Raw genomic sequence first — 144,179 nt, 5'->3', positions numbered from 1 at the left:
AAAAAACCTGAAACAGCTGTATGAAGTTTGAAACAAATGAATATAAAAAATTTACTTGTGAGCTAATAAGGTGTATAATAAACGGCTTCTATCAATAAGATTGCAGGCTATCTTGCTCACCCTCATAAATGTGAGTTATCAGTGCATATAAATGAAGAAAATATAGACGCCGCGCTCTATCAATACCTATTACCTGTATATAGTATAATAACTGTATTTGCATTAAATCTCTAATAGCAGCATGATCTCTTATGTGTAACCATACATGATTGTAATGCCAATCAATACCCAAACATGTGTTGATAATAATGAATTAGAAAAATATATATCAAAATTGGTGATATAAAAAAAAAAGTAAAATAAATAAATAATAAAAGTCTGTGCAAAATTATTGGGTCACATAAGGTCACAAATTTGAATAATTTTGCACAGACTTTTATTATTTATTTATTTTTTTGAATTTTTAAATTTTTTTTTTTTCTTTTATATCACCAATTTTGATATATATTTTCCTAATTCATTTATTCACTATTAACACATGTTTGGGTATTGATTGGCATTACAATCATGTATGGTTACACATAAGAGATCATGCAGCTATTAGAGATTTAATGCAAATACAGTTTTTATACTATATACAGGTAATCGGTCTTGATAGAGCACGGCATCTATATTTTCTTCATTTGTAAGTTTGAAACAAATGACTCTATAACAGGAGTCTCCAAACTTTCTAAACAAAGGGCCAGGTTATTGCCCTTCAGACTTTAGGGGGGCTGGACTGTGGCCAGCAGGAGTGGACATTTTCCTGGCATCAGTGAGACTAAACATCGCCAGGTTTGTAATTCGGGGGAGGAATATTGCCCCATTGTTTGTGCCAGTGGGAGGAATGGTTTCCCATTGTTGATGTCCTTAGGCAGAATAGTGTCTCAGAGGGAGGAACAATGCTCTAAGGGCCGGATAAAAGAAAGCAAATGGCTGCAATTTGTAAATCACTGCTCTATAATATTGGGCTGTGTCAGTACAATACACCAGGGGTTTAGATGTACAGGTGGCCGGTGGGGCAAATAAAGATTTGTGTGGCCCCATCCACTGTCCAGAAGTAAGGGATACTCCCCTAACTTATTTTTATTTTTCGTATATGTGATGGAATAGGACATGATTACCTTCTGTTATAAGAAGGCTCTACCATGCTATGCGTTGGGTCTGTGGAGGGCATTTTGGTTCACTCCTTCCATTTTTACCATAACCTTTTGGGTCACCCTTTCTATATTTCTCTATAATATTAGAATTTTAAGTAGATTCTCCTCTTGTTGCATTCTGTATAATATAAAATAACTTGGAACCCTAAAAGGCAGCGTGTTATTTCCTTATAATGGCTGGCCCCATCCAGCTATGGACACTCAGGTGCACAGATCTCACCACTGAAGTCACCAAGAGATATAAGAAACCATTTGGTGATCTAGCTCTTAAACATCTAAAAACTGAAATATCTTTTTTAGGCAGACTTGATCCAACCAGAGTTTTGCACATCAGAATTCTTCTTTTATGGAGAGATTTGTCTTTTGTTGTACTGCTACATTTTTTTTTGATTGAATAAAACCTACTATGGCAGAATTTAATAGAATGACTAACGAATAACTGTATGTGGCTGTCGTTTCTGATTTGCTTATTAAATGTGGACCCAGTAAACCACTTCAGCCACAGTTATGGTAGTGATACGTGATGTCCTCAAATTTTGTAGAAATGCAATAATCATGCAATGAAATGGGTCTTCATTTGTTGCTCATGTTCACGGGGTACTATATATCCAGGGCTGGCTTTAACATTAGGCAGGGTAGGTTTATGTCTATGGCACTACTCCAACAGGGGCTCATGAATTTACATTTTGATAGTAGGGTACTAGTCAGAGTATACAAGTCTCCTATTAGGGCTCATGTACACTGCAGCTGATAAACTCACGTTTAGGAGCTGTTCAGTGTTTTTTTTCAGCAGCCCCTGAACTCACCCTAATGTTTTCCTATGTGTCCATGTACACATCTTCATTTACAGGCAGTTGAGTTTACAGTCATTCTTTTGAACACAACAAACTTGCGTTCAGAGGTCGATTTTATCAGCGTTTCAAACGCAAAACGCTTGTAAATGCGGCAAATCGCGTTTATAAGTGGTTTAAATCTTTTTTTAACTCTTTCAGTTCCCGATGCTATCCAGAACCTTTTTTCATCATGAAAAATGCATGCAATTCATTTTCAAGGTGCTCAGATGGACAAAACACTGAACACAGGATGTTCCTACCAAGCTTGTCACACATTGTAATGACCAATTCACACCTCAGACCTCTCCCACCCTTGGAAACAAAAGATATGTTAATGACCATTCACACCTCAAATTCCTCATGAAGACCCCTGCCAGGTAGCCTTAATGACTCACTCCACCAGACACCTTTCCCACCCTTGGAAACAAAGAAATGTCAATGAGCAACTCACACCTAAGCTAATGTCAACACGTACTGCTGTCTCTGCTTCTACTCTCTGTATTTGTCTGAAATAGTTAATAATTTATCATTTTTCAGTGCATTCTGGGCATTTGGGAGGTTCTCCTGTGCTTATGCAAACGAGGCTAAACAGACGTTTTTTTTGCCTACGTTTTCCAGAAGTCAGTTTCCATCGTTCAGAAGTATCCCATGTACATGGGGCCTTACGTGTGCAGCAGGTAGACAGTTGTCACAGAGATTATTGGACAAGTTGGATCTGTTCACAGTGTTGAGGGGAAGAGACTAACTCGGTTCTGGATTGCTTGCTGCAGGACAAGAAGCTTTGCAGCGACTGGCACTACTCAGTAAGTGTAGCTTGAGGCTCCATGCACACTAGCGTTTTTAAACCTCCTAGAAGCTTATTAGTATTAGCATTTTTTTTCTGCTCCAAGGAGCTAAATAGTGTTTTCCTATGTGTTCATGCACACTACTTTAGGCCATTAGCATTGTTTGAGCTTCAGCATCTAAGAGCAGAAAAATTGTGTTTTTTTTTCCAGCATTTTTTTAGCTTAAAAAACAACACCAAAAAAACCACTAGTGTGCATGGAGCTTTAAAGTGCTGATCAGCCCCCCAGTCACATCTTGCCTGCTGCCCGTCTAAGCTCCTGTCACTTCCTGCATGTCATCATGTTCCACCAACACATCCTCCCATCGGTCCGTCCTATCACCAAGCTCTTCCTTTCCCCTCAACTTTTGAAGTTGTATAACTCCTCCACACTTATCGCTCTACACCCCCCACCTTCTCATCTTCTTGCCTCTGTCACCCTATCACCAATCCTCCCATCGTATTACCTACCCCCCACTCTAAACTAAACCATTACTGGCTGTGAAAACCACCACACTCACTGATTGTACTGATGAGCCTCCTTCTCAGTTGGTAACCTGCTGTTCTCTCTGTTTTCTCACCATCACCCCCCCCCCCCCCCTCCTCCACACTCCTGACCTTCCCCTGTACCCTTCTCCTGCCTTCTCTCACCCTGCTCCCTCTTCATCTCCGCCTAACCCCCTCACCACAAGACTACAATAAAACCTTAATGACCCCACACTGCATTATTGGTGTTCCTTTTGGGCTGGTGAGGTACCATTCTCTCTGGATGCAGGTGCTTTCTTCTTATGCTGTGCCTGGCACATTGCAGTCACACATAAATTGGCATGTCCATGGGCTCCCTCAGCAAAGTCTGGGGAGTTTCAGTTGCTGGAGTTGACTTGATTGGCTGCAGGGATCTACTGAGGGAACATGTGTGGGTGAAGGGTTAGTTAGATGCTTCCAAAGCATCAGAGGGATCTTAATGATAAAAGGTATCAGTTAGGAGAAGGGTACAAAAGAATTTCCAAGGCCATAGATATACCATGGAACACAGTGAAGACAGTCATCAAGTGGAGAAAATATGGTGCAACAGTGACATTACCAAGAACTGGATGTCCCTCCAAACATTGCTGAAAAGATGAGAAGAAAACTGGTCTGGGAGGCTGCCAAGAGACCTACAGCAACATTTAAAGGAGCTGCAGGAATATCTGGCAAGTACTGGCTGTGTGGTACATGTGACAACAATCTCCCGTATTCTTCATATGTCTGGGCTATGGGGTAGAGTGGCAAGATGGAAGCCTTTTCTTACAAAGGAAAACATCCAAGCCTGGCAAAATTTTCCAAAAACACATCTGAAGTCTCCCAAAAGCATGTAGGAAAATGTGTTATGGTCTGATGAAACCAAAGTTGAACTTTTTGGCAATAATTTCAGAAGATATGTTTGGTGCAGAAACAACACTGCACATCACCGGAAGAACACCATACCCACAGTGAAGCATGGTGGTGGCAGCATCATGCTTTGGGGCTGTTTTTCTTCAGTTGGAACTGGGGCCTTAGTCAAGGTAGAGGGAATTATGAACAGTTCCAAATACCAGCCTATATTGGTATATATTGGAACAAAACCTTCAGGCTTCTGCTACAAAGCTGAACATGAAGAGGAACTTCATCTTTCAGCATGACAACGACCCAAAGCATACATCCAAATCAACAAAAGGAATGGCTTCACCAGAAGAAGATGAAAGTTTTGGAATGGCCCAGCCAGAGCCCAGACCTGAATCTGATCAAAAATCTGTGAGGTGACATGAAGAGGGCTGTGCACAGGAGATGCCCTCGCAATCTGACAGATTTGGAGTGTTTTCGCAAGGAAGAGTGGGCAAATATTGCCAAGTCAAGATGTGCCATGCTGATAGACTCATACCCAAAAAGACTGAGTGCTGGAATAAAATCAAAAGGTGCTTCAACAAAGTATTAGTTTAAGGGTGTGCACACTTATGCAACCACATTATTTTAGTTTTTTATTTTTACTTCCCTCCACCTAAAAGATTTCAGTTTGTTGTTCAACTGAATTGTACAGTTTATAGGTCACATTACAGGTGGAAAAAGTTCTGAAATAATTTTTTACATCACAGAAACCTGACATTTTAACAGGGGTGTGTAGACTTTTTATATCCACTGTATATAGCTAAGAGGGTGTAGCCCCTTTTACGTTATAGTGGACTTGAACTCGACTTGCAGGCTTAACAAATTGTTTGCAGTTTGATCAGGAAACTAAGGTGGAAATTTGGATTTAAAAGTGGTGTTGCAGTACTTACTGAAAACTGTAAACTCTTCAGTCCTGTGTTTATCCAGTGAGCAGAAAGTGGTGGATTGCATAGCAATGTTGTGTTCTAATTATATTTACCTTTTGGCCCCAATTTCTCTGATCTACCAGTTGAATGTCTTTTTCTAAGGTCTTGTGTTTTCTGTGCATGGGGAAAATTTTGTGATCGATAACTCTAGCCAAAGATGGTAGACTAGGGTTGTCAAACTCCATTTAATTGCTGGCCACATCAGCATTATGGGGTTGCCCAGTGGTATCTGTAAGACTAGATGTCCGGAGCACCCCCCCCCCCCTTACATCAGATACATCAGTACAGGGTCTGGAGGAGGCCCAGAGGAGGGCTGGAGTCTGCTGAATGCTGAGACCAGCGGAGGTGGAGACAAGGGATTGCTGTGGTTGCATAGAGGGGCACAGGATGGGTAGGAGGAGTTCTGTAATCCTCTCTGTTGCCGACTGCTGAGACAGGCGAGGGCAGAGATGATGGGGGTGCAGCAGCTGCAAGAAAGGTGTGAGGGTCACATAAAAGGGCTTGGCAGGCTGGATTTGGACCTCGAAACTTGTGTTTTGACACGTGTGGTAGATGTTTGCCAGATTTTGGTCTCAAGATCTCTAATGCATACAAGGTTTTGCATTAATATGTACAATCTTTTTGCTGAAAAATGATTTCTCTTTTACTCTAAATGCAGTTCTAGATAATACTGAAATTTTGAAAGGGACGGTAAATGAGGACATTTATAGTTTATGTAGTAGCACTGACAACTTACGCAGCACTTTACCTGCAAGTAAATTTGTATCAGTCCCTACCATCAAGTAGTTTACAATCTAGGATTTCTATCTGGCATATATACACATACTAGGGCCAATTTGCCTACCAGTATGTCTTTGGAGTGTGGGAGGAAATGCATGCAAGCCCAGTGAGAACATGTAAACTTTATACAGATTGTGACCTGACTGGGAATGGAACCTTGGACCCCAGTGCTGCATGGCAGAACTGTTATCCACTAAGCCATTGTACGGTGTATGATGGTCACTGTAGCTTAAAGCAGTAGTAAGCTCTACCAACTATTTTTATTTGAATGGGTCCTCTGCTGTGTTCTGATATAATGTACTAAGGTGCACCACATACTAGCACATTATGAGAGACTTACCTTTCAAGCAGAGCCCTCCAGCACTGAGCTCTCACAGCTCCCGGCACTTCTATCTTTGCCTGGTTTTCCTTCTGGGATGGCATTCCCTGGCCATGGGAAAGGCTGGCCTACGATGACATCACGTGCACGGGAGTGTCTCTCGTGGTTCGGCGCTCTCTGCATTCAGAGTAGGTTGTGTACTGACCAGTATTCAAACGGGGACCCCAGTGCTAACCAGTAATTCACTATACTGCTGTCTATGCTTACAGGTTTTACTAAAAATGTCAAATAAGAACCCTTAGACACTACTTCAATGTGGCCCAAATGGTAATCCCCTTTCACTGATGATCACAGAAGGCACCAACCCTGCTGGAAAGGGCCACTGAACTAGACCATATCCTACACATAGAACTGCTCTTGACTCAGGAAGTACAATGGCTAAATGGTTAGCACTTCCACCTGGCAGTACTAGGGTCATTGGTTCGCATCCCAGCCACGGCAGCACCTGCCTGGAGTTTGCATGTTCTCCCTTTGCCTGCGTGGGTTTCCTCCGGGTACTCCGGTTTCCTCCTACACTCCAAAGACATGCTGGTAGGTGAATTGGATTCTGTATAAATTGGCCCTAGTATGTGTATGTATGAATGTGAGTTGGGGACCTTAGATTGTACACCCCTTGAGGGTTAGGGACAGATGTGAATGTACAATATATATGTGTAAAGCGCTGTGTAAATTGACAGTGCTATATAAGTACCTGTAATAAATAAATAATAAGTACACACAGGAAACCTATATCCAAACTGTGGCCATCTGGTCTGTATTCTGAGAATTCCATAACTCTCTCCAGAATTAGGAGGCCTTAACAGTCAGGATCCACATTCATTGATATTGGAATGGATGCTACCCAGTACCTCCCAAACCTTCCATCTACTATGTCCTGCCCACCGTCCATCTCCCTCACCTCCCTCTCCCTTCTGTCTTCCAGTTTATCCTTATGTCCACAAGATACTGCTGATGATCATAATACATTATATCCTATGCACATCTAGTGGCCATAATGCAGCATTTTCCTGATTCATTATTCATTCCTTTAATAATGAATAACATTCACCTTGGAGAAAAAACAGCCTAATAACATTTGATTTTACTCTGAACATGCATTTTCACAAGATTTGTAAATACACACTCATGTATTCAGACTTGTACATATCATGTGGTGTTTATGTATTAAAAAGAGGAGCATTCCTTTACCATGCTGTGGCCCCTGTGGTGTAAAGCAATGCACACTGAACATACAATTAATTGGTATGAACTTACCATAAAGCACTCTATAAACTGACACTTGGCTCTATTTTTTATGGAATTACTGAACAGTTTTTAATATATATTTCTTTTATTTTTAATTTCTTGAAATATTTGTTGATTGAGTTATTCATTTCTCATGAATCTATAAACGAACATTCAGGTTTGCTGATTTTTTTTTTTTTTCCTGTATTTTAATCTTAGATTTTGGATACCAAGGACCTCGCCATAAAGAAAGTTTCGGTAAATGGACAAGAGGCCAAATTTTCCCTTGGGACAAGTCACAGTTTTAAAGGCACTCCTCTTGAGATCGGTCTTCCCTCTCCACTGACAAGGTAAAACTTTCTACAAGCTTCTGGAGACCAGAAGGAACTTTTTCTTGTACAGTATACAGAGGATCATTGATTAGTAAGGTTTTACAGTACAAATTAAGAGATAGGACTTTGGATTTCAACATAATTAACAGGCATTTTCTGACTAAGTAAGAACCCTTTGGTGTATACCATTTCTGATAATCTCTTGTGGCAATGATACAAAGTATTTATCTAGGTGTATTCTGATTTTTCTATTCTTTGTACTTTAGTTTTCTTTGAATTTTATGATTAGGTTTTGCAGTACTATGCATTGCAGTGACATGACCCATTTTATTGCATGCATTTACTACCTTCATATCATTGTCTTCAGCACATTCCTAATCACTTTGATCCAAGTACAAAGTATGTGTCTTTGACAGTTCCACAACCTGCTTATTCAGTAGTTTTTTTTCCTCTTCAGTCTATACAAACCTTATGTCTGTTATTGTTTTTCCAGGTCTGTTCAATCTAGAACCTGAATTTGTTTTAAAAAGAATAATAGGATAACCATAGATAGTTTAGATTTAATATTATTAGATGTGTCTATCAATGCCAAACAAGTATGGTTGTAGGGATTGGCACCTCCAACTTCTATATTCAGGCAGCCTCTGCACCAATGGCTGTCTGAATACCTGATCAGTGGCTGCTTCTGATGGGTCCTATTCACAAGGGCTTCATCTTCTATAAAAGCGGTGTGAACAGCAAGCTTTTACAAAACATTTTCATAGCTATCAACAAGCTTTGCTAAAGCTTTTAAACAGTGGTGCACCAAAATGAAAATTCTAGTACCGAAATCAAAACCAAAAATTCAAGATGAACTTGGCCGAAAACCGAAAGCAAAATGGACAGTTTTTAAAAATTAATATATTTTTCAAACACAATTTTTTTTTTTTTTTTGGGAAAAAAATCCATTTTAATGATTAAAAATAAATCCACAGTATACACACCCCAATTTTTTTGAAAAATATGAAAGATGATGTTATGCCGAGTAAATAGATACCCAACATGTCATGCTTTAAAATTGTGCATGCTTGTGGAATGGCGTCAAACTATAGTACTTAAAAATCTTCATGGGGGATGATTTAAAAATGTATACAGGTTACCAGTGTAAAGTTACAGGAGGTCTAGTGCGAGAATTATTGCTCTTGCTCTGACGTACGTGGCGATACCTCACATGTGTGGTTTGAACACCGTTTACATATGTGGGCATGGCCTACAAATGCATTTACCACTACGTGCGAGGACGGGGGCACTTTAAACATTTTTTTTTTTCAAAAAGGGACAGTTAAAAAAAATACAAAATGTAATCATTTTTATTCCTATCACAAGAAATGCATGCATCCCTTGTGTTAGAAATAAGCAGTGACAGGTCCTCTTTATGGAGAGATATGGGGTCAATAAGACCCCACATCTTTCCTCTATGATGTAAAGCATTAGATCACAAAAAGCATTGAGCTAGTGTTTTAAGAAAAAAAAAAGGCCTTGTTTACAAGGCGGAAGTGACATCGTTCCGGTCCTCCAAGGGCATAGAGATGAGTGGAGGCCATCTTTCCTTCACTAAATCTCTATGCTCACTGCTGAGATCTTTCGGTGGTTTGTCAGGTAAGCCTGAGAACCACCGAGTCACGGCGGTTGATGGTTGCGGCGGGCGGGCAGCGGGGTTATTTTCAGCACCTGTATCGGTGCTTATTTTCATGTCGGCCAGCAGCCGATAGGGGTGTTTTTGGTCGAAACGTTTCAGCCTCCAAAATTTTGCTGCATCCCTATAGCATCATTCAGCTCTAGTTTGTAAACATTGAACACAGATCCTAATGTGAGTGCCAATTGGCCTCTTACACAAGCTACTTGCAGGTTTACGTACTACTTAAGGCTTAGTCAAAGCATGCTAAACCCGGCTAGTTTTAACGTGACAATCAGCACTCCCATTAAGATCTGTGTATAACATTTCCAAACAGGAGCTGAAGGAGCGCTTTAAAGACTTAGAGAAAGTTGCTTGCAGTTTGCCAAATTCTTTGCAAAAGCTTGCTGAAAGCTTCATAAAAGCTCACTGTTCACACTGTTATACAAGCTGAAGCCCATGTGAAACAGGCTATAGAATGCAGCCACTGTTCTCTTGATAATTTTCCACCTGGTGGAGTCCATTTTTTTAAATATATTTTTGGTTAAGCCAGATGGTACTGACAGGGCCACCACGGCTTGAATTTAACCTATTCAGCAGGCATCAGATTTCCTGAGTAATCTGTTGGGAACAGGTTCCTGACAGCTGGCCATACATTGAAACAAAAATGTGATCGGCAACTCCAACATCCGTATAAACTGGCAGCACAGTGGCTAAATGGTTAGCACTTCCGCCTGGCAGTACTAGGGTCATTGGTTCGAATCCCAGCCAGGGCACCACCTGCCTGGAGTTTGCATGTTCTCCCTGTGCCTGTGTGGGTTTCCTCCGGGTACTCCAGCTTCCTCCCACACTCCAAAGACATGCTGGTAGGTTAATTGGATCCTGTCTAAATTGGCCCTAGTATGTGTATGTATGAATGTGAGTTAGGGACCTTAGATTGTACATCCCTTGAGGGATAGGGACTGATGTGTGTGTGTGTGTGTGTGTGTGCGTGCGTGTGCGTGCGTGCGCGCACACCTGAAAAAAATAAATATTGTTGGCACAGGACTAAGTAAAATGCTAACATACTTTAGCAAAAAGCCATGTTCATGCTGTGAACAAGGCTTTTTTTCTGAAACATGTTAGCATTTTACCTACTCATGTGCCAACAATAAAGAAATTTTATAGGGATGTTGGAGTTGCCGATCACAATTTTTTGTTTCGTTGGATTTCGGTGGATCAGAGAGACGTGGTAAGGCAGAGCACCCATCTTTTGGATTCCTTGTCTGATTAATGAATCTGTTACCTGTAGTGAGTGCTGCACCTGTTCTCATTTCTACTAAGCTGGCCATACAGCTTTGTTATGCAATCTTCAAGAATTAATTGACTGAATAGATTTTTCAGGTTGGTCTTTGCATTGGATAGTTAAATCCAGAGGAAATTCTACAAATGAAATTGTAGTGTGCATACTCTTCTTTGAAAGAGGTTTAGGCGATGTGCATGTATTGCCACCCTGTAATGAGTAAGACTGCAAATTAAAATTTGGAATAGTACTCAAGCTGATCTTCGAAAAAGTGAGGTAAATGGAAAAAAACAACAAAAAAGACATAAACTAGCAGAGGTGTTAATGTGTGGATGAGAAAGATAACTCAGAAAGTTATCAACGTAAAAAAAAAAAAATAGATTTTACTGACTAGCAAATATGTTGTGTTTTGTGGCTAGCTGCCACTCCCGCAGACGTGGTGCCATACAGGCTTGTGCGGGCTGACTTGCAGAGTACACAGCAGCAAGACTGAATGCTGAACACTGAGCTCTCTGCAGGTCAACCCACCACGTCTGAGGAAGTGGCAGCTTGCCACAAAACCAAATTTTCAAATTTTTTTTCAAATCCGTTTTTTCAGTGAAGCTGATGATCTTGTGAGTTATCTTTTTCACCCACACCTTGATGCCTCTGCTACTTGATATGGTGTGTTTTTTGTTTTTTTTTTCTCCTAGGATTTACATAACACTACAGTTTGCCACTACAAATTCTGCACAGCTCAAATAGATGTGGTAAGCTCTAGAGCAGGGTGACCAACCTTTTGGCTTTCCTGAGCCACATTGGAAGAAGAGGAATTGTCTTGAACCAAACCTAAAATACACTAACAATAAGGATAGCTGATGAGCAGAAAAAGTTGTGCAGATCACATGTTGGCAATCACTGATATAGATATTATACTTATCTGAGTAATAAAACTGTGTTTTTTTCCGTAATATCTTTTATTCTAAAGGTAAAAGGATAAAATAAAACTAGTGCGATATTTGACACTGTTTTTGCTTAACTAACACATCAATATCTGGTACCCATGGGTATTGGTACAGTCATCTGTGGTGGGGAAGGGACACTGGCAGCTGGGGTGTATTCCCCCTAGGATACCTTTTGGTATCAAATGTCCTTACTGCTAATGTAAGACTTTCTGGGGTGAAACATGTCAAGTTTAAGTAAGCAACCTACTATGTCTAATAGAAAGTGAGAAGAAGGGAGCACGGCTGGGATGGGTGTCATCAGGTCTAGAGGGCACTGGAAGGAGTCCCACTGATTCAGTTTCCCATAAGGAGTCAGGTATGGTGGGTTGTTCAGAGCCCCTCTGTTTGTCTGGTCTGGTGGCTACTGAAAGGACATATGTGATTAAGGAGAACTTGGCATCCATGTTAGCAGGTTTAGAGAATACACTTGCGGGAATGTTTACCTCCTTTGTGCAGGGAGGTAGAAAACGCACACACCCCCCTTCTTCTAACTGCCCTCTGGTGTTGGTGCTGGAATGGGTGGACATTGAGGAAGATGTAGCAGAAATAGAACCCAAAGAGGGTCAGTTGGTGGGCTTCGGAGGATTTGGTGCCTGTGGAAAGTCAGTCAGAGTGTCTCGTAAGCCTAGAGGACCCTTTTGAGTTTTTTATCAGAGATTGTTCGACTTGATTTAGAATTTGTAGCTCCAAAGTATCCGCTGCTGGGTTTCTGGCAGCTGCTTCAAGGGGATTAAATGTTTCCGCTATGCCCCTATTTAGAGGAGATAGTTTCTGCAGAATGGGCCCATCCAGGGTGTTTGTTCCTCCTAAAGATTTGAGTAACTCACTGATGGCTCACTGTACGAGGATTGTAGGGGCCTCTTGGACTATTTGTCATCAGGCTTCAGTGGAACAGGTATGCAAGGCTGCTACCTGGTCTTCATTTCACACCTTTACGAGTTTTTATAAGGAGGATGTAACTTCCGCCAACAATGCTATGTTTGTTCGCAGTGTCTTGAGGGCTGTTATGTAGCTTGGGGCCTGATGGTGTTGGCTGTGTCTTCCTCCCCTTGTGAGGAGTACTTTGGGACATCTCAGGTGGTCATGTTTATTAAGCCTGCTCTGTGTCTCATGATGCACGAAAAAGAAAACTACATTTTTGTACTTACCTGTAATTTCTTGGAGTACATCTTTGGATACAGAGGTCCCTCCTCTCTCTATTGGGGGTATTGATTGCTACAAAACTGATGCTCTTCTTTGGAGGCGGGGTTATATGGGGGAAGCGATTCCTATCTTTGTTTCCGAGTGTCCATTCACCTGTAGGTGGTGCATAACCCAGGTAGTCATGTTTATTAAGCCTGCTCTGTGTCCCATGATGTACGAAAAAGAAAACTAGATATTTGTACTTACCTGTAATATCTGTTTCTTAGAGTACATCTTTGGGTACAGAGGTCCCTCCCCTGTCTATTGGGGGTATTGATTGCTACAAAACTGATGCTCTTCTTTGGAGGCGGGGTTATATGGGGGAGGGATTCCTGTCTTTGTTTCTGAGTGTCCATTCACCTGTAGGTGGTGCATAACCCAGGTAGTAATGTTTATTCAGCCTGCTCTGTGTCCCATGATGTACTGCAAGAAACGGATTTTACAGGTAAATACAAAAATCCATTTTTTATATTTTGGTGTTCTTCACCTGCAATTCTGTTGTATGTATTTTCATTGCACTTCACTTGTAACATGTCCATACTGATTTACAGAGGGCAGGAAGCCATAGTGGAAATCAGCTCTGAAACCTCTCCCAAATCCTCAGCTCTTCAATGGCTCAACCCCGAGCAGACCGCAGGGAAGACTCATCCCTATCTTTTCAGCCAGTGCCAGGTAACAACCCTCTTCTGTCTCCTGCTAAAATAATGTCACATTTACAGTGGAGAAAATAATTATTTGATCCACTGCAGATCTTTTAAGTTTGCCCACTTACAAAGAAATGAAGGGTCTATAACTTTTTTTATCATAGGTGTACATTTTTAAGTTTAGATGTGTTTTTACCCTCCCCCCCCCCCCAAACCACTGGTGAAGTATTAGGGGTCACAATGGCAGCCCTGCCCAATGCTCCGGGGGGGGGGGGTGGGCGTGCATCCTCCCTCTCATGTTATGTTTTACACTTGGACAGGAAAGGCAGCAGGGGAGGCATATACAGGAACAACAGCTGAAAGCTTGCTTCTCCTCTTCTCCCTCCCACTGGCATTCAGAGACTGCAGGGGAAAATGTTCATTATGCTATTCAAAATAAAAAAATGTTTAATTCTGAACCATTTCACTTCTTTGTGGTCCATGACCAGTTACCAAATCACTTAAGTGGTCCTCGCTCTTCAAAGGGTTAAGAACCCCTGTTTTAGAGGGTCTGTCATTGTTTAACTATATAGTCATTTCAGAGATATACCGTATCTTTCTGTAGAAACAGTTGGATTCACTGTTTTAGACACTCCTTTGAAGTGTCTTTTGATTTGATATAGTCCTGGACCTTTGTATTGAATTGAAATTGTATTTTGTAAGGAAAGAAACATGGGGCCTACCATTGCTGGCTTGCTTTTGATGAGGCTTTGGAAGCATCCTTTATTTACTACTTTGGAAGTCACTAACCTGGAACAGCCACATGCAGTCAAGTGTTAGAACACATGCTTGTATTTAGGTCAATGACTGAGTAGTGAAACAGGGAAAAACAGGATAGCCTTGGTGCTTGCAGCTAGTAAAACATGTTGGTAATGGCAGTTGACAGTTTTTTGTCATAACAAGGTACCTTAATTGAATGGTGACCAGCACTCTCCTTTGCCAGTGGTCCATGGTTTCTTTTGCCTGTACTGCTGGATCTATAAACATGTCCAGAAAATCTATGTCCAAGACCAAGTTAGCTGTAGTAAAAAAATATTCAGGCATCCGTTTTGACTCCTCAACCCCCCCCCCCTTTTTTACTTACTTGAGCCCTCATTTGATCCAGTGATGTGAACATCTGCAGCTTTCTTTCCCCTCGCTTCTGTGTCACACTAGGTTTGCTGGGGCACTTGATGCCGTTGGCTCCTGCTGCTGCTGTCAATCAAAGCCAGTGATGAGAGAGTTGGGTGGTGGGGCCAAGTCCAGCTGTCTGTGTCAGTGGATGCAGCAGCAGGGCTCGAGAGCAAGCACGCACAAAGGCCTGGTTCCTTATCTTTGTCCAGTGCCCCCATGGGAAGCTGCTTCCCATGGGGGCACTGGACAAAGATAAGGAGCCAGGAGTATTAGCGGGGGACCCAAGAAGAGTAGGTTCAGGGCTACTCTGTGGAATTCCTTTGCACAGAGCAGGTAAGTATAAAGATTTTTATTTAAAAAAACGTTTGCAATCATTTTAAGTTCACCTATGTGTAGTCAGGTGACTGTTTTAAAAGTACATGTGTATATGGAATGTCAAAATTCTGTTGAGTCAGTATTGTGGCATACCTTACTGTATACCCTGATGACAAAGGATGGAATTTTGAAGGCAGCTGAGTCACAGTCCCCATGCATTTTGGCAGAGCTTGATCAGTTTCACAAGTAGAAATAGGAGCATTGCAGTGTTCAGATATGCAAAGCTCATACAGACCTATCCACACATGGTGCAGACTTTAAATGGTGCCAAGCACTTAACATAAATCCATCTTAAAAGTGATTTAGGGCCTATTTACATTTTGTACGGTGCATTAACACACGTTGTTACATTGACATCAATAGGCTACCAATGCACCAAAAATTGGATGTGCCACAAAATTTTTGACGCAGCACATGTGCATTGGGATTCCATTCTAAATAAATGCCACAGCAATGCAATGCAACTCATTTTTCACCAATAAAACTTGAACTGTTAAGTACTTTTTATATAGGATGTATGTGTTATCTTATGTCTAGTTTGAATGTGGTATTTCATCCCCTGATATTATCTGCAAAGTTTGTGCAAGGTTTGCTTCTGCTTTGTGGTGCCTGATTATCTAGTTTCGATCATTCTTGTTTCCTCTCCCCATGATTGATAGAGATACAGTATATATACTCTCACCTCCAGTATTTGACCCAAAGTAATTTTAGTTCAAAATGGCTTTTCCCTTTAAACCAGGTAGGTATAGTCACAGATATTCCTCCACATTCAAATCTCCCAGGTATTCAATCCATCTCCATCTACCTTCATAATGCCATATGAGGTATTATATTCTAGGGCATATGTGGGAACTCATACAGTGCTAGCTGCAGTCTAAACACATTTAATTCTATTAGTAGGTTAGCACATAATTACACTAAAGTCCATAGACTTAAATAGTTATTTTTTAAAGTAGTTTGATGCTTGAATTAGGAAAATAAAGTAAATTAAACTTCTTATTTGTGTCCATTCAGGTCACCTGCTTTATTTTTTTCCCCTAACCTGTATCCAGCACAAAAATCACAAGTGGATTGAGTCTTTTTTTTTTTTATTTTTTTTTTGTATAGACTGGAGATGGATTAGAACACCTGTTAAGTGGTTTTTTTGGGTTTTTTTGCTGCTTTTTTACCCTCTGTATTTGTCCTGTTTACCGTTATCATCAAAAGTGAAAGTAAAAGAAACCCCAAATTATGGGTTGTCCCCACAAAAGTAGCAGAGGGGAATTTTTCCAATGGTGACACCAGGTGTAGTCACCTGGGGATCCCCAAGGGATTCCCTCAATTTACAGAGATTTTCTCCCTTCCTGTTTTGGCTATGGGACAGAAAGTGATAAAGTGATAGTAAACCATCCCAATAGGACGCAGATGGCAAAAAATAAACCGACAGGGGTTATAAGCTTCTCTTCCTCTATCCAAAATTAAAAAAAAAAAAGGTTTTGCCTATAATTTTACTTTGACAGTACAGACAACACCACCTTTTTAGTGCTTTTTATTGCTGTTGGACTAGAATATGGGTAGGCAAGCTTAAAGAGGTGGAGATCTACCTGAACAACATGGGAGAGGTCAAAGGTCACTGGGCAGAATGTCGCCTCCTTACATTTGATTTAAAGGATAAGTTCACCTTTTGGACAGAATTAATAAATGCACAATTTTTTGCAGGTTAAAAAAATGTGCATTTATTATTTTTGTCCAAAGGAGCCTGTAAAGCATTGCACCAGTGATCAGTAGATCACTGATTCCATGCAGGTTTCCTGCAGACCTGTCAGAATTTCTGCTTGCCGTATGGGATGTACAAGCAGATATTCTGGCAGGAAGCGTCGGTGAACTTCAATGGTGCTCCACAGCACAGTGGTAGTTCATTGTAAACTACAAGCCTACAACCGCTAATACTGTCGGGACTCACAGTTCATTCATTCACGGAAGTCTGTGACTGAATGACATGGCCATGTGGGCGGAGCTCCACTGTTTTAAAATTTGACAGTATGGGGAAACTGCTCCCCGTATTATCTGTCTGAGAAAAGGGGGCGGCGGGCATGGCTGCAGCTATGGGAACATGTTACATGTTCCAGCCTAAAAACAGGTGGAACATGTATCAGGTTCTCAAAAGGTGAATGTGTCCTGTAAACCTTTAATTGCCATACTACTGTGTCACAATTGAATGCAGTGCACGGCAATCATGGGTTAAAATCAGGTGGTGAGGAGGCCATATATAACCTTCTCACCACCTGTCAAACAAACTGATTGCTTTTCAGACTAGCAGCAGCGCCTGCTGCACTTGTGAATGAGCCCTTAGTTGCACCCTCAGGGCTTGCTCACACAAAGTTAGGGGGGGGTTAAACACTGTGGTTGAGTTGCAATTTTGCCGCCCTCAATCCCTACCCCTTTAGCAACTGAAGCAGCAGCCAAAGGTGTAAACATTCCGCAGCAGGAATGAAACCCCTTGGTATTTTTCGTGGGTGCTACAGCCTTCCAGTCAGGACCCATTCAAGTAAATGGGGCCAATCTGCAAGCTTCCCGCACTGCTTGCTTCTGTGGGGTCCAAGAGGTTAATGCAGGAGGTGAGAAAGCAGCACAAAGTTGCCTGCTTTAACACCTTGTTTACAAGGTTGCAGGGCACTTGCAGAGGGGCCTCATTCACTTGAATGGGTCATGCTTAGCAGGTGCTACACACACCAACCATCACAGAAAGTTTAACTCCTGATGTGGCTGCAACATGTGTACACCCCTGGCTGCTGCAGCTAAAGGGGGTGCGGTTGGGTGGCAGTTGTAAAAACACGTCTTTACTGTGGGGTTTTACTACCCCCAAAATGTAAACAAACCCTTACTGTTCTGAGCCCCCTATAAGGCTGCTATCACACTGATGGGCTGCAGCTTCACACTGACTTGAAGATGTCGTCCCACCTGCTGCTGGCACCACTCTGGAGACCGCTAGCCAGGATGTGGCGTGCAGTTGGTATCACTCCACATTGGACAGGAGCCAGCACTACAGAGGAGGCATCAGCTTATGTGGCTCCTGCCCCCTACTACAGCTCCAATTCTGCATGTAGTCCCTGTGCATTGCACTTTGTTTGATGCTCTGGGATGGCGGGTCAGCAAGCCCTGGCCATGATCTACTAGTAGATCACAATCTACTGGCGCCCTCTGCAGGAGAAGAAGTAAAGTCAAGCATAAAGCAAAACTACAAGAATTGTGCCAGAAGAAATCAATAAAAACTATTGTAACCAACTATGTGTAAGAGGGGAAAAATTATGTTGCATTATTGTTCATAACTTCTGTGGAAGTTTTCATTTATGGAGCACCCGTCAACAAGGAAAAAGGCAGTGATTGGCTTTTTTTTTTAAATGAAAAAGTCCAGCATATGCTTAAAACTGTCATGAAAGAATCATGTATTAAAGTATTTTGTAAAGTAATATAAAAGATCATTTTATCAATCTATAAAAATCCATATATAATCAACAAAGGAGAAATATAATTATTGGGTCCCCCGCCGGCACTCCTGGCCCCTCCATACTGTCGGGTACCCCGACAGCAAGCAGCTTGTTATGGGGGCACCTGAGCAGGCGTGCTCCTGAGCCTCAGCTCTGTGTGCCCATTCACCCACAACTGTGATTCTGCCCTACCCCTCCCTCCTGATTGGCTCCTTGGCAGTGATTGACAGTAGCAGGAGCACATGGCTCCTGCTGCTGCCTCAGATAATAAGGAGTGAGTCTCTGGAGAACAGAGGACATCGCTGGATCAGGATAGGGCTCAGGTAAGTATTAGGGGGACTGGCAGGACAACTACACACAGAAGGTTGTTTTTTTTTACCTTCATGCATAGAATGCATGAAGGTAAAAAACCTTGTGCCTGTAGAACCCCTTTAAGTTGGAGTAGCTTGTTCATACCTCAATTTTAAATTATTTTTTTTTTTAAGGATAAATAAACCCAAAATGCAATATATTGCGGGTTACAGACCTCAGATGTGATGGTTGCATTATTTTTCTTTTTTTTTCTAAGCCAAGAACATTTTTAGCAAACACAGAAAATACCCTCTAATCTGGCCAGAAATGCTGTGTCTAAACTACAAACTGCTCTGCCTCCATGTAATGGAGATAGAGATAGAGACATGCTTGTAATCCATATCAGGAGCACAGCTTAGGTTGATCCCTCCATAGATACAGTAGAGGAGCGATGTAGCCACCCAAGGACATGAAATCTGTTATTTGCAGGATTACTAGGATAAAATAAAGCAAAAGTAGCTTGGGGAGAAACAAAAATCAAATTAAGCCCCCACATCTAAGGACTAGTAAGCAGCAATATATTAACCTTTTTGGATATGCTTTAAGGTAATACTCCCATATATAAATTAAAGTCTCAATATTGTATGCAGATATCAAACTTGACTGCTGCCTTGATAACAAGGGCAGAAGGAATATATCAAAATAATGCTTTGCTTCATTATCAAATGAACTTATACAGTTATGTCAAACATGCCTGCAGTCCATTCATTCCCAGTGCTAGATGTGATTTTCACACATGTACCTGTGTGTACAAGCCCTTTAGCTGGCCACACACGTTATAGCTTGATTGTGTAGTCTTCTTTCAGATTTATCAAAAGCTAAGAGGCTCTGCTATCCAGTTTTTATAACTACTGTTTCATACATTGCTAAGCAGAATGTCTGGTTTGGGTGCTATGCACAGAAACTGGACCTCTTTCATGTCACCATACCCCCTCAGCTCCAAAACCTGCTCTGCTCTGGAGCACAAATAGTTTGTGAATGAAGCCTGCAAACACTGTTTTTGTCTTCACTTTTTAGAACTGATTTCATTCATTTTGAAATTTTAACTAGACTGACATGTTTTGTTTAGTTCATTATTTTTACATTGAACATTTTAAACACTTGTGAAAAATGTTTGTGATCACAGTTAAATGCCAGTGCTCATCTTACTCAGCTGCTTTAGTCACAGTTCCCTCATGTTTGTATTTTCCAGGCTACACATTGCAGAACAATCATTCCTTGTCAAGATACTCCAGGTGTGAAATTCACCTACTACAGTCAGGTTTGTTACCAAATACGAATGTAACTTTGAGTATGTTATTGGCTCATAAATCCCAAAATGTGTTACAATGTACCTTTTTTAAAGTATTGCAGCAAAATATTTTAATTTTTTCCATCAGGTTTCCATTCCTAAAGAACTAGTGGCGCTGATGAGTGCTCTTAATGATGGGGATTTCCTTGATCCAAATGACAGCAAGAGGAAGATCTATCGCTTCAAGCAAAATGTAGATTTTCCCTTCCATTGCTTCCATTACAAATAATGTTTTAAATCTAAATTAATTTTTATTTACAGTAAACTTTTTGTTTTTTTTATTTGTTTTTGTTGTATCTAAAAATTTGTCTTGTATTTCAAAACCTCAAGCCTTGTTTGTGTATAGTGTGTATAGGAAACCTGAAAGTGTAAATTTGGTTAAATGTCTTGTTGTTTACCTGTCTCCCCTAGTTGCCAAGACCACAGTTTGTAGCGGATAGTTTAATACAAAGGGACATATTTATAAACTGCTTAAATTTGCCTTACAAATGAAAAATCATTATAAACGTCCCCAAGGTCAGGAAGAGGGAATAAATAGCAGTAAATGAGGATTGAAAGGGTGTCAAACATATTCATTTTAATGCATGGCAAAGTGAGTCATCATAACTAGGTCCTATTTGAGAAAAAAATGGCAAATCGCTCATTAATATAAGACATCAAAACAGTGCAAATATATAAATAAATATATACTCCAGTGAAAAATATAAATAAATAATAATTAATAAAAATTATAAAAAATTAATTATAAAAAATTAAATAAGTCCCACTCCGAATCAATAAAGTGAAAAATAAAAAAAAATTCATAAAAGTCCTTTTTCCCCAAAAAACGTTTGACCCATGTTTCCAACGAAATAGTGCTCAAATACTACACCGCACTCACCAGATGCACTATTTGAGCAATGTTTTTGTTTTTTATTTATTATTTTTTTTTTATTTTTTTTTTTCAATTTATTGATTTGGAGTGGGATATAAAAAAATATTTAAAAAAATAGATTTTTTATTAGTATTTATTTTTTTCACTGGAGCATATATTTATTTATATATTTGCGCTGTTTTGATGTCTTTATATCATTTTTTGGTGTTTACACTAATGAGCAGCAGCATTTATTTAGTATATAATTTCACGGTTTTGGCGCTGGTGATTTTGTATATATATAAATCGCTCATTAAGGCCTGGTTCACACTGATGAGATTACAGGTCACACTGAATTGCATGATAATGGAAGTAACAGTACTTTGGGTGCATTGGTACTTTGGGTCGCCCTGAATCGCATGACAATAGAAATAACATTGCCTCCATGGAGCTTGTTCACATCAATGCAGCACAGCCTTTGAGGAAGGGTCCTGTGCTACTTTGGTGTGGTTTTGTGGTCCATAGACTTCAATAGAAACGCTGCAGAATCACATATGCATGTGTTTTTGTTTTTTTTTTGTTTTTTTGTCTGTGATTCGTGCTGGTTGTTAGGAGCTGACACCCAGCGGCTGCCTAACATCCAGTGACTCACCCCTGCTGTCAGCAAGCAAAAAAAAAATAAACAGCATGGGGGTCCCCCTCCAATCCACACCATGCCCTTTATGTATGATATGGATTTTAAGGTCAAAAAAAAAAATGCATGGGGTCCACTCCATAAGCATTACCAAACCCTTATCTGAGCATGCATCCCAGCAGACTGGAGGGGAAGGGGGGACCATGTTAACGAGGACAAGTGGCTCTTTCCCACAACCCTGGACTGGTGGAGTGTAGGGGATAGCCAGTAGCTGAAACACACATTAGAAAAAGTATTGAAAACACAATAAGTTGCACTGCAGCTGCACTACAAAATCGCATTGAAAATCGGATCAAAATCGAACTGCACTAGTGTGAACCTAGCCTAAAGGATAACTAAAAGGATAAGAACAAAAATGCAATATATTGCAACTTAGTCTTGGCTGTGGTGGCCGCATTTGTTTTCTTTTTTGTCAAGCTGAGAACCTCTTCAGCAAATACAGAAAAGACCTATTAATCTTGCCAAAAATGCAGTGTCCATGTTACGTCCTGTGAGCTGCACCATAGAATATCTACCTTCCTAGCTATCTACAGTAGCTAATGCTACCTACTGCCCTACCTTCCATGTAATGGAAATTAAGAGGTATGGATGTTTTCGGAGTCTACCAGGAGAGCAGGCTAGGCTGACAACCATGGCTTCCTCTATAGATACAGTGGAGGAGTGATGTAGCCACACAGGGACAGGAAGTGTGTTATTTGCAAGACTGCAAAGTAAAAATAAAGCAAAAGAAGCTTGAAAAAAGAAAACCAGTACAGCCACTACATCACTAATAATCTGCAATATATTACATTCTTGGGTTACATACACATAAATCGATAATTCAACCTTTGCCGTCTACAAATGTACCAAACTGGTGGCTTGTTACATACCGTAATTATGGCAAATGTTACTGAGACAGGGATTTGCTGTTGAGGAAAATGAAAGCCAAATGTGTTATGAATGAGACTGTTGGTGCACAGGTGGCTATTAAATGGTCTGACTGCTTTAGAAAGCTAATGATTGTGGAATTTGTCATTTGGCACTTAATATTTGACTTAGATTAGCCAGCGTAGTAAATTCACCTGTTCATGTAACAATCTATTTTGTTTATATTAGGTGCCAATACCAAGCTACCTAATTGCCCTGGTTGTTGGAGCTTTAGAAGGAAGGTAACCTAACTGCAGAAATGTGTTTCATCTTCAGCTTTTTTTTAATCACTTTCCTTTCACACCTGTACATCACCTATGGACTAGAGCAATTTTTACACTTATGCTATGAACTTAATCAATTACTTTGTAATATCTTAAGACAGCAAAGTAATACATACAGTATATTGTTTTTAAGGACTTAAGGGCTCATTTACACCTGAAGGGCAGAAGGATTGGACATGCTACACACAATTTGTGTATTTTGATGAGTTTTTTTCAACATATGTAGCACATTTTATTTTTCTCAGCCAGTTAAATATAAAAGACAAAACCTCTGACCTCCAGGTTGTATGGCATGTCTGAACACGTTTTTGTCTTTGATTTTTGTGTAAATGTGTCCTTGTGAAATCTAATTATACAAGCAAAAGAGTGTCCATTTGCTAATTTTTCACAGTATATAACAGGGGTGGGCAAACTTTTTGACTTGAGGGCCGCAATGGGTTCATATATTGGACCCGGGGGCCGTACCAAGAGTAGATGAATGATGTGTATGTGTCATCCATAGTAAGTATAGTAATATTCCCCCATAGTAAGCATAGTAATTAATCCCCCATATAGTAATTAATCCCCCATATAGTAATTCATCCCCCACAGTAATTCATCCTCCACAGTAATTCATCCCCCATATAGTAATCCATCCCTTATATAGTAATCCATCCCCCATATAGTAATCCATCCCCCATATAGTAATCCATCCCCCATATAGTAATTCATCCCCCATAGTAATTCATCCCCCACATAGTAATTCATCCCCCCTATAGTAATTCATCCCCCACATAGTAATTCATCCCCCACATAGTAATTCATTCCCCATATTAATTCATCCCCCATATTAAGTCCCCAAGTCCCCCCTGTGTCAATTCACTTACCTTTGCTCCGCGCGTTCCTCTCGCCGTATTCCCGCGCCGTTCCGGTGTAGCATGAAAATCTGTCTCCTATGAGGATCTGTCCCCCTCGACGTATCTGCGCATGTGCCAGTTTCAGGCATTAGCAGCCGATCGGCAATCTCCGGCACATGCGCAGATACGTCGAGGGGGACAGATCCTCATAGGAGACAGACTTTCATGCTACACCGGTCTTCAGGGCAGACTGTGAGAGGAGCCTAGCGGGAGCCTAGCTCCGCGGGCCGGATTAAAAGGTCCGCCGGGCCGGATTAAAAGGTCCGCCGGGCCGTATACGGCCCGCGGGCCGTAGTTTGCCCATTGCTGGTATATAACATGCAGCACAGCTTACAGAATAGAATAGTCCAAGGTATAGATTTGTACATCACAGTACACAGGGTGGGGATGATCTGGAGTATGTAACATATAACACAAGATAAGAATTGAAAATAACACTGGTATGGAATGTTCTCTAAAACAGTGTGGCAGTTTAGAGCGACATACAGCACACCATACGTAGCAGTCCAGAGTATGTAATGTACAGTACAGTGTGCGCAGTGGAGCAACCTGGGGTATAGAATCCACTGCATAGTATACAGAGTGGGAGAACGTTTTGGGTTATGTAACCTACAACAATGTATACAGTGTCAAGAGTTCTAGAAGGGGGTTATATGTTTTTGGACTGATGACCATTTTCAAATGTAGCTTGTTGAACTGTCAGGCTGTGATCCTTTGTAATACTTGGAGTCATTACCTGGGACAGGTATGCAGATAAGGGGTTCAGCCTTTATTCTTACTTATATAATCCACTTACTTGTCTCAGGACAGTGACTTGTAAAGCCAGTGGATCGGCATATTAGTTGAACAGCTAGCAATTTTTGAAGGAGGCAATCAATGGCCACCCTCATATTTTCCACAAGAATGAATGTTTTTTTTTTTGTTTTTTTTGTTTGTTTTTTTTTACTTGCAAAAATGCATAAAATATGTCTAGCATTTTTAGAACTTTTAGTATGCGTACAGTTCTGCAGCCTTGATGAGAAACATTTTTTCGTGGCTTACTTTAATACTACATAAGGGCTCTAAAATGTGTCTCAATGTTATTATCTTCACAGGAAGATTGGCCCCAGAACAACAGTATGGACTGAGAAGGAGCTGCTAGAGGCTTCTGCCTATGAGTTTGCAGAGGTTGGTTGTACATGCTTAAATTTACATGCAGTGATGTAACCTTATAAAAATGTGCCAAAGATCTACCTATGTATAAAATGATCTTGCTGAGATATATGTATATGTGTGTGTATATATCTATGTGTGTGTGTGTGTGTGTGTGTGTGTGTGTGTGTGTGTGTGTGTGTATATGTGTGTGTATGTATGTATGTATGTATATGTGTATATATATGTGCGTGTATGTATGTGTGTATGTATATGTGTGTGTATATATATATATATATATATATATATATATATATATATATATATATATATATATGTATGTGTGTATATATAATATTCGGGTAAAATAAGTATTGAACATGTCACAATTTTTCTCATTAAACTTTTTGAAAATTTCATGTCAATGGCACCTTTAGAAATATATTTACTAAGGAAAAATGGTGATGTGTTTACTACTTATTTTACCTGATTTGTGTGTGTGTGTATGTGTGTGTATATGTGTGTGTGTGTAAATATATATATATATATATATATATATATATATATATATATATATATATATATGAAAATGCGCCTTTTGGAGTGGCCCAGTAATAGCACAGACCCTAACCTCATAGAGTTGCTATAGAATGACCTCAAGTGAGCCATTCACACTAGACCTCCTACAAATGCGTCTGAGCTGACACAGTTTGTAAAGCGGAATGCTCATTCCTCCTGAATGTTGCACAGGTCTGATCCAGAGCTACTGAAAGTGCTTGCTTGAAGTCATTGCTGCCAAAGGAGGTTAGATCAGCTATTAATGCCAAGGGTTCACTTATTTTTTCCACTAGCATTGTGAATGTTTAATGGGTGTGTTCAGTAAAGACACAATAAATTAGAATTGTTTGTGTGTTATCAGCTTAAGCACATTGACACATGTTTATGCACCGTACTGCAGAAAACCAGTTAAAGCGGAGTTCCAGTCTCCTAGCCAACATTGCATTAATAGCATTGCAGGGATCATTGTTATTCCTCATAAGCAGAATGGATAGTGTTGCCCATGTACACATTGTAACTACTTATGGACTGCTTATTTTTCTTTTGTCCCCCTCAAGTCTGGCTGCGGCCATGCAGGATTTGGGCAGCTGAAGCCGGCCTGGCTTAATTTCCTGGATTTCATGCAGCTGGCTATCCAGCATTCACCCCGGGATCTCGCACATGAGCAGTAATGTCAGTGCGAGGCATGCTTTGTGTACCCGCATTAAATGCACAAAGACTCCTGGGATCGATGATGTAGATATCCCAGGATTCAACGAGCAAGGCTGATGATGCAATCGCCTTGGCGGCCCCAACCGGAAGTCACAGGGAACATTACTAAATAAGGAACTTTTCTGTGGGAAATTTCTACATTTCAGTATCTATATCTTGATTCACTAGCGGTGTACATTACAATGTGGGTAATTCCTAAAAATGACTGGAACTCCGCTTTAATTCCAAGGTGTTCACATACTTTTGATCTCACTGCTGTATGTTGCTATGGACAAAGACATTCTCCAGTTTTCTTTCAAGGTTTTATGAACTAGCCTGCAGCGGGGTGAGGTCATTTGTTCATGTAAAGAGAAACTGCCTCCCTGACCATTAATCTTGGCTGTTCCCCTGCTGTAGAGCTCAGCGGATCACACCGTTTCCTTTTTTTTTTTTTTTTGTTATGAACTTTGAGATGTCACAAAGACATTTGATTGCTGTCCACACGTTGCAAGGCAGTGGATTGCCTCTCACCGCGCTGCGCTGATAAAATGTACTACATGCAGTACTTTTCTCAGCGTACTGTGCCCACACACCACACCAAAGTGAACCAGGCACATAGGAGACCAGGTTTTTTGCCTTGTCCATGTGGTTGGACTGTGATGAAACAGCCACCCAGTTCTGGTGTGAATATACCCTTAATGATATCCTGACTGTCCATGTGCAGTAAAAAGTATCCCTTTTGTGGCTTTGTGAACATTTTTTCGCTTGGTTCACTTTATCTTGTTAGTCTTTGGAGTTGAGCTTGTTAAGAGTATACCCCCTTGGGCCAGTGTAAGAGAAGCTCAGTACATGTTGAAACTAGAAGGCCGGCACATGCTCATAATTCTGAGTAAAAGCTCAATTTAAAACAGACATGACACCCATGCAAATGTATCAGCGTGTGCAGAAATCCTATGTGCATGTGCACACATACGGGCACTGGCACCAAACCGCCTATTTAAGGTGCACTCTGCCATCGATGGATTGCTGAGTGATCTTCCACTAGTTCCTGCTTTACCTGAGACTTGACCTGCTATACCTGCTTACCTGTGAATAACTGTTTGCCCCTGACCTGTCCTTGGATTTCTGCATACCTGCTGTGACCTCAGCTTGTATTCTGACTCTGCTCCTGTCATGTGCTCCTGTAACTCGCTGACCAGCTGTGTATTGATCCTGGCTTGTGTCCTGACTTGGTCTCTGCCTGATGTTGCTGTACCTCACTGCCTGGCTATTAATGGCCTTTTGGCTTGCATCCTGGCTACTCTCCTGTCTGCCAATCAAGTGTCACAGTGATCCAGTTCCTGCCTGGTGATCTATGGTCATCTGCTTCCTCCAAACCCCAGCTGGTGCTACCTGCTACATCGGCCTTCATGCCACTGTGTCCTCACACTTTCTGTCATCACTACCAGGAGTGTTGGACAACATGTTTTCAAATACGTATGATGCTTGTTACTGCAGCTACCAAATGACTTGTTTAACTGCTGCAACATGTTTTGACACTGGAATGTCCAGAGTTTACCAGCTAAGTGCAATCCCTGCACATATGATGCCCCACTGATTTTCATGAATAAGTAGTAAAGTCTTGAATCTCAGGGAAGGTATGCCTAAAAAGAGACAATAACTAAAAAGGGACCAGCAGTGAGGGGGCAGAGTCACAGTTTGACTTGTTCACTAATGTGTGCAAATGTCAGCTTTGACTATAGAGCTCTGTGAACAAAGGAAAATATAGAAAGAATCCTAAAGCTCCACTTGCTGGCTGGATGTAAGAATACAAAATATCAATATTAAAGAATACAGAATTGCCTAACCAAAAATTATAGTGTGTGTGTGTGTGTGTGTGTGTGTGTGTGTGTGTGTGTGTGTGTGTGTGTGTGTGTGTGTGTGTGTGTGTGTGTGTGTGTGTGTGTGTGTGTGTGTGTGTGTGTGTGTGTGTGTGTGTGTGTGTGTGTGTGTGTGTGTGTGTGTGTGTGTGTGTGTTTTAGTCCCTCTTTAGAGAAAATCTATCCTAGTCATTAAAAATAGATTTTATATTGTAATATTTGTTTTATGTTCTTAAATAGCTTCAAATATACTGTAGGTATTAAGTATTGCTTCTTATTCCACCTTTTTATACGTTTTTGTCCTTTTTTTTTTTTTAAACTTCAGACAGAGAAAATGCTGAAATATGCTGAAAATCTGGTTGGACCTTATGTTTGGGAGAAATATGATCTACTTATTTTACCACCATCATTTCCTTATGGTGGCATGGAAAATCCCTGTCTTACTTTTGTAACACCAACTGTTTTGGTAAGCCTTCTGCACACATCACTTCACACATTACTGCTCTTGTGCTTTATCATCTACCCATTAATGTGGAGCACTAAAAAAATTAAAGGAGATAGAATAACAGCATACATCAGATTTCTAAAATACTTCTAGGTATGTAGGTATGGAGGAGTATGCAACTTCCTCTTCTGTGGCAGCATTGTTCCTTGGTGATCTGTCCAGTTACATGGGAGCAGAGAGAGTCCTCAGCCTTTTATATGCTCTGAATAGAGACCCTGATCTTATATATAAATTCTTCCCTCACTCCTGGTGGCTGAACATTTTAAAGAAAGGGGTGAAGGAAAGGATGGAGTGTGCTTGTGGGAAGGGATTGTTAAAGTGAACTATGGCTTTGTTTTAATTAGACAAACCCTGATTTAAATGGAGCAGACCATAAAACGGTGAAACCATTAATCAAAAGCTGTATCCCTTTTTGCAACTTCTATTCTGTGGCTTAATTAAAAATGGCAACACCTCTAAAATTCTGGGTTTGAAGATCCCATAGTAAGTTCTTCCAGTCCATAATGCCATAAAAACTATCTCTGCTGTATACTGGTCACTTTTTTACTGGTGTAACTTAAGTCTAAAATATTATGTATACACTATATTGCCCAAAGTATTGGGACGCTTGCCTTTACATGCAAATGAACTTTAATGGCATCCCAGTCTTAGTCCATAGGGTTCAATATTAAGTTGGCATGCCCTTTGCACCTATAACAGCTTCAACTCTTCTGGGAAGGCTGTCCACGAGGTTTAGGAGGGTGTCTATGGGAATGTTTGACCATTCTTCCAGAAGTGCATTTGTGAGGTCAGGCACTGATGTCGGATGAGAAGGCCTGGCTCGCTTGCAGTCTCTGCTCTAATTCATCCCAAAGGTGTTCTACCGAGTTGAGGTCAGTTAAGTTCCTGCACCCCAATCTCGCTCATGCATGTCTTAATGGACCTTGCTTTGTGCACTGTTGTGCAGTCATGTTGGAACCGGAAGGGGCCATACCTAAACGTTTCCTACAGATTTGGGAGCATGAAATTGTCCAAAATAGTTTGGTATGCTGATGCCTTAAGAGTTCCTTTCACTGGAACTAAGGGGCCAAGCCCACCCCTGAAAAACAACCCACACCATAATCCCCCCCTCCACCTAACTTTACACTTGGCACAATGCAGTTATGCAAGTACCGTTCTCCTGGCAACCATCAACGCAGACATGTCCATCAGATTGCCAGACAGAGAAGCATGATTGTCACACCAGAGAACACGTCTTCACTGCTCTAGAGTCCTGCGATGGCATGCTTTACACCACTGCATCTGATGCTTATTGCACAAGTGGCAACCTATCACGGTACCACGCATGAATTCACTGAGCTCCTGAGAGCGACCCATTTTTCACAAATGTTTGTAGAAGCAGTCTTCATGCCTAGGTGCTTGAATTTATATACCTGTGATGACGGAGGTGATTGGAACACCTGAATCCAATGATTTGGAGGGGTATCCTTGCTACAATGTAAAGTAGTGAGTGTACAGCTTGTATAACAGTGTAAATTTGCTGTCCCCTCAAAATACCTCAACACAGAGCCATTAATGTCTAAACCACTGGCAACAAAAGTGAGTACACTCCTAAGTGAAAATGTCCAAATTGGGCCCAAAGTGTCAATATTTTGTGTGGCCACCATTATTTTCCAGCACTGCCTTAACCCTCTTGGGCATGGAGTTCACCAGAGCTTCACAGGTTGCCAATGGAGTCCTCTTCCACTCCTCCATGACGACTTCAAGGAGCTGGTGGATGTTAGAGACCTTGCACTCCTCCACCTTCCATTTGAGGATGCCCCACAGATGTTCAATAGGGTTTAGGTCTGGAGACATGCTTGGCCAGTCCATCACCTTTACCCTCAGCTTCTTTAACAAAGCAGTGGTTCTCTTGGAGATGTGTTTGGGGTAGTTATCATGTTGGATTACTGCCCTGCGGCCCAGTCTCTGAAGGTAGGGGATCATGCTCTACTTCACTATGTTTGACAGTACATGTCAGCATTCATGGTTCCCTCTATGAACTGTAGCTACCCAGTGTTGGCAGCACTCATGCAGCCCCAGATCATGACACTCCCACCACCATGCTTGACTGTAGGTAAGACACACTTGTCTTTGTACTCCTCACCTGGTTGCCGCCACACACGCTTGACACCATCTGAACCAAATCAGTTTATCTTGGTCTCATCAGACCACAGGACATGGTTCCAGTAATCCATATCCTTAGTCTGCTTGTCTTCATCAAACTGTTTGCGGGCTTCCTTGTGCATCATCTTTTAGAAGAGGCTTCCTTCTGGGACAACAGCCATTCAGACCAATTTGATGCAGTGTATGGCATATGGCCTGAGCACTGATAGGCTGACCCCTCACCCCTTCAACCTCTGCAGCAATGCTGGCAGCACTCATACGTCTATTTCCCAAAGACAACCTCTGGATATGAAGCTGAACTTGTATACTCAACTTCTTTGGTTGACCATGGCGAGGCCTGTTCTGAGTAGAACCTGTCCTGTTAAACCGCTGTATGGTCTTGGCCACCTTGCTGCAGCTCAGTTTCAGGGTCTTGGCAATCTTCTTATAGCCTAGGCCATCTTTATGTAGAGCAACAATTCTTTTTTTCAGATCCTCAGAGAGTTCTTTGCCATGAGGTGCCATGTTGAACTTCCAGTGACCAGTATGAGAGAGTGAGAGCGATAACACCAAATTTAACAAACCTGCTCCTCATTCACACCTGAGACCTTGTAACACTAACAAGTCACATGACACCAGGGAGGGAAAATGGCTAATTGGGCCCAATTTGGACATTCACTTAGGGATGTACTCACTTTTGTTGTCAGCGGTTTAGATATTAATGGCTGTGTGTTATTTTGAGGGGACAGCAAATTTACACTGTTATACAAGCTGTACGCTCACTACTTTACATTGTAGCAAAGTGTCATTTCTTCAGTGTTGTCACATGAAAAGATAGAATCAAATATTTACAAAAATATGAGGGGTGTGTGTGTGTGTGTATGTATATATGTGTGTATGTATATATGTGTGTGTGTGTGTGTGTGTATGTATGTATATATGTGTGTGTGTGTGTGTGTGTGTGTGTATGTATGTATATATGTGTGTGTGTGTGTGTGTGTGTATGTGTGTGTGTGTGTGTATGTATATATATATATATATATATATATATATATATATATATATATATATATATATATATTATTATTATTATTTTTTTTTAATAAAAAGTTTTATCCTTGGTGCTCTTGCTGTTTTGGATAAATAATTGAGGTCCTTCAAAGAAAAGTTGTTCTAGCGGGATTCAAAGAATGCGTTCCACTCCTGATTCTGAATAAAGTTTAAAAAATGTATTTAAAAAAAACTGTTAACCGAATCAGCCTTTTAGAAAATACTGCTGGCTCCAGAGAACAACTTGGATTCTCAGCCCTCTTAAAGTGGTTCTAAAGCCCAAACATTTTTTTTTGTACCGTAATGCATTCCTTGCTTTAGGTAAAAAATGATTGGATTGTAATACTGCCCCTCAGCAACCCCCCCAAAACTTACTCAATCCTCACTCAATACAGCGCTGTGCCCATTTGTAGCCACTCTCCTCGGCTTTTGCTGTCCGCAATTTTTGTGAGGGCCTAGCTGTGCTGTCCTGAGTCTATGGATGTAGGCAGCCCGGCTTGGGATTGAGCCCACAGGTGTGCCACAATTAATTAGTGTCTTACCATGGTGGCACAACAAGAAGAAGAGAAACCAAGAGCATCAGTGGGAAACCTGAGCAGAGAAGGATTGGGGCTATTTTGTGCAGTGAATGGTATGTATACCATATATGTTATTTAAAAAAAAATCACTTATTTATTATTAAAAAAATTTTTTTTTTTTTGCAGCATGCAATAACAAAATTGTGTTCTGTTGAAATTGTAACATGTACACAAATTATTTTTTTTTTTAAAACATCACAAAAGCAAGGAATAAAACGCAGAGCTTTTGTCACTTCTCATTCTGATTGATTCAGGCCTGATGAATGGACAGTGGTATAACTTGATTCTTTTCTCATGAGACAAATCTACTTGGGATGATTCTACCTTGGGGAAATAAATAATGGAGACAGATGATAAAATTATGGTCACTAGCTGTCCACAGTGCAGCATGGTAATTTGTTTAATTAAAACCAAATGACCATTTCTGATTTCCCAAGTACCTCGGTGGTGAGATCTTTGTTGTTTATGGGACTTTCTAATGGATTTTTAATTTAATTTATACAATGGAGGAGGTAATATAAGGACTGGGAAAACACCTTCTTTGTCAGGAGTGATTCTCCAAGGTGGGCATGAACCAAAGATGGTAGGAGATCACACCACTTATTGCCTGTAATGTAATCAATAAACCAGAGGGTGACTTAACGCATCAGGCTCCAAATTAAAAAAGAAAAAAAAAAGAAGACTTGACCTTATAGGCTGTTTTCATATGACCTACAAGCTGGTTTTCTGTGTAGCAGTTCTAGTTGGTATTCATGAACATTTTGTTTTTATTTTAGGCTGGTGACCGGTCTCTTGCAAGTGTAAGTATTTAATATTTCCTAAATTTTTATATTTGGTAAAAAAAAATTGTGTGTAAACTAGAATCTAAACTTACCTTACCCAAGATAATTGTACATTCTCTTGTAGCACGGTTTGGAGTAGTATACTTTGCTTCAAATATAAAATGAGATTTATGCAGTATTTATATTATGTACAAACAGACAAAGTTATATTAATTGTCAACACTAATTCTGTAGCAGTAAGATCTTGTTAAAGTATATCTTAAAATGTACCTGTCACATGAATTAAAGGACAAACTATAATAAATGCTGGACTGTTGAATGGCTTGGGCTTGGTCTTTGTGCCAATCCAGAGCAGTCATGGCCAGCTCCCCTTTGGATTGAGGGGCTCTATGTGCACAAGAAAATGTTTAGGATTCAAAAGGTACTTGCAGGCATCCTTTGGTGCTTGCTGTTCAGTAGTATTGACAGAATGTATACATTACTAAGCATTTAGCCAATGAAGTCTGAAAAGTTAGTCTTGCATTTCTGTTTCAGATATATGAATACCAAAGTGGTAAAGCTAGGTTTAGAATAACCAGCCTAGTGTCTGCACTTTTTCATTTTTCTTTGTATGTTTACTCACTTATTTATACACATCAATGTATATGACAATGTATATGACAGGTTCATTTTAAAGTAGATCTTTAGTCAGAAAATTAAAAATAAGTGTCTATACTGTTTAAAATTCAGTAACACGCTGTCTCACTCTGCACATGCTCAGTTGCTCTCCATTTCTAGGCACTGCTGAATCTGTAGAGGATGATCTGCTGACAGCCTTAAAGCAGAAATAAACCCTCCTATCCTTTACAGCCAAGGAAGTGCTTCTGTTTGATCACTAACTGCCAAACCAGCCATTTGATGATTTGACAGCTTGAGGACACAAGCAAATATGACAGTTTGCAATCTTGGCATTCCAGGAATGTAACTGTTTTTTGAAACAAATCGATGAGTTTAGTTCCACCTATGATTTACTGTTGTTTCGGGCTTCAGCAAAATGGCAGCCTCTAGCTAGAAGAAACAGGAGCAATGCTGGAGGCAATTTAAAGCACACACACTAAATTTTGATAGCATAATTATTAATGTGGAATGTATGTTCCTTGCTAAAGAACATTACTTTTTATCAAGTTGTTATGGGTAAAGTTCCACATTAATAAACGTTAAAAACTAACACACTTAGAGCTGAACTCCTGGCAGATACTGTATACAAGGCAAAAAATAATTCAGCTCTGCAATCATTAATACATAATTATTGTGGTGTGTGTGTGTGTGTGTGTGTGTGTTTTTGCAAGGTTGCAATACCTCAATTTCAGTCTGTACAGCAGATCCCATAGAGTCTTGATGCTCAACTTGTGGCCCTTTGGTATATGATCTTTGGCCCTTGGACCTCAGCAGTCTGCATTGGGAACAATGATTAGGGTAATAGGATTGATCTCTATTAGCCTTATGTAGCATGTTCCTAGTTTCTGATTGTCTTCTGCAGCATATCCCCAGCCAATAATATAGCATGTCCACAGTCTCTGACCCTCATTTCCTCTATTAGGCCTGCAGTTTCTGACAGTCTTCTCAAGCGTTAAATATATCGAACATTATGTACAGCCCTTTGTGATGTCAGGAACCAGGCTCCCTTTAGCTCATAAGTTGACAACCACTATCTTAGAGCATGAGGAAAAATTAGCACAAGGAACCAGTCGGATGTGCTGCAATGGAAGGAGCACGCTGTCTGTGGGAAAAAAAGAAGTAGCACCGTGATGAGCATCTCTATCACTCTGCTGTGTCCACTGTCAGGTCACAGGATGGTGGAAGCAGAGAAGAATCAGGTTCTATTCTCAGCTAGACAGAGTTTTGTTGTGGGGCAGAGCTAACCTCAGGACTGAATGGTAGATAATACAAATCCTTTTGCAGTTAAAGCAGCTGTCTATATTGTTTTTATTCAGTAGGTTGCCAGGAATTTAGCTTTAAAGTGTTTTACAAAAGTGGTGATGATACATTTAATCATTTGAGAGAAGTAAAAATAGGCTATAGACATTTGCTACATTGGACAACATTCATTTGGTAATAAGTTGGCAAATACATTAGGTGGTATTATTAGGTGGATATCATACTAGAGCAGTGGTCTCAAAACTGCGGGCCTTTGCTTGCCTCTATCCAGCGCTCGGAGTGCATTTCCTCCCCTTGACACCAACAAGGAGGCACCATTTCTTACACTGGCACCAACAGTGGGGAACCATTCCTCTCACTGACACCAACAGTGGGGCATTTTTCCATCCACTGACAACAATGATGGGGCACAATTCCTCCCACTGATATAAACAATTAGGCACTATTCCTACAATTAATACCAATGATGGGGCACTATTCCTCCCTCAGATACCAATGATGGGGCACTATTCATCCCACTGTCGCCAATGATGGGGTACTATTTTCCAACCAATACCAATGATGGGGCACTAATCTTCCAACCAATACCAATGATGGGGCACTATTCCTTCAACCAATACTGATTAAGGGGCACTATTCCTCCCACTGATACCAATAATGGGGCAATATTCCTCCCACTGACACCAATGATGGGGCACTATTCCTCCCACTGATACCAATAATGGGGCACTATTCCTCCCACTGACACCAATGATGGGGCACTATTCCTCCCACTGACACCAATGATGGGGCACTATTCCTCCCACTGACACCAATGATGGGGCACTATTCCTCCCACTGACACCAATGATGGGGTACTATTCCTCCCACTGACACCAATGATGGGGCACTATTCTTCCCACTGACACCAATGATGGGGCATTATTCATCCCACTAATACCAGTGATGAGGCACTATTCCTCCAACTAATACCAATGATGGGACACTATTCCTCCTTCCACTGACTACAAGCACAATGTCATTTTTTTACTCCCACTTTCACAGGGACATTTTCTACTCTTACTAGCCACTCTGGCCTACCTAACGTCTGAAGGACAGTAAGCTGGCCATTTGTTTAGAAAGTTTGGAGACCCCTGTACTAGAGTATCATACAGCAGACATTGAGTCACCAAGTTAATGAGGCAGCCGCAAGCAACATGCCAGAGACCTGTGAGTCTAATGTGTGTTCACAAGGCACTGATTTGGGGACCACTGCTGTACAGGCTGGGTTGGTATAGAATCGGTTCTAAATACATTTCCTGTTTGAAATCTGAATGTGCTGAGAAATGTTCCTACATCAATTGTTAAAGCAGTGTCCAGTATATGTCTGTTCCAGCGTATATTATTAGATCACCTTTTTCTAATTTTGTAGGTCATAGCACATGAAGTTTCACACAGCTGGACAGGAAACTTGGTTACAAACAAAACTTGGGAAAACTTCTGGTATGTACAAAACTTTTATTCATGTATCTGTTTTAAAAGGCTGTCTTATGTACAGAGAAAGAGCTTTCAGATAGGAAAGAAGGCTGTGCAAATGTTCTTTTTAACACTGTAGGTCCCATAGATCCTCAGGTTGGCATTATTGAAGAACAGGTACCTGGGTGATTATACAAAAGAGCACTCTCGCCACCCAGATTCAGTGCGTTTGGGATCAGTGAAGACCATTATTTTGTGGAACATTTCTCATAAATATCTTCCTGATTTTTTTCATTAGCTTTCGGGTTGAGAGATTTTATTGAGATGATAATCTGCACACTTTTAGTGCCAGGTTTATTTTATTTTTAGAAAGCTAGAACTTGCACTAAAATTTATATTCAACTAGTGTTGGCAGTTCTGTTTAAACATACCCACAAGTGATGGGGAGAGGGTGGGTCAGGTGTGTGAGGCTGGTCACAGATAAGTTGCTTCTGCCTCTGCTGTGAGCAGGAAGGATTTGTGCATTAGTATCTGGGGATGGGGGGTTTGTGAGTATTACTGGTATAGTAATACTAGTATTAATTTCAGTTGGAGAGCAGTAAGGAGGCCAATAACTAATGTTACATCTATGGTCTGGCTGTGTCTTAGCTCAGCCGTAGTCTTTTCAAACAGCCAGTTATGATCAGTTTTGGTCAGCTTTTGCTGGTTCAGGAATGTGTCTAAATCGCACATGTTCACGCATCTGCAGCCAAAACACGCTGTTCTTTAGCAGACGCAGATGTCGTTAATTATTAATGGTGCTTAATCAGAAAACGCAGCGGGTATTTAGGTGCAGGAAATCGGTTCTGTGCGACTTCCTTGCAGATATGTTTTTGTAATGGGGTCAGGGTCTTTTTCCCCACAGGTAAAGCAAATGAATGGGCTGCTGGGACTGTGCAAATGCTCCTGCACAAAACATGGAGACGTGAACCTAGACTAAATGGGCATCTCTTTCATATCCTCAGATGAAGACTGTATTTCTAATTCTTATTATCTAGTTTGTTTGTTTTTTCTTGATGAGTGTTCATTTGGTCACAGGTTTTTACTGCTTATTTGTATTGCCTTATGAAAGGTATTTGCTTTATTTCCAGGTTAAATGAGGGCCACACTGTCTATCTAGAGCGGAGGATTGATGGACTCCTCTATGGGGAACAGTTTCGGCAGTTTAAAGCCTTGGGCGGTTGGAAAGAACTTCAAAATTCGGTACAGTAGAACACATTTTACATGTAGTACAAATGGTAGTCACCTGAACAGAACCCTTTCCTCAGATCTGCCATTAGTACACTGAAATCTACTTGTGACTATGGGTTAGTACACTTTGCATGGCTTTATTAATGGGACAACATGTATTTTTGTTTATGAGCTCATAACATATTATAAGCAACTTTTTAAATGATTTCCCTAAAGAAACTAACTTTCTAATTAATACATGTTTACTGTAAACATGTTAATAGACCTGCCTACATTTGTAGGTTCTGTCTTGTGAATATTGATTTCACTACAAGTGATCAGCCTTCTTGTTAAATATCTGCTGTGATAAAATCCCAGCCACATAAAAACGTCATTGAGCTCAGTCAGGCCTGACCTGTTTGGGTTGATTAAAGTATAGACTGTCCAGTTTGTGAAGTCCGTAAAGCGGTGTGTACTTCAATCATCCAGTCATTAGAGTCACCCTGTTTTTTTTTCATGTAACTGGACATTCAGATTGCAGTTTAAAAAATTGTTTTTTTTAGTAAGCGAAGAGAACATTCATATTAAAATGTGAACATGCTTTACGCCTTAGATCAGAACGCCAGAAACTGGCAGTGCACTATAAACCCACTAATATGACTGCAAGTATATACAGTATTAGTATACAGTAAATACATTCAAACCAAACACTAACATAAGATTTGTAAAACATTAACAGTTATACTTTCATTAGACTGAATACTTTCACATAAGTATCAACCATAAAAAGACTGTTTGAGCCTCGTGGTTTTTACAATATGCCGAGCTGCCTGAAGTAGATGTAAGCTTTTATTGTGATTTTTTTTTTTTCTCTTTTGCATCATCTTCTGGTATTAAAACAACAGCAATTATAGTCAACAAATCTTGTTTTCAACATCACGTGTAATGCCATCTTGTTTTTCTTCTTAAAATCACAATTGTTTCAATAATAGTTTCATGCTATCTTTATTTATTTTTTTTTTTATAATAGATTAACACCTTCGGGGCTACCAATCCTCTTACAAATCTTGTCCCTAATCTGCATGAGGTGGATGTGGATGCAGCATTTTCTTCTGTCCCTTATGAAAAAGGGTTTGCTTTCCTATTCTATCTAGAACAGCTTCTGGGAGGACCAGGTTTGTACCTTCCTTTGCTTTCTATGGTATGAATTCTGCTGGGCTCCTGTATGATTCTGTCTTCTGTTGTATGATTCGTGGGACAACAGAGTTATCCTTTGTTAGAGGCAACTGGCACCGGGGGTCAATAAGGGGTTTATTTATTAAAGCTGGAGAGTGCAAAATCAGGTGCACTTCTGCATAGAAACCAATCAGTTTCCAGGTTTTATTGCTAAAGCTTAATTGAACAAGCTGAGGTTAGAAGCTGATTGGGTACCATGAACAGGTGCATCAGATTTTGAGTGTTCCAGTTTTAGTAAATATCCCCCTTAAGTGTGAAAAGCTCCTTTTTTGACAAGTCCGGATTTGTATGCTGCAAGTGGAGGGGTTCCCCTTGTCACAAATCATTATCAGTTTCACATCTTAAAACGTAGACATTAGATACCTACTTGTGCTTAAATTGGAACTTTAGTGAGAAAATTAAGTCCTGCTAGATCACTTCAGGCTGGCCCCTTTTGCAGGTATAGCTATGTAAAACATTAAAAATAAGTGACTGTACTGTTTAAAATTCAGTAACACACTGTCTCACTCTGAACATGCTCAGTTGCTTTCCATTTTCTAGGCACTGGTGAATCTGTAGAGGCCGATCTGCTGACCGCCTTAAAGCAGAATTAAACTCTTCTATTCTTTACAGCCAAAGAAGCTGCTTCTGATTGATCTCCAACTGCCAAACCAGCCATTTGATGGTTTGACAGTTTAAGGACCAAAGCAAATGTGACATTTAGCAATCCAGGCATTCCAGGAATGTAGCTGGTTTTTTTAAACCGTTAAATTGATGGGTTTAATTCCACTTTATGATTTACTGTTGTTCAGGGGCTGTGGGCTTCAGCGAAATGGCAGCCTCCTGCAAGAAGAAACCGGAACAATGCTGGAGGCAATTTGCAGCAACACACTAATTTTGGTAGCATAATCATTAATGTGGATTGTATGTTCCTTGCTAAGGAACATTATTTTTTATCTAGTTAGTGTGCGTAAAGTTCCACTTTAATAAAGTTTATTCAGATTTTTTTAAAGTGACTGTTTTTTTATTGGCAATACTGAAGGGCACTATTTCAAAGACAAAACACACCTTAGAAAAAGATGATCTACCCATTTTAGATACATTTTTTCAGATGTTCTCGCTAAATCACAGGGTTGGTTGGCAGCATACCTTCTAATACATTTGTCATGGAAAGGAGTGGATCCTGGGTACCACTGAGGTGAAACAACTGACTAAACAGGCAGACACAAAAGCAGCACATAATCATACCCAAGAGTGGTTCCTGATCATATGTCTGCTCTGACATAATGGGTTCCATGCAGAATTGAGGCTAGAGAAAAATGAAAGCTTTAATAAAGTGCTGATCTGTCTCAGTGCAGCCTCTTAGAAGCAGTGAGGTGGCACAGTGGAGAATGATTGATTGAAAACTTCAGCCATGTCTGGAGGTGAAGTGTTTTTAAAATGTTGTATTTTTTCACCCTTTACTGCTGGTGTTGTTGGGTAATATCCCTATACAGTATATTATTATTATACAGTATTTATAAAGCGCCAATGGTTTGCTCAGCACTGTACATTACAAAGGGGGACAGAACATGTGACAGAACAATACCAATACAATGCAAAACATGAGGGGATCGAGGGCCCTGCTCTTTCGAGCTTACAATCTATATACTATAGCTAGCACAGCATGAACAATTACTGTTTGTTTTCCAGATGTATTCCTTGGTTTTCTAAAAACATACATACAGGTGTATGCTTACAAGAGTGTAACTACAGATGAATGGAAGAAATTCTTGTATTCATATTTCAAAGACAAGGTGACACATTTGTTTCTTTCAGTTCCAGTGTCATAGACTCTTTAAGTAGTGTTTTATGTTTTTGTGCTGTATATTTGTGTGTTTTTTAATATCTTTAACTTTTTGTTATTCATACTCTGTGTAGGTGGACCTTCTTGACAAAGTTGATTGGAATGGATGGATGCATACACCAGGTTTACCACCTGTGCAGCCAACGTAAGATTCTCAACAAAACCTAATAAATGTAAATTTAACACACACAAAAGAAAAAAATCACTAAACCGCACGTGTGTTGTCATATGGCTTCCTATCTATCCCACTCCCAGTTACACAATCTACTTTAGTTGTATACTTGAGACTTCAGTGGGTCACACATGGCATCGGCAGACTATTTAAAAAGAACCTTTGACAAAATACGAATACCATTATAAATGAGATGTATAACCAGCAAGCGGCCTTTGTTCCTAGATTAAGTCGCTTTGCGGTATCTGATTAAAAATGTAGCCTTTAATATGAGGACCTACCTAAACTATCCATTCAGTTTGTAATCAATGCATTACATAGTAGATCTAATGGAGATTGTAACATGGATGGTGAACCTTACAGTAGCACTGAAAGCCTACTTGTCACAGATAAAGATTGATTTACTAAAGGCTTTAATTTTGAAAAAGTTAAAACAAACCAAAAAAAAAACTGTGGTTACCGTGACTACCCAATCATGTGAGAGGGGAAATCAGAAAATAGTTTTAAGCTTTTAAAACTAAAAGATTGCAGGGAAAAGAGCATGCAGGGTAAACACCGCTCAAGGCTGAGATCCCATGCTGCTGGATGTGTCTGTATGCCTGCTCGGTCCGCAACCGCAGTCAGTGAACATGCAGAAAGGAAGTAGCAGCACGCCAATGTACAAACAGCAGACATCTTTATTATTCAGTTCATGAAGATAAAAATACAGCAATACACAGCTCTGGGAACATCAGTAAACGTGTTTTAACATGTCTTCCAGTGCTTATTTATCACTGAATGAGCACTGAAGGAGTGTGAAACACGTTTACTGATGTTCCCAGAGCTGTGTATTGCTGTATTTTTATCTTCATGAACTGAATAATAAAGATGTCTGCTGTTTGTACATTGGGGTGCTGCTACTTCCTTTCTTGATGTTAGCAGATTGCAGACATTAAGGTAAGTGGAAGATGGATAGAGAGAGAAAGATGTATGCTGCATTTTGTCAACCAGTGGAAAGTGTACCCTTAGGGGAGTTCTATGAGACACTTGCTCAATGGTGTATTTAAGTTTTGTGCTGCCCTAGGCAACACAAACATCGTCTGCCCCCACGGACACTGACCAACACAACCCCCCCTTCCCCCTCCCGTGGAGAGAGCCTGACATTGACCCACAGCACTCCTGCCCCACATCCCTGGGAACAAAAGTCAGGCTCTACACACACCATAAAGCAGTCTCTCTCGGATCCCACTTGGTTCCTAAAGTGCACGTGTCCGTCCCTTCTTTCATCCCTTCTTCTGGAGGGAGGTGCTGCCCCCTTGAAAAATGCCACCCTAGACAAGTGCCTTGTTTGCCTTGTGGTAAATACACCCCTGCACCTGCTACTCAGAGTAAGCTGGCCAACACATACAGGATTTCCACCTATTCCTTCTGAAATTCCATCCGTGGGATGGCCCTGTTGGCACCACCTTACTCAACAAACACAGATTTTTCAGTAGGCTTTTGTCGAAGGAGCCAAGCAGGAACATTTTAGGCCAGATCTGTCCATCCATACTGTTTAGTGAGGATCCAGTCCTGTGGGGATGAGTGAGAGAAATCTAAAACTTGTATGGCCAGCTTAACAGTTGAGGTCTCATACACACTGGCAGTAAAATCAGGAGGTTGAGTCATGTTTTACCACCCACCTGGAAGATGGCCACTCATGGTACCCATGCCTTGCAACGATTATACCCCAATTTTTGTCTGGCAGTACTGCCACTAAACACAAACCATTCAAGTGAATGAGACCATGTTGCAACCACAAGCCAAATTGCATGTAAATACTGCTGCTATAAGTCAAACAAACTTACCACTCAGTTGTTAGAAAAACACCCTCTGAAAAGCGATCCACCATGATTCACCTTTTAGAGGGTGGCAAGGGCTGACGCCCATGTAAACAAGCCCTGAGGAGTAAATAGTCCTCTTTTGCAAACCATACTCTTTTATAAATAAATTACCATGGACCACAGGCCACTAGGCAAACCTCTAGTATGATGAAGGAATATATGATAAAGCTGGCAAAACACTACTGTGAGCCATATCCTGGACTTCTGCAATATGAATCAGTAATTTTTACATAGAAGCAATGTTCTCTGTGACTTTTCAGGCTTACATTGTTCAATCACACTTAGAATTATTCAGTGTAGAAACATGGCTGTCCTTACTAACAACTTTTTATAGGTTCTTTTAACCGCCTCCCACCCGCAATATAGTCCAATGACGGACGCAAGGCAGTTCTCTCGTTCTGGGAGGACGTCATATGACGTCCTCCCATTCTCACTACGCATGCGTGGCTCCGGGAGCGCACAGCGTGGCGATGGGCGGTGTGCTGTGTCCCTCGGACACAGCAGATCACCGATCCATGGAAAGAGCCGAAGATGACGGCTCGGTCATGTGATCAGCTGTGTCCAATCACAGCTGATCGCATGTAAACAGGAAAATGCCGGTTATCGGCATTTCTCTCCTCACAAGCTGTCATGCCGATAGCTCGAGAGGAGAGGAGAGCCGGTAATCGGCATTCCTCGGAGGGGACATGTGCGCTGCTCATCAGGGCACTGATGATCAGTGTGCCCTGATGATCAGTGTAGCCCCAGCAGCGCCACATGTCAGTGTCCATCAGTGCCAGCTGTCAGTGCTCATCCATGCCACCTGCCAGTGCCACATAACAGTGCCCTTCTGAGCTGACTTTCAGTGTCACCCATCAGTGCCACCTATCAGTGCCATATCAGTGCTGCCTTTCAGTGCCCATCAGTGACGCCTGTCAATGCCCATCAGTGCCACCTACCAGTGCCTCCTCATCAGTGCCACCTATCAGTGTCCATCAGGGCACTTATACCCCCTTCCTGCCCATCAGTGCAACCTCATTAGCGCACATCAGTGAAGGAGAAAAATCACTTATTTACAAAATTTTATAACAAAAACTAAGAAAAAACTTTTTTTTTTTTAAATTTTCAGTGGTTTTTGGTTTGTTTACGAAAAAATAAAAATCCCAGAGGTGATTAAATACCACCAAAATAAAGCTGTCACAAAAAAATGATAAAAATTTCATATGGGTACAGTGTTGCATGACTGCGCAATTGTCATTCAAAGTGTGACAGCACTGAAAGCTGGAAATTGGCCTGGGCAGGAAGGGGGTATAAGTGCCCTGTAGGCTAGTGGTTAATGAAGACACTATGGGGGATATTTACTAAAACTGCAGCACGCAAAATCTGGTGCAGCTTCTGCATAGAAACAAATCCGTTTTTCAGGTTTCATTGTCAAAGCTTAAAGGATAAGTTCACCTTTGTGAACTTGTGACCTGTTCCACCCATTTTTAGGGTGGAACATGCAACATGTTCCCAATGCAGCAGCTGTTGCCCATTGCCCCCACTCCCTGTGACAGAAGTATGGGGAGATGTTCCCAGTACTAGCTGTCACTTTTTAAAAACGGCACAGCCATACGGGGCTCTACCCTCATGGCCACGTCATTCATTCACAGGGTTCTGTGAATGAATGAACTACAGGTCCCGACGGCCTAAGCAGCTGTCGGCTTGTTCAGTGCCTTCAAAAAGTATTCATACCCCTTGACATTTTCCACATTTTGTCATGTTACAACCAAAAATGTAAATGTATTTTATTGGGATTTTATGTGATAGACCAACACAAAGTGGCACATAATTGTGAAGTGGAAGGAAAATGATAAATGGTTTTCAATATTTTTTACAAATAAATATCTGAAATGTGTGGCATGCATTTGTATTCAGCCCCCCTGAGTCAATAATTTGTAGAATCCCCTTTCACTGCAATTACAGCTGCAAGTCTTTTGGGGATGTCTCTACCAGCTTTGTACATCTAGAAATGTTTGCCCATTCTTCTTTACAGAATAGCTCAGGCTCTGTCAGATTGGATGGAGAGTGTCTAAACAGCAATTTTCCAGTCTTGCCAAGAGACCTGCAGGGCACCAGCAATCTACTGATCTTTGGTGTAATGCTTTACAGGCTCCTGCAATCAAAAATAATAAATGCACATTTTGTTACCTGCAAAAAGTGCATTTATTACTTTGTTCAAATGATGAACTTATCGTTTAATTGAACAAGCTGAAGTTAGAATCTGGTGCATGGTAGCCAGTCAACTTCTGAGTGCTCCAGGTTTAGTAAATCAACCCCTGTGTATCTCACAATCTGCTTTCTCATCAGGGTATCTAAGCCCATGAACAAAAATGTAATGTATTGCAGCTTACCAGTCCTTAGATGTGGTGACTGCATTTGTTATTTTTCTCTGGCCCTTTTCTTTTTTTTTTTTAATCTGGTGATCGTGCACAGTAACACATCCTGTGCTAGAGTAATTACGCTCACTAGTCACAGAGAAGCAGTGCCCCCTAGGACAGGAAGTGTGTAGGGACACCTCCCCTTCCCCCTCTCATATTCCCAAATACAAAGGGGGTGTTCTGTAGTGTACAAAGAACAGGATGTTATCAGGTCACAAGATTTTCTTGAACTTTGCAAACTGATAAAAAAAAAAAGTTTCAGTGGTATATTTATTAACTGTAGTTGAGTAAATAAAGGTTTATTTGCAAACACTGACTTCACTGGCTACATGCTTGTTCAAGGTCAGTGACTCACTCGGTAGTAGATCAGGGAAGAGGTCGACATCCTCCAGACACGCATCTTTAAAAGAAATAGCAATGGCTTTAATTTCTCTCATCTCTGACTCCGCTTTAACAAGGTTGTATTATGGCATTTAGGTGAGTGCCCGTTCACATATATGCGGATTGTATGCCGTTTGAACCGCATCCAATCCGCATGACATGTCAAAAAACATTGTTTCCTTTAGTACCCTTTCATATATGTCCAGTGCGCTAGTGGTGCAGATTCAGTGCAGTTTTAAAAAGACTCCTGTCCAATTTCTGAGCAGTGTGGTTAGGTTCAAGTGTGGATGACAGGCTATTGATTTCTACAGGAACCATTTCTAAACAGCATATGCGTGAACAAGAGAAGATCCTGAGCTAATCCTGTCCTGAACCTGACATAAACTACTGTATCAATTAGCTGTGAAACCTGAGCTTCAATCTGCACTACACATGTGTGAATCGGCTCTTAGCGAATGTTGTTCAAAAGTCCATCGGATTAGGACAGGCCGGAAGATTTTTATTGCAGCTGTTGTTTAGGTATTCTTTCAGCCTCTGCTAACAGCTGTCAGACTACAACAGTCCAACAGGGGATCCACCCATCCACCCCGTGTAGTATGGATGACGTAATCTGTTGAATTTCCTTCATTCCACCCCCATGCTGAACAAAAGGAATTGTATGGCCAGTTTAAGATTGGCAAATATCTGTCCATCCACAGTCACACAGTAATTTCTTATTATTCTGCAACTGGCCCCACAGCAAACAGGCAATCGTTCCATCCTTTAGATTTAGGATCAACTAGGGTGGATTTACACTTTTCATGCACATGCCTAGGTGTCATTGGGCTCATATAGTTTCCATTTTCCTTTCACTCTGAACTGCAGCACATACAGTAAATATTAACCAGACCCATAGGATAGAATGGGATTTCTAATTGTCTGTTTTTTGCTGCATGACATGTGCGAGTCATAGTTATTGCAAGGTGGAAACTGATGGTGGATACATTTTTGAATTCAGCTGGATCCTGGGATGACATGTGCTTAAAACAGCGTTTATTTTCACCATTTATTACTTTTATATTCGCCTTACCTACTGTAAGAGCAATAGCATGGCAGCAGACTACTAGAAGTGTGTGTTTTTTTTTGTTACCTAGGTATGATATGACCCTGGCTAATGCTTGCATTGCACTCAGCAACAGATGGGTTGAGGTAAGTGATATTCACTTAGCATATTTGTCTTGTTGCTACAATACCATTTCATACATAACATGCAATTTGATGTGTCTCTAGGCCAAGGAAAGTGATCTGAACTCATTCACAGCAGCAGATGTGAAAGAATTATCATCCCATCAGCAAATTGAGCTCCTGACTCTCTTGCTTCTTAAGGTAATTGCTGCTGGTTTGTTGCATTCTAGGATTACCAGTTACAACTGTCATGGTTTATTATGCAAAATGAACTGTATGCTTCCTATTCTCAATGAATGTGTCCCTTGCTAGAAACAATGAGCCCCTGGTTTTATTGTAAGAGGATAGGTAAGAGTTAGATACACAAATGCACAGAACAGATATCTAGTTACTCTTGTTCTAGCAATATTATTGTACCAATGTTTCTTGCTGCATTGGCCATTCAAAGGGCCATATCACTCCAGCAACCTTTAATCGGCTACATAGGTTTGTTTGATTTGTAGCTAGCTATAATACTTGTCTATATAGATACTAATTACTGGTGTGCCATAATCAATAGCTGCTGCAGTGGATAATATGATTAGCTATTGCAGTTAGCAATTTGTAGCTAGCTGCAAGGATTGCAAAAAAGTCAATCACTAAGTGACAGAGCTACAACTCTATGTGACGTTATCCAGCATCAACAATAATGGAAGCAATGCTGGAGACACTATGAAGTCCTTCTTGTGACACAGCCTTGAAAATCAGGCCATGCAGAAAATAGTTAATGAAATGCGTTTGATGACTGGAAGTGATAACATAAAACATACAGCCTTAGTATGCAAAGCACAGAGTGCTGTTATCCATAGCAATCAGGATTTGCTGGGATAGACCAGTAAAAAAGCATCTCTGACTGGCTGAATGCTGAATGATTCTGATCATATTCCGGAAATGTCATTTCAAAGACCAAACACAAAAGTGGTTGGAAAATAACGTGGATCTAAAACCTCCACTGAAGGTGAGAAGACAAAGAGCAGAATATACTAGAAACTCAAACATACGCCTCTAAAAAAAAAATGATTGATTGTATTGAAGGCACATTTTCTAAACCAAGGTCAAATTACTAGGATTTAGCAGTTAATCTGAGATAATGTGGTTCCCAATAATGTTCTACGTTCAGTTTACAAGCCTAAACATTGCATAGGTTGTACCCATATAGTACTAGAATTTGCTCCAATCTCCTGACCAGAAAATAATAATGCAATATTTTGCATAAGAAAAGAAATCAAAATCGGAGGTGCAGTGTTCCATCTTAGTTTTGTTTTTCTGTTTAGGATCCCTTGCCGGTTTCCCATGTGAAGCGCATGCAGGAGGTGTACAACTTCAATGCTGTAAAGAACTCCGAAATTCTCTTTAGGTAAGACATGGGCTGATAACATGACAGGTGAGAATGATGCAGAAATGCAAGCTCTGTGTGCTGGTGTAACTGCTGTACTAATTCCTGAGACTGCAATTGGTGCGAATGAAAATAAGAAATATTTCAGGACTAAATTTCATTAGTTACACATTAGTTTGATTGAGCCCCAGTTCACACTGGTGTGACTTGACAAATCAAAGTCACATGACCAGTTGCACCCTATGCTGGCTTTGGAACGGTTCAAATCTATGCAACTCTGATTTGCACAGACTTTGAAAAAAGTTCCTGCACTATTTTTTTGCGATTTCATGCACAACTTGCATTGATACCTGTGCATAAAGTCACAGAGATGTCATCAAGCCGCACATGAAGTCGCACTGATAAGCGACTTTGAAGTAGAGCAGTTTCAAAGCGGCATTCAATCTGAACCAGGGCTTAATCATTACAAAACAGTATTTTGTATGTGCAGATTTGAGGTATTACACAGGGGTGGTCTATTTTGTCACAAATATTTGTCTAGGCTGCAAGAATTTTCCACATATATTTGATACTATGACTTCCAATGGTCATCCACTCCATCTAGTGGCCAAAATGCAGTATATTTTTCTGAGATGGGATATTTCATAATCTGCTATGTAACATCTTTCTCTGTATGTCAGGCTATGCAAGTAGCATCCTTGCTGAGTGACTGCTGAGATAATAGGATAAGCCACCTATAAGAGTATAGTGTGTTTAGTCAGGCTGAGGTGACCCATAGAGAAAAGGAATACAACTAAGGGAATACAGAATGTACATATATTTCTAAAAACTATAAAAACATACCCATTTTGTTACCATTAAAGAGTGATGAGATATGTAGACATATTTTGAATTTATATCATCAAGTTGAAACTGGTCAAAATGGCTTTCCAACTGGTTAGAAATAGTCATTCTGCAGTTGATTGCAGTTATCAGTTAGAAACATAACGATTAAGGTGTCAGCTGCTCTTCCAAATGTTAATGTACAATCAACTACTGATCATCCTAAAATCAAAGCTGCATAAAACACGAGTGTGGACCCTACCCGTCAGGTGCTGGCTGTGGCCAGGATAGAGGAGGGAGTGATATGGAGGTTCAGGCACCAGCTGTAGGTAGCTGAGTTACAGTTAAGACTAGCCTCTCTAACACTTTTCTTTCTACCCCGTCTTCTGAGTTGCCATATCCCAACAAATATACCAAGTTGTACGATATTGGTAATAGCCGCTCAGGAGTGACATTGTTGGAGCAGACTACTTCCCTTAACTTCCAGGGGAATGACTACTCCAGTAAGGGTGGTGGCAAGGTTACAGGTAAGGATAGACAGATAGTGGTGGTATGAAAGTCATTAGCTAGACTGGGGGTCAGCAACCAGTAGATCATGGCCAGGTGACTGGTAGATCTCGGTCAGGGCTTGCTGACGTGCCTTTCTAGAGCATCAAACAGTGCAATGCAGAGCAACTACTTGTAAAGTTGGATCTGTAGTAGCGAGCAAGAGCCACTTAAGTTGATGTCTCTTCTGTAGTGCTTCTCCTATGCCCTGGCATGGTTGGTGGGTGTAGTACCAGCCAAGCATAACCCATTCAGGTGAATGAGGCTGTTCTACAATTGCCCTGCAACCTTGTGCAGTACAGCAAGCAAGGATTAAACATGCAGCATTGTGCTGCTTTCTCACCACCTGCTTTAAGCCCTTGGATCCCGCAGAAGCATGAAGTTGCAGGGCACTTGCAGAGTGGCCCATTTACTTGAACGGGTCTCAGTTGACAGGCAGTAGCACCCACCAAAAGCAACAGGGGGTGTAATTCCTGCTGTGTCATGTGTACACCATTGGTTGTTGCCTCAGCAGCTAAAGGGGGTAGGGATTGGGGGTGCTAAAACCGTGAATCAACCGCAGGGTTTTACCACCTACAACTTTACATTAGTACAGTAGTATCCGACACAGATTTATGAAATACAGTTCTTTCCAGACTAGACTTTTAACATTCTGTGATGAGGTGAGCTGTAATTTGGATAGAGGAAGATATGTGGACGAAGTGTATCTAGATTTTGCTAAGGCATTTGATACCCCCCAAACAACTTATATACAAATTAAGGTATTTTGGCATTGATGATATGGTATGGATAGAAAACTGGTTGCAGGAACGTGTCCAGAGGGTGGTGACTAATGGCATATTTTATGAATTGTCTGGAGTTGTGAGCAAGGGGCCCCAGGGCTCTGTCCTATGACCTATGTTGTTTAACTTGTTCAGAATTATATAGGCGGTTAGAATAAATAGTTCACTCTCAGCGTTTGTGGATGATAAAAAACTAAGCAGGCCAATAACTGCCCAACAGGATATCGAAACTTTACAAGACTTAGCTAAAATAGTGAGGTGGGCAGCTATATGGCAGATGAGGAAAATGTAAATTAACCGCTTGCCAATCACCCCATAGCAGTTGTACTGCTACAGGGTGGCCGCTCTGTGCAGAATCACGTAAACATACAGGATTCTGCATTTCTGGGTAGGGGGCGCACGTGCCCGCCTACCCGGGCTGTCAGTGGCTCCTGTAGGTGTCATTCACTGGGTCCCAGTCAGTGATTCATGGCTGGGACTCGGCCATCAGCAGAAAAACTGACAGGAGAGAGTTCTGTGAATGTAAACAACACAAATCTCTTGCCTGTCAGCCAGTGATGTGCTGGTTTTTATCTCCCTGCAAAGCAGGGAAATAAAAGCCCAGCAAATCCCCTAGTAAAACACCACACAGTGACAGCACTCCCTAACCGTTAACCCCTTCCTGCCCAGGGTCATTAGTACATTAAATGAGCTTGTCATTAGCATTGATCACTGCATTAGTGTCAGTTCCCACCCAGTATCAGTTAGGGTCAGAATACCTGCTGGACTATCACAGTCCTGCTGTAGGTCTTTGATCACCACCACTATTAGTAAAATAAATAAATAAAAATTCCAGTATATATACCATTGTTTGCAGATGCTATAATTTTCACACAAACCAATTAATTAAAAATTATTGGGATTTTTTTTTAATTGGATATGTTTTATAGCAAAAAGTAAAAAAAAAAATATTTTTAAATTCAGTAATTTTTCATTTATAGCACAAAAAATAAAAACCTAGTGGTGATCAAATATCACCAAACAAAAGTTCTATTTGCGTAAATAAAATTATATAAATTTCATTTGTGTGCAGTGTTGCACACAATTGTCAGTTAAAGTAGTGCAGTGCCGTATAGTAAAAAAGAAAAAAGTGGCCTAGTACTGAAGGGGGGGGGGGGTAAATCATCCAGAGGGCAAGTGGGTAATGCACTTGGGAGCTAAAAATATGCATTCAAGTTACACACTAGGGGGAGAACCTCTGGGACCATTGAGGATGGAAAAGGGTCTTGAGGCTCCTGGGGGATTACAGACTCCGCAATGCCAGGTTGCAGCATGCATTAAAAAGTGAATTTACCACTTTATAAAACTCAGATTCAGCTGCATCATGAGTATTCCATCTAGTTCTGGTCTCCTGTCCTCAGGAAGGATCTGTTTTCACTGAAGAGAGTCCAGAGAAGGGCACCAAAACTAATAAGGGTGCTGGAGGACCTCAATTAGAGGAACGACTTAAAACATTAAACTTATTCTCCCTGGAGAAACAACCCTTAAGAGGGAATATGATGGTGATATACAAATCCTTGAATGGTGACTCTAGCATTGGAAGGAAACTTTCATCTTGGATCTCTAAAGAAGACATGCAGCCACACAATGAAGTTAGACGAGAAACAGTTCAGTCATGAACTGCATAAGGGGTTTGTTAGAGCGGTAAGGATGTGGAGCTCCCTTCCACAGTTTGTGTTAGCGGAGAGTGCAAATATGTTTAAAAAAAACAACAAACACACCTTTTCTAAAATATTAATTACTTAAATTTTCCAAAACGTAAAACAACAAAAAAAATCCAGCTATAGCCAACAGAAGTCCAGCAGTGCTTCATCCATCATTTTCCTGGATGACATTATCAACTAGATAGCAGTCTTTTTTTCTTTTCACATAGGTGGCTGCGTCTCTGCATCCGTGCTCAGTGGGAAGATGTCATACCACTGGCACTGAAAATGGCAACAGAGCAGGGACGGATGAAGTTCACTCGGCCTTTATATCGGTAAGAGATGGGTATACATTAAGTAGTTCATTGATTAACTGTATTTATGTAACACAACGTTCGCTGCCTGAAAGGAAGCAGACTTATGCAATTAGTGATTTTCTAGCAATGGTAATTTACCACTAATACATAAGGGACAGGGTTAGGTTGCAATGATCTTTTTGCAAGTTTCTAGAATTATACTATAAAGAAGCAATGTGCACATCCAGAATTAGGCTCCATTCACACAGGGGATTGGCCATAATGTGAATGGCAATGGCAAGAATCAAAGTGCATCCAGCAGCAATCACTGCAGTTATAGGAGAAGTACAGTCAAAGCTTTTTTGACTGTATGTTGCCTGTGGACAGTCCTGTGACCGGTTTTCAGCGATTGATTGACCTCACTCAGCCGATCCAGGCTGGGGAAAGATCCTGACTTCAAAGTCTGGAGCGACACCTGGCTAAGCCTCTCAGCAATGTGCTGAGAGCCTGAACCGGCCCTCCCTCCACAGCCCAGTGCTTCAGGGAGCGGACCAACACTGCATCCACCTAGGTAAGTACAAATAAGGGAAAGGGGACAAAAAAATAAATAAATAAAAAGGCCTACTTCTCTTTTAATCCCTGGCTTTGCGAACAGCCACAGATTGGTAGATTCCTGCCACTGCCATTTGCATTGTGGCTATTGACCGGTGTGACTATAGCCTTAGCGTGGCCATAGTTTTGTTAGGCCAGGAGGATTGTGCACACATTCTGACTCCGTCTCTCCAGTTTTGAGTTTCTAAAAAACACAGAAAAAAGGACAGTAACCATAGTATCAAGTCCTCTAACCTGTGAAACTGAATAAACACCCCATGCGCTGCCAAAGTAAATAAATATTTTCTGTAGTCTCTTTATGAGCTGCCTGTGTTCACAAATGTGTTTCCAGGCTCAAGATAGTAATATAACAAAGTGATGCACTGCTCAATATTTATGTAAGCTGTGACTTCCCCAAAGAAATAAACATTATATATGTTTTTATAAACACAAAAACTCAATTTCAGCTTGTCAATATGTTGCAAATTCCAATATAAATAAATCAACCCTGGGCAGGCCATTTGCACATAATTTTCATGAAGGGTTGATTGTGTTTATTGGAATTTGCATATTTTCCTTATTTGGAGATGCCACAGCTTGTATAAATAGAGAGCAGTGCGTCACACCTTCATGTTATATTAAAAAGTCTTCTAACCTGTTGAAAGTATCACTCCTTCGGAGAGTCCTGCTCCATTCAATCCACACAAAAAAACGGCCAGACTAGGTGCCTATCCTCAGGAGCTGCATTTAAGTGATGGTGCTGATCAGTCAAAAGCCGTCTAGCCTGTACTGTCGTCCCTGCACGGAGAGGAGAAAAAGGTGTGGGGATGTCCAATCCCCAGCTTTTCCTTCTGTGACAGCATGGAAGCTGTGCAGGTAGGTTTTCTGCACTGCTCCTGTGTGAACTCAGGCTATGATAAGCCTGGGTTCACACAGGAGCAGTGGGGAAACCTCATGCAATTTGGAAAGGAAGCACACCACATTCTTGTTCAAATGGCATGCATATTCCTTGCAATGCAATTTGCGTCCAAACATTTGCAAATCACAGTGCAAAATATCAGTGAGTACTTTACCGAAAGTATCACCAATCATAAAAGGGTATCAGTGCATCCCTTAACTGTATGTAGCCTCCGCTGCCTAAAGCGCGGTGTTCCAGCAGTATGATAGGTACGTCTGTCCCACTCCCTTATCAAGTCAAGCTTCCTCCAACTGGATGAGGTGGACAGGCTGGCATTATTCAGTCTCGTAAGCTAGGGCACACAGGTGCCAAAAAACATAACTTTTCTACCCTTTGTGTTTTAACAGAACTGAATGCAGCTGTATACTTTATGGACCAACACACAGCTGTGTAAAGATATGTAAACCTGTGATGCGTTTTAAAAATCTACTTCTGCACACATTAGTAATAACATTTACATGTGTACAGTGCAACTGCACTCTATCAGTGTCAATTGAAAAAGTATGCTAGGCAACTGAAGCCATCCATGTCCTAGCAACAAAAAGGTCATTAGGCCGTACGTATGTAAACGTTGCACAAACATTGCATGCGTACAGAGCCTTTTTAGGATCTTGCTGGCAGCAAGATCTTGTGTACAAGTTGCTGTATTTTCACACAACAGTGTACATGTAGCCTTAGGCTGAGCCTAATTTGCTTTGAACTAGAATTGTGCTCTTGTCACATAAAATCAATTTTATTTTGTATGGCTAGAGGAGAAAAAAAAAAAAGGATAATTTGTCCCTAGAATGTAGGAGTGATTTAAAACTTTGGCACAAAAGACTAAATCGAGGGGGAGAGAAACTAACTTCAGCACAGACTGAAGAAAAATCTAATGTAAAAGCTATAGTACCTAGCCATTGCCTGTTGTGTATCCTTTTTGTGGCCAGAGGTCATTGATTATTAGTTATTGTCAAGTTAACTGGTGCTAATTTTGGTTTGGGCATCTAAGGCAAATTTGCATACCCACATGTTTTTTTTAATGTACAAAACAAGTCCTTCCATAAAAAAAAAATCACTCTGCTTTGTTTTTATGTCGGGCTCTAATTTTCATTAGTTACAGCAAATGTTTATTTTTTAATCGTATTAAATATTGCCAAATTTGAGCTGCAGTGGCAGCTGAAGGTGTATATTAATCCTACAACCTACATGTGCTAACTGCCATGATGAGAGAGAGAGATTAGTTATCATATTCCCAGTATAGGGTATTGTTCTAGGCAATATTGATATAAAGACTGTGGGTGGGAACAGGGTTGGATCTAGCCCGTCTGATCTGGGGGTGCAGACATTTATTTTATCCTTGTGGCTCTGTGCATTGTGGTTGGGCTGGTCTTCAGTGCTTTATTATAGGGTCCACCCTACTGTTGCCACTGGTCCTGGGAGGCCAGAAAAAAAATCCGGTGGGCACAGCAACCCCCAGATCCAGCCCTAGGTGGGAAGTAGTTAAATAACACCTTCATCTAAAATAATAATCTTTAGTATACATGCTAACTTTGTAGCCACAATGAGACTACTCTAAAGAATTGTAAATTTTGTTTTTGTAGGGACCTATACAACTTTGATAAGGCACGGGATCAAGCTGTGAGCACTTTCCTGAAGAATCGATCATTTATGCATCCAGTTACTGAAATGCTGGTAGCAAAGGATCTTCATGTTGAGGGCTGAGAATCAAGTACTATGGTTTAAACATTTCTATGAATTTCTGCCTTAAGCTTTATTCTTTTAAAGCACTGAGTATAAAAAAATTTTGTAAGAACATAAGGCTACAGAACACTGCAATAAAACATAACACAGTTTAAGACTATAAAGTTCGGTTTTTTTTTTGTTTATCAGCGAAAGGGACATTATTTCCAAGAAAATGATATGGTAAAAGGGTCTGTTTAATTTCCTAAAATTACAGAATTGTCACCGATTAATTCCTACTTAGGTAGTATGCTTATATTGATATGAAGCTAGGTCAGCAATTGTTCTAAATTTGTTGTAAACCTAGTGCTCCTGGCCCCTCCATAGTAAGCTGCTTAGTATGTGGACAATCATGTGGGCTCGCTCCCAAGTTGGCTCTGTGGCTTGGCTATGCTCACCCCTCCACTGGCTGTGATTAACAGCAGTGGGAGCCAATGGTCCTGCTGCTCTCTCTGCACCTATAAAAGGAGGGAGAGAGCCACTGTTCTCATGCACAACGCTGATTGAGATCAGGCAAGTATGGGGAAGGGGGGAGAGAGATCCCCACCCAATTTCCCACTGAGGGGGATTGGAGGAACTGGCTGCCATATAGGGTGGAGCATGTAATATATCCCAGAAGGTGAACTTAGCCTTCAAAACTATTAGAGATATGCCAATATCAAATTAAATTCACAGTCAGGCTTACGGCTTCACAGGGTAACTGTGGTTCTAGGAATCTTTCAGAACAGCTGCCTAAGAGATGATTCTACAGTAAAGACAATACAGACAATTAAAAATCCCTGCCATCCCCCTTTCCCTTGGTTGAGGGAATAAAGGCTACCTCTACACAAGGGAAACATTCATATCCAAAATTAAACAACATAACCAAGCAAAGGGTTGGAAGTGGGCTTTCTGTCCTACAAACACTGTTACTGGTAAGTCCAACTGGGAATGTCCCCAATCGTTTTTCAGGAGAGCAACCCAAGAGGAAAACCAGCAGAAAATGTATTCAGGGTGTTGTACCTCCTAAAGGTAGGCTGGTTTATTGCTTGAACACAAGGTGTTGCTGAGAAAGTACCTCCACTCTGGTCTCCCATGAAGATATCACGGATTAGACTAGGTAGCTGCCTTGCAGCTTTACTAAAGCTCCAGCCCTTTTTGCTGAAGCCTTGGCCAAGCACCTGGTGGAACATGCCTTTTACAGGAGCCAGAATCTGTTATTTTTTGTCTTATCCATCTAGCAATGGTGAATTGTTAGATGGACAAATTATTTTTTTTTTTTTTTACAAAGATTTTCTGAATAACCCAGTGATCTCCAAATTAATCTCAACAGACATTGTCTTGTATCCAGAGAATAAAACTGCAAAAAGAGGGTAAAATTTATCTCCCATGTTCTGTGAAATGAACAATGATCAAAATAATGAGAAAGATTGTGTAGCCACTTTAGGTAGATAGGTGGGATCTGCTCTTAGGATCTCTGTCTGGAAGAATTACATAGTAGGTATCCTTAAAAAGGTTACTAAACCCACAACAGTAAAATCAGTCTATATATGCAGTAAAGCATGCTTGTTATACTATTGGGAAGAGGATAATATCTATGCTATGGAATGGCCAGAATTAACCTTTTATAAACGGTACATAGATGATGTCCTATTTTGGAACGGTACCAAACAGTCTCTTTTAAACTTCTTCACTACTCTTAACAATACGGTTAATATTAAGTTATCTTTTAAATATAGTACTATTGACATTGATTTTTTTTAGATCTCACCTTATCGAATTTGAATGGGCATATAGTTACCAAATCCTTTTTTAAAACCACTGCCCGTAACAGTTTTATCCCTCTAGAGAGTTGCCATCACCCAAGCTGGCTTTCAGGTATCCCTAAGGGACAATTTCTCAGACTAAGAAGGAATTGTACGGAAATTGAAACCTACCATACACAGGCAAATACCCTTAAAGAGAGATTTGTTGAAAAGGGATACAACACAGAAACTTTAACCACCATTGTTGACTCGGCAGCAAATATGAACAGGGACGAACTGCTGGGCGCACAAACCAGACCTCCCAAGGATTTAATCTGCCCATTCATTACGACTTTTTCAGTCCAACATAGATCCATTAAACATATAATAAATAAGAATTGGGGGATCTTAAAAGCAGATTCTACTTTGGCGAGAATACTCCCTGATAAACCAGAGGTCATCTTCCGAAGGTCCGCCACCTTAAGGGATAAAATAGCTCCCAATGTCGTCACATTACCAGCACTACCCACAACTTTGTTTAATTACACAGGTTTTTACCCTTGCAACAAGTGTATTGCTTGCAGATGTAATGGTAGACGAAAAAGGAAGATCAACTCTTTTGTCTCTAACCAAACCAATAAATCATATCGATAAATTCATCTGCTGCAACAGTAGATATGTGGTTTATTTATTGGAATTCCCCTGCTTAAAACAATATGTGGGGAGAACGACCAGGAGACTTAGGGACCGTCTCCGTGAGCACATCAGCAACATTAGGAAGGGATATAAAGAGCACTCCCTGTCCCTCCACGATAGGAGATGCCACAATAGAGACCCTACTAGTTTGACGTTTGTGGGTATAGATACCGTCACCGCACATTGGAGAGGAACTTTTAAAACTAGAGCTGTCTCACAACTGGAGACAAAATATATTTATGAATTGTACACTTCACACCCCACAGGACTCAATGTGGAACAAGATGTCAACTGTTTCATTGATAACAGTTGAATATTTTCTCTACATTCAGTTGAGTTCTTAACGCTTTACCTTATCCTGAGTTGCATTAGGAGGTTATATACAGCTATTTGAAGAGGTTTTTTTTTTTTTTACATTTTTTGCATTTTATATACACTTTATATATGAATTCTTATGATTTTAATACTTATGAAGTGCATTTATTACATGTATATTCTCCTCTTGATTATTTAACCATGCAGAATTATACATATGTTTATGGTTTTTTAAAAATGCATGTGTATTTATTTATTTTACATGCATTTGTTTATAAAAAAAAGTCTTATTGTTTAATTATACTAGGGGAAATTATGCAGGACAATTATTCATTATATATATCTAGGGCTTTTGATTAAAATCGCATGTATATTTATCCCACATGCATTTATTTCACATACGTTTAGGTTTTAAAAAATTTCTTATAATTTTTATTTTCTCCTGATTATTATATCATGTAGGATATGTAAATATGCGTGAGAAAGTTATGTTTTTATGCCTTTTTACCATGAGGGTTAATTACACAAATGCAGAGTTTTTTTTACACATTAATACATTTTTCATATAATATTTTTTATTAAATCATTTCCAATTTTAATCCTTATATGTATGTTAGTTGCCATAGACAGAATAACCGTTGACATTTTATACATGCAATTTATTTCTGTATATATTGGTCTACACACACTACTTACTGTGCATTCTCTTTATTCCCCTCTCTTTCTGCACAGTAGTAAGAGGATATACACCCTTGCTGAGGTATTATCTCCTGTTTATTATGCTAATGTAACGGTTTTGGCACCTTGTGTATCCCATTTGTCACCTACATACAAGGTCAGGGAGCTGTCACCTCCCCTGACATTCTTTGTCTGATTGTAGGGAAAAAAAAAAACCCATGGTAAAAATGGCACCACACATGTGCAGTAGGTTTTTGCAGACATTCCGGCAAGATGGCGCCGCACTAATGTGCATATGCCAGTCACACACTATATATATATATATATATATATATATATATATATATAGTGATCTGGTCATGGTGATCCTCAGCTCTACCTCTGAAGACGCGTCAGGTGGAGCCTAGGACGCCATTGACACTATGCCATCTTTAATCTTAAAGGGTCAGTCATCTGATTAAATCTGGCACCATTGTGAGTTTTTTCTGAACACTCCTGGTTTTCTTGAATAAAATCATTTATCAACCTACTACACTATGGGTTCTTTCCTGTCTTCTGTGATGAGCCTTTTCAGCTTCTGCAGACCCAGATTGATCCCTGCACCAGCCTTTGAGAGGAGGAATTTTCCACTTCACACACTTCTGTAAGGATTTCTGTGACCTGCTGGACCTCCATTTCGCCACACGAGGGCGCTTCATCTCTACTATCTTCAGCTCCTGCCCATTTCCAGACCAGAAAAGAGAGGGGAATCTCCATGATATCATATACACATGTGTATTATTAATACGTTTCTGGTTAGTGTGCATTTCTAACTTTTGCACTGGGAATCAGCGAGCACCATTACTGGACTGTGATTGATTTATTCATTTGGTTTGTTTTCATTTATATCTGCCTGCAATATAGTAACATCACACAGCGCTGCATTTTCTTTATATATATTTTTGGGATTTGTGTTTTCCTTGAATGTTCAGCTGCTGACCATTGGAGCGCTCACTGTATTTTTTATACTCATGTAATAATTTCTGCTATTCATATGAGTTTAAGCAGCAGCTGACATATGGAGGTCATGCATACATGCAGTACATACATAAAATAAGAGAAATTCATCCCATAGCTTTTTTTCCTGATACTAACTGCTAATATATCAACATAAGAAGCACTGAATGCAATACACAGCAAGAGTAGCATGTTCATGACTGGGTAATATTTACAGATTCAGATTTGGGCGGACACTAGTCATCTGAATTACAACATGGCTTCTTATAGCTCTCATACTGTTAGGAATGGACTGGCCAGCAATGGTGGGACTCACCTGCCTTTTGATCTGCAGTACCAGGGCTGGCCAGCGGGTGCTCCCAGCAATCAGAGACTCAACCTTTCAGCCAGCTAACACCTGGAACTGATGATACTGGGGTATTTAAGGGATGGCCAGACTTGCAGACTCTGCCTTGGTGTTGTGTTTGTCCTGGGCCCTGTATCTGTCCTGCATCCTGTTTCTGTTAATTCGCTGACCCTGATCTGAACTGCTGCTGACTTCTCCTGCTCTGATCCTGGCTTGTGACCCTGACCACCCCTCTGTCTGACCCTCTGTACCTCGCTGCTTGCTACCTGCTGAACCTGGCCTGTGACCCCGACCATTCTCTGCTTGCTCCCCCCGTACCTGCCCAATTGATATTGACCCGGCCTGCCTGACGACGCTTGCTTGTATGTACTGTTATCTGTGGGTGGTTGGTTTGGTTTGTTTGCACTGTAGTATGTTTAGTATTGCCCTGCGTTTATGTTTGTATGGTTAGTGTTAATAAATTATATTGTTTATCACATTTCTGAAGTCTGCGTTTCCCTGCTTCAGTCACACACCTCTGGTCATACCTGGGAGCCCTGACATTACACCAAGGCCAATCCTGACCAGAAGTGGCTGCACAGGGAAGCCATCTTGGCTTGTTGATGGGAAGGATGGATCTTGATGAGGTTGAGTATTTATATCTGCTAGTGTTTGATGACAGGGAGTATGCTTATCAAACTCTGAAGGAGTATACCCGGGATGAACTGCTAGAATGTATACGGCTCGCTCATGTTCTAGTAGATCAGGGCACAGTGTTCTCTGAGGTGCAGCCATTGATTGAGGTTTGTGCAGAGTTGGTTTCATCTGGTTCCCCCGAATGCAGGGATGAATTTTTGCCACCATTTAGTGCAGACCAGGTAGAGTCCCTGGTGTGGTTATTAGAGGATGATGTGGGTTACCTTTTGGAGCGTTACTCCACATGTTCACCACAGACACTAAGAGATTGTATCAACGCAGTGCAGTCATTGACCAGACAGGCTTTGTGTAAGCTCAGCTTTGTTCAACCCCTACTGCAGACATGGACAGACTTGTTGCACCCAGCCTCAGTCAGCTTACAAAGACCCAGTCCTGCTTCTAACTCTACTCCTGTATTCCCACCAGCTCCTCCTGCCCTGCTATCTACCGCATGTCAGTCCCCTGTTCCCACTCGCTGCACCTATCCTGCCTTTAACCCTGTAAAAGAGCCCTCTGTAGCAACTGCTCCCTCTCCTGTTCCATCCTCCAGTTTTTCTCTGTCTCCAGGTGCTCCATTCGTTTGCAGACCTGCGTTTACTTGCAGTGCTCCAGTAGTTAAAACCAGAAAAAAGCGAAAATTCTTTCCAACCAATACCATCCTGCCAGTATCCAAACCGGTGAGCCTGCCTTCCGTGACTCGGCCTGAAGCCTCTCCTCGGCCTGAAGCCTCTCCTCGGCCTGAAGCCTCTCCTCGGCCTGAAGCCTCTCCTCGGCCTGAAGCCTCTCCTCGGCCTGAAGCCTCTCCTCGGCCTGAAGCCTCTCCTCGGCCTGAAGCCTCTCCTCGGCCTGAAGCCTCTCCTCGGCCTGAAGCCTCTCCTCGGCCTGAAGCCTCTCCTCGGCCGGATGCCTCTCTTCGGCCTGATGCCTGCATTCGGCCTGATGCCTGCATTCGGCCTGATGCCTGCATTCGGCCTGATGCCTGCATTCGGCCTGATGCCTGCATTCGGCCTGATGCCTGCATTCGGCCTGATGCCGCTACTCAGCATGATGAACTGATCCAGCCCGACGATCCTATTAGGCCAGTTGACTCGATGCCCGCTGTTGATCCAGATGATCCGGTACCTGATCCAGTGCCCGCTGTCGTGCCAATTGACTCAGAGCCCGCTGTCATACCTGGTGACCCGGTGCCCACTGCCTTGCCAGATGACGCGGTGCCCGCTGGCAAGCCAAATGACCTCATACCTGGTGACCCGATGCCCGCTGTCGAGCCAGACGATCCAATGCCTGGTGACCCGGTGCCCACTGCCTTGCCAGAAGACGCGGTGCCCGCTGTCGAGCCAAATGACCTGATGCCTGGTGACCCAGTGCCCGCTGTCCAGTCAGACGATCCAATGTCTGACCCAGTGCCCGCGGTCATACCAGTTGACTTGGAGCCCACTGCCTTGCCAGATGACGCGGTGCCCGCTGTCGAGCCAAATGACCTGATGCCTGGTGACCCAGTGCCCGCTGTCCAGTCAGACGATCCAATGTCTGACCCAGTGCCCGCGGTCATACCAGTTGACTCTGAGCCCACTGCCTTGCCGGATGACGCGGTGCCCGCTGTCGAGCCAAATGACCTGATGCCTGGTGACCCAGTGCCCGCTGTCCAGTCAGACGATCCAATGTCTGACCCAGTGCCTGCGGTCATACCAGTTGACTCGGAGCCCACTGTCGTGCCTGGTGACTCGGTGCCCGCCGCTCCGCCTGGGGGCCCGAGACCTGTTGCTCCGCTTGGGGGTCCAGCGCCCGCCGCTCCGCCTGGGGATCCGGCGCCCGCCGCCCCGCCTGAGACCTGTCGCTCCGCCTGAGGGTCCGAGACCTGTCGCTCCATCTGGGGGTCCGGCGCCCGCCGCTCCGCCTGAGGGCCCGAGACCTGTCGCTCCGCCTGGGGGTCCGGCGCCCGCCGCTCCGCCTGAGGGCCCGAGACCTGTCGCTCCGCCTGGGGGTCCGGCGCCCGCCGCTCCGCCTGAGGGCCCGAGACCTGTCGCTCCGCCTGGGGGTCCGGCGCCCGCCGCTCCGCCTGAGGGCCCGAGACCTGTCGCTCCGCCTGGGGGTCCGGCGCCCGCCGCTCCGCCTGAGGGCCCGAGACCTGTCGCTCCGCCTGGGGGTCCGGCGCCCGCCGCTCCGCCTGAGGGCCCGAGACCTGTCGCTCCGCCTGGGGGTCCGGCGCCCGCCGCTCCGCCTGAGGGCCCGAGACCTGTCGCTCCGCCTGGGGGTCCGGCGCCCGCCGCTCCGCCTGAGGGCCCGAGACCTGTCGCTCCGCCTGGGGGTCCGGCGCCCGCCGCTCCGCCTGAGGGCCCGAGACCTGTCGCTCCGCCTGGGGGTCCGGCGCCCGCCGCTCCGCCTGAGGGCCCGAGACCTGTCGCTCCGCCTGGGGGTCCGGCGCCCGCCGCTCCGCCTGAGGGCCCGAGACCTGTCGCTCCTCCTGGGGGTCCGGCGCCCGCCGCTCCGCCTGAGAGCCCGAGACCTGTCGCTCCATCTGGGGGTCCGGCGCCCGCCGCTCCGCCTGAGGGCCCGAGACCTGTCGCTCCGCCTGGGGGTCCGGCGCCCGCCGCTCCGCCTGAGGGCCCGAGACCTGTCGCTCCGCCTGGGGGTCCGGCGCCCGCCGCTCCGCCTGAGGGCCCGAGACCTGTCGCTCCGCCTGGGGGTCCGGCGCCCGCCGCTCCGCCTGAGGGCCCGAGACCTGTCGCTCCGCCTGGGGGTTCGGCGCCCGCCGCTCCGCCTGGGGGCACGATGCCTGTCGCCCCGCCCGGGGGCCCGGTGCCCGCCGCCCCGCCCGGGGGCCCGGTGCCCGCCGCCCCGCCCGGGGGCCCGGTGCCCGCCGCTCCGCCCGGGGGCCCGGTGCCCGCCGCTCCGCCCGGGGGCCCGGTGCCCGTCGCCCCGCCCGGGGGCCCGGTGCCCGTCGCCCCGCCCGGGGGCCCGGTGCCCGTCGCTTCGCCTGGTAATCCGATGTGCCTCTGCCCGGAGTCCTGCCCGATGTGCCTCTGCCCGGAATCCTGCCCGATGTGCCTCTGCCCGGAGTCCTGCCCGATGTGCCTCTGCCCGGAGTCCTGCCCGATGTGCCTCTGCCCGGAGTCCTGCCCGATGTGCCTCTGCCCGATGTGCCTCTGCCCGGAGTCCTGCCCGATGTGCCTCTGCCCGGTGTGCCGCTGCCCGGAGTGCCGCTGCCCGGAGTCCAGCCCGGTGTGCCAGTCTTTGCTATCCCGCCAGTTGCCAGACCCGGGCGGTGGAACATTTTGCCCAGCTAGGACTGTTTGGAGCGTCCTGAGGCCGCTCCTTGAGGGGGGGGTACTGTTAGGAATGGACTGGCCAGCAATGGTGGGACTCACCTGCCTTTTGATCTGCAGTACCAGGGCTGGCCAGCGGGTGCTCCCAGCAATCAGAGACTCAACCTTTCAGCCAGCTAACACCTGGAACTGATGATACTGGGGTATTTAAGGGATGGCCAGACTTGCAGACTCTGCCTTGGTGTTGTGTTTGTCCTGGGCCCTGTATCTGTCCTGCATCCTGTTTCTGTTCCTTCGCTGACCCTGATCTGAACTGCTGCTGACTTCTCCTGCTCTGATCCTGGCTTGTGACCCTGACCACCCCTCTGTCTGACCCTCTGTACCTCGCTGCTTGCTACCTGCTGAACCTGGCCTGTGACCCCAACCATTCTCTGCTTGCTCCCCCCGTACCTACCTGCCCAATTGATATTGACCCGGCCTGCCTGACGACGCTTGCTTGTATGTACTGTTATCTGTGGGTGGTTGGTTTGGTTTGTTTGCACTGTAGTATGTTTAGTATTGCCCTGCGTTTATGTTTGTATGGTTAGTGTTAATAAATTATATTGTTTATCACATTTCTGAAGTCTGCGTTTCCCTGCTTCAGTCACACACCTCTGGTCATACCTGGGAGCCCTGACACATACACTGCAGCAGAAAAAAAAAAAACTTGCATCTCTCAACCAATATGTGGAGTCACTGCAGCTGCTAATCTTTCCCTAGTTCACACTGTTGGAGGTTGATAAATATCCAATATAGTGCAATTGTTATGGGTGGTGTCCTGCCAGCACTAGGCAAAGACAGACCTATAAATGGCCATGTTTGGAACAATCTAGCATTTGGACCTACCCATCTACCAGCCAGTACACACATTTACAAGGCCCCTAACTGCCCAAAAACTGCAGTGAAAGATCACAGCATAAATAAGATATTGCAACAGGAGGAGGAAGACTGTTGCTTTGTTTCACATTCTTGCTGGTGGAATAATTTAAGCTATATAGGAAGCTGGTGTCAAATTGAACTTGATATCAAATCATGAGTGGACTTGTTTAGTTTAGAAATTAAAGAAAAAAAAAAAAGCAGACATCAGAAACACACATTACAGGAGTAAATACATTTTATTAACAGTTGCAAATGTAAAAAAAGTGAATTTTAAGTGTATAATATAAAACTCTAAAACTGAGATTTCACAGAATAAAAAGGTATGTGCTTCTATATGGGCCAATTAGTTACATTAAGCAAGCCTTTAAGTAACGTATTATATTGTATAATGAAACCCATTTCACTTGATCCCCATTAAGGCCTGTCTTTCCAAGTCAACAAAAGTCTAGTAGCAAAGATAACCTGCAGTTTATTATTGCAAGCAGAAATACCACATACTGAAAGGTGTGATTGTTGGTTGCAATTCTGCTCATCACTGCAGCTTCCAAATTGCCCCCTAGTTTCCAGGGTAGGAAAAGGCTGCTCAGTCCCTGAATATTTCATAATGCAACTGCAGTCGCTACTAATTTTCATGGCCCCAATCTAAGGAGGAAAAGTTATTACATTAAAAACTGTCACAAGGAGTAGTTTAAAAAGGTAGTGGTAGACAGTTTGGCATCAAACACAGACCTGTTACTTGGTTGTCATAGGCTCAAGTAAAGCACAGGGGTAGCAGCGTTGAGATGTGAACCATCTAATGTCCTCTGCAAACAGTATATCCAGGAGACAGTCGTGGACTCACGTTTACCCGTAAAAGCGAACATTTGAAAGTTTTCAAAGCTCCACTGTGCTAGCAGATGTTCTCTGGTAGAGGAGAGCCAGGCTTTGTGTTCTGTGCATAGGATTGGCTGGGGGCTGAAACTATTTAAAGAGTCTCATTAGATATAAAAAACAGACAAACAGTTCACAATCATTCAGCCCTGCAGGGACTTCTGGTTATAATACTCTATACATATTAAAAAAAAAAGGGGAAAAAAAAAAGTACAGAACAAGCATTAATTGGGTAGACTATACAATCGCAATGAAATAAAAATTAGGGTGTGGGTTTTAACACAGTCTATCAATTTTTTGTATGGAAACAAAGTGCTGAGGACATAAAACAAAAACTACACAGCTAAGACTTCAACCATACCATATACAGCATGTGCCTTGCCAAGGCAAGCATGCGCTGGGGTGCCATTCAGAATGATCTGGAAGTAAAATGCTTTTTCTTACTGTAACACATGTAAATGGTCCCTTACAGTTAAAAACAAAAAACTTGTCAGGAAAAAAAAAAAAAAAAAAAATATATAGTTGATATGGGATCGCCAGCAGCTTTGGAATGGTCATCCTGATATTGGATTTACCATTTTAGTTCACTGATGCAGAAAAAAAAGTATGTGCTGGTATTCTGACGTTGCTAATTTGAGATCAGTGGTTTACCAAGTAAAGCAAGGAGGAGGGTAGAATCCCTAAAGCTTGCAAGTGTCATGTTCATGCATGTGTAATCTGGAGCACTGGTATTTACAAGAGCTTACGTTTTTGTAATACAGTAATATGGACAGAGATATGCCCCACAGTATGACCATACACCTGTATCTATACCCATGTGCATGTACCTCAATGCCTGCTAGAAAGGCAACAGCTGCAGTAGAGTACAGTGCTTAGGGCAATAAAAATAACACTTGTCCTGTTTCCACTTCCTAACATTTTAACAAAGAAATCTGCCATTAAATTCTGTCTAAAACCACGTTTTTCGTTTTGGATAAAGTATGGAATAATAAAAAAGAAAAAAAAAAAAAACCAAACAGTCTGCCCTAAACATATGTAAACCCAAAAATGTAATGTATACCACCTTTCCAGTCCTTAGATGTAATGGCTCTATTAGTTTATTTTTGCAGGCTTTTTCCCCCCTTTAGTATTCACCTCATGATTTTGCCAGTAACGCAATTCTGTCATATTAGAATACTAAAGCAACATACTGCATAGGGACAACAACAGGACTTCTGGGAACTCCCCATCTTGTACATAAAAATGAGTGGGGTACTGTAGTCCGCAAGACAATAAAACTGAACCCAATGCAGCACAGGCCGTTTCAGTTCACAAGATTTCTGGCAAAAGGGGTTTTCTTTTTTTTTATCCATGGAGGAACACCAGATTCACCTATCATGGTTTACTGCTGCCTACAAGAGAATTGGATACTGGCAAGAAATAAGCAGCACAGGATCACCCCATCCTCAACCATCATGTCTTTTTCCATTGTACTCAGAGCTGAAGATGTATCCACTCTCCCATTTTCCTTTTCTTGAATCTCCCAGCAGCTACTGATTGTAGAAAAATCTTCCAGATATGTTAACATGGCCCTAAAGGCTTTTTTTTTTAAATTAAAATAAGAGGTTATACTTGCCTGCTCTGTGTAATAAGACTGCACAGAGTGGTCCCAAACCTCTTTAGCTGTCCTCTGCCAGCACGCTTTCCCTTGTCTTTCTCCCTGCAAGTGCCCCCATAGCAAGTTGGCTGCTATGGGGGTCACATGTGCAGGTGCACACTCAAGCTGGACTGTGTGCCTTGATAGACATCCATACACCCCATTCCTTAAAGAAAAAAAAAAAAGAAAAAAACAATAACCCCATGACTTTAAATTCTGGAAGTCCCTCCAGTTAGCCATCAGGCACTGATCAATTCAGGCTGAATATGTTAAATCCTAGAAATCTCTCCAGTCAGCCACTGATGGCATGTTTTTCTCAATTTATATTGTTCTCTCTGACATCCCTGAACTTTTTGAAGTTCCTCCAGTCATCTACAGCTACACAATTTGGGTGTAGTTAAGGTGATTCCTGGATTTGAACAACCTAAGATGTTCAGGAGCTGTATGCAGGTAGGGAATGCCAGCTATGGACCTTCTGGCCTGCAGGTTCAACAACAAACTGATCTGAAGCAGTGGATACTTTGGTGGCTACATTGGATTAGTATAATCTCATGTATGCCTTTCCTCTCATGAAACATCTTCCTCATCTGCTTCAAGAAATATTGAGGGCAATCCGTCCATGATCCTTATTTCTAAGTACAAGCTCTGGGGGATGTGATATGTACACCCGGTAAGACTCCTGGCAGACCCTCAGTGAGCTCTGTCAGATTATCAGGGTCTTGTGTCCCAGCAGGGCTGTTTTGCCCTCCTACTTCAGCATGGCTGTTGAAGCCCAGGTTTGTTTTTTTTTTTTCTTTTTGGTAGAAGCATCTCTGAATCTATTTCCTACAATGCAACCAGCTAGGAAAGCATAATTCACTTGGTGTGAGCTGGGGCTTCCATCCTAGGAATTTCAGTGGAATGAATGTTTTCCATCCTGCAGCTGGGAGAGGACTCCTGGTACTTTCAAGGACCAAGTTTCTACCTGGTCCATCTTGTTTCAGTGACTGTTCTTGCAGTCCTTAAAATTATACCTGTGTAGAGGGAGTCTCCCATGAAACTTGTCCATTTTGTTCCTCTGTGGGATCTGAACATGGTATCTCAATCACGGTGTGAACTCATGCTGAGCCATGAACCACAAACTGGAGTTTCTTGTAGCCTTTGCGCTGAGGCGAGTGTCTAAACTGGTAGCTTTATCCTGCCAGACAGCCCTTTTGAATTTGCATAGAGACAAAGTGGGGCCCGAGGCCAAGGATTTAAGGTAGTTCTGTCTTTCACCTCAACCGGGAGACTGATTCTCTGGTCCCTCTATCTGCCTCCAGTTCTCAAAAATGAAAATTCCCTCATTCCAGATGGACCATGGTAGGGCACTCTGACCAAGGCACCCAGAGATGATGAAACTAGAAGTAAGACAGCATTCAAACCTATGTCTTAAGGATCGGGCACCACCAATTCCAGTTCAGATGCACTGTGCCTGGTCTGTGAATGTGTCAAAAAAAAAAAAAAAGAAAAATATCTTTTCAGTTTTCAAAGTTTTTACAACGTGGATTTTCAGGCCTCATCCGATTCCAGCTTTGGGCACTGGATCCTTCAGGTGGCTGTTTGAGCTGCAGGCCATCTCCAGTTTTGTCCGATTTTGCTTGGGTTTGTTTGCCGTTGATGTCCAAAAGCAGTTGAACTGAGGAGTGGGCAATCTGACAGTCCGTAGAATTCCTGTGTCCCAACAAAAAGGATTTTTGTACTCACCATAAAATTACTTTCTTGGAGCCCATCCCCATGAATTTTCATGTTCTTGGTACTACTTGCTACAAAACAAGGGACTGTTTTGGGTGGGGGTTAGCCTGTGCTGGCTAGCCATTTTTCTGTTCCTAGTGTCCATTTCTCCTTTTTTGCACTTCACCAACAAAACACTTTCAAGGGTATAGTCAACAGACCAGAGAAATAAATACATTGTTAGGATTTACACAAACTTTAAATGACAGATTCCTTTTAGGCAGGCCTTACACTTATTTGTTGCATCAATGTGTGACAAATATCTATAAAATACAGGGCATAAAACAAAGTGAGAAATAAAATACAGAAAATACTCGTAAGATACCTTGTTCTCCTTTCGGACCGCTATACATTGATGTATCTGTTGGTATACCTACATATACACCTCCATAATTCCTTAAAAAAAAAAAAAAAAAAAGGTTTATGGGCCTTAAAGTCATGAACATAAGTACAATGTATGAATATCCTAAAATCAATCAAGGAATTGGAAACTCAAACAACCAATTAAGCATATACACAAACTGCCACACATTACCGCTGTATTCAGAGCAGGAAAAAAAAAAAAATAATTATAGGACTCGGCCCACTAAACATATTTCACCTAGTAATAGATTCTTACAAATCGAACAGTCTGGTGACGAGATCCCTGCACTTGACATCTCCACACCAGCCAAGTAGGGCCTTACTATTCTTGTGGATGCGATTTATATTATGGAAAATGAAAAGGAAACATGGAACAACTCAATAGTGGATGTGAGCACCAAGACCCCCAAAGAAGCAAAAACAGCCAAGAACAATTATAGGGACATCATGCTACCACGGTCTTCAGAACATATAAGACGCTAGAGAAAACTCACTGAACCAACATCCAGTTTGAAAAACAGAACTAGAACATTTTTTGTGAACTTGCCAGTTAAAAAGGCATATTAACCTGAGTTGTTACCTGTGTTTGTCATCTTGAGAAGAAGTATCATCTGTCCTGTAACACAAAATTTAGAACATTCTGGGTTTAAACCATGATTACAAAAGAAACATTCTCACTATATTCTAAATGTTTAAATAAACTGTCCCTAATATTTATCCTTTTAATGTTTGCCATAAACAGCAGTCTGAGCAGATGTGGCTGACAAATCTCTAGAAACTGTTCTGCTTTCCAGTCAGCAAGGCCCAAAAACCCTGAGGAATGTTTTCACTGCAAGAGGTCCTACCCTGTGCATGTCCCTAAGAAAGTGGCCCCAGAGAATATATAACTATACAGATGCTTATTGATATTTTGTGTAAAAATTAAAAATCTGCAGATATTCGTATTCTGTTACCTTGGATCAGTTAATTTTAAAATTTCTTGCATGGTTCTGTCCTTCACTGAGCAAATCATATGTTGTATAATCAGCTTTAGCAAAATGGACGTAATGATCTTTAGCAAAATGGATGTAAATCTTTATAAAATTTTGGTGTACTAAATCTTTATTTCAGCTTATGTTGGATGCAATCAAATTACACCCCTTAATGGTTCTGTATACTGTATGTCTCAAAAGGCACTCCCAGGTGTAACATATCTGAACTTTAGTTCAAAGGTCTAGGCACCTCTTACTATCACCATTACAAAGTTTCTCTTTTGGAATACTGTATTTTAAAGAAAATGCAAAAGAAACAAACATCAAGGTCTGCAGGAACAGAGCCAACATATAAGAGGGAGATTTTTCCACTGACATACAGTGGATCCAGAAAGTATTCACAGCGCTTAACTTTTGCCACATTTTGTTATGTTACAGCCTTATTCCAAAATGGATTACATTAATTTTTTCCCCTCACCATTCTACAAACAAAACCCCATAATGACAAGGCAAAAATTCATTTTGAAATCTTTGTTTGCAATTTCTTAAAAATAAAAACAAAAACAAAAAAAAACTAACAAAACCACATGTACATAAGCATTCTCATCCTTTGCCATGACACTCAAAATTGAGTTCTGGTGCATCCTGTTCCCACTGATAATCCTTGAGATGTTTCCACAACTTGATTGGAGTCCACCTGTGGAAAATTCAGTTGGACATGATTAGGAAAGGCATAAAACCTGTCTATATAAAGGTCCCACAGTTAACCATGCATGTGAGAGCACAAACCGAGCCATGAAGTCCAAGGAATTGTCTGTAGACCTCCGAGACAGGATTGTATCAAGGCACAGATCTGGGGAAGGGTACAGAAAAATTTCTGCAGCATTGAAGATCCTCAGTGAGCATAGTGGCCTCCATCCGTAAATGGAAGTTTGGAACCACCAGGAATCTTCCTAGAGCAGGGTGCCCGGCCAAAATGAATTGAGAAGGGCCTTAGCCAGGGAGGTAACCAAGCACCCGAGGGTCACTCTGAAAGAGCTCCAGCATTTCTCTGGAGAGAGGAGAACCTTCCAGAAGAACCACCATGTCTGAAGCACTCCACCAATCAGGCCTGTATGGTAGATTGACTAAACGGAAGCCACTCCTCAGTAAAAGGCAAATGGCAGCCTGCCTGAAGTTGAATGACCCTAAGCACACAGCCCACTTAAGGAGTGGCTACGGGCCAACTCTGAATGTCCTGGAGTGGCCCAGACCCGACTGAACATCTCTGGAGAGATCTGAAAATGGATGTACCGGCACTCCCCATCCAACCTGATGGAGCTTGAGAGGTACCGCAAAAAAGAATGGGAGAAATTGCCCAAAAATAGGTGTGCCAAGCTTGGAGCATCATACTCAAAATTACTTGAGGCTGTAATTGGTGCTAAATGTGCTTCAACGTTTTGAGCAAAGGCTGTGAATACTTTATACATGTGTTTTTTTTTTTGTATTTTATTTTTAATAAAAATTGCAAAGATTTCAAAAATGAACATCTTTCGTGTTATTATGGGGTATTGTTTGCAGGATGTTGAGGAAAAAATTGAATTTAATCCATTTTGGAATAAGGCTGTAACATAACAAAATGTGGCAAAAGTTAAGCGCTGTGAATACTTTCTGGATGCACTGTACCCCAGAAGATATGGAAAAAAAAAAACCCACAGTCCAAGATTTCCAGTTTACAAAATGGAAGTCTGTTGCTCCCCCACTAGCTGAAACTCTGCAGAATCTTGATCGCAAGTGAGGGAATAGCAATGCAATGGCATGCCACTGGTTCACCCAGCAAGACGACAAGTCTTGATTCACACATGTGCACTGCAGATCGAAGAAGCTCAGGTTTCACAGCTAATTGATACAGTAGCTGTTCAGCAGTTCATGACAGTTGTACATCAGGTTCAGGACCGTATTAGTTCAGGATCTTATCCTGTTCACATATATGTGGTTTAAAAATTGTTCCCATAGAAGTCAGTCAATAGCCTGTAAGCTGCACCTGAACCTGAAGGCACTGCTTAGAAGTCAGATATGGACTCTTTTTCAAACTGCACCGCCATCGCACCAGACATATGAAAAACACTGCTTCCTAGGGTGCCTGTTCACATATGTCATGCGAATTGGATGCGGTTCAAATCACATTCTATCCGCATATATGTGAACTGGCACTTCGTGATTAAGTCACTGGCAAGTTGCTACAAGCATCATAAATCACTAGTGTAACAAGGGCCTAAGGCTCTTTTCAGATGGCACAGGGTCTGCTGAACTGAAGCCTAGTGGGACAGATGTACATTTTTTTCACATCTGTGCCTGTTCAGTTTGTGCCTGGCAGACGCATGCTATATCTATGGGCAGCTGGATGTAAATGAACTTAAACATTTTGGATCAGACGTAGCCTGATGTAAACAAATGGCAAAGTCCAGAAAACGACATGGATGAACTCGGAGGTAGATGGGTGTACACTGACACAAGTCTATTTACATCCACCTGTCCATAGAGCTGCATGGAGCTTCTGATCAGGTAACCCTGAAAAAACTGTCAGGTAGACCTGATCAGAATGTCCATGTGAAAAGTTATAGTGAGGATAAAACAAACAAAACAAAAAAAGATTTAGGCGTGAGTCCATTGCTTTGGGCTGTGTTTGGTAGCCTTGTTGAGCGCAGTCCCAGGGCAAAGACAAAGCAATCTGCCTTGTTTGCTATGAAGCCAGTTTACATCACTGTATTGTGGTGGCATTACATGCAGTAGTTCAGAACTGGTGCATCAGGACACTCCTTCCCAGGCACACTGGGTTTAGTGCTGCTGATGGGAACAAGCAAAGTTAAAGTTTAGGCCAAGGTTAAGCATAGGAATCAAGGGTAAGTGAAGGAAAATATATCATTAAGTTTTTTCGCTGGCAAGCAATAGTTTAGGCACCAAAGTAAATCCTTTAAAAAGTGTACATTTTTCACACCCTGACTTACAAAAAAAAAAAAAAAAAAAAAGTACAAAAGCTGAACTTACAATTTGGCTTTGAAAAATGTAGCCAGTAAAAAGAAGCAGGGAGATTAGGATTCTGAAGTCTGCTAGAACAAGCCCAATGTTACAGTCAGCTCTAGAAAATCATTGACAGCTGCAAACGTAGCAACATACTGTATATTGCAACCATTCAATAGCAACTATTTATACTATTTCAGTTATTAATAGCTTGCTCGCTGCCGTAAAGTACAAGTACTGCTACAGGGCAGAGCAAAATTACGTATATAGATGCGCGCACACGCACACTGTTTGAATTTCCGGGGAGGGAGAGCGGGCCGCCCTATCCGTGCCGCCAATGGCGGCTAGGGATGTCAAATAGGTCTCAGCCAGAGATTCCCCACCGGCAATAGTCGGGGAAAGCTGACAGGGGTGACACCTGTGTGTAAACAGGTCTCTCTCCTGCCAGTAAAGACATGCTGCATTGTATTTCTCTGCACAGCAGAGAAACACAAAGCAGCAAGTCTCCCTAGTAAAACACACACGCATATACTGTAAAATAGCAGTGTGTCATTAGTACAGTGTCAGTGCTTTTTATTAGCAGTGATCACTATATTAGTGTCAATGGGATGTCAGTCAGTTCCCACCCAGTGTCAGAATGCCCGCCGCCATTACTAGTATAAAATCTCTCCCCCCCTCGCTCTCCATTTTGACCTAAATTTATGAAGAAATTTGATTTCTTTTTTTATTGGATATATTTTATAGCAAAAATAAAAATATATTGTTTTTTCCCCAAAATAGAAGGAGGAAGAGGGAGGAAGGAAGAGGAAGGAAGGAGGAAGAGGAAGGAGGAAGGAGGAAGGAGGAAGGAGGAAGAGGAAGGAGGAAGAGGAAGGAGGAAGAGGAAGGAGGAAGAGGAAGAGGAAGGAGGAAGGAGGAAGGAGGAAGGAGGAAGGAGGAAGAGGAAGAGGAAGAGGAAGAGGAAGAGGAAGAGGAGGAGGAAGGAGGAAGGGGAAGAGGAAGAGGAAGAGGAAGAGGAAGAGGAAGGAGGAAGGGGAAGAAGAGGGAGGAAGAAGGAGGAAGAGGAAGGAGGAAGGAGGAAGAAGAAGGAGGAAGAAGAGGGAGGAAGAAGAAGGAGGAAGAAGAAGGAGGAAGGGGAAGAAGAGGGAGGAAGAAGAAGGAAGAAGAGGGAGGAAGAAGAAGAGGGAGGAAGAAGAAGAGGGAGGAAGAAGAAGAGGGAGGAAGAAGAAGAGGGAGGAAGAAGGAGGAAGAAGAAGGAGGAAGAAGAGGAAGAAGGAAGAAGAAGGAGGAAGAAGAAGGAGGAAGAAGAAGGAAGAAGAAGAAGGAAGAAGAGGAAGAAGGAAGAAGAGGAAGAAGGAAGAAGAGGAAGAAGGAAGAAGGAAGAAGAGGAAGAATTAGAAGAGGAAGAATTAGAAGAGGAAGAATTAGAAGAGGAAGAATTAGAAGAGGAAGAATTAGAAGAGGAAGAATTAGAAGAGGAAGAAGAAGAGGAGGAAGAAGAAGAAGAAGAGGAAGAAGAAGAACAGGTGATCAAATACCACCGAAAGAAAAGCTCTATTTGTGGGAGAAAAAAAAAATGACAAATTTAATTTACGTACAGCGTTGCATGACCACTCAGTAACGCAGCGCAAAAAATGGCCTGGTCGGGGGGGGGGGGAAATCCTTTGGAGGGAAAGTGGTTAAGAAACCCAGAGCTACAATTCAAACATTTTAGATACAGATTATGTGGGAAAATGCTCCAATTATGCTGAATTTACTCACGTGTCTTTGGAAGGTCCCCTGCAACCTAAAGGATAAAAAAGAGAAAAAAAAAAAATTTGATTGATTTAGTGCTTAGAATGAAATTTGCTTGCATAATAAAATATAAATAAATAATATACACGGCTCCAAAAAATTTAAAGGAACACTTTTTAATCAGAGTAAAGCATCAAGTCAATTAAACTCCTGGGATATTGATCTGGTCAGTTCAGTAACAGAGGGTGTTGTTAACCAGTTTCAGTTTCTTTGCTGTAAATGAAATGAACAGGTGCACTAGATGGTCAACAATGAGACAACCCCCAAAACAGGAATGGTTTTACAGGTGGAGGCCACTGACAATTTTTTCCCTAGTCATCTTTTCTTACGGTTTTTCAATAGTTGTGCATTTGGCTAGGGTCAGTGTCACTACTGGTAGCATGAGGCGATACCTGGACCCTACAGAGGTTGCACAGGCAGTCCAACTCCTCCAGGATGGCACATCAATACGTGCCATTGCCAGAAGGTTTGCTGTGTCTCCCAGCACAGTCAGAGCATGGAGCAGATTCCAAGAGACAGGCAGTTATTCTAGGAGAGCTGGACAGGACACTAGAAGGTCTTTAACCCATCAGCAGGACCGGTATCTGCTCATTTGGCAGTACTCGTCCTGTTCCTCCTTGCGCAGAGCCCTACAAAATGACCTCCAGCAGGTCACTGGTGTGAAGGTCTCTGACCAAACAATCAGAAACAGACGTCATGAGGGTGGCCTGAGGGCCCGACGTCCTCTAGTGGGCCCTGTGCTCACTGCCCAGCACCATACAGCTTAATTGGCATTTGCCATTAAAACACCAGAATTGGCAGGTCTGGCACTGACGGTGCCCTGAGCTTTTCACAGATGAGAACAGCTTCACCATGACAGACGTGAAAGGGTCTGGAGAAGCCGTGGAGAACGTTATGCTGCTTGCAATATTCAGCATGACTGTTTTGTTGGCGAGTCAGCGATTGTCTGTGGAGGCATATCCATAGAGGGACACACAGACCTACAGGCTAGACAATGGCACCCTGACTGTCATTAGTTATCGGGATGAAATCATTAGACCCATTGTCAGACCCTACACTGGTGCAGTGGGTCCTGGGCTCCTCCTGGTGCACTATAATGCTCAGCCTTAAGTCATGAGAGTATACAGGCAGTTCCTGGAGGATGAAGGAATTGATACCATTGAATGGCCCCCACGCTCACCTGACCTAAATCCAATAGAACTCTTCTGGGATATCATGTTTTGGTCCATCTGACGCTGCCAGGTTGCACCTCAGTAATGCCCTGGTCCAGATCTGGGAGAAAATACCCCAGGACACCATCCATTGTCTCATTAGGAACATGCCCCAATGTTGTCGTCAGGCACGCATACAAGCACGTGGGGGCCATACAAAACTACTGAGTACCATTTTGAGTTGCTGCAATGAAATTTCAGCAAAATAGACTAGCCTGCTGCATAAATTTCACTTTTATTTTCATTACCCTGTCTATATCAGTATAGATATCCAGCATGATATTTTTCCCCATTGAGGTCTGATGTGTTTTCAAAGTACGTACACACACTTTGTTGAACATTCAATCAGAATATAAAAAAGTGAAGGTTCATACACTGCAAAAAAGTATAACCATATATAAAACAGTCATTAGAACCCCCAAAACAGTTATGAAGACCTTTGAAATCTTGCTAAAACCTACATCCCCCTGAAATAAATGAAGGGCCCCTTTCCCTCCTCAATCTCACTATGGTTACACAGAGTACAGGATAGTAGACGAATGGAAGATCTCATCCTCTCCTCCCAAAACAAAAAACACAATGCATACTGAAAATGGTTCTATTGGAATGATTTTACATTAATTTGGAAGGAAAGGCTCTCAAATATGGCAACTCCTAATCCAAAAGCTAAAAAACAAACACCATATGGACCACCTGAGGGGCGCCCTGCAGCTCCTGCCTTTCCTTGTTTCCGCCCTGCGCCCCCCCCCCCATAACCCTTGCCCAAACATCCCTACCCCCTTCTTGAAACCTTCCACCCTTCTTGATCTGTTCCCTCCTCTGTTCAATTTTCCTTTTCATTTCCTACTGTGGGATGTATACAGCTACTGTATCCAATGCACTCTTTTCTTATACCTTAATACTGATACAAAATTGTTTATTCTATAGAATGCCTTAGCATTCTCCATACTATGGTTTATACCCATTATAAAATAAAACAAATTACCAAAAACACTTCTGATGTAATAACTGAGCTCTTCCATGTGGAGGTACAACTGATTTGCTATATACGCCTTTACATTTAATGAGAAAATGGATTAAATCTGCTTACATGGTCATAAAGAGTATGGCCAGTTTACAGCAGTAAGTCAATGTGCTTTGTTTACTGTGTCTCTGTAGCCCAGTCATTGCCACATCAGCAACTGAAGCTGCAAGTCATCGGTAATTTTAGATTACTATAGGCACATCAGTAATTCACACTGCCTGGTAATTACACCCTGTTCCAAATTAAGAAAATTCTATTTAAGTGTCACAAAGATGAAATATTTTGTTTTTCAGTTTAACTCATGGATGGCATTGTGCGTCAGGGCTCTTTTGATCACTGAAAACAATCTCGGACACCTGTGATAATTAGATTGGCCGGTGAGCCGAATTTATGGAAAAACTACTAGGAGGGCGTTCCACATTATTAAGCAGAACACCATTTTCAAGCAATATGGGGAAGAAAAAGGATCTCTCTGCTGCCGAAAAGGGTGAAATAGTTCAATGCCTTGGACGAGGTATGAAAACATTAGATATTTCACGAAAACGTAAGCGTGATCATCGCACTATTAAGAGATTTGTGGCTGATTCAGAGCACAGACGGGTTCGTGCAGATAAAGGCACATTGAGGAAGATTTCTGCCAGATCCATGCATCGGATCAAGAGAGCAGCTGCTAAAATACCATTACATAGCAGCAAACAGATATTTGAAGCTGCTGGTGCCTCTGGAGTCCCACGGATATCAAGGTGTAGAGTCCTCCAGAGTCTTGCAACTGTGCATAAACCTTCTATTCGGCCACCACCAACCAATGCTCACAAGCAGAAACGGCTGCATTGGGCAGAAAAATACATGACTAATTTTTAAACAGTCCTGTTCACTGATGAGTGTCGTGCAACCCTGGATGGTTCAGATGGATAGAGTAGTGGATGGTTGGTGGACAGCCACCCTGTTCCAACAAGGCTGCGACATCATCAAGGCGGTGGTGGAGTCATGTTTTGGGCCGAAATCATGGGAACAGAGCTGGTTGGCCCCTTTAGGGTCCCCAAAGGTGTAAAGATGACCTCTGCAAAGTATGTGGAGTTTATGACTGACCACTTTCTTCCCTGGTACAGAAGGAAGAATTATGCTTTCCGTAATAAAATCATCTTCATGCATGACAATGCACCATCTCATGCTGCAAAGAATACCTCTGCATCAATGGCTGTTATGGGGATAAAAAGGAGAGAAGGTCATGGTGTGGACTCCATCCTCCCCTGACCTCAATCCTATTGAGAACCTTTGGAGCATCCTCAAGCAAAAGATCTATGAGGGTGGGAGGCAGTTTACATCCAAACAGCAGCTCTGGGAGGCTATTCTGACATCTTGCAAACAAATTCAAGCAGAAAATGTAAAAAAACTCAACAAGTTCAATGGATGCAAGACTTGTGAAGCTGCTATCAAATAAGGGGTCCTATGTTACAATGTAACGTGACCTGTTAAAATGTTTAAAAAGTTAAAATGTTGTTAAAAGTTTGATTGAAATAGCTTTTGATTTCAGTAAATATGCTGCAAACACAACAAATGACAATTTTCAGTTCTTTACAACCTATAAAGCAGGGGTCTTCAAACTTTTTAAACAGGGGGCCAGTTCACTGTCCCTCAGACCGTTGGAGGGCCGGACCATAGTTAAAAAAAAAAAAAAAACAACACTATGAACAAATGCGGACACAGTACAGGAGATGACCAGAGACTGTGGACATACAATGGCGGCGGGAGTACTGTGCCGGCCGCTCAATAAGACGCACGGACATCTCCCCCAAAGTGTGTCTTATGGAGCGAAATCGTGCCCCATCATTGGTGTCAGTGGGGGGGGAGGAATAGTGCCCCATCATTGGTGTCAGTGGAGGGGAGGAATAGTGCCCCATCATTGGTGTCAGTTGGGGGGGGGGGGGAGAATAGTGCCCCATCATTGGTGTCAGGGGGGGGGGGGGGGGGGGGAGAATAGTGCCCCATCATTGGTGTCAGTGGGGGGGGGGGGGGGGAGGAATAGTGCCCCATCATTGGTGTCAGTGGGGGGGGAGGAATAGTGCCCCATCATTGGTGTCAGTGGGGGGGGGGGGGGGGGGGGGGGAGGAATAGTGCCCGATCATTGGTGTCAGTTGGGGGTGGAATAGTGCCCCATCGTTGGTGTCAGTGGAGGAATAGTGCCCCATCATTGGTGTCAGTGGGAGGAATAATGCCCCATCATTAGTATCAGTGACACCAACGATGGGGCACTATTCCTCCCACGGACACCAATGACACGTAACTTGCTGACCCCTGCTCCAGCCTAGGTGCTACTGCAGCCAGCATACCTGGTTGCAGCAGCACCATCAGCTTGGCACACTTGCCTGTCAGCTGTCCTTCACTCGGGCCTCTCTCTCACTTGATGTTTGCGGGGCTGCTCGGCTCCGCCTCCTTGCAGGTGATTGGCCGCCTGTGTGCCTTTCCTGAGCTACAGTTCTGGCGCCCAATCACCAGCGAGGAGGCGGAGCAGGAGTGAGGGAGCGGATCGTCGTGGGACTGGGACCGGAGCCAGGTAAGGTACAGCAGCCCCCTGCTCGCCCCTGTACTTAGTGTCCCTTCCTGTCCTGCCCCTGCCGGTGGGCCGGATAAATGGCTTCGGCGGGCCGCATGTGGCCCGTGGGCCGTAGCTTGAGGACCCCTGCTATAAAGTGTTTTGAAACTTACTGTGCTTAATAATTTGGAACAGTGCATTGTAAGTTTTTTAGGTTTAAAAAAATTAGTGTTATCATTAGGAGGTTTGTTCAATAAAATGTGAATTGTACTCTTAATAGTTGATGACATGAGAATTATGCTGACTGTTATTTACATCAATTTAGGCAAATGAGAAAAATATCATTTGTATAATAATTTGGAACAGGGTATACTTATACATAGTTATGACTGTGGCCGCATTCTTTAGAGCAATGGAATGTGGTATTCCTTATTCTACTCAAAATAAAATTAGAATATACCAAACATTCCAAATCTGAGGTTTTTCAACCCAGGAATCTTACACTGTATATTGCTTAACTGCTTCCCATGCACCCTATAGCAGTAATACTGCTACAGGGCAGCACAAAATCCTGTGTATGTATACACACATACATACATACACATATACACACATACATACACACGTGTATGTATATATATATATATATATATATATATATATATATATATATATATATATATATATATATATATATATATATATATATATATATATATATATATATATATATATATATATATATATATATATACACACACATACACACACACATACACACACACACACACACATACACACACACATATACACACACATACACATATACACACACATACACATACACATATACACACACACACACACACACACACACACACACACGATTCACATTCCCAATGTGATCACGGGCCAGAGGGGCATGTGCCCCAGCCGACCCGCGGGTGCCATGATTTGGTCCCCAAGGGATCAATCTGATTTAGGCCAGTGAAGTTCGGTCTAAATCGGATGATCGATCCCTGTCCTATCAAAGATATTCCTGTATGTGTTTACACTTACACAGGTACAGGAAATGATGCAATCTTCTCTCTGGGAACATTCCACCCCAGAGAGAGAAGAAAGGACACAGTGAGTAAAAGCACTACACTTACAGTTCGAACACATTTAACCCCTTGATCGCCCACCCCCAGTCAACCCCTTCACGGTCCTGTCACCAGTATCATTAGTACAGTGTACAGATTTTTTACCTTTTAGTGAACTGGCGAGCACCAGTGGCCTAGCACATCCTGGTCTTTCACATACCAGCACTGCAGTATCACCTGGTAATGTGGTGAGTCTCTTAAGTGCAGTACAAGCTGGTGCAGGGGCTGGGAAAAGTAGTGTCCCACAGCCACCAAGAATCTGAACACAGGCCCGTAGAGAGCCCCTAGTGTCCTTCTGGATGTGCTTGCAAAACCAGATTGGCAGCCCACAAATTCTGCAGCACCTGTACTTCCCCCATTCACTGTCCAACCCGGAATTCAGGTGAAACCAGTAAATTTAAATACGCCCTTGATTTTTTGGGGCTGCTTTTCACAGAAGATCTCTATACATGGATTGTGGATCAAAGCAATTTATATGCACAACAGTTTATCGCCGCCAACCCAAATTCAAAACCTTACCAGACCATTCGCATGGAAACCATTACGGTTTCCAAATTGGGCATTACTTTTTTTATAATAATGAATTGCGGTTATATTGATCCACAGACCCAATTCATCATATGCCCGTGCTTTCTGCTGCCATGGCCAGGCATCGATATGAGAATATAATGCATTTCAACAACAATGCACGGTCATCCTTGGGGTGACCCTGAATTTTACCAGCTCCACAAAATTCGGCCCCTCGTAAATCACCTTAACCAAAAATTTGCAGCAAAAAATCTGGGTTGATGAGTCCCTCGATTTTTCTGGCTGCCTTGCATTCAAACAAACAATTTCTCCCCAGCAAGCGTGCCAGACATGGGGTCAAAATGTATAAGACCTGTGAGAGGGCAACAGGCTATACATACAAGTTTCGAATTTATGATCCCCCGGATGCCCAGACTACATGGGGAGCAGTGGCAAGATTTAGTTTGGGACTTTATGTCATCCTTTTTCTATATGGGTTACCACTTATACGTGGACAATTTTTATTCAAGCGTGCCACTATTTAGACATTTGTACAATCTTGGAATTGGTGCATGTGGCACTGTGCGACCTAACCGCTGGGGCTTCCCCTAACGGCTTGTAAATACCCATCTTAGAAAGGGGGAAAAAAGTCTGCTTGAGAAATGATCAATTGCTCCCAGTGAAGTGGAAGGACAAAACCAGATGTTTTCATCCTGTCTTCCATTCACGCAGACACGACCATCCAAATTGCCACGGCAGCTGGTGTTGAGAAGCCCCTCTGTGTCCACGACTACAACCTCAACATGGGAGGGGTGGACTTAAACGACCAGAAAAGCCTGACACTGGTACAAAAAAAGTGTGTGTTTATTTCAATTGGTTCTATATAATGCTTTTGTGCATTACAAAGCAACTGGATGAAGTGGGCCTTCCTAAAATTCCAGGAAGAGATCACGGCCCTTTTGTATCCAGAAGGCCTATGGCCCAAACCCCCAACCCAGATGTAGTTAGTCGGCTGCATGAGAGGCATTTTCCCGATGCCTTCCTGGTACCCCAACCCAAAGGACATCCCAAAAAAGATGCATCTGTAGCAGATGCTTTTTTGTCCCTCCTGTCCTGGCCAACCTTGTCTCTGTCTCAAGGTCTGCTTCTGTCGCTACCACACAGTAGTAGAGTATTAGTATAGGGTACAGCACGGCACAGTTCAGGGCACATATTTGCACAGGGTCTCAAAAGAGGTTAGGTAGTCAGGAAACTGGCTATGGCATTTTGAGAGACCCTACAGATTAAGTTTAAAAAAAAAAATTAAAAATTAAAAACCCCAAAACAGTTTTTTTTTCCCGGCAGCGAGTTACTGTTCTATTGTTAAACATTGTTTTTTTTTTTGCAGGAATGCCATTCAGCAATAACCTCTCTAGCGGTCTAATTATGTCCATATTTCTGTGCTCAAAGCGGTAAATTTTTTTTGCATGGAAATATGTCGTTTTTTATTGTAGGCCTGTAATTTTTAGGAATAACTCCCTGAAATCTGTCCGAACAAGAGTCTAGTAAACATCCCGGGTATGATAAAATTTGAAACACAAAATCATAAATTATAATTTAATAAACAATCATAAAAAATATAATAAGTGTAATTCAATAATGTAATCAAACCACTGAAATTTGAAATATAGCGCCAAATTCGTACATCACTGAGCAAAGTCGCAAAATCGTTCAGTGTCCGATGACGAATTTCCCCACAAATCATTATCACTCAATTCTGCAAGTGGTTCCAATTTACTATCACTGTTCTCTAGCTGGTCTAAAACCACTTTTGACCTAAAGGGATGCTTTTTGGACGCCATGGACATTTCTCAGTTTCAAGGCAGAAAGAACAGTAAAAATGCAGGCAGGGCACAGGACAAAGCAAAATGTATGTGAAATGGTTTGATACAGTAATGTTATACGATGTGATTTTGGTGTATTTAGTGAATGTCACTTTTTGACATTTTTAAATTTCCCACCAGTTCCGTCCCCCTGTACGTCCTGACGTCGCAGGGAACGGAAACCGGAAGACAGATGCCGGCATCGGCCGGACATTACTGGGAACACTGCAGGAGGGACATTGAGGGAGCGCAGGACAAGGTAAGTGAAGAGATCCTGGAGCAACGCTGCATGGTATTCCCTAGTGTAGCTCGGGGTTACCGCTTGTGGTGCTAAACTTTACCCTGAGCTACACTCGGGAATACCTCCAGTGAGGTTAATAGTGATCAAAAAAAAACTCCAGAGGTTGCACCATGCATGTGAGGTATCGCCGCGAATGTCAGATCAAGGGCAGTAATTCTAGCACTAGACCACTTCTGTAAATCTAAAAGGGTAGCTTGTAAAGGCTTTTAAAGCGTTGCCTATGGATATTAACCACTTGTCCTCTAGAGGATTTATCCCCTTTCCTTACCCGCTTCTTTTTGCTATTCGCCACTGCACTAGTTCAACTGATAATTGCGCGGTCATGCAATACTGTACCCAAACTAAATTTATGTCTTTTTTTCACACAAATAGAGCTTTCTTTTGGTGCTATTTCACCTATGCGCTCTTTATTTTTTGCGCTATAAACAAAAAAAATTAAACCAAAAAGTTTGAAGAAATACGTTATTTTTTACTTTCGGCTATAAAAAAAATATATAGTAAACTCAAAGTTAGTTATAAAATTTAGGCCAAAATGTATTCTGCTACATGTTTTTTGATAACAAAAAAAAAAAATCCCAATAAGCATATATTGATTGCTTTGTGTGAAAGTTATAGCGTCTACAAACTATGGTATAGATACTGCAATTTACACCTTTTTTTGCTATACAGCGCTGCACTAGTTTAACTGACAATTGCACGGTCATGCAAAACGGTACATAAATGAAATGTATGTCCTTTTTTTCACACAAATAGAGCTTTCTTTTGGTGCCATTTGACCACCGATGCACTTTTTAATTTTTGGCGTTACAAACAAAAAAATGTTTTGAGAAAAACATTTTTTTAAAAACTATATTTTCTCATTTGTGATAAAAATATATATATAAAAAAAATAAAATGTCATAAATATAGACAAAAATGTATTCTACTCCATGTTTTTGGTTAAAAAAAATCCCAGTAAGTGTATGTTTATTGCTTTGTGTGAAAGTTATAGCGTCTACAAACTATGGTATAGATAATGGAATTTACACAGCTTTTACTTTACTGCCCATCATGTATCTTGAGGTGCTAAAATACCAGGATAGTACAAACACCCCCAAATGACCCCTTTTCGGAAAGTAGACACCCTAAGCTATCTGCTGAGAGGCATATTGAGTCCATGGAAGATTTTTTTTTTTCCCCTCACAAGTTATTGGAAAAATGACACTTTTTTTAAATTAATTTTTTTAGACAAAGTAATTTAAATATATTTCTCGCACAAGCCATGGGTATATGTGGAATTACACCCCAAAATACATTCTGCTACTTCTACCAAGTATGGGGGTATCACATGTGAGACTTTTTGGGAGCCTAGCAACACACAGGAGCCTGAAATCCAATGACCACTTTGAAAGCCTGAAGGTGCGTCACTTGCTCATTTCACTTCCTCACTACCTATCACAGTTTCGAAGGCCCTGAAATGCCAGGATAGCAACAACACCCCCCTCCCACTAAATTACCTTTTTTTGGAAAGGAGGCACCCCAAGGAATTTAAAAAGGAGGCATGGTGAGTATTTTGCAGATCTAATTTTTTCTCACAAGGTTTTGAAATTCAAAAGAAAAAATATGTTTGTTTTTTTTCTTCAATTTTCAAAAACAAAAATGAGATCTGCAAAATACTTACCATGCTTCTTATCAACCCCTTTTTGGAAAGTAGACACCCCAAGGAATTTATTTGGGGGGGTTAGGTGCTATCCTGGCATTTCAGGGCCACCGAAACTGTGATAGGTAGTCAGGAAGTGGAATGAGGAAATAAAGCAATTTAAAAGCCTGATGGTGCTTATTGGATTTTGGGGTCCTGTACTTGGCTAGACTGCCAAAACGTCTCTCACATGTGGTACCTCCATACTTGGGAGAAATAGCAGAATGTATTTTGGGGAGTATTTCCACATATACCCGTGGCATGTGTGAGCAATAAATCATTTAACTGACAATTTTGTGTAAAAAAAAAAAAAAAAAAAAAAAGTGTTTATTTTACCACAAGTTTTTGGAAAATGACAAATTCTTCTATTGATTCAACATGCCTCTCAGCAAATAGTTTAGGGTATATACTTTCCAAAAGGGGTCATTTTGGGGGTGGGGGCATTTTATGCCCAGCATTAGACGTTTATGCCACACATCACTCACTCTTCTAACCACCTGAAGATCAAGCCTTTTCTGACACTTTGTTCACATGAAAAAAAAAAAAAAAAAAAAATCTATTTTTTGCTAGGAAATTTAAATCCCAAACATTATATATATTTTTTTAAAGCAAACACCCTAGTAAATAAAATGGTGGGTGCTGCAATTTTTTAGGTCACATAGTACTCGCGCAGCGATTTAAAAAAAAAAAAAAAAAAAAAAAAAAACTTTACTTTTATTGCACAAAAACACAAAATATTGGCCAATTTGGTAAAATATAAAAGATGATGGTATGCCGAGTAAATAGATACCAAACATGACATGCTTTAAAACTGCTCATGCTCCGTGCAATGGCGACAAACTGCATACGTTTTTAATATCCATAGGCAACATTTTAAAAGCCTTTACAAGCTACCATTTTAGATTTACAGAGGAGGTCTAGTGTTAGAATTACTGTCCTTGATCTGATGTTCGTGTCACTACCTCACAGGCATGGTGCAACCGCTGTTTCCATACTGGCACAGGGTCAACACTCTCGAATGCAGATGCGCACGTGCAGCGAGGGTACTTTTTTTTTATTTATTTATTTTTTTTACTTATTTTGATTTTTTAAATTTTAACACTGTCAATTTTTTTTTTTATCACTTTTAATGCCATCACAGGGAATGCAAATATCCCCTATAACTTCAATAGGCATTGTCATATTCTTTTTTGAGAAATCTGGGGTCTATCAGACTCTAGATATCTCCTCTGCCCTTACATTATCTAATCAAACCAAGATCAGTGTGATCAGATGCTTTCCCAATTTACAAATGGCGCTGTTTATATCCTGCGAAACTGAAGTGATGAAATGTTTGTAGCTTCCGATTTTAGACTATAGAGATGATTGGCACCATTCTTCTCTCCAATCAGCTCTATGGTTAGCTGGCAGAAACACCGGCTGCATTCTCAGGTTGCCCCGATGGCACAGGACTGCCTGAGAAGGCTGTGGGGAAGGGGGGGCATAGTCTCCTGCTACTTGTAAAAGCAATCCTGCAGCTAATTAGCCACTAGGATTTCTTTTACATGAAAGCCGATTGCCGGCTGAAAAAAAAAAAAAAAAAAAAAAAAAAAAAAAGATACCAGGATAATGCCTGCAGCTGTATACGATTTTGCACACCTGTGCCGCCCTGTAGCAGTATTTCTGCTATAGGGCAGGTCAGGAAGCAGTTACATAGGCAGTTTGTGTTATGGCGCTGCGTCAGTTTAACTGACAATTACATCCTTTTTTCCTATGAATTGAGCTTTCTTTCAGTGGTATTTGATCGCCTATGTGTTTATTTTTTGCGCTATTAAAAAAAAAAAAAAACCCGACAATTGAGGAATAAAATATTTTGAACTTTTTGCAATAAAACATGTCCAGTAAAAAAAAAAAAAATTTTAAAACCAAATTTTGTGAAATTTCAGCCAAAATGTATTCTGCGACATGTCTTTGCTAAAAGAAAAAATCCAATACGTGTAAATTAATTGGTTTACGTGAAAGTCATAGCGTTTACAATGGCGGTATAGATACTGGATTTTTTTTTCTGTATACTAATAGCAGCGATCAGCGACTTATGGCGGCGATCCGCGACTTATGGCGGTACTGAGGCGGACATTCTGACACTGGGGGGGGACTAGGGGTCACCGACATCCCCTGTCACACCAATACAGTGATCAGTGCAAAAAAAAAAAAAAAAACACAAAAACCACCGACACCAATAATGGCACTGGGGGGGAAGGGGTTAACTCTTTTAGGCAATGGGTTAACTGTGTGAGGGGAGTGTTTTACTAGTGGGCAGGGGGTGTGTACTTCACTGTTGCACGCTGTCCCGGAAAGCTAAGCTCTGCTCTCCGGAACAGTTAGCTGGGAACTGACAGGGAGCAGGCTGCATTGAAAACAATGCAGCTGTGCTCTGTGCCACCGTTTGCCGGCACTCGGCGGGTAATCACCGGCCGGGTCCCAGTGATTGACACCCGCGGACACGCTCGGTGCCGTGGGCAGGGCAGTTGCGCGCCTTGCACGTGCCCCCTAGCATGTAAACAAGGATCACGTTTATATACGTGATCCTGCCTACAGGGGCCACTTTGCTGCAGTATATGTACTGCGGGCGGTCCCCTAGTGGTTAAAAATGTGTGCAGTTTGAGGCTACTGCACAGGCATGTGCAGTTTGGTATCTATTTACTCGGCATACCATCTTTTATATTGTACCAAATAATTGGCCAATATACTGTAGTGTGCTTTTTTGCATTAAAAAGTAAAAAGACTTGCATTAAAAAAAAAAAAAAAAAAAAAGGGAGATGCTGCGTGGGGGTGTTCATAATATTTAAAAACTCTTGTGCTCAAGTGAAGCATATAAAATGATAAAAGTAACTGGTGCCTCCACACATGCTGCCCCTTAATCACCGCAATGTTTGACCCGTTTCCAGCATGCACTCCACTCTGTATATAGGACTGTATAAGGGAAACTGCGTAGCCATGTTCCGTCAATCCTGGATACAACTGTACTTCATCATATAGGCCATGACAGGATATGTCAAAGAAAGGGAAGCTTCCACAGTGAAAAGAACCCATTTAAAAAAATAGGTCGAAAAAAAAACACTTACAAACATAAGCTAATAAGGCACTTTAAAATGGAAACCGGAATGCCAGTGCATTCCACAGCCGAGAAACTGGAACCGGTAGGGATGTAGTTAGCTCTGCCCAATCAGTTCATTATTGTGACATCAGGAGCTCAATATTGTACGGTTATATATACTATTGAAGGGGAGGTGCATTGTAGCACTAGTGCAATATTTATTTTTCCGAGAAAAGGGCTTTATAACCCAAGCACTTTTCACTTACCATTGTTTGAACTACTATTTTCTCTACACAACTCCCCTCGCTCACACTAAGGGTGGTGTTTTGTAGTACACACCAATTTCTCCTATAGAGACAGGAATTTTGCACAACAGGAGCAAGCGTTAGCACTTAAGAACATTAGTGGTGGAGGAATTCCCTAGTTTGACAGTTATACAAAACACTTATGAGTAGGAGCAGTGCTATATATTTACTCTCTTAATTAGGGTGTGGTAGGTGTCAGCAGCTCACCTCCATTGTGCAGACTCATTCTATGCATTATTCACCCTACTACATATGCCTTGAAAAAGTAGGCAGTGAATTACAAGGACATGCACAGATTTGGACTAGAGACTCCCTAAACATCAATGTAAATGTTCAGCCCTAGAGCACTTCAAAGTGGAAATAAACTGCCATACTTTACAGCCAAGGAAGCCGCCATCTCAGCCTCTCTGATTCTGCAGCTGGGGAATGCACATGATCAGTTATATCAGCCATTTGGTGGCTTGACTGTTATGCCTCATTCACACCTGAGTATCAGAAACACGAATGGAAACCCTTTTCTGCACACAAATGCTTAAAATGTGCAATGCATGTTTGGGTGCCATTACGTCTTAATGGCACCCCAAACACGCTAAGAAAATGTGTTTTGCTGTATGCCAAAAATAGTGATTAAACATGCAAAAATAAAAAAACCCACACACACATTTTGGAGGTAGAGGGTAGGCCATTCAAGGGACTGGTACCACTCCAAAAATGCGCAAAAAACAAATGACTTGGGAACATCACTAGATGTGAACAAAGCCTCAGTTTAAGAGCATAAGCAACTGTGACAGTTCATTCACGACATGCCTTTTCTTGAAGATGAACTTCCACCATGAGAGAACAAATTAGATTTGTTTATTTTTCATTAGCCTTGGAAAGAAGAACAGAACAGCTCTGATAAATTCCAAGGACAGAAAATAATCCATTGTGAGCAATAAAAAAAAAAAAAAAAAAAAAAAAGGACCTCTTAACTATAATCACGTTTTTAAATGCAGCTGGCAGTCCTTTACACTGCTTGGCCAATATCTCATTAAACTATTGACCAAGAACAAGCAACAACTGGCACTTTATGCATAAATTCTTAAAGAATAAATGCATTTTGCATAGACAAAGAAATCAAATCCCATGATCCACCCCAATTTTTAATTTATTATGTACAGGCCAGAAATGGAAAAATCCTCTTACTGCCTGGCTTTCCCAGGACATCCCAGAGCCATGTATGCATTGCCATTCATTCTAAAGGTCACCCCTGTACAATTATCCATGCAAAGAAGCACACTAGTCCTTAATGTGAACACAAATGTGAATGCATTGTGCTGTACAGCGTTAAGGGTAAGGGCATTCAAAGTAGATGGGCTGCCTAAATACAACGCATGAATATAGCCTTAAGGAATGCACTAACCCTTCTCAGCTCTCCTAATAGAAGTTCATGTACGGGAAATCCTTTAGAGCGGAAAAAAGAAACTTGCACCGAAAAACAAAACAAACCAAACAAACAAAAAACACACACCCGTATGTAGTTTGAGTCACATGTCCTGCGTAAAATGCATGGCAAACATGCATTTTTAGGGCATTTTTGCAATGGATCAGTGTGAATCTGGCTTAATGATATGACCAGACTCAGACCAACTGGGAGGCTCAGGAGATGGGGCCCAAGCACATCTTTGAGAAAACATAGGGCCCGCAATGGTGTGGGTTGAGCCTCAGACACAGCAGCCCATTCATTTTAATGGGCTGTTGTGCCCGCGTTTCCACACCTTTTTGCAAACGTGGCCACAGGGAAACCACGTGGTCTTTTTGACCATACGGTTTCTCAGAGGTTCCAGGACCCTTGCTGTGGGCTGAGATGTGGGGGTGCCATTCAGAATGAAAGGAAGGCACATGTGTCTTGCAAGAGCAGTGCAATTCAGCTGCGGGAACAGATGCGATTCCTTAGGCTTAGTCTCAGTTCACACTATTGCAGGCTATGCGGCTTTTGCTAGGGCATGCCTGCCCATTTATTTGAATGGCCTACAGTGTCCTAGTTTCCTGCACAAAACAAGGTGCATGCACCTTTTTAAAAACACAGCCAAAAAAAAAAAAAAAAAAAAAAAAAAAAAGAAGACAATGTGGTTTCTCTGCAGTTCTTGCAAGTGCGCTACAAGCTGAGATGTGTGGGGGTGCCACTCAGAGACAGACAGCCCTGTGCGTCTCGGGTGCGGGAACAAATGCGATTCCCACATCCGCAAAACCACCTGCGCAGTGTGAACCAAGGCTTCAACAATTACCTTTTCTCTTCGTGTTAAGTCACACAGTGTGGGTTGGTTGCAGATGCAGGAATCACATCTTTTCCCATACCTACAACCAAAATTGTGCTGCTGTAACAAAATGCGCAGGACTGCCGTTCATTTTGAACGGCACTCCCACACATCTTAGCCCACAGCACAATTGAGGGTGTGGGAACTGCAGAGAAAGCACATGGTCAAAAAAAAAAAAAAAAAACCATGAAATTTCTCTTGGCTGTGTTTTTAAAAAGGTGCAGGCATCTGTGTGCTGAAAACGTGGGCACAGCAGGCCATTCAAATCAATGGGCTGGTGTCCCTGAGAAAACGCGGGCCACAGGGCCTGCAACAGTGTGAACCTGGCCTAAAATTCAAGCTATTACCTTGAACCCAGAAATCAAGTCATATTGGACGTAAACTGCTTATATATTCCCCCCCCCCCCCCCCATCAACCTATTTGTATTGTGCAGGTTTGGTACAAGTACACATTAAATGAGAATATTCAAAACAAGTCTTTCTGGATGGAAAAAAATCCTACACCTAATCCGCAAGCAAAATATGCTCTTTAGGAAACATGAAGGAAATCAAATACCCTCAGAACATACAAACTTTTCAGAGGCAAAAAAAAAAAAAAAAAAAAATCAAGCTTATGGATAAAAAAAGTGCATTTTTTCTTAGAAATAATTATTTTTCTAAAAAACTCAAGAGATCAGTAGACAGTACAATAAAAGACACGCGTTCTTCTGGAAACCTGTCATGGAATCCATTTCATAACTTTGTGAAAGGCTTGAAGAGTGACTGCAGTAAAAAATAAAGCATAGTTTGTCATGAGAATGCACAAACAATAACAGTCTATGTATAAACTGTGCTCTGTGGGACGCATCAGCCAAATAGACAAGGAGAGCTTCAAATAATCTTCCCAACAAATACATGGATTGTAAGTAAGCTTGCAAAGAATGTCTGGCTGCATGAAGGAAATAAATCATTCATACAGAAAGGTGTACTTTATAGGTAATCGCATCTAGGATTTGTGCATACTAATATGAAAGTATATTTACCGTACTGTTCAGATATGTACGCAGTATAACTGTCTATTAAAAACAGCATACAATAGAGGACGCCATACTCCTGTGTGTACGGGGTGCAGCAGTTGGTCATTGCAATATAGACAGCTTCTGTAGGTAAATACTTCGGACTTCAATCAATCTACTGAAGGTGAGGCTAATACCAAGTAAAGTGATCCTGCAAGGATGGAAAATATAGGAGCTCCGAGTACCCAATAGTTTTTTTTTTTTTTTAAAAAAGGTGCAGGCTTTGGAGCTCTCTTCCAGATACTGATTTTACTACCCAAAACAACCACCCAACACTATATTGTCTGAAATCCTATACCACATGCTTAAGGTCAGAGACTTACTAAGCAGTCAAGTCAAATCACTTATTAGGCAATCAAGTCATACTAGGATGAAAACCGAAAAGAGCCCAATAGGGCATCATCACAGCCAACATTCAACAAGGCAAGGCCACCAGGACAGCAACCGTCGCTGCTCTCTGGCCACTAAATGACAGAGGGCATTACAGAGGTTAGCTTGTGCAGCTATGGATTTGTGTCGCGTTACTGACCAAGACTCATGTAGGAGGATCCATAAAGCACTAAACCAAAAAAAGTCCTGTTAACAAGAACACCAAACTAAATTGGGGGGCACCTAATCTACCATCACAATTAGCATGCTTAAATAATTATTCTAACGTGGGTACAGCTGTGTGTGATTTATTGCCCTGATCCCTGCATATACCTAGGCTGCAGTAATATTGGTGCCGATTGCCTCAATGTCATTATAAGCAACCCTACAATCCTCACTTACAAATGATGGGGCTTTAAGTCATTTCAAACAGCTTGACGTGTCCCCAAAAATTAAAGGAAGTCTCTCAGGAAAAGCCCACCCTACCCGCAGGATCTACCAAGAATAAAAGGTGTGTTCAAAGATTCTGTCCATAAGTATGAAAAGATGAACACAATTAAAACTGCTGCAAAAGCAGCCTATTGTTTCCCCATATTGCAGCTTAGGCTTCAATAGCCCATTTCTCTCTGTGCTTATTAAAAAAGGTTTTTATCATAAAATCAAGAAAAATGGTTGCCATTTGGAGCTTGATTGCTATTTTTTGTTGATTTCTCTCAGCCACGTCTACTTTTTAAAGTAGAAGGGATACATTTTCAGCACTTATTTTTACTTACTATGGACTTGCATATCACCCTCCAACCCTGGCTGCGGCACTTCTGGTAGTCTACTACAATTTTATCGTAGGAGAATATCCAATAATCCAAGTCTGAGTAACCCATTAGTAGACCCAACATTGTAGACACTACTTAAATATTTGTTTCAGGGGTGCTCTGGTCTAAATCAAAAGTAGTAATTTTTAAAGGTAAGCTTATGCCATTTATCATCGCTTGTAGTATGGCACTCCCAACCATTCCCACCAGTTCACAAGTGATACAGTGCTTTGAAAAAAGTATTCATATTCCTTGAAAATTTCTGCATTTAGTCAAGTTACAACCAAAAACGTAAATGTATTTACAAATGTATGCCACACTTTTCAGATATTTGTAAAAATCATTGTTCTTCCACTTAATTATGTGCCACTTTGTGTTGGTCTATCTCATAAAACCCCAATAAAATACATTTATGTTTTTGACTAACATGACAATGTGGAAAAAGTTCAAAGAAGTACGAATGCTTTTTCAAGGCACTGTATGCCCATGCAACTTTCACTGTAATGTCTGTGCCACCGGCTGCACAAATTTACCCCTTTTATGGTCTCCCCTACCTCTCTTTTTAGCCACCAGCAACAAAGAAGGCCTTAGTAGGAACCAAATAAAAGACTTGGTCCTTAAGGACTCTCTCAGCTCCCCATGTAACAGCGCTGGTGCCTACTCAATCAGTCATCAACACAATCATACAGAAGGGAGTCACACACACTCCCTCTTACTCAAAAGCACTGTGTATGTTTCTATTGAAAGGGAAGAGAAAAAAAAAAAAAAAAAAAGTTGTATGTGCAGTTGATGGGGCCACCATTAAAATAAACCTATTTCTTCAACATAGCCCTGCATGGTAAAAGCACACAGTTTAAAGAAGGGTTTTTCCAACAGGGTTCCTCCAGAGGTTGCTAGGGGTTCTTTGAGCAATCTCTGCCTCTCATAAGTGACAAAATTGATCTTTTTAGTCGTCTGTAAGGGGGTAATGGGGCATTATTCCCACTGACCATCACACTAATGCATCTTGTTGTAGATCTAGTCATTGGGGTTCCCCGAGTACAGAATGTTATTTCAAGGGTTCCTCCGTGTTGAGGAGGTTGAGAAAGGCTGCTTTAAAGCCTAACTCCATGTTTTAGCGAATTTTAGAATGTACATTGCAGACAAGCTGATCCATATAAAACTATTTCCTTAACTTACACATGCAGAGGCTGGGAGCACTATATAAAAACTGTATGTAGCCTCACCTACCTGCTCGGTGTTCCAACAGCGAGACAGGTGCTTCCCATACTGCTCCCAAAAGAAAATATAGTTTGGCTTGGACTGCCTGTCCATTCAAAGAAAGCTTTATAGTTTATACTGTAAAAGTATAAAAAGCTTCCTCTGATTGGCTGAGGCAGAATTTGTGATGTCATCGATCCTGCTCACCGCCTCAGTCAAAAGGAAGCCTTGTTCTCATTCAGAGAACACAAAGCTTCCTGTGAATGGCTGAGCAGCGATTCTACTCAATTTTATTCTGAGAACAGGATGGGAATTCCTTGTAACGTTGCCGAAGCACAGCAGTACATAACGTATACAGCTGAGGCAACACTCTGTTCACACACCGTTGACAGCCATTGCATATGTTAGCAAAAGGAATGGTGTTTTTAGACGACCTTGAGGTAAAACAAACCAAATTTATTATAACTTGAAGTTAGGTTTTAACTGTCAAGTTCCTATCAACCATCCACTTACGTAAACCTGCACTGAAAGAAACATGGACGCTGCTATTGCTGGCCTTCTTCAGAAAATATGAGTAGCCTGCTTATTTCTGACTTAGTACTTTCTGAATCAAAAAAAAAAAAAAAAAAAAAAAAAAAAAAAGAAAGGATAAGTTAACCTTTGAAAAACAAAAAAATTAAATAAAATGCAGGGAAAAAAAAAAAATTGTGCATTTATTATTTTTTTTGTTTCTGGAGACTCTAAAGCATTGCACCAGTGATCAGCAGATCGCTGGTGCCACGAAGGTCCCCTACAGACCTGTCACTATATCCTGTACAGGCAAGCAGATACTTGCTGACAGGAAGATTCAATGAACTACTATGGTGCTCCACAGCGCCGTGGTAGCATTGAGAACTATAAGTTGGCAGCTGCAAAGGCTGTTGGAACTTGTAGTGTTCTCATTCACAGAATACGGTGAATGAATATATTTATTTCTAACTTACAGCTAGCAGGGGGTCTTCCTGAAGGGGCAGAGGGCAACGATGCGCCTCGATTCACAGAGAACCTTCTTTGCTCCTTGCTGCCTCAAGGCACCTTACTAGCTTTTTTGCGGTCTGGGAGGGCCCATTGGATGCCAGCAGCCTAGGGCTCACCGCCCCGCACCTTTATTTTAAGCTGCTCAACTACCGTGACCGAGATCTGGCACTGAGGGCGGCCAGGGCACAGGGGGAACTGCGCTATGAAAATCACAAGTTGATGTAATTTCCCAACTACTCGGTGGATACCAAATGGCAGCATCAATCCTTTGGTGCTGTCAAGGCCCAACTGCATACAAAAAGGGCCTTAGCTATGGTATGCTGTTTCCTGCAAGGCTCAGAGTTCAAGATAGTGAAACCACACATTTCTTCACCGTGCCTGAGTAAGCCGCTTCCAGGTTGGAAACCCTACAACCATGGCGCTGATCTTGACGCCCCACTGGAAGAGTACTTGTTCTCTTATCTCTGTCTCAGTCCCTCGAGTTGGGACTCTCATATAATCCAATTGCCAAGGTTTGTCTTAAGTCAGTACCCTCGGCTATAGCAGAGTGACCTGCCCCATTAATTAGGGAGGTGGCATCTCTACGATATGTGAGCTATACAGACTTGCTCCATGGACATCGCCTATGGCCTGTTGCCTGATTTTGTTCAGGGACGCAAGACTCTCCTGGTTTTGGGTGGGGGGTGGGGGTAAATGGTTGTTTTTTTGGGAGTTTCTAGTTTTTTTTTCACTGTTGCAAGGTACATTTGCCATTTCATGTGGCTCAGTTTACGTATGGTATCAAGCGGATATATTGGTTGTTCTGATGCATATCTTACAGTTTTGTGTGGTCTTCTCGGGATTCAGCCTGGGTGGTCACAGCTCTCCATTTACACACCTTTTATGACCCCACCAATCTGAAATGTATCTCCTGGAACGTGCGGGGCTTCAACTCCCCTTTCCTTGGTCTTCAAATTTCTCAAAATCACATAATCCACACTAGTATTTTGCAAGAGACCCACTTGACGGGCTGTAGAGTGCTGGGCCTAAAGCAAGCTTGGGTTGGTCATTACTAAAATGCAACATACTCTTCCTATGCCCGGGGAGTTAAGTGTCCTTATTCACAAATCATTGCCCTTCACCCTCCTCCATCTCAGGCTGGATCCTGAGGGTAAATACGATGTGATTCATGCGATTATCAACTGCTTTGAATTGGTAATTGTTGTCCTCTATCTTCCACCTCCTGCTTCCACACGCTCGCAGGCTGCTTTGGCCCCGCTCCTGGCCTCATATCCCACATCCCATGTTCTTCTTGCTGGTGATATTAACTTTACTCCAGATCCTGGTGTAGACAAATTATATCCTGATGCCAGCAGGGAGTCGGAGTTGGCCAAGTGTGCTGGGCTTTAGCAGTTTACGGACGTGTGGGAGGTGGAAAAATCCTGAGACCAGGGCCTATACCTGCCACTCGGCGTCACATAGAACAATGTCTAGAATTGATCTCTGCTACGTTACACCTCCACTCTTAGCTAGGGTTAGGGAGATTTCCATCCTTCCAAATCTGATCATGCTCCACTCCTCCTTAGCTTGAGTATCTCTGATGCCCCAGTCTTAAGCACAGTTTTGCCGACTACTATGCAAAATTGTATTCCTCCAGGGTTGCCTACATACCACAGGACTTGTCCTATCTGAATAGTGTCGAACTGCCAACTCTCTCCCTGACCCAGAGGGGACAATTGGAGGTCCCATTTTCTTTAGAGGAGATCCAACAGGTGATTGGCGCTCTCCAATCTGGCAAAACACTGGGTCCAGATGGCTTTCCAATTGCATTCTATAAAACATATGTTGAGCAACTGGCTCCACGCTTTCAAGTAGACCATTTAAAAAGCGTTTGGGACGGACAACTTGCCCCCTTCTATGCTTCAGGCGGGGATTTTAAAACCTAGGAAGGACCAGACTAACTGCTCCTCTTATCACCCAGTCTCCCTGCTGACCACTGATGCGAAAATATTTGCTAAAGTGCTTGCTGGGAGGCAGAGCTCAGTTGTCTCTTCATTGGTACACAATGATCAAACGGGCTTTATGCCGGGTCAAGGCACTGACAACATACAGACTATTCACCCACATCTCTATGGCTCGGGACGGCGCTGACCCAGATGTAGTGCTGTGCCTGGATGCCTGCATGTGCTACAGGTGGGCGACTGGGAGGATAGTGTTTCCCTGTATGTGGACGACACTCATATCTGCAGGAATATAATTAGTCTCTTACAGCGGCACTGGACCTTTTTGATCGCTTCGGCAGTTATTATAAATTGGGAGAAGTCAATCTTATTTCCTCTCGCGTCGGGACCTTTACCTGATATTTTATTTGCTCCTATTAGATCAGTTTCCAAATTCAAATACTTGGGTGTAATGGTGCAGCGTGACCTGACAAACTACCTTTCAGACAATTTCACCCTCTTCTACACCAGTTGCAGGCTAAATGTAATGCTTGGTCTTCCCTTCCTATTAGCACCATAGGCAGTGTAAATATTTTTAAAATGATATTCCTTAACTTACTTTTTTCGACATACGCTGGTAATAATCCCGCAGTCCTTTTTCCAGCGTGTGGACGATGTTGTATCTGCATTTCTCTTGGCTGGGAGGGCCCCTAGACTTTCCCGATCTACCTTACAATTACCCATTAATTGGGGAAGAATGGCACTACCTAAGCTGCTTATATATTATTGGGCGGCTGTTCTAGTCACAGTGCGCTGGTGCCTCTCCCAACCAAGGGATAATGCAGCAGTGATCCTGGAGGTGGTGGTTTTGGGCTCATATGCAGAACTTCGTAACCTGGTTCATAGAGGACCGAAGTCTAACCCAGCCATCACTACTCCCATGCTGACAACCCTGCAGGTGTGGAGAGACTAGGAACTAGTACAGTGTAACACCTACTACCCCCACATGCCGCTCTGGGGCAACCCTGCACTTCCCCATCTGCACACGATACCGGATCCTGTGGTGTGGGTTCGGTATGGGATCAAAACGTTGAGCCATATTATGCCTTGTGGTGTCCTGCTTTCCTTCGATGAACTCAAAACGCAACTATGACTTGCGTAACAGGATGTTTTTCCAGTTTCTACAATTGCGACATGCAGTGGCCGCCCAGTTTCCTTCTCGCCCTGCCATATAGTCAGACCCACTAGAAAACTTAACGGAGGACGATTGTCTGTCTTTTGCAATGCCTTCCTACCATGATATCAGCAGGGACCAATTTATACAACTAAAATTTATCCATAGAGTTTATTACACCCCACGGCGACTGGCTGTGATATATCCTGGTAGATCGCCAACATGTCCTCACTGTGATATGGCGGAGGGCACTTTTCACCATATGTTTAGGGAATGTTCGAAATTACCAATATGAAAATGTGCCAAAATTACATAAATAAATACTTGTACAATTCACCTCATAAAGTAACTATATATCAATATTCAAAAAGAAATTCAATTCAAAAAATATATAATAATTCAAAAAAGTAAGAAAAAGTCTTTAAGGGCTGTGACGTCAGGACGCATACCGGAACCGGAAGTCGACTGGCGGCCATTTTACTAAAGGGAAAAAGAGGATAAAGACTGTGTCGGTCCCTGGATGGTAGCTTGGCGGTTTCTACGGTATTTAAAGTGGTTTTAAATCTTTTGAAATGTGAGCAGTTTTAATAAAGCTTTTCTGTACTTTACTTTGGCGGTATTACACTATTTGTCCCTCATATGCTTTCTATCTATATGGTGCCATTGATATGGAGATATGGAAAATCCTGCTGGAATAGTGCCCTGAATACAGTGGAATCTGGGGGAGCACTTTAGGAGGATCTCATCCATAGGATAATTATTGAAAGCAGGTTTTTGGAGGAGTGTTGGTAAGGGTATATATTCCTTACTATAATAGAAGTGGCACAGTGTGGATTTGTTTTTGGAGCACTGGAAGAGTGATTCACAGTACACAGTGTGTTGCACTAATTTATATATTTTTTTAATTAAATTGATGCACTTGGTTCACTTTTTACACTAATTATTTTAAAAAAATAAAATATATTTTATATTGGATAATCACCAGAGTGTCGTCACGAATATTTTATTATATTATAAAGATAATGCACTATGTGATATTTTCTTTTGTTTGAGGTTTATCGTGAGAAAGGAAGGATTGAAAAGGATTTCCCAGTTTCATTTTTATACTTATATTTTTTGGAATTTGTTTGAACTTATATTAATTTTGTTTGGACTTTTTTTTCTGGGACTTTACTTTTTTGAATTATATATTTTTTGAATTGAATTTCTTTTTGAATATTGATATATAGTTACTTTATGAGGTGAATTGTACAAGTATTTATTTATTTATGTAATTTTGGCACATTTTCATATTGTTATCTTATATCTTCAAGGGTGAAGGTTTTATTTGTGCTATGGGGAATTAAGTTTTGCTGCATATTGGTTTTTCTAATTTGTCACTTATTACACTTAAGGAAGTGGTAGTTATAGATATAAATGTTCGAAACTAGGTCCCTTTTGGACTGGGGTATTATATACTATTAATACTGTGGGTAAACTGTCCATTCCCATGGATCTGCTGATTATGTTGCTGGGCCTCATTGACCTTGTGGAAGCACCTAAGCATAGCAAACTGTTCATCTTTTATTCTCTTTATTACGCCAGAAGAGATATTCTGTTTAAATGGAAGCTGCATACCCTGCCCATGCTTTCGGGTTGGAAGTCGGTGATAAACAGTACGCTATCCTTGTATAACAACGCACATATGAGTCGCAACTGTCCAGCTAAATCTGATAGAATATGGGCTGGGTGGGTGGAGGCACAGGGCCTTACGGTATAACCATTGGTGTAAAAGTTTGTATTTGTCTGACTTGCTAATGTTTGTGATACCTACCTTTATTCTTCACCCCCCCTTTTTTCCCCCCTCTCCACCTCCCCCCCCCCTTTCCCAATCTCTTCTTCCTGCTCCGGCTAATGGCCTGTGATTTCCTCGACTCTTTTCTCTGGTGGGTGGCTACCATCTGAACCGTAATATGTATGCGATTACTGACTGCTTATGACATCAGGTTTATTCTGTGAGATTTACAGCATTGGAAGTTTGTATGTACTGCTTATCTACTGTACGTTATGTGCTTGACTGTTCTCATGTACCTTGGTTTGTTTATATTTTTGTATTATTTTTAATAATGCAACTGTAAAAAAAAAATGTTGCTTATTCAGGCATTTGGTGTGTTTTTCTTTAGCCTGACACTTTTTCTGCCACAATCATTCATACAGGTGGCAGTCCAGCTGATGTTCTTATTATAAGTCCTCCTGCGCTTCTATGGAACACCCCTCCTAATTAATAAGCTGCTAACACTCAAACTGATACCCAAAACAGTGCTCAAATATATAAATAAATTAGTGTAGCGCTAAACATTCGTAAAAATAAACAAGGCCAATATAATAAATCATATACAATATATAAATATTGTGATAAGTGCTGTGATCCTCTCAGTGCTCTTATATGCCACTTCATGCACTCACATATATGCCTCTATTTCAAAACCAATAAACTCATATTCCACAGCTGATGTGTGGATGCAATTGAAGTCTGGACAGCCACACTACTGGAAAACCACCTTAAGAAAAAAATAAATTATATCACCACAAAACTAGATGAAAACATCTTAAAGAAAAGCAACAGAAGCAGGACGTACATGCTCCTGATTGGTTTTTTTTTCCCACCCAGCTTTTCCTTCTCTGTACTTGCTCGTAATACTGTCCCCTGGCTGTGCTGCCCAACTTCAGGTATGTGGGTGCCCCCCTGTGATTGCCAGCACCTATGGAGTCTTGCTGGGCTATCCAATTTTTGTTCATTCCACTTCTGAACTAGAAGCTTACATGCAGCTACTCCCAGCACCACACAGAGCAGTGCATGAAACAGAACTAAATCCAAGCTTGGGAGCCACTGTCAAGCACTGCTGTGAGAGGTGTAGCTTTGGTTCTTTGCATCCCAATCCCCACTTAAAAAATCTGACACACACAACTATATAGATCACTTCCTTCTGAAATTATGAGAGCGCACTTGGTCACGATACCAAAATCGGACAAAGACACAGTCAGTTATAGGCTCATCTCACTTTAATAATGACACAAAAATCATACAAATTCTAGCTCAAAAGGCAAATATCTTTCACTAAGGCTGCTTTCACAACTGAGGAGTTTTTGAAGCACTTCTGTGTTAAAAAAAGCACTGTAAGCACAGCAAAAAACACATTGTGCATTTTTGTGACAGGTCATTGTGTGAAAGTGTCCTAAGACTGTTAATACACAGCGATCCAACAGGGTTCATATGCTTACCAAGTTTGTGACAATATTTGTTACATCTTATTAAAGTGATAAAGTCAAAGTTACCTACTTGCTCTGTGCAATGATATTGCACAGGAGTTTTTATTCCTCTCCTGGAGTTGCCCGTGCCCCCACAGCAAACTGGCTGCTAAGGGGGCACCCGAGCCAGTCTGAGTGTGTCTATAGATACACACAGCACAGCTTGGCCATGCCCCTGCTCCCTCCTTACAGCATTTGACTGACAGAAGCCTATGGCTCCTGCTGTTCTCAGTCTGAGACCAGAAGGAGACAGCAGCAGTGTTGCAGCCAGGCACAGCACTGCATACGTGAGGAGGCGGCAAGTACTGGAAGAGTATAGAGGGGCAAAACAGTTACTGGGATGTTTTTTTACCTTGCAGAGAATGCATTAGGTAAAAAAAACAGTTTGATTTCAAAAACACTTTAACTTGGCACAAAGAACTAGTGAATGATGTACATAAAGTCTCTTTGTGCACATATGGCATGCTCCCAACTAGTACAACCACTTATATTATGTAATTATGCTGTGTCTGTTCTTACCTGAGCAGTCTGAAAATATCTCTGAACTGAAAGTCAATCAAGTCCGTAGCTATGAATGTATCATTAAAACACTGGACCCTCCTTGATATCCAGGCCCTTTGCACCGTACCATATTGCAATATCAATCTCAACCACAGACCATAAACCTTATACAGTTATGGGGTTGATTTACTAAAAGCAAAAATAGGCTGTGCACTGCATGTACACTTGGAAGCGCATTGAAAATGCAGATGCTCTACATCTGAGGGGAACATACAAGGGGAAGGGGAGGAGAAAAAAAAAAAAAAAAAAAAAACCACCACACAGCATTTTTGCTTGCACATGATAGCATGAAAGATAATCAGCAGAGCTTCACCTCACTTCAGAGCTTCCCCTTGTATATAAAGCAACTGCACTTGCGATGAAATGTATATTTACCTTTAGTCAGTCAACCTCTATATTTTCTTCACTGATCCGTAGACTAAAAACTTAGAAAAATTGACTCACATTACCATTTCTTGGTTAGGACATTTACATGCAATTAAGATGACCTTCCTAAAGTACTACATTTTGATGCTCCCTGTAGCTATCCCAAGCTACATCCTTCTAAACTTCCAATGGTATTACACCTGCTCAAACAGCAAACGTTCTACCCACATACTCAACTAGATACTAAACAGTCCAGCCTCCTGTCTAATTATACATAATCTTTTTAAAAATTGAAAGGACATTCTCTTGGAGGATGTGAGAAGGGTAAATCCAGTAAAAGACTAATTTTTTCCATGTGGACAATGTGTTTAGTTGGAGAGCTCTTGAATGGAATTGGGTAAAAAAGGTACTACCTCGAAGGAGTCCACCATTAGACCCAGAACTCTCATGGAAAAAATATCAGTGGGAGATTTATTTTTTTCCCTGGAAGAAAGACCTTTGCCTCCAGGGATGTATCCATGATCAGACCCAATTATTCTAGCATAAGATTTGGAGAGAAGATTTGAAGGTGAACACCCAGTCAAAGGCTTGAAGCAAGCTGAATAGTCTTTTGTACATTTGCTGAGAGTTGTAAGGGAAAGGTAGTCTAGATAGCTAGTTGCCTGGATGCCATGAGTTCTGACAAGGGCAAGCAAGTTTGCCAAGATCTTTGTGAATACCCTGGGAATACAGGAAAAGCAATGAACTGTAAATGGTTGCCTGCCACTGAAGAGCGTAGAAATAACTGATGAGGTGAGTAAATGGGAATATGAGTCCAAGGATGTCATGTGCTCCACTTGTCTCAGTGTGGCAATTACTGACCTTGCCGATTCCACACAACTTTTGGAATATCAAAAGACTTTGAGAGATTTCACATCCAGGATAGGACAGATACCTCTGTTGGACTTCGGTATGATGAACAGGTTTGAATATACTCCTTTGAACATGTCTTGTGCTGGTACCAGAACAACGACTCCCTGGGACAAAACGTAGTTCAGGGCCTTTTGTAAATCTGACTGCCCTTTGACAGTTTGTGGTTGATATGAAAGGAGAAAGCAGTGAGGCGGTAGACTTTTGAAACCACAGATTGAACCTATGGGCTTGGGATTTCTGTGACCCAGAAAGATGCAAACTAACAGATGTACCCCTACTCTTAGGAGTGCAAGTGCCCCTTTGTTTAGAGGGGTTTGGAGAGGGCTCTATGGTCTTTGTGGGCAACGCCTTGTGCTGAAAGGAAGGGCACAACTTAGGTTTTTCTGAAGCTTGAGCATGGAGGTGCTCTACATTTTAAAAGGAGCTTGAGCTCCTGAAAAAAGGGGGCTTTGGTACCTTCCCCCCTCCCCAAGTAAAACTTTTCCACCAATTACCTCTGATTAAATTGTCAAGTGGCTCAATAAAACATCTTCCTTTAAAAGGGCATATATGTGAGGTACCTCTTACAGACAGCTTCTGTCCAAGCCTTCATCCACAGGATTCTATGAATATGAATGGAGTCTAGAGCCATGCCAGGACAACATTATACATACCGTATAAAGCCAAGAGATAAGTGAAAGTCCAGCACAGACATGGTATGAAGTAAAATTGCAGTACTTTATTATCCACAGATATAAAAATAATCCATCCAGTGTAAAGATTGACATGTTTCAGCCACACAAACTTAGTCCAACTAAGACACTAGAAAAAAAAAACAAAAAAACACCACTGAGAACTCACAGTGCAGGGTAGGGTTACAGGGGAGAAGCCCTAGGGGAGCATGCCCTTAAAAAGCTTGCCAGTGTCCAATCACCTGGAAGTAAAAGTCTATAACCCCTTGTGTATTAATACATTGCTGGTGTTCTGTACTGTACAATTAAGAGGAGATATTCTTCAATAAAAATGATTGAAACAGAGAAGTAAATAAGTGCAGTTTGGACCACAATTTAGCAAATACCTACAGACATGATTGAGTTCTACATATAGAGGACAGGCACCAAGCTTGCCAACAAGGGTGATAACTGCAAAAAAAAAAAAAAAAAAAAACCCACACACACAAAACAAACATGGAGGGTCAAAAGCAGCTAACAATTTTGCCCATGTGGAAGAGCTATTTAAATAAAGTCACAAAAAGTGCTGTAAATGCACTAAACATTATGGTTGCAGCCATACTTTTTCCTGGGATTATTTACAAGTGAAAGCTAAAACCTTACTAGGTATGATGACCTGGCAAATCACATGCCATAAACTGTTGACTTGGTTTAGTAAGTACTGGTGCCTGCAAGCATCATATACACTAAATATTCATCTGGCATGCACCCTATAGTTCATATATTTGTAGTCAGCCAGCTTTCAAAGGATCTGTATGCAGTCCTTTTAGAAGGTTTTATGTCAAGGTAAAAATAATGAAATGCAACTTACCATAAAACTATATGCACTCATTCTAAAACAAAAATAAAATGCTTATTATGTGGTAACCCATTGTTGACCCTAGGACCCACATGAGACCCACCCAAAAATCATGAGCTTGCCCAAGAGTAGTGTACACTACACGGAAGCCCAGCATTTTGCAGGCGGATACAAAATTACAATGTTCCATGACAATAAGTAAACCATACAGATGTCTAAACAAACATTACCTTTGCCATTTAATACTGTGCACAAAGCACTAAAAAAAAAAAAAAAAAAAAAAAAAAAAAAAAAGGTACACACTGTTCATGCAGTTTGAGTTGATAGATGAACTGTTTGCAGAGTCATCTTCCTATAACATTTACAACCATGACCTATATTCAGCAGGGACAGAAGTGCACTTTGCAACAGTAGTTTTAGCAGAGTTAAAAGTGCCAACATTAAAACCACTACAGGTTCCATTTAGAAACCAACTTGGCATCTGCACATTTAGATAAAATGTTTTTGTTCTCCTACCAATTTTGAATGATTGAGCATTCATTTTGACCAACAACAGCTTTTTTTTCTATTCGGATTTGTGCCTGGGGGCCTAGCAACTTATATTTTTGCAATTAAACCACCAATTCCACTTGGCACAGGAAATTCAACAATATTGGAAAAAAAAAAATTCCATAAATGCAGGAAGTCTTGACATGCGGTTAGTGGCCCGATTTAAAACACAAAAAAGTATATATTTAAATGGTTGATCCAAATAGAATTAAAGGTTTAGCTTTTAACTGCCGCACCATTAAACAAAAAATGATTACTTGAGCATTTTTTTTGATTGTACATATCACCCCCCCCCCCTTTTCTTCAGATATAAAATGAGGAAAAAATAGCCATATACAGACAAAAAGATTAAATTGTCCCTCTAAGGCTTGATACTTTTCTTCTAAATGGGTGCATATAGCTTTTCTCTTTACAACACTGGGACTGTACCAGGTGCCGATGTGAAAGGGAATGGTGAATCAAAACAGCAGATTCTGCACAACAAAGAAAAGGTATGCATTTGCCAGCATTCTTGTAATGTATGATTTATATCCTAATTTCTAAAAAAAAACAAAAAAAAAACACAACCACACCAAAAACATTAAACTTGACCCCCCCTCGCCCCAACATGGGGCCTGGGCTAGGGCTACACAGGCAATTTTAATCTCGTTACCAATAATTTTAACTACTGAGCTTTAAAAATTTTGAAATAATTTTATACTGTGGTCACCATTTGCATTAATGGCATGACTCCTACTCTGCCCGTTGTCATGTCATATTTTCTACAAGGACATTCTTTCCTGGCACCAACATGGCAGCATACATATGGTATTAGGCCTGCTTACTTCCACCAGCAGGACCATTGTAGCGGTACAAAAAACACCCAAACAGCTCATTCCTTTTTTGTCCTTTGGTGGTTTTCCGCACAGGTTTAGCCTCTCTCATGTAGTGTATTCCCTGACCTTGGGATAAAAAAAAAAAAAAAGGATCTCATAAAGGCAGGGAACCCCTTTTTTTGGATCGGAGGTAAAAAAAAAAAAAAAAAAAAAAAAAAAAAAGTGCCACGTAGTCCTGCATACAGCAGTGCAGCCGCAGCCATTTTCCTCAGAAGTGCTCTCCTTGTCTGGAGCCTGCATCCTGAGAAGAGAGTGAATCCATGGGATATTTCCAAGACTACTATTTTTTTGTTTTAATTTATTTTTTGGCATTTATCTGTGAATGTCCTCAAAAGCGGTGTCCTCTCAAAATGGGCTTCAGCTGTGTTCAAGTTTGCATTCTAGTGGCCATTGTGGAAAGAAAAAGCAGTCTACATTCAAGAGGAATGATGCATATTAGATCTTACATGGGGGCCATCTTAGGTTAGGGCAAGCATTGCCCCAGTGACCACCCTGAAGTTGGGCAAAACTGCGCAGGAGCCATCTTGGGCAAAGGGAGAAGATTGCCAGGAGTTGGAAGCAGTCAAAAGAGGAGCAGAATGGTGTAAAAGCCAGAAGCTGAACCCGTTCTGACCCTCCATTCTCCTCTATGGAGCAGCAGATGTAAACAGGCTTGTGTCCGTTTATATCAGACTGCCCATAGAGCAAAGCAGGTTGTGTCTGCTTTGCATAAGCAGAGTGGACACAGACCTGTCATCCACTCACTCTGATCTGTTTGCAGGAGATCAGCGGACAGATCCCCTGCCAGGCAAAATGAATCTGGTCCATGTGAAAGGTGCTTTACAATACTGTTGCTACAGCCTTCCACAGCAGAGAATAGGTCAGCTTCTGCTGGCACAAAAAAACAAAAACCAGAAAGGATAAGCTGGTACGTTCAGCTAGAGGCTTTACCCCTGCTAGGCTTATTTGAAAAAGAACCAGAGAAGACAGGGCCCCAAGTAAGAAAATGTGCTACAGCATTTTCCGAGGAAGTAGCCTGCACAACGTTCTGGGAACAGCGTCTTTGGAAGCCCAGGCCAACAGCATCAGAGAAGCTGCTGCAGTTGAACACCTTGCATTCAAGTCTTTCTCCCGCTAATTGTTAGGAAGCATCTTTTCTCCACTTGTGGTCTCCACATTCTGCATCTTGAAGCTCTAAAAAGGAGAGTTCAGACTCAAAGTTCCATAGAAATATACAAAATTTGCACTGCCTCCCTTCACTATGGAAACTTTCTGGCTTTTGTGAGTATCAATGATAACTAATGTTCCCATCCCTTCAGGAATTTCTGTGCCTTGGGTACTAAGATTATGGATCCATCATTAGCCTTACAGCCTTCCTGGGGGGAAAAAAAAAAAAAAAAAAAAAAAAAAAAAAAAAAAAAAGAAAAAACCACCCACACACAACCACTCTGCGATCTTTTAGGATTACTTCTTGTTGAGAGAATAATTAGCACAGGCTCTTTTGAGCAACCCGAGATGATCCTCCAGATATTTCTATAATTTGGATGGGTCCAAAACCTTCAGAGATAGTAGCTGGAACAGAACCAACCAAAAATTTATATTAGGTAGTGCCAAAGAGGCACTAACCTATAGAAATCAGCCTCACAAGGAAGCCAAACTGCAGATTTGTTTTTGGTTTTTTTTCACAAAAACCAAAAAAAAAAACAAACAAAAAAAAAAAAAAACACAACCTTAACAGCAGAGCACATAGAAATTAATCGCCATCAAAAGGCGAATAACTGAATTTTCCCAAACCACTTTTAAAATTGGGGCTGACAACGTTCTCAGCACAATATTACCCCATTTGAGCCCAGGCTGTCACACGCTACAATCATACCCACATGCATATCACTCAATACAGAGTATTTGAATCAACACAACTTGCTTTCAATACCAAAAAAAAAATTGTACCACAGAGAACGCTCCAGTGCAAGCCGGAGTTATATAATTGCCATCTCATATGAGATATCAGGTACTCTGAACTTGATATTCCCTGTGGCATACCCTGTGGTATACTGAAAGCAAGTAAAAGGCAAACACCTAGATGCATCAAGGGAAGATACTAAAAACAGCAGTGCTTCCTATAGTAATGGTGCAGATGGCAACAGAGATACCATTTACATGGGTAACGAACCAAATAAAATGTCCAAAAGGAAACCAGATCCAAAAAGATTCATTGCCTCATAATGCATGCAAGAACTCATTCAAAGGCAGATCATTACCGCACCACTACAGATTGATCCAGCTGGATCAATCAGCATTGCATCCTGTGTAGGCTGTCGTATTGAAACAATGGCTGGAGACAAATGAGGAGCAGGTTAGACAGCAGATGACATTGAGTAGACCAGCGGCATGGATCTGAGTGGGGAGGACAAAGTCATAGTAACACCTGTATTCAAACTTTCTAAATGCCCATGGTACTTATCTTCTACGTATAAATGTTCTCATGACCCACTAGCATGTCAGATCTTCAGTACATGGAGGCTCTCACCCATCCAGCACTTGGAGCAATGATTCCGCCTGTTAGTCCCCACCATGTTTCTCCTCTCAGGGCATCCTGCTGAAGCCAAAAGAATCCTCAGCCTGTGACTAGTCCTGTAACCATTTGGTGCATACTTAGCGGGTGCAGCTACAAGGGGACACCAGCATGAACACAGCCAGAGCTCACAGACATCACCGTCCATGCATTTTGCTTACTGAATCGTGAGCTTTGTCAGGACACATGGGCATCCACACCTGCCACTTTAAGGCGATTGTTACATCTTAATCTCGAATTTCACCAGCAGGGGCTCCCTGCTCTAGATCTCCATCTAGAATCTCTAGATAGCAGTCACCACAATGAATTCATTAAACATTGAAAAGAAAAAAAAAAATGCTGTATTGCTAATCATAGCTTAACCGAGTAGGATTAAATCGCCTCATCTTTCTCATTCCAAATACAATCGGGAAACAAACAACCAAACATTCTCAGTGAGATCTTAGGATTACTTCTTGTTGAGAAAACAATTAGCACAGGCTCTAATGAGCAACCCGAGATGATCCTCCAGATATTTCTGCAATTTGGATGGGTCCAGAACCTTCAGAGATAGTAGCTGGAACAGATTGGTTTTAGGAATAGCTGAATGGTCCCGCACACAGCTCAGAACAGAGTGCTCTTCTTTATTGATAACGTTACACACTGGTCTCAGATTCAAGCTCTCCACTTTTGTATGAGAGCCCTTGAACTGAGGGTAGCCTTGTGTGAGGCAATTAATTTGGTCTAGTTTTACCCCAGGCCTTTACTCTTCAAGGGTCAGGTTGATTTGTTCTTTGGACAGGTGATTTGCCTATCGCTAAGGCTCCGGAGTCCGACTCTAGAGCAAAGGAGTTCTCCCCTCTTGTTGCTTAGGAAATCCCCATGGCAGATACCAATCAGTCGTTTTGGGGAGGAGACCTAGACACCCTTGATTACAGGGGAATGGTTTGTCTTTGGTGTCGTTTCCCAGAACATTCAGAAGTTTGGCCCTCAGGTCGAACTAATGGCTAGGCAGTTTTGTCTCAGGTGCAGTGGTCCTCTGGTGGATGCACTGGTGACTCCGTGGGACCAATACTTCCTGACCTATTCCTTCCCTCATTTGTCTCATGTTCGGGATGGAAGGCATTCCAGTGTTCCTCGTTTCAGACTGACCCATCCAGATATGGTACACCAAAGGTTACTGCTGAGGCATATACTACATCAGGATCTTATGTTCAAGGAATGTTCTTTGCCATCCAGCTTCAATCAGTCCTTACCAGCTTGATGACTGAAGCTCAAGTTCTGACAGACAGGGCATCATGGAGTCTAGGAATCACTTGATGCTAAGCTGGGAGGTCTACTTGTTAAATCCATTGCCGAACATGCGATGAATGATGATTCAGGTGTAAGCCTCAGGACTTCCTCCCCAGTAGTTTCTTCTTTGGACAAGTCCTCATCTGCAGTTCAGCCTAGGTCAGCGTTTGGGTCTCAGCACAATTAGTGCTTTCAATGTTGCTGCACTTGTTACTCTGTGGGATCTGAAGTAGTCTACTTGTAGCCTTTGCTTGGTGAGGCAAGTGTTCGGACTGGTGGCCTTCTTTGACTTGCTAGGGGTAGTTTTATCTAGCTCCCCAAATAAGACATCTTTATCCAGTTCTTTAATCTGCCTCCAGTTCCCCCAAAGGAAGTTTCCTTCTATTGGCTAGATGTAGCTGAGATGGAGTCTCTCTCAGCTTCTACTTTCCTTTAGGATAAACCCTGTACGGATGCTCCGATTTCTACTTCTACCATGTTGAGTTGACATAGCAGACAGACAATCATCCAACCCCATGGTCTAGGGCAGCCTTTCAACCAGGGTGCCCAGGCACTCTGGGCTGCCTTCAGGTTTCTTCAAGGATGCCTTGGCAAAAGGCTTAAAAATTGCCCATAAATTGTATGCAAGCATGAGGATCAAGCCTGCCTTTTAGTTACATGCCACAGGGTTTGATTGTGCACCATTAGAACCCTCCAGCCATCAGCGTTGTAACAACCAATAATGTAATTGGTTAATAAGGGGAATGTCAGGCGCCTGCACAGCTTGTTTGCTCTACCTCTGCCCCACTGTCAGCACAGGAGTCGCATTAGCTGAGTAAGAGCAACTGAGGGAGAAGAGAAACACTGAAATACTACTCAGCACAAGTGCATAAAGAGGTTTTTGCTTTGCAGGACTAAATCACCACTAATGTTGGGTGTCCTATGTGTGGATGTTCCTACATTATGTAAGAGTTTAGTTTTTTACATGTTAAAATTGGGTGCCTCTAGATTGTGTAGAATGTTAAACGCTGCCTTGACTAAGCTTTCGGCTGCAGATTACTTTCCCAGAACTGCAAGGCTGCCATTTTGATGGTGCAGATGTGAGGGGTATTTCGGATGGTGCTCAATTGTTTTTCTATCAGGTAGATTTTCTGCCTCACCTGAAGCCAGTTTCTGATATAAACAAGCCTTGAGCTGCAGGCAGTTCACAGCTTTATTGTGATTACATCAAGAGCATGTGGGCAATTGCTTTGACTTACCTTAGAATAAGATAGCACACTTGCAAACAGTCGTTTAGGTAGTCAGAACAGCTATACCTAGCTCCTTAGAAACCAACAAGGGCAGAAGGCGTCTGAACTATAGAGACTGCAAGGCAATTGTTCTAAGAACCCACTTTAAGGTTGGACTGCAGCCTCCGGAAAAAAATTGTTGCACAACCAGCAGCATCTGAACACTGTGGGCACTTTCAGCGGAGAAGTCAACTGACATGAAAGGCAGGACAGCCAAACAGGTCCTCGAATGGCCAATTCCTTCAGCACTACAGCTGACTTTGGTGAAAAGGTGGTAGCTTACTTGCTTTTTCATAAAATAGGATTTGCTTAAGCTGATCACCCTGGTAGGTAGTTCTTGGTCTACTACATGCATGCTGCTATCAGGAAAAGTTGAATATTGTATCAAACACTTAATTTTCCTTTCATGGCAGCTCACTAAACCTACCCAGTTCACTCATAGCATTGTACAAGGAATGGACGGTTTGTGTGTCACCACTTTATATCTCTACACCAGTCCTGTGGGAAGCAAGTGAAGCCACTACCACAGACTGGCGACAGGAAAGGAAAAATTATGGTATGATACAATTTCCGGTTTTAATTTGTTCGGGTTAACCATCCCCTGGTGCATGCTTTATCATAACTGAACAAAACAAGTAGATCAATTATTAGCCACACACACACACACTAGTTATTGCTATCGGTATCAATGCACAACTTTACACAAAGTATTAAAATGATTACAAACATACACAGTACTTGCATGGCAACACACACACACGTTGTCCTGCACCTTAGAGGCTATTGTTCATGCCATCTACACAGTTTTAAGCTACAACAGCCTTCCTCCAGAATCCATCAATAACCCTGCAGACAGGAAGCTGTGAGAACAATAGCTCCCTTAGTTCGAACTGTGCATTTACTATATTTTATATCTCTAGTTAGTGCATTTGATGTGGATGAGCATACATACAAGAAAAATGCGGCTACATCTAATAAGGCTGATGACTAACACTACACACCACTAGCAACACGAATTGTATTATTCAAGCATTTAAATCTGAAGTTTAGGCATGGCAATTTTTACTTGAGCCAGCTTGGCTAATGTGTATGCAGTACTGGTGGAATCCCTGTGGTCCCCTCTCAATCAGCTTCCCTGCTGTTTAAAATTACCTCAAACATACAACCAGAGTCTTCAATGTAATGAAAAACAGGCAAATTATGGTTTGGCTTCCACAGTACCCTGATCTCAACATCATTGAATCTGTCTGGGATTACATGAAAAGATAAGAGGATCTGAGGTAGCCGACATTCACAGAAGATCCGAGATTACCGTATTTTTCGCTCCATAAGACACTTTTTTCCCCCCAAAAAAAAGGGAGGAAAATGTCAGTGCGTCTTATGGAGCGAATGTAAAGCGGCCGGGCTTTCTGCCGCCACCATGTCAGAATATCGGGCCGGCCGCTCAGCTCTTCTCTCCTGCAGGACCTTACCTGTTCCTCGCTCTAGCGCTGCAGTCTTACCAAGGCGGCCAGGTGCCCACTGCGCATGCGCGAGAAGCGCTGCGCTTTGTGAATGGTCCAGCGTCTTCTGGGACACATGACAGGTCCCAGAAGGCTCCGGGCCATTCACAAAGCGCAGTGCTTTTCGCGCATGCGCAGTGGGCACCCCGCCGTCAAATTCAGGTACCCATTCCCCCTTCCTCCCCAAAAGGTCCACAGTCTCTAGTAATCTCCTGTACTGTGTCCGCAGGCCCCGGTCGTCCCCTGTACTGTGTCCGCAGGCCCCGGTCGTCCCCTGTACTGTGTCCGCAGGCCCCGGTCGTCCCCTGTACTGTGTCCGCAGTCCATTGGTTCAGAATATTTTTTCTAGTTTTTCTCCTCTAAAACCTAGGCGCGTCTTATGGTCAGGTGCGTCTTATGGAGCGAAAAAAACGGTCTGAGGTTTGGAACAACCTAACTGCCAAGTTCCCTCAAAAACCTGTGAAGAATGGATGCGGATTTGAAGGCAAAGGCTAGTCACGCCAAATAGAAAGATTTGATTTGGATTTCTTCTCTGTTCATTTACTTTCAGAAATGGTGTTAAATGGCTTTAGTTTTATCAATTAACAAAAATGGAAAGGAAAGCATTCTCAAGCACCTAATTTACAGCAGTTTTTCCACATCTGCTCAAACCGTTCTACACAGTAGCGTGTATAACTACATGTATGATCAAGGTTATAGCATACACACCTGAAAAACTACAGGGCTGCCGATAAAGCCGGCCATACATGGGTTAAATTCCAAAATAATTTTCTTTGAAACCAAGATTTCTTGCTCCAATTTCATAGAAACATAAAAAAGTGATGGCAGAAAAAGACAGAGTGGTCCATAGAGTCTGCCCCCCCCCCATGCTTGTCCCAAGCATGTTTGAAGCCATTTGCGGTTGACTGGCTCACTACTGCTGGAAGTTTATTCCAAACAACTAATCTCAGTAAACATACTTTCAGAGATTAGTTTTGAACTTTCCTCCAGTTAGTTTAAGGACATGTCCCAGTGTTCTTGATTTTGGTTTCGTGTTGAAAATACTGCCCTCCTGAACCTTATTTGCCCCCTTGATGTATTTAGAGGTTTCAATCATGTCTCCCCTTTCCCTTCTTCCTTCCAGACTGTACATGTTAAAATTTCCGAAGTCGCTCTTGATGTTTTATCTCCCAGACCTATCACCATTTTTGTTACCCGTCTCTAGACTTGTTCTATTTTATCGATATCTTTTTGTAAGAGACACAGTATTCTAAATGAGGTCTAACTAAAGCTCTATATAGGGGAATCAGGACCTCCTTTCTACTGCTAGTGACCCCTCTGTGATGCATCCTAGAATTCTATTTGCTTTTCCCACTGCCTGGCCACACGGTTTGCTCATTTTGCAATCAATCTGAAATAAGTTCCCCTCAAGTCCTTTTCCTCTGAAGTGCTGGCCAACACTGTACCCCAAATGTTGTACGGGCATAATGGATTCTTTCCTTAGGTGCATTATTTTACATTTAGAAAAACATTGAACTGCAATTTCCACTTTTTTGACCAATCTTCCAGCAATGCCAAATCATGTTCCATTTTACAGACACCTTCAGGGATATCAACCCTATTTCACACCTTTGTGTCATCTGCAAAAAGACATACCTTACCCAACAATCCTTTAGTTATATAATTTACATATAGATTAATTAGAACAGGACCTAGTACAGAGCCTTGTGCTATACCACTAGTGACTGGTGTCTGTTCCGAGTGAATCCCATTTACAACCACACTCTGGTATCTATCCTTTAGCCAGCTGCATATCCACTGAACCACCCAAAGGCTAAGTCCTAGCTTGTATAATTTTTCTATTAAATTATTATGTGGAACTGTATCAAGTACATGTGTTTAATGAGCCCTTAGGGCACATTCAAAAATGTGAGGTCAGGGGGGTGGCCTTGCTGAAATCAAGATATGCCAAGTCCACAGCAACACCCTGGTCCAAAACTTTGGTAATATGGTCAAAAAATCCAATCAGATTAGTCTGACATAATCTGCCCTCGGTAAAGCCATGCTGCTTTGGATCCAGCAAGTGGTGTGTTTGTAAGTAATCAATGATCCTGCTTTTCAGGAGTGATTCCATTAACTTGACTACAACCGATGTTAAACTCACTGGCCTGTAATTGTCAGCTTCTATCTTGCTGCCCTTCTTGTGGATAGGTACAATATTAGCTGTCCACCAGTCATGGGGAACTTTTGTTGGACCATTAACTGATATTTTTAATCAGTCTCTTCTAACAACTAGTTCCTCGGCTACCTCGGTCTCCGTAAAATCCTAAAAATGACCCATTACTAGAACCAATATGATTTCACAACTTATTGTTTAGTATAATTTATTTCAGAGAAGACTGAACAAAAAGTAATTGTGTTAAGGGAGACCTGGATGTAGCAAACCACTTAAACAAGAGCTGTGCCCAGTTTCCATTTTTTGAGCCCATCGTAATTTTTCTATCATTAATGTACCTAAAAAAAGGTTTCATCTCCTTTAACAGATTTAGCAATTTCCTCCTCTTTCTGTGCTTTGGCAACACTGATGATGTGTTTGGCCTCCTTTTGTCTATTATACTCCTCTGTCAGCTACACCTTTTTCCATGAATCTCCTATATGCCGATTTGTTTTCTTTTTAAATATCCTACTTACCGCTTTTGTGAACTATATTTTTGTTTTCATCTATTTATTCTTACTAACTTGCCTGACATATAACCTAGTTGCCTCCAGTATGGTAGACTTCAAGTGTCCACTAGAACTCAACTTTTCTCACACCTCAACATTAGACAGTCGATCCCCCATTTGTCAGTACTAGGTCTAGAATATGATCCCCTTGGGTTGGACTTTTTACTAACCGTTTTAGAGAAAGCCCATTCAGTGTTTCCATTACATCCCTGCTCCTGCTTGTAAATAGCTTGAGAATTCCACCCACATGCATTAATGGGCCACAGCAGTAACAGACTATTTTCGAGTGACCATCAAATTTGAGGCTCATGTTGGAAATTTCGAATTTTTTTTTTTTTTAAATCAAAAATGGGAAAATCACGCAAGAATTGTAATAAAAAAAATGCAAGAAATCTGATTAAAATAAAAATAAAAAAAATAATTGGTTTGGAATTTGACCGCTGCATAAGGGGGAAAAGCCAGCCCTTCTGTACTAGGCTTAGGCCCTCCATCAGTACAACTGGGGGTTGCAGGCACCTGCAGGAGAACCGGTTGTACTGCCTTATTGGAACTGATTGGTGCTGCAGGGAGGAGCCACAGGAGCACTGTTTCAGGATGGAGAGCTGCCAGCCCCTTCCTTTCCTGAATGAACATGGTGAAGGATGGACACTGAACACTCCTGTGTTCATTCATAAACGTAAGCATAGCAAACTAAGCTTACTATGCTTCAGTTTGTGAATGAACAGGAAGCCTCAGAGAGCTTCCTATTCAGTCATCTTCGGACCCCTGACTTTTCACCAGAGTCCCCTCCCCGACAGGGCAGTTAAAAACAAAACAAAAAAATAAAAAAAGTAAAGAATAAAAAATAAAAATTAAAGGGCTCATTCCCATGTGCTTTGCTCTCTGAAGAGCAATCAGCATTTGGATTTCTCTTCATACAGAATTTGACAGGCTGTTTGGAGGTGTATCACTTCCTCACTACCTGCTTTAGCCACTTTCTACGCTGCTTTGCACATGCGCAATGGCACCTTGCTCCCATAACCACTGTTCCCTGGACACAGCAGATTAAGGTTCCTGGCACTTTCAGAAGCCAGGGTATTATGTGTTCACTCTGATCACATGAACACAATGTATATAAAACTGTTATGAATGGGCTTCATTTATAACAGCTGTGCTTGCTGTAGTGATGCGGTGATTGGCCGACATATTTCACATGGTACCTGGCACCCTGTCCCATGTGATTTGCTGTAAAAAAACACACACACACACACACACACACACACACACACACACATACCACCCTTCAGAGTAGTACAGTGTCACTATTCTCTGATGAACTGATGAAAGTATGTATAAAAATGGAAAGTGTACTTTCCAAAAAAAGGGGTAATTTGGGGGGTATTTGTACTGTCTTGGCATTTTGGGGCCTCAAGAAATGATAGGCCATCAGAACTGATCATTTTTCAAATTATATATATATATATATATATTTTTTTTTTTAATTATTAATTATTACACACATACATACACTGCTCTGAGAATGGGAGCAAGACCACCACTTGCTGGGACTGTCACATTGGTTCCTTGCTTTTATTTATGACTCTTGGTTTGTGAGTAAACACTTTTGTCAAGCTCAAATTCTTTTTTATCACGGTAATGAACGAGGAGAGTGCGCCCTTTTTCAGTACACACACACACCATAGTTTATAGACTTTCACACAGACTAAATATACACCAATTTGGGTTAATTTTTACCAAAGAAATGGAGCAGAATACATTTTGGTCTAAATTTATGAAGATTGTTTGCAAAATTTTATAAACCGAAAGAAAAAAAAAAAAAAAAAAAAAAAAAGTCAAATTTTTCTAAAATTATATAATTTTTAATGCATATAGCAAAAAATAAAAACCCCTTTGGTGATTAAATACCACCAAAAGAAAGTTCTATTTGTGTGAAAAAAATTATATAAAAAATTTCATTTGGTTACAGTGTTGCATGACCAAGCAATTGCCAGCACAGTACTGAATAGCAAAAATTTGCCTGGTCATGAAGGGGTTAAAACGTTCCAATGGTGAAATGGTTAACACACTAGCATAGCACAACTGTGTGCATTGCGAGGTTCTTGCAGAGCAGCGCCATTCACAGAGGGTGTAATTCTAGAACCAACTAAGAAGCAAAGCACCATGGCGGCTGCATGTGTACACACTCAGCCTCTGCAGCTAAAAGGAGTACCGGCTGGGGGGGGGGGCATTAAAAATACAGTGCAACTGTGGGATTCTGCCACCCCCGACCTCACATTTGAATGTGCCCTAAGGGCTCATTAAACACATGTACTCTGGTCATGTGTATGAGTTGTTTGTATAAAGTCACAGGCCGTGAGTGGCCATGAGTGCACACTGTCCCCCATACCTGTCAAATTACAACCTGCAGCTGTGTTCATACATCAGCTGTGTCCCGTAACCTCCCTGGAGGTATTCCCGAGTGTAGCTCGGGGTAAAGTTTCAGTACCAAAAGTGGTAACCCCGAACTACACTCGGGCTTACCATGCGGCGCTGCTCCAGGATCTCTTCTTCACTTACCTTGTCCTGCACTTCCGATGTCCCTCCTGCAGTGTCCCCTGTAATGTCCTCCGGCGGATGCCGGCATCTGTCATCTGGGTTCCGTCCCCTGCGAGCGTCGGGACGTACAGGGACGGAACGGCGGGAAATTTGAAAATGACAAAAAGTGACATTCACTAAATACACTAAAAATCACATAGTAAAACATTACTGTATCCAACCATTTCACATACATTTTGTCCCTACTGCTTTGTCCTGTGCCCTGACTGCATTTTTACCGTTTTTTTCTGCCTGGAAACTGAGAAACGTCCATGGTGTCCAAAAAGCGTCTCTTTATGTCAAAAGCGGTTTTAGATCAGCTAGAGAACAGTGATAGTAAATTAGAACCACTTGCAGAATTGAGTGATAATGATTCGTGGGGAAATTCCTCATCAGACACTGAAAACGATTTTGCGACTCTGCTCAGTGATGTGCGAACTTGGAGCTATATTTCAAATTTCAGTGCTTTTGGTTTGATTATATTATTGAATTAAATGTATCATATTTTTTATGATTATTTATTAAATTCTAATTTATGATTTCGTGTTTCAAATCTTATCATACCCGGGATGTTTACTAGACTCTTGCTCGGACAGATTTCAGTGTGCTATTCCAAAAAATTACAGGCCTACAATAAAAAAAAAAAAAAAAAAAAAAAAAAAAAAAAAAAAAAAAAAACACACTACATATGTTTCCATGCAAAAAAAAAAGTCACAGAAATATGGACATAATCAGACCACTAGGGAGGTTAACATAGGCTGCCTGCACACAGCTCCAGTCACATGAACACTGTGCAGGCCACAGCGCTCATGTGAAGGACCGCCCGCCCGCCCGCCCCCCTAAGAACTCATACACACAGCTTTATTATCTCAGTACAGTTGGTTGTGTTTGTGCCGGCCAATAATAATTTATGTTTTTATTAAAAAAAAAAAAAAAAAAAAAAAAAAGTATAATGTAATTATAATAAGAATTATTTTTTACCCAGGGGGATGGGTGTGCCCTGTCAGGTAGCACGTACAGAGTCCCATGAACAGCAGCCCTGATCAAACGAATGCCAATTCTCCCATCTTTTAGTTTTGAATATAGTGTGGAGAAAGGTTAGAACAGCTCAACTTTTTGTCTGTAGCCCTACTTAGGAGACGTGTGTTGAACAGAAGCGAGGTAGAAAACTTTCCACTTCCTGACAGTCAGTGATACTGACAGGGGGCAATAAAAATACATTTTATAGTACAGCAAGCAAGGTACAGAGCCTGTGCAAGGTTTTCATTGCTGTCTGTGCCCCAAGGAGGGAGGGTCCCTTCATTGCCTGTCAAGGCGACAGCTGTCAGAAAACAGGAAAATGAAGCAAAATCTTGTATATGGGGATACAGAAAATTCTCCTTAAAGGAGGTCCAGACAGCATTTAAACCCGAGGTGCTCATGGGTACAAACACACCGATTGATCCCTAGGGGACAACAGATGCCTCCAGGACACCAGTTGGGCCTCCCTCAGTATTGCCTAGACGGTTACAATGGTGACCGATTCCCGTGAGGTTCTTACTATCTTGTAGGTAAATGCACCATGATGTAACCGCTATGTCATGTACTGAGACGGTTTGCATTTTAAATTTACATAAATTTGTATTATTGTACTACTCTGTGTAATGATATTGCTGTCATTTTCAAATACAGAATGCTCAATAAAAGCAGAAGAAAAAAAAATAAATAAAAAAAGGCACACAAATGTAAATCACGATGATATCCTCCCTATGACATAAGAGGCTTTTTCTACAATTACATGTGATTTTTATTTTATGAATGTACAATATTTGAATGACAAATAGATATTCTTACCAGGACACGAGAACAGAGATAACTTTCATGAATTTGATACCTGGTTTCAGGTATATTTATATTTGCCTCCTGGAAATTTCCATGCTAAATTTACACAATATTACTCCAAGTGACATCTGTCTAAGAAGCCATGGCTTTTAAAGTAAGCGTATATGAAGGTGTCCTGGTATGACCCTTCATTTGCCCTGCTACTGCTGACAGCGGAAGAGAAAAAGGACCTAGTTTATTTATTGATCCTCAAACTGTACCAGATTAACTCTACTCTGATTGATACAAAGGGAATGTAACTTCATTTAGGAATTTGCTAAAAGCCATGTCTACAATAAAACAAACAATCACACGATTACAAGGGGAAAATTACTAAACTCTGCTTATGTTGCAGATATATTTTTAAGTGTGAAATTAAAAAAAAAAAAAAAAAAAAAAAACCACACGGTCAAGCCAGTCATAGACCAATTATTCAGGTATAGTTTCATGGATTTTGGAAAGAGGAAAGAAAAAAAAAAAAAAAGAGAAAGAAGAAAAAAAGAAAAAAGAAAAAGAAAGAAGAAAAAAAAAAAAAAAAAGAAGGAAAGGAAAGAAAGGAAGAAAAAAATCCCCTGAGGGATAGAAAGCTGCTTTCGGGGCTGGTTTACAACTCCTGCAGAGAAAGGCCCAGCCTGCAGTCGATAATATGGATAGCGAACTTAGGCTGGCCATACATTATACAATTATCTTCCAATTTTCTGTCCAATTTCCTTTAGATTTACCTTCAACTGTGTAGTACAAGGGCCTGCCTAATTGGATACAACTGAAAGTGTTGTTTAGGTTTGTCCTATTATATGATTTTTGTTAAATCTAAACCAAAAATCTCCAGATAATTGTATAATGTATGGCCAGCCTTAGCCTTTCATTTGAAAAATAAGTAGCATGTGTGTGGCTTAACATCGCTGTGCGGAAAAATGAAGTTACATGGAGTCTAGGAGGAATTTAAGTTAGTCAACTCCTTCAATTCAAATCTATGGTAATGCACTGTAAAAGCGCCTGTAGATTTTACAGCTCATTTACCATGCTCTTATGGTGTGCTCACAGTGCGTTTGACAAGCGTTTATCAAATAATAGTGAGGTGGAAAACAAAAGACAATCACTTGGAGGGTATCTGGGTGCATTTGAATGTGCAATAAATGCATCAAAAAACACTTTAAACAATATGGGCACATGGTTTGAATTTGTGCCGGCGTTAGAAACAAGCCTAAAAAGCTAATAGCACCTTTCATACCATGTTTCAGGTTACATCTATATTTGGACCATGGTGCCATTCCACAGCCCCCTTTCCCCCACATATCATAAAACTGCCCCCTTTTACCTGAATTGCAGGCTTCCATCCAGCATTCTGTGTTTAAAATTTGCAGGATCTGTAGAAACACTACCAGCAGGGATGCACAGTTTAGATCACCCTATGCTGGTGCTGGGCAGGTGGGTTTTCTTTACATTCACCCTGCTGCAAGCAAGCAGCTTCACTGAAGTCAATGGGAGGCGATTTTGTACTGATGTCAAGGCAAAAAACACAACACAGCCTCCTGACATCAAGGCAAAAAACTCCTGTCAATTGCAAGCCTATGTTAATACTCGTCTCTGCATGCCACTGTCACTTGTGAGTCTGCTTACACACTTTTACGTAATGGCACTCAAAACGCAACGCACCCAAAATCACGTGTGTGAACCAGGGCAGTTCCATTCACACCTGGGTGTTTTGGGATTGCAGCAGAATCACTGCGATCCCGGGCTGGATGCATGCACAGTGGGGTGGGACGCTGGCAGTCTGTCACTGTGCATCCAGTGCAGTCCTTGGTGGACTGCGGCTGACAGACCATCCAGAGGCCCCAGATCTTACAGGGACCACGCGGTGGATCACCCTATGTACAGATATGTTCGATACCATTTGGAAAATGTGAGTGCAATTTGAAAAGTTTTTAATCCTGATCGTAATAAACTGGTATTATACTAGGGTGGTTGTGCGCCCTCTCTTTGTATCATTTTCAATGGCACCTAAAACATGGTCTGGTTTTGCTGTGATTGTCACAACAAAATGCATGGCATGAAGTTTATCGTACAAAAGAATCTCCTGCTACTTTTTGGGGCAACAAGCTTTACGTAATGCGAAATGCTGCCTAGTAAATCGCATGACAATCAGAGCAAATCACATCACATGAATCTTTTCACCCAAAATAAGCTCATGCTCCTTTTTGGGTGACAAGCGTCATGTGATGCAATTTCATCGAGTAAATTGCATGACAATTGTGGCAAAACTGCACCACATTTGGCAGCCACTGAGAATAAGGACACCTGAACCTGTAGTGCATTTTGAAATTGTGGACAGAATTACAGCGATTCTGCCACAAACCCAAAACACCCAGGTATGAACTGGGCCTAACGGAGTTGACACCAGAGATTGATTTGGCTGCTTAGCAGGTGCTAGTACTGAGCACCCCACTGCTTCCATGTTCAAAGTTAACCTGAAGGAAAAAAGTCCCCCCCCCCCCCCATTGGGGCCAGCGCCTTATTTACTCACTCAGCACATATGATACTCCCCTCTCCTGAAGAAGACCCAATCAGTGTTCATTGCACTGTAACATCCCCCCCTCCCTGCCAGTTCCCAGGTACAGTGCTGGAGACAGGCAGGGAGGTGAGTAGGAGATAAACAGTGCAATGTTAAACGTTTAAGTCGCTATAAAGTCCCTTTCATTTTTAAAACCCCTAGATATTCCTAAAAAGCACCTCAGATTTAACCACTTGCCCTCCTGAGGATTTACCCCCCTTCCTGACCAGACCATTTTTTTTGCGTTACTTTGACAATTGCGCAGTCATGTAATGCTGCGCCCAAATGAAATTTACATCTGTTTCCCACTAACTGAGCTTTCTTTTGGTGGTATTTGATCACCTGTGCGGGGTTTTTTTTGTTTGTTTTTTTATAGCGCAAAAAATAACTGACAATTTAGAGAGAAAAAAAATATTTTACGTTTTGCTATTAAACATGTCCAGTAAAAAAAAAAAAAAAAAAAAAAAAAAGCAAAAGGCTGTACTAATGGCACTAGGCAGGAAGGGGTTAACATGGGGTGATCAAAGGGTTAACTGTGTGATGTTTTACAGTAAGCTTTGTGTGTGCGCTTCACTGTAATCACAGCCATCCAAAAGCAGTGTGCACAAGCTGACAGGGAGAAGAAATTTATGGTTTACATACAGTCTTTCTCCCCATCAGAGATCCTCAGCAATCACTGGGCGCCGGCAAGTAATCACCAGCTGGGACCCGAGGTGTTGGTTAAATTATTATTAGATTCAGATTAGATTAGATTTAGATTAGGATCCCGATTTAGTCCTTTGGACAAGTATGTTTTCTAAAAAATTCCACAAGTCTCATCGACTGCCAGGATTCTTAATTCTTAAATGAAAAATGGAAGTGTAGTGACATCGCTGCTCTCACAGTCCATTAGTTACTTCTTGGAGGAATAGTCTGCAGCAGCCTGTGCAATGCGGATTGTGGTCACAATGCTTTGCAGGCTCCAATGCAAAAAAAATGAATAAATACATTTTCTTTTTTAGCAAATCAGGTGCAGTTATTACTTGGGGTTTTTTTTTTTTTTTTGTCACACACAGAATGGACTATGCCTTGAAAATACCCACTATAAAAACTCTCAATCATATTGCGCTTGAATACTGTATAGCTAAACAACATTTATAACCGCTAGAACTAAGCACTATACAACAGAAAATACCAGGATGTAAACACAGCTGTGCCGAGAGCATGCACCCTGCAAGCTCCCGACAGTTACCGGTGGCTAATTGAAAGCTCCCGATCGATCAGGATCTTTCCAACTGTGTGACAGTCAATTACAGTGGTCACATGATCATAAACCCACCTCACAGCATCAGAAACCCCTTAAAAGGGTCAGGAGGTGCCAGCATTAAGGGGTTAACATTTTTTAATGTCACTAGAGATTATTGATCCAGGCAATATAGGATTCTATTGCCTTAGGGAATCAAGGTTTTTTCAGTCCCTTTTATGAGTAAATTGCATCGTGCTTAAAGCAGAGTTCCACTCAACCTATCAAAAAATAAAAGTCAGCAGCTACAAAAACTGTAGCTGCTGACTTTTAAAAAACAGACACTTACCTGTCCCTCGGTGTGTCCCCTGCAGCTTGTTTCACCGGCCGTCCTGTATTCCAGGAGGCCGGCATCTTCAGTGTGGGCACCCAGCTGTGATAGCTTGTGGCTTCACAGCCGGGTACCCACTGCGCATGTGCGACTAGCGCTGCGCTTCCCGAATAGTTCTGTAGTCTTCTGGGACCTGTCATGTGTCCCAAAAGACTACAGGGAGGGAGGACACCTTCTGATTCCGATTGCCTAGGCCACAGGTAGGCAACCTGAGAGCCGCAGGACTACAAGTTGCATAATGCCTCTGCAAGTCATAGCTGTAACTGTCAGTTGTAATCTTTGCAATGCCTCATGGGAAATGTAGTTCCACAACAGCTAGAGAGCAACAGGTTGCCTAGGCAGACTGGAAGTGGGAGCAGGTATCTGTTAAATTCAGATAACCGCTCCCCAAAGGTGCAATCCTTAATGGGGAGTGGGGGAGCAGTCCTTAAAGCAGAACTTCGCCTTTTGTTTAGGTGGAGCTCCGCTTTAAAGGCTGCATTCACACCTGAGTGTCATTTTTGGACATTTTCTTATGTATTTGTATGTGCATTTTTGTACAGCATTTTCCAAGTGTTTTAGAACTTGGGCATTTTCGTATTAGCCTATTGCCAATAGAGAAAACCATTACATGTTACATCACTTGTTATGTGTTTCTGCTTTCAGCAGCTTAAACACAACACACCAACCCCCAAAACACACACACCCACACTTTTGAGCTTCAGGCACCACCATACCCGATTCCATTTAAAAAAAATGGAAGTAATCTCTCCCCTCCACCAGGAAGTAAATCTTTATTTGCAAAGGTCTTCTAAAAAAAGTCAATACAAAAATATTTGTATCACTCCATCCATATCCATATTTCCACCCAAAACCACCATCATCCAAATCCTGTATAATAATCATCCAAAAGATGAGCTAAGCCTTAGTGGAAGCAAAATGTTCATTACACAAGGAGCACTGATGCTAGACATCATCCTAGAGATGCCAGAAAGGATGGCAAACTGAGCATGTGCAGCTTTATGTCAGCTGAAAACTACAAGGGGAGATGACCATCCAAGTATTAATAGTATGTATGTATGTATGTATGTATGTATGTTGAGCTTTTATTTAAAAAAAAAAAATAAAAAAAAAAAAAAAAATCGGCACTTCAAACAGAACTCACATTAACCACTTCCAGACCGGACACTTTTACCCCCTTCCTGACCAGGGCAGTTTTCAGCTTTCAGCGCTATCACACTTTGAATGATAATTGCACGGTCATGCAACACTGTACCCAAATTTATTTTTTACCATTTTTTTGAGACAGATAAAGCTTTATTTTGGTGGTATTTATTCACCGCTGGGATTTTAATTTTTTTTTGCTATGTAAATGAAAAAGTCCAAAAATTTAGAAAAAAGTGTTTTTTTTTATAAAATTTTGCAAATAAATATTTAATCATAAATCTTTGCCAAAATTTATTCCGTTATCTTTTTAGTAAAAAAAAAAAAAAATCCAAATTTAGTTTATAACCAAAAATTATAATTTTTAAACATTTTATATTATTTTTTTTACATACTGTCACCCTAGCAGTACAGTGTCACCATGGTGACACTGTACTACTTGTGGGGGCTGATGATTTTTTTTTTTTTTTTTTTTTTTACACTGATTGCTTTTACACCCATATAGGATATAAAAGCAATAATTTCTCCATCTCTCTGACTGCATTCTTGCACTCATTGAGAAGTACTGAGTGAGCTGTGATTGGTCACAACGTGTCACATGGTACAAGGCTGTTGTGAATTGCCTTGTACCATGTGACCTCTGTGATCATTCACAGATTTCACACATAGTAAGCAATGCCACAAGTGACATGTTGCTTACTACTTTGCATGTGATCACTGATTGGCCAATCAGTGATCACATGATCGGGACCTCATACAGAGGTCCCGTCCAACGATCGGCGTTTCACTGTGTCCGGGGAGCGCGCACAAGCAGGGTGCGGGGAGGCCATTTATAAACGGCCACCAGACCCTGCACTGCCACCGTCTGGCCGTTTATATGCAACGGCCGGTCGGGAAGTGGTTAAAGGTTGAATGGGAACAGAGCAGCCATTGTAGCCAATCAGGTTTCAATCCAATAGCTTGGTTTGGACAAAACCTCAATTTTCATAAAATCATGTACTGTATGTATGGTTCAGTCAAACATTCACACTACTGAGCTGAATGTGATTCATAAGCAGACTAGTCCATCTACAGACAAGCCTAAAACAGTGGAGCTCGCAAATGTGGAAATTTCATCATTGATTAACCCTGGGGTCAATTCCTGTCGGTTTACGTCAGTGAAAAAAAAAAGCTGTGACAAGAATTGATCTATTAATGCCAATCTCAGGGCAGTTACAAAAAAAAAAAAAAAACACAAAACCACCACCACAACAAAACCACCACAAAAAAAAAAAAAAAACAAAAACACCACACACACCTTTGCCTGCAAGAATGAACTAGAGTATGCTGCTTTAAGACGTTAAGGGCTGATACCCCAAACGGTATACAGGTGGAGCCCACTGGATGGATTCACTCACTGGTTTCTTAGATCTGCAAGGCATCCAAGCAGCAAGTTCTCCCTGCATATTTCCCCCCCACTTTTATTGGAGTGTCAGGCTAGGGCTACACAAGTGATTTTTAATCTCACAGCCTGAAAATATCTCCTAGTGCATAGTGTTGCGTATACATGTTAATAATGTGTTGCATTAAGGGCTCGTTCACACTAGGCTGTTTTGCCAACGCTTGCCAAACGCCCCTATAGCGTTTGGCAAGCGTTGGTCCGGTGTTTGCGGAGCGTTTTTAACGCTCGGCAAACGCTCCGCAAACGCCGCATGCGCGGTTTAGCGGCGGTTGCTAGGCGTTTGCCGAGCGTTAATAACGCCCCACAAACGCCTATAATGCATTTGAGTGGTGTTACCGCTCCGCAAACGCCCCGCAACCGCGTCGCAACCGCACCGCAAACGCCGGCCGGGCGTTTGCGGAGCGGCACCATAGACGAGAATAGGAGGCTTCAAAGCCTCCTGACTCGACCAGAGGCTTCCGTTTTGCCGCGACGCGACGCAAACGCTCCTGTTAGAACAGCACCATGTGCTGTAATGTGCAGAATTGGCAGAGGCGTTTGGGAAGCGGTAAAAACGCTTCCCAAACGCCTCTCTGCCGCCTGCACACAACGCTAGTGTGAACGTAGCCTAAGGCAGTTTATACATTTTGAATGGGCTGCCAATGAACAGTAGAAAACTGTACCATAATGCACTGCATGTGCAATGTAGTGTGCTGCAGCCATTGCCACTTACTGTAGTTGTATGGTGACATTCTAAATACGGTAAATGGCATTGCAACACTTCACAAACAGCCTTGCTTTGTGTTACTGAAATGCATAGCAAAGTGTACAGCTTTGCATCTATTTTACTGCATTTGTTGCGCATTCTTAAAGGGCATTTCAACAAATTCTGCATTTTTTTGTTTGGCCAATGAAAGTTAAATAAAAGCAGGGATTGATGGGGGGGGGGGGGGCTTGTTTTTAGGCACCTAAACCCATGTTGCATGCTGCCATCGAAGTCTACGGGGCCAAGAACACGCACGGACACATCACAAAGGCACCTGTACAGCTTTTCCCCAAAATGCACAGCACATGTGTGAATGGGCCCCATAAAGAATTGCAATGCATTTGTCATGCACTAATCAAAACTTGACCACATAAGTTGATTTTACCGCAACACATAGGTGTGAAGCTAGCCAGGGACTTACAGTCGAATGACTGAGCGGATATTCTCTGGTGATCGCACAATTACAGTTTGCGGTGTAGCAGACACCATTAACCATTGATTTCTCTATAGTCTTGAAGGGCAGTTAAGATAAAATCGCTCAACATACTCTCAAAAGGGTTTGGATATTTTTTTTCTGCTTATTTATCCTGTTCGATTAATCTCCTAACAATCAGCCAACAACCTTCCGCAGCAGCACAACCTCCAGCAGCAGCACAAGAGCTATTTTGCACCATGAGAGTTTTTTTTTCAGTTTTAGGCATCCTGTACATTGGCATAAAAGCCACATACTTTTTTATGCCTCTAAATGTAGTTCTAGGTTAGCCTATGTGACCATGCATATCAGGCATTTAAAGATTTGGATTAGTATTTGAAGAACAGGGTTTAGAAGCATAAGTAGCTAAAAAAAAAAATATAAAAATAAAAAAAAAGGCACCAAAAGCAGCGAAGAGCTTATGAGCATAGTTTACTTGCATATGCGTGTAAATGCGCATAAACGCCCACATCAGCATGAATGTATTCTAATGACTAGAATAAATTCAGATTCTGGCCAGCAGAATGTGTTTACATCCAACACCATATGCGCATAAACATGCTACATACGCAACAATAGAGGAATTTTTTTCCTACCAGGCTTTTGCAGAAAAAAAAAAAAAAAAAAAAAAAAAAAAAAACCACACACTAAATAAAAACAGCATATTTAGAGCATAAATTCATACACCCTTCATATATGCCTTAGGGCTATTTCACACTAGTGCTTTGATCTGCGTTTTAGCAAGGACACTATTTTTTGTATCTTATTCGCACAATGCTACGTTAAAATGCAACATGTATGCATTTTAAACACAATGCAGCATAGGTCAACACATGTAAAATGCAGGTCAAGACAGCACAATGCAAGCATAGGAAAAAAAAAAAAAAATGATTGCTTTGGGATTTATTTTTTTTTGACCCACAAGATGTGATGTCACAGGAAATTCTGCAAAATACAGTACACTTTAACGTGCACTACAATGTGCATCAAGGCACATTAAAATGCACATAAAATGTATGGGAAAGTCAATTGAGCATTCTTAGTACAAAAAATTTTCAACACAAAAAAAAAAAAAAAAAAAAGCCACTAATGCAGGCCATAGATGGGGAGAAAAACGGCCGATTTTTCGTCCGAAAATAAAACCGGCCGATTATCTTATCGTTAGTGGACGATTTTGTCGGCCGTTTTTCGTGTATTTTGGACTTTCAGATTATCGGTGATGTTGGAAAATTTTCGAAAAACGCCCGACTTTATCCTCATTGATGGTCAAAAACGAACGATCGTTTTCCGAAAAAGGATCACAAAGGCCACAAAATGACATAATTTCCCGTTATAGGTTACTCATTAATCGGCCGATTTTCGTAATAATTGGTGGTCAGGTAAGTTTTTTAGACCGACCGATAGTTCGTTAATCGGCCGAAAATCTGCCGTTTTTCTCCCCATCTATGGCCTGCATTAGTGTATGGCCAGCTTCAGTTACATAGAAGTGACTTGTATAGGTGGGACAATAATGGGATTCTTTCTGTCCTACATGGTTGCCAAATCGCAGGGCTTCAAATAGGGACTAAAGGCTCAATCACATCAGTTGGCTCAGAAATACAAGCCATTTTCTTGTGCAGGTGGCACTATATGGGCAGTGGTGGCATGGGGCTTCGCATTTTACAACACAAGACATGGTTTCCTTTTTTTCCCCCTTTTTAAACTTTATTGAAATGTCACAAAGTGAGATTTCAATAATTTCTTTGAACTGCAGCTTAAAGCAGTAATAAACCCTAAAGCAAACATTATGTTGCAACTTACCGATTCATAGATGTGTTGGCTTGTATTTCTCTTTAGGCTCTCGCTTTCCTTTATTACCTGGTTTTCTTTATTATCTAGCCAGTAAGTGGGTTGTTTTTCAACAGAACACTCCTTCAAATGTAGCAGTCAGAGTGCCAAGAAACCATTCACCACTGATAAGGGTGCTTACCATGATCAGCCCCTGTGCTCCTTCATCCAGAGCACGGATGTTCAAAGGCTACATTACACCAGTGCGAATCGCTGTGTCCAGCAATGATTGCCACAGGTGATCTCTGGCTCTGCGGCGAGCCATGAAAAGCTGCAGCCGCTGGCCATTATAGGGAACGTGGCTAGTAGCTTCACCTAGCTGCTCATCCACAGCTGTAAACAAGAGATTCCTGCTGCTACAGTTAACACTGGTCTTACTGCCCAGTGTTAATGCAGCCTTATACTGGAAGTGTGCTACTGGTTAGATTACAATGTGAAAAAAAAAAAAAAAAAAAAAAGGAAAAAAACTAATGCAGCCACCGCATTCAAGGATTGGTAAACTGCAATATATTACATTCTTGGTTTGGGTTTAAAGTGGCTGTAAAGGCTGAAGGTTTACTTTCCGTGTGCTGCTCCCACCACAGCCCCCCCCTAATACTTACCTGAGCCCCCTCTCGATCCAGCAGGTGCATGGGATCAGCGGCTTTCCCTGGCCTCTCTCTCCTCAATGGCTGAGAGACACAGCTGCAGTCAGCCAGTGTCAGTCACAATGGGGGTGGGGCTGAGCCATGCTGTGTGTCTTCTAGACAGAGGTAACTTGGGAGCAATCATGCAAGAGTGCCCCCAAAGTAAGCAGATTGCTCTGGAAGAACTCAGCAGGGAGGAGGGCCCAGGAGTGCAGGCAGGGTACCCGAGAAGAGGATTGGAGCTGGTATGTGCAAAACCATTGCACAGAGGTGGCAAGTATGACTTTTTTTTTTTTTTTTTTAAACCAAACTGAGCCTTTAGTGTTACTTTATTATTGCTTTAAGCATAGAAATACACAAACGAGACATCAGGAGAAATTATGCTGCATATTTCCCCGTACGTCCCCAATTCAGTATAGTGTGCCCAGGGTACAAAGAAAACAATTGTTTTCTATGTGACCTTGCATAGACTTGCACACATGGTGTGAATGTGCCTTAAAATGAAGAAAAAAAATTAAAAAAAAGTTGATTTTTGTCAAGATATGGAACAGACATGATTTTTATGATGCAGAGGTTGAACACACACACACACACACACACACACACACACACACACAATTTAAGAGCATTGCAATCCATAGACTAAAACACCAGTGTAAATAGGCCTTGAAGGATGAGAATGTTCCCACAATAAAACGTCTGAAGATTCACTTGGAGTATCCAATCACGTAAAAAGGAAATTCATGTTTACTTCTTTCATCTGCATAGGATTGCGTAACTGAAGTACGGTAAATCTTCATACAATTTATTGTGGGAACTTTCTCAACTCCTGTAGTTAACTAGTCTCACTGTCCCCATAGAGACCGGCAAACTTTATTATATCATGTATACCCATTAAAATATAATGATCGATCACACAGACACACTTTACTTTTCTTTTGGCATAGTTGAACAGCACTGTCAGAACTGCTGGCAGACAAGTCCAAAGTCTGCATTGTGTGATGAGCAAAAGCAGGAAAAAAAAAAAAAAAAAAGGCAGATTATCCCGTACAATTGAACCTGCTTTATTTTCCAAACATCAATTGAACACACAATCCATCACCATACTGGTGCTTTCACCAGTCAGCAATTTAAAAACAAGAAAAATAAAGATGATCAGCGGGAGGCTACAAGACACAAATACAAGATCCATTTCTACATGTGTTACGTGGGCTCATGCAAACAGACACATTTGGGCATTAACTGCAGGAATTCTGTGTCGTTTAGCCGCCGCCAGCAGTTTATACAAAATCAATGACAGGTTGTCAGATGCTATGGCTTTATATCTGTAACCACACATGTGAGTGGTCAGGGTTAGCAGCAGTGGAGGTGAATGGTTTGCGTCTAGCATTCAACATTCCCGGAAAAGCCTGTACAGTAAGCGGGCGCAGTAGGAGATACCAGCTGGAGACTAGCGACTACATAAAATAAAGTACAGTTGTGTTCAAAATATTAGCAGTGTGTTGAAAAAAGTGAATAAAGCTCAAAATCCTTGTAATAGCTTTTATTTCCATACACACAAATGCATTGGGAACACTACACATTCTATTCCAAATCAAAACATGAAGAAAAATATATCAAATTTGTGTTGTTCCTCTAAAAAAATTGAAGAAAAGTGAATATTAGACTGTTCAAAAAAATAGCAGTGTTTGTATTCTTCTTTACAAACTCAAACATTCACTATATAAACTGAAAAATGTTTGAAGATTTTGCTTTCCTTTGAATCACTTAATTAATATTTAGTTGTATAAGCACTGTTTCTGAGAACTGCTGTACATCTGTGTTGCATGAAGTCAACCAACTTCTGGCACCTGTGAACAGATATTCCAGCCCAGGATGATTGGACTACATTCCACAGTTCTTCTCTATGTCTTGGTTTTGCCTCAGAAACTCCATTTTTGATGTCACCCCACAAATTTTCTATTGGATTAAGATCCGGGGATTGGGTTGGTCACTCCATAACGTCAATCTTGTTGGTCTGGAACCAAGATGTTGCACGTTTACTGGTGTGTTTGGGGTCGTTGTCTTGTTGGAACACCCATTTCAAGGGCATTTCCTCTTCAGCATAAGGCAGCATGACCTCTTCAAGTATTCTGATGTATTCAAACTGATCCATGATCCCTGGTATGCGATAAATAGGCCCAACACCGTAGTATGAGAAACATCCCCATATCATGATGCTTGCACAACCATGCTTCACTGTCTTCACAGTGTACTGTGGCTTGAATTCAGTGTTTGGGGGTCGTCTGACAAACTGTCTCTGGCCACTAGACCCAAAAAGAACATTCTTACTTTCATCAGTCCACAAAATGTTGCGTCATTTCTCTTTAGGCCAGTCAATGTGCTCTTTGGCAAATTGTAACCTCTTCAGCATGTCTTTTTTTCAACAGTGGGACTTTGCGGGGGCTTCTTGCAGATAGCTTGGCTTCACATAGGCGTCTTCTAATTGTAACAGTACTCACAGGTAACTTTACACCTTCTTTGATCTTCCTGGAGCTGATTGTTGGCTGAGTCCTTGCCATTTTGGCTATTCTTCTATCCATTCGAATGGTAGTTTTTCGCTTTCTTCCACGTCTTTCAAGTTTTGGTTGCCATTTTAAAGCATTTGCAATCATTTTAGCTGAGTAGCCTATCATTTTCTGCACTTCTTTATAGGTTTTCCCCTCTCCAATCAACTTTTTAATCAAGGTACGCTGTTCTTCTGAACAATGTCTGGAACGACCCATTTTCCTCACAATTTCAGAGAGAAATGCACTGTAACCAGCATGTACAACATTTGCTGCCTTCCTTCCTTAAATAAGGGCAATAATTGCCACCTGTTTTTCAAAGAATGAATGACCTCACTAATAGAACTCCACACTGCTATTATTTTGAACATGCCCCTTTCAATTAGTGATTCAATTACACAGAATCAGCAGCATGCATGTCATGACTGTTGGGTCTGTTGGATTTCTATTAATCTACTACACCTGCTAGTAAATTATTTGCCATGTAGAAATATCATTTCTACCAAAAACAGTGATTGATGCAGTTAGTGATGTCTGACTGCTATTATTTTGAACACAACTGTATATCAGCCGCACACATGATTCAGGACCATGGAGGACCCCTTCATCAGGCATGTGAAGGCTCACCCATCCCTGTAAACGTGAATCCACCTGACCGACTCCCAGGCATGAAAATACAGTGAATTCTTGCAGTGTACACCTGAATTCATCCATGTGCACAAGTCCATTAAACCACAACAAGCAGAACAGGTCTCCAAAGCTTTTAAGGACACTAACTACTACCCATGTATAGTCCCCCATTAGACTTTACCCACACAGGCAGATGTTGGTGAGAATCTGCAACTAGCCCCATACACATTGTGTGCAGACCACTGTGGACCCAGATTTGTACCGTATACAGATCAATGGTCGTTGCCGCTGCCAGTTGCATGTAACCGCTTGTCTTACAGTGCAAGTAATGGTAAAACCTTAGTAACTCTTAGCCTACTCTCAGACACTTTCTAAGTCTAATCATCTATCTAGCCCTGTAAAGGGGGGAGAAAAAAAAAATTATACTTACCTGCTCTGCAGCTGCTCTGGTCCAGGCTCCAGCGGCACCCTCTGTGTGCCAGAGATGGCCAACAGCTGGTAAGTGATGTCACCCATAGAATTAGAGCTCCTGTACACTGCAGCTGATAAACGTGAGTTTAGGAGCCGTTCAGCGTTTTATTCAGCAGCCCCTGAACTCACCCTAATGTTTTTCTGTGTGTCCATGTACACATCTTCATTTACAGTCGTTTACAGGCATTTGCATTTAGTCATTTTTTTGAAAGCAGAAAACTTGGGTCCAGTAGTCGATTTTATCAGCGTTTCAAAAGCAAAAATGCTTGTAAAGGCAGCTAATTGCATTTAAAAGCATTTTAATTTTTTTTTTTTTTTTTTTTAACTCTTCCAGTTCCCAATGCTATCCAGAGCCTTTTTTCCATCATGAAAAATGCATGCAAAGCATTTTCAAAGGTACTCAGATGGACAAAACACTGAATACAGGATGTTCCTACCAAACTTGTCACACATTGTAATGACCAATTCACACCTCAGACCTCTCCCACCCTTGGAAACAAAAGATATGTTAATGCACATTCACACCTCAAATTCCTAATGAAGACCTTCTGCCAGGTGGCCTTAATGATTCACTCCAGACACCTTTCCCACCCTTGGAAACAAAAGAAATGTCAATAAGCAACTCACACCTAAGCTGATCTCAACACATACTGCTCTCTCTGCTTCTACTTTCTGTATTTCTCTGAAACAGTTTGAAATAGTTAATAATTTACCACTTTTCAGTGCATTCTGGGCATTTGGGAGCCTCTCCTGTGCTTATCTTGAAAAAACGCTTCTAAACGCAAATAAACGCATTATGCAAAAGCAGCTAAACAGATTTTTTTAACCTACGTTTTCCAGCAGTCAGTCAGTTTCCATCGTTCAGAAGTGTCCAGTGTACATTGGGCTGAATTATTGGGCTTCTGTCGTCAGCTGCCTCTCCCGCATATGCCTACACTCCTGAAGTCACCACTAAGCTCAGAGTGGGACCAGACATCTGCAGAACAGGTAAATTTTTTTTTTTTTTCTTTACAGGGCTAGATAGATTAGTCTAAGAATGTGGCCAAGGGTAGATTTAGAGTTAGTTCGGTTTTGCTTTTACTTACACTTTAACAGCCGAATCACATATATCTAGTGCAGGAAACAGCAAATCCTGAGCGTTTCCCACATCACACCTGTTCATGTGATCTGCCCCTAGTATCAATGTTAAATTAATGACACCAAAACATATTGCAAAACAGTGCAATTACAAGAACTGGATGGCGTGGGTGTGATCACCCATGTGATCCGATTCAAGTGCAGCGGGGGGGGGGGGGGGGGGGAAGGGGGGGGGTTCCTGTACCTTTTTCGTTCACGTTTGGTGCAAATTGAGCCTGCATTGAATCGTACTGCAAAGAATCGCATGTGATTTGTGCAGGAATGCGGTGTGATTTCCCGCACTGCTATAGTGCGATTGCTGACACACGATGAGAATGTTAGACGAGTGATCGGCTGTTTTTTGGGGTTTTCCTGAAAGCTTATGAAATTTCTTCGTTATGAAAATTCTTGTAAGGACAGAATACAACTTCCCGCAATTATATAATGTAATGTATTGCAATGCATTCTTTCGTTTCTAGGCATGTGCAGTTTTGGTGACTTTTTTTTTTCTTTTACAGACGAAGACTGTACTGATTAAATGAAAATCGATTGTTCTATTATCTTACAAGAAGAATTTTTGTGCTGGTCTCTGCAGATAATTTAACAGAAATTGTTGGGATTGGCTCATGAAAGCTGTGTACCAATAACCAGAGTATTGGATGATCGCTCCAAAAATGTTTTGGGTTTTTTTTGTGAGATTTTCTCATCATGTACTAGGCATTAGGAAGGCCATAGATTATACAATTTTCTTTCCTTTTACCATGGGTGAATGAAAGAAAAAACACTCAATTTTCCTGTGAACACAGTCAGTGTTGATGGGGGAATCCCTCCATCAACGCTATTTTGTTCTTCCGGTGGTGAGTGCAGGGAGCCTTTCCTGCCAGCAGAATACGATTAGTATTGCCTGCTATAACTACTGGCGCTAATCATTCAAAAAAACCCCAACAGGCTGGTTGTTGATTGACAGATTAACTTGTGTACAACCAGGGTGCCCATACATGGATTGAATTTGGTGGGTACCTGCTGAACTGGCCAAATTTTGATCCATGCGATTACTCATGCGATTGGGGGCTCTGTCCTGCCCTGGATGTAGACAGACTGGGGGAGATTTACTAAAACTGGTACACAGAATCTGGTGCAGCTGTGCATAGTAACCAATCAGCTTCCAGGTTTTATTGTCAAAGCTTATTGGTAAAAGCAGACTGGTTACAAAGCACAGCTGTACCAAAATCTGAACAGCAATTTTAGTAACTCTCCCCCATAGTGTCCAGGGGCAGTTTAGTGAAGTGCAGCTAATCCTCCAGTTTGTTTACACCCCAGTCACATCAGGTGCCACTTGGCATGCGATCTACAAATCGTATGCCATGTCGCACCCTATTGTCCACTATTAGAGCGGTCATATTGGTGCGGTTCCAACTTGGTTGGAGCCGCACCGATTTCTAAAGTAGTACATACACTACTTTTGTTGCGATTTGCATAGACATCTGCGTCAGATGTCTTGCAAATTGCAACTAAAAATCGGCAAGTCACCCGATTTTGAAATCGTGCGACTTCATTGTAAGTCGCACGACTTCATTGTAAGTCGCACGACTTCAAAACCGGCTTTCATGTGACAGGGGGCTTATGGTCATAACACGGGGGGGGGGGGGCGTCAATGAGGGCAAACAACTATCCACATCCAGAGGTAGAGTTTATGCAGGCTGCATACTATTTGTCATCATTCACTCGTTTGGCTGGCTTGACGGAGCAGAGTTTCCTCCAGAAAGGCTGCTTTCACACTGATCCAGTTTTCTTTTGCGTTTAAAAAAAAAAAAAAAACACAACACGTGACCATGTATTCCTATGGAACGCTTCACACTGATCTGTTGCATTTTTTATTAAATCCTGCTGGGTGCATTTTTGTTTCAGGTAAAAAACAAAACAAAAAACACCACACAAAAAAAAAAAAAAAACCCAAAAACAACAACCATGCATTCCTATGGGACCAGGGGCAGACTGACAACTCATGGGGCCCCCGGGCAATAGGGAATCATGGGGCCCCTGTGTCCTTGCCCAAACTCAAAAAAGCCTATGAAAAATGTACCAGGGGCATCGCATGGAGCCCTCTACTGACCCGGGTCCTCGGGCAGTGCCAAGTTTCCAAATGGTCAGTCCGCACCTTTATGGGACTCTTCAAACCGATCCGTTGCAATTTTTAAGATCCTGCTTGGTGCATTTTTGTTTCAGAAACACACATACCACCAAAAAACAGAACAGAAAAAAAAAAAATAATAAAAAAAAAAAAAAAAAAAAAAAAAAAAAAAAAAAAAAACTCACCACACACAAAAAACACACCTATTGAAATAATTGAAAAATGCAGCAAAAACACACCTGTGTTGCGTTTTTCAGTTGCATGTGTTGTATAAAATGCATCGAAATCAAGGTATCAGTGTGAAAGTAGCCAAAAGGACCCATTAATCTTTCCTGAAGGTGTGATCATTTCTGATCTTGATGTTCACAGAGATCCAAAAAGAGTATGATCCACGCTGATCACTTCTAGAGCAAAGTTTGAGAATACAAGCAGATGTACAAAGAAGCCCAGGATTGGGCGCGAGGACGCGTTTTGCAGACAAGTGCCTAGTGGTAAGGGGTGATCTTGATGTATATGATGAATACAATTCAGGCAATGTACAGCTGACCTTGGGGAGGGGTGATTAGGAGGTTAGGTTCCTCCATGGCACACATGCAGGTGTACAATAACAGGTCACATGGTGCTCTATGAACCCTGTATATAGTAGTACCCCGGCTGTATGCAGCTGATCAGAACCTGCTCTGGTCTCCCTAGGATCAATCCCCAGCCTGTGGGATCTCCTCCACCATCCAGCCCCATGCCAGTACAGCCGGGCTCTATTCCCCATGACAGCCGGGCTCTATTCCCCATGACAGCTGTGCATGCTCCCTGCGCCTCCTTACCTCCAGCAGATGACGAATTGCTGCAGCCCATGCTGAATATCTATAGTAGACAGGATACCGAGGCGCTGTGTATAGCGGGGTCGGTGGTGGAGCGATGTACGGCAGGGTGGACAAGCTGTGTGTATGAACAGTGGATGAGGTGACGGGGAAAGCAGCACAACAGCCGCAGCATACTATATGAGGGGCCGGCCAATCACAGCTCGGGGACTCCTCCTTGGCCGCAGCCTATTGGTCCCTTTCCAAGAGCGGGAAGGATTGGGAAGAACGCTGCTCTGATTCTTTCAATAGGCAGTCGCTTGATTACAAGGAGGATTGAAGGGAAGGGATACATGCCAGGGGAGCCCAGAGATCATCAAAAAACGAGGATGTCATTGAATCACGTTTATTATGCTCCATTTATTTATTACAGGCAGGGGCGGACTGACAACTCATGGGGCCCCCGGGCAATAGGGGATCATGGGGCCCCTGTGTCCTTGCCCAAACTCAAAAAAGCCTATGAAAAAGGTACCAGGGGCATCTCATGGGGCCCCCTACCGCCCCCCGGGCCCTCGGGCAGTGCCTGAGTTTGCAAATGGTCAGTCCGCCCCTGATTACTGGTACTTATATAGCGCCATCAATTTACGCAGCACTTTACATATATATTGTACATTCACATCAGTCCCTAACCCTCAAGGGGTGTACAATCTAATGTCTCTAACTCACATTCATACATACACATACTAGGGATAATTTAGACAGGATCCAATTAACCTACCAGCATGTCTTTGGAGTGTGGGAGGAAACCCACGCAGGCACAGGGAGAACATGCAAACTCCAGGCAGGTGGTGCTGTGGTTGGGATTATGAACCAACGACCCTAGTACTGCCAGGTGGAAGTGCTAACCATTTAGCCACTGTGCTGCTACATCACTAGCTTTCTAAAAATAATTGTTTATTATATAATATCCACTTGCCCTCCAGAAAATTTACCCCCATCGTGACCAGGCCATTTTTTGCAATACTTTAACTGACAATTGCACAGTCATGCAGCTCTGTAAATAAATTAAATTTATGTCATTTTTTCCCTCACAAATAGAGCTTTCTTTCAGTGTTTTTTGATCAGCTCTGCGTATTTTTTTATTCTTGCACTATAAACCAAAAAAGACCGACAATTTAAAAAAAATAAAACATTTTTTACCATAAAACATCAATAAACAAATAAAAATAAAATTTATTCATAAATTTAGGCCAAAATGTATTCTGCTACATGTCTTTGATAAAAAAATAAAAAAAAAACCCAATCGGTGTATAATTGGTTTACGTGAAAGCTATAGGGGCTACAAATATACTGGAATTTCTATCCATCTTTTTATATTAGTAATGGCGGCATTCAGCGACTTTAGCAGGCATTCTGACACTAACTGCCACTGGATGGGAACTGACTAACTGCCATTGACATCTCCAGTAGCACTAATACAGCGATCAGTGGTAATAAATAGCACTGACACTATACTAATGACACTGGGTAGGAAGGGGTTAACATCTGGGGCGATCAAAGGGTTTAAAAAATGACATCAAGGGGTTAATATTAGTGTTGGGCTGCATGATCGAGTCATTAGTGATGGGCTGCATGTTTGAGTTGAACACAAGTTCAACTCGAACATATACCATTCGTGTGTTTGTTGAACACATGAATGGTACGGGCGTTCGGCAGGCTGTTTGCCCGCTGCGCCCCACAATGCACTGCGCTCTTTTTTCGGGTTGGTGGTAGTGGTGGCCATTGTGATGGATGTTGGATTTACTTCAGGAAACATTTTTTTTATTTTCATGTTTAATAAAAAGAACTTTTTTTTTTTTTACCACTAGCCTACAGGGCACTTATTCCCCCTTCCTGCCCAGGCCAGTTTCCAGCTTTCAGCGCTGTCACATTTTGAATGACAATTGCGCGGTCATGCAACACTGTACCCATATGAAATTTTTATCATTTTTTTGAGACAGATAGAGCTTTTTTTTGGTGGTATTTAATCACTTCTGAGATTTTTATTTTTTCTTAAACAAACCAAAAACCACTGAAAATTTTGAAAAAAAATTTTTTTTTCTTAGTTTTTGTTATACAGTTTTGTAAATATGTGATTTTTCATCTTCACTGATGTGTGCTAATGAGGCTGCAGTGATGGGCACTGATAGGCTGCACTGATGGACACTGATGAGGAGGCACTGGTAGGTTGCACTGATGGGCATTGACAGGCATCACTGATGGGCACTGAAAGGCAGCACTGATACATGACACTGATATATGGCACTGATAGGCGGCACTGACAGGCACTGTTAGGCGGCACTGATAGGTGGCACTGATTGGCATTGATAGGTGGCACTGACGGGTGACATTGAAAGGTAGCTCAGATGGGCACTGATATGTGGCATTGATGTGCACTGGTATGCATTGATATGTGGCATTGATGTGGCACTGATGGGCACTGGCACATGGCACTGATGGGCACTGACAGGTGGCACTTCTGGGGCCACACTGATCATTAGGGCACACCGATGATCAGTGTACATGTCCCCTGAGCAGAAAGCCTATTACCGGCTCTCCTCTCCTCTTGAGCTGTCAGCGTGAAAGCTCGAGAGGAGAGAAGTGCCGATAACTGGCATTTCCGTGTTTACATGTAATCAGCTGTGATTGGACACAGCTGATCACATGACCGAGCCGACATCTTCGGCTTTTTCCGTGATCCGCTGTGTCCGAGGGACACAACGCACAGGTGATCGCTGCGCTGCGCGCGCCCTGAGCCACTGTACTATAGGGCGGGCGGAAGGTGGTTAAACACACATTTTTGTGAATGGGTAGCGGTACCGCATACTCATTCACGAGGGGGCGGGATCTGGCCCCCCCTTGTTAAAGGGGGTTTCCAGATTCCGATAAGCCCCCCCCCCACAACCTCCAGCCAGGGTTGTGGGGAAGAGCCCCTTGTCCCCATCAACATGGGGACAAGGTGTTTTTGGGGAGGAGCCCCCTGCACTCCCCCATGGTGAGGGCATGTGACCTGGTATGGTTCGGGGGGGGGCTCACTCGCCCCCCCCCCTTTCCTACCGGGCTGCATGCTCGGACAAGTGTATGGTATGGATTTTGGGGGGACCCCTAACACCATTTTTTAAAATTTTGGCATGGGGGTTCCCCTCAAAATCTATACCAGACCTGAAGACCCTATGCCGTTTTTGTTTTTCTCGTAATTTTCGGGCAATGCTGACAATTGTTTTGGCATTCAGCTGTCAGCAAGGAACCCCGTTTCACTACTAAACTACAGCATGAATTAATAGGACGCATGCGGTATTTTAGTAGCTAAGCAGTATCTTACCGCACACTCAGATGTAGTAAGATACCGCTCAGTAAATTGTCCTTGTTCAACATTAGCGGTCGAACTTTCGGTAGGTTCGAACGGGGTGTGCAGCTCATCACTAGTTAATATGTGTCTAATTATGTGAGTGCAAATGTGCTGCTTCTACTCACATGTGGCATGTCTTTCTTCTCTCCCTGGAAGGAAAAGGTTCCAGGGAGAGAAGATTCAGCGAGATTTACAAATACAGGCACAGCTCTGCTTCTCCATTTGTTGCAGGAGATCAGCAGAGTCCCGGCCAAAAATCATCAATCCTGGGACCTGCTGACAAACAGGTCTTGCAGTAAATGATGGCGAGGGTGGGGGCACATGCATGCGTGCTCCAAACCTGGAAAAACTCAGCGACGTACGAATCCATCGTTGGTCATGTAGTTGCCACCAGTCCACAGTACATTGCAGGTAGGCGGACGGGAAGTGGATATACTTGTTATCACCAATCTACAGCAGTCTCTACAGCCACTTCATGCCTACGCACCTATGCAGTGCTGTATGGCATTTTTTAGGGCAGGTTTTCTGGAAGTAGAACAGTGAACCATGCCTGTCAGAGCTTTGCTACTCATGGAGCTAATGAAGTGACTGGCTAAGGTGGCACAGTGTTGGTAAGGAGAAGGTTCATAACAGATACATTAGTAACACTGAGCTTAGTAAAAAAAAAAAAAAAAATCACAGGCTGAGCCCCCTGTCCAGACCTGTCGCAGAGGTCAGATGGAAGTATTTTAATACACCCGGGCGCATGCTGTTGACACAACGTTTCTTACTGTAACACCCTCCAGGTTAGCTAGATAGGCTGATTTGTTTTTACTTTTTTTTTCAGTTTTTACATTTTTTCAGACAGAGGCTCTGTAGCAGCCTGGGATGAGTCAGCCTGTGTTTGAGGTAGTGAGTTCACCTCAGTAGAGGCTGGGAGGCTCTAACAGATCAGGGCTTCTTCAGCCCTCCTACCCTTACAGAAACTTAGAGAACTTTCTGAAAGAGGGGAGGAGGAGGCCCAGATCTGCATGTTTGAGGAACCTTGGCCAATACCCTGGCAGGAGGCTAGGCATGGTGACCAAGGCAACCCATAAAAGTGGCAGAGCCTGTGCAGCTAATCAGAGTCAGGTGGAAGATGGAGAGAGGAGCCTGGGAGGGGGCCCCAGGGAGGGGAGCCTACCTACAGGCAGGATGCTGGATAGGAGGATCTCTACTGCCTCAACATCTCCTTGGGCGGACAACCAGTTAGCAAAGAAGGAGCCAGCCCAGCGTAAGGCCTGAAAGCAGCCACCAACCCACCACGCTAGAAGGCGAGGACAGTGTGAGTAAACCTACACCCATGAGCCGGATAAGGGGAGAGGGCAGTCAGGTTCAATACCCAACTAGTCTTCACTGACTTGGTAACGGAATCTGTAGATTAGGTCAAGTTACTGCAAGTCAGGCTGAATGGCTTAACAGGTTGAGACTATTGGCTCCTCCTGGTTCTGAAAAACCATGGAACCTTTCAGAAGCCAGTGGGCGGAAGGGGTAAAGCCTTAATCTTCATATTTATGGGAGTTTAACCAATCCCAAGTTTGGAATCCCTGGTAGAGTGGTGAGACCAGCCCATAAATATTGGAGAGTTAGGCTGGCAGGGGGGTTGAGCAGAAGACGGAATGCTGAGGAGACTGTCTGTGGCCTGGGAGGGTTCCCCCTAGGTCTGGGAGGAGGCTGACCTCTAGGCTGGCTCAGGAGGAACATTCAGCATCACAGCATGAACAAGATCAAAGCCTTGGGGCAGTGGGAGCAAGGAGGACAGAGTGAGTACATCAGCGCACCCTGAGATTTACAGGGGGAGAGACTGCCA

At 42.0% G+C, this 144,179-nt stretch overlaps 2 protein-coding genes across 2 annotated transcripts in view; one reads left to right on the top strand and one right to left on the bottom strand.

Moving 5' to 3' along the window:
- The window catches only part of LTA4H (leukotriene A4 hydrolase), a 58,711-nt gene extending 3,004 nt beyond the window's left edge, over positions 1–55,707 (top strand). The window contains exons 2-19 of the mRNA XM_089651863.1: positions 7,788–7,918; positions 13,553–13,673; positions 20,183–20,251; positions 20,370–20,474; positions 22,924–22,976; positions 25,009–25,081; positions 28,478–28,618; positions 33,186–33,209; positions 36,520–36,590; positions 37,694–37,805; positions 38,803–38,947; positions 40,680–40,783; positions 40,908–40,978; positions 46,781–46,835; positions 46,917–47,012; positions 48,125–48,207; positions 52,249–52,353; positions 55,444–55,707. Coding sequence (XP_089507989.1) covers positions 7,788–7,918; positions 13,553–13,673; positions 20,183–20,251; positions 20,370–20,474; positions 22,924–22,976; positions 25,009–25,081; positions 28,478–28,618; positions 33,186–33,209; positions 36,520–36,590; positions 37,694–37,805; positions 38,803–38,947; positions 40,680–40,783; positions 40,908–40,978; positions 46,781–46,835; positions 46,917–47,012; positions 48,125–48,207; positions 52,249–52,353; positions 55,444–55,564 — 1,680 coding nt within the window. The 3' untranslated portion in view covers positions 55,565–55,707. The remainder of the gene's footprint in view (positions 1–7,787; positions 7,919–13,552; positions 13,674–20,182; positions 20,252–20,369; positions 20,475–22,923; positions 22,977–25,008; positions 25,082–28,477; positions 28,619–33,185; positions 33,210–36,519; positions 36,591–37,693; positions 37,806–38,802; positions 38,948–40,679; positions 40,784–40,907; positions 40,979–46,780; positions 46,836–46,916; positions 47,013–48,124; positions 48,208–52,248; positions 52,354–55,443) is intronic.
- A 9,706-nt stretch (positions 55,708–65,413) lies between these two features.
- On the bottom strand, positions 65,414–139,163 carry CUNH12orf75 (chromosome unknown C12orf75 homolog). Its single transcript, XM_089651850.1, has 5 exons — positions 138,988–139,163; positions 75,550–75,574; positions 70,398–70,433; positions 69,780–69,850; positions 65,414–66,156 (listed from the first exon to the last, which is right to left on the bottom strand). Exons 1-5 carry the CDS (start codon positions 139,016–139,018, stop codon positions 66,086–66,088), a joined length of 234 nt encoding a protein of 77 aa, XP_089507976.1. The 5' UTR covers positions 139,019–139,163; the 3' UTR covers positions 65,414–66,085.
- Between the last annotated feature and the right edge of the window lie 5,016 nt (positions 139,164–144,179).

Source organism: Staurois parvus, unplaced genomic scaffold (assembly GCF_062004578.1).
Source record: "Staurois parvus isolate SC_StPar_1 unplaced genomic scaffold, SC_StPar_1.0 ptg000025l, whole genome shotgun sequence".
NCBI lineage: Eukaryota > Metazoa > Chordata > Amphibia > Anura > Ranidae > Staurois > Staurois parvus.
The sequence above is the reverse complement of the archived record's forward strand: the minus strand, read 5'-3'. Positions and strand labels throughout refer to the sequence as shown.

Excerpts from the sequence above, each read along its gene's own strand:
- CUNH12orf75 (XM_089651850.1), bottom strand. The coding sequence starts at position 139,018 with ATGGGCTGCAGCAATTCGTCATCTGCTGGAG. Across the intron at positions 75,575-138,987 it reads CAATTCGTCATCTGCTGGAG|GTTGCAGGGGACCTTCCAAA; the intron begins GTAAGGAGGCGC and ends TTTATCCTTTAG. Across the intron at positions 70,434-75,549 it reads AGGGGACCTTCCAAAGACAC|GACAGATGATACTTCTTCTC; the intron begins GTGAGTAAATTC and ends TTTGTGTTACAG.